This window comes from Psittacula echo (genome assembly GCF_963264785.1).
Source record: "Psittacula echo genome assembly, chromosome: 21".
Lineage (NCBI taxonomy): Eukaryota > Metazoa > Chordata > Aves > Psittaciformes > Psittacidae > Psittacula > Psittacula echo.
This window is the reverse complement of record NC_137757.1, coordinates 5,114,173-5,250,064: the sequence shown is the minus strand read 5'-3', so window position 1 is coordinate 5,250,064 and position 135,892 is coordinate 5,114,173. Positions and strand designations below refer to the sequence as shown.

Genomic DNA, 135,892 nt, shown 5'->3' with positions numbered 1-135,892 from the left:
TTGGGGAGGTGGGGAGCAGAGGGCTGCTCACGCTGCTTCGCAGGGAGCGCTCAGGCAGGCAGAAAGAGCCTCGCGATGGAAAGTTGCGGCGATGGGAAGGTGGTTGTTGCAGCACAGGATGGCGGGAGGATTTCCAGCTCTCAGGTGGAAATGCGCTTAAGAGCTGTCATCTGCTTCCCAAACCTTGCAGTTGGAAGCTCACCGGATGCCTCAGTAAAGTGCCAGGCCCTCATTGATGAGGCAGATTCCAAAATTTGCTTCAGCTTTCACAAACATTTGGTAAAGTGAGTGTCTTCTCATTGTGTGGGAGGCTGGGGAAGCCGGGCTGCTCTTCACAGCACACGCAGCACCAGGTTTCCGAGCCTGCCATCGCGCTCTTAGAGCAAGATTCCAAAGGGCTGGCACACACAGAGAGGTGGGGAGCGAGGTCTTTATCGGGATGCACCCAAGCCGCAACCTGTGGTCATTAAACTTTCGGCGGGGCTTGGTTAGACACTGGGGCTTTGCTTCCTGAAGTAGACTCCAGCTTTGGAGAAGCATCAGGGAGATGCTTCTGGGATTAAAGGGCAGAAATCTCTCCGGTTTGATCTTTGTTTCCCTTAAGTTTAGCATAAATGAAACATCTGAAAAAGAGTCTTTGGTCTCTTTAGGCACTATACCCCACCAGAGCATAAATCAATGTAAGTAAAGCCTTTGGGCCTCACTCGTGGGGGTCCAGCCTGGCATAGGGAAGGAGTTTTTCCCTCTGCTTTTTTTGCCTTTCTAGAACCTGGGGTTAGATCAAGTAACAGAAGCTCTCTGAATACAGCGTGCAGATCAACTTTGTGTTCTAGCATGTTCCATACTCTTCTGGAATATCTTGGTGGGTTTGTTGTCCTGTGGTCCACACACAGAGCCACCTGAGTGAGATCCCAGCACTGTACCGGGGCTCCAGCCTTCACAGAGGCTGTGGTTGAGTGTGATCCCGATAACAGTGTCATCATTCCTTACCCTTTTCTTTCTGTAGTTGGGAAAGACTGACTGGCCTGTTTGGTGGGATGGAACCTGCTCCACATTGCATAGTCCATTGGAGCAAAACAGGAGCTGCAAGGGCAGTTTATTGCTCTCAAATACATTTAAAATGTGGCTGTTTATTGCCTTCCTACTTCCCAGCTTTGGAATAACCCCCTTTGTTCCACCACCTGCATCCTAGGTGATAAGTATTTTATATTGTAAGTTTTGTGATGACTGTGAGGGTTCAGTTGACAGCAGCAGACACCTAAATCTTCAATTCAGCCGTAACAGGCATCCAGCCCTGGGCATCACCTCTTGCGCTGGACTCGCACTGTGGTCTGGGCTGTGGGACTGGGATTTCTCTCCCTGTGTCCCATTGTTAGGCTTGGGCCAAGCCCTTTGCTTCTCTCACCACAGAGGTGGTAATGGGGGTAACTTCTGCCCCGTGTTTTGTTTTGGTGTGATGTTCTAAAATGGCAGTCTTAGGCCTCAGAAGCATCTTTTGACTCTCTACCCATTGTTTTCTCTCTCCTTAAAGGTCACTTTTCCACATTCCAGAGGAGACACCTGCCCGTTCATGGGCCCCACCATTTTGACCAGGCCACTGTGTCCCCATTTCTGCAAGCTTGGTTGTTGTAACCCAACTAACTCATCTTTCTGTATCTTCCATGCTCTGTGCCAGACCCACACCATTTGAAGTAGAATACGCCACGACAGAACCTGCTGGCACATGACAGGCCATGTTTGGGGCAGCAATCCAGGTACGTTTCCTCCCTCTTCCCACTTTGGGAAAGGCTGTGGATATGGAGGAGGTGGGAACTGGGGTCTGAAGTGGGTGCAGCAGAGCATGGCCTAATTTTTGCTTCACCTCTTGACATTGCCCTTTGCGATTGCCAGCGCATCCTGTCCCATTGCTCAACCTGTTGTGTCTAGACACGTCCAGGTGGTTTTGGTTCTCCCCATGCAGCCGCCCTGAGGGAGTCCCTGGTTCCGTGCCCACTGCCCTCGCCTTGGCAGGAGCGGGACTGGACTTTCTTGGCTGTCCCTGCGTGCAGTTACAGTTCTGGAGCGCTTCCAAGGCCGCATCCAGAGGGACACAGCTGGCGAGGAGAGGAAATGACAACCGCTAACAGTTTGCAAAGGCTAATTCTAAATGGAATTTCTAGGGACAAAGACGAGGCGCTTCGTTAACCCACGGGCCATCTCCCTGCCGATACCCGCCAGCCTTCGGCGCGGCCCCGCCGCTCTCCTGGAGGTTTCCCGCTGGAGGACATCGCCTCGCTGCCCCGGGCAGTGCCCCGGACAGGTACGGGCGGCCCCCCCGAGGGGAGGGAAGGGAAAAGAAGAGAAGGGAAAAGAAGGGAAAGGAAGGGAAGTGCCCCCGCGCCGCCAGCTCTGCTCTGCCCCCCCCCTCGCGCTTGGCCCGGCTCGGCTCGGCCCGGCCCCGCGGCCGCGCTCGGCTCCGCGGATCCGCTGCGGGTTTTGCGTGCGGCAGCCTCCGCCGCGCCGAGCCGCCAGCGGCCGGGGCCGGCCCGCTCCTCCTTTGTGACGGGGGGGAGGCTCCCGTCCGGGCCGCGCCGCGCTCCGCTCCGGGTTTGGCAGGCGGCCGCGGCGCTGGGTAAAATGGCAGTGCTGAGCCTCGTGTCGGAGTGAGCCCCGCTCGGCGGACCAGAGTCGGGAGCTGCCGCGCGGCTCGCCTAGCCCGGCCCCGCCGCCGCCCGGCCCGGCTCCGGGGACGGCGCCCGCCCGCCCGCCGTGTCCCCCCTCCCTCCCTCCCGCCTCTCCCGCACCGGGAGCCCCGTCCCGGGTCCCCCCCACCCCCCCCATACCTCCTCCTCCTTCCCCCCCACTCCCTCCTCCTCCCCTTTCTCCGCCGGCTGCAACCGAGGAGGTACAGCGGGGCCAGGCCCCGGGAAGCCCAGCCCAGCGGAGCCCTCCCCGCCTCGCCAACCAGGCCGGGGGGGAATGAGCCCCCGCTGCCCTGAAGAGCCCGCCGCCGCCTGAGCGGGGAGCAGCAGAGCAGCGAGGCCTCACGCCGGCCGGCCAGGCAGGGAGCAGCTCGGGGGGGACCGGTCCGGGGGGGGGTGGCTGGGTGGGGAGGGGGGGGATCATGGCTGCTCAGGTCGCCCCCGCCGCCGCCAGCAGCCTGGGCGCCCCGGCTCCATCCGAGCTGAAGAAAGCGGAGGCGCAGCAGCGGGATTGTCCCCCGGAGGAGGCGGGGGGTGAGGCGGCGGCAGAGCGCGGCGGCGGCGGCGAGAAGCAGGCGGAGAGCGAGGGCCCCACGGGGAAGGAGCTGCAGGACGGGGCCGAGAGCAACGGAGGGGGCGCAGGGGCCGAGTCCGACCTGAAGAGCTCGAACGGGAACCCGGGCCCCAGGCCCGCCGCTGCCGCCGCCACCCTGAACAATAACCTCCCGGAGCCGCCCGGTGGCGGCGGCAGCAGCGACGGGGTGGGGGCGCCGCAGCAGCAGCCGCCGCCGCAGCAGCCTCCCCCTTCCCACCCGGCCGCCTTGCCCCCGCCAGCCTACGGCTTCGGGCAGCCCTACGGCCGCGGTGCCCAGGCTGCTGCCGCCGCCGCTGCGGCCGCCGCCGCTGCCTTCCACCAACATGGCGGACAACAAAGCCCTGGCATGGCAGCGCTGCAGAGCGGGGGCCTGGAGCAGTCCTACCCGGGGCCGGCGGGAGCCCCCGCGGGGCCGCCCCCTCCCCAGAACTCGCACGGCGGCGCCGAGCACGGCTTCCCCAACCACCAGTACAACTCCTACTATGCGGCCGGGGCCGGGCGCAGCGCCGGTTCCTACCCGCCTCCCCCCCAGGCCTACGCCCTGAGCTCCCCCCGGGGCAGCGCGCAGAGCTCCGCTCCGGCGGCCGCCGGCGCCAAGTCCCCCGCGGCCGCCGCCTTCCAGCAGCAGCGCTTCGGGGTCATGGGGCCCTCGGCCGCCGGCGGTGCAGGAGGAGGAGGGGGAGCCACCCCGCAGCCCACGGCCACCCCCACCCTCAACCAGCTCCTCACCTCCCCCAGCTCCGCCCGCGGCTACCAGGGGTACCCCGGGGGCGACTATAGCGGCGGGCCGCAGGACGGGGGAGCCGCCGCCAAGGGCCCGGCCGCCGCGGAGATGGTCTCGCAGTACGGCGCGGGCAGCAGCCAGGGCTGGGCCGCAGCGGCCGGCGGGGCCCCGCCGAGGAGCCACCACGCGCCCATGAGCCCCGGGAGCAGCGGCGGAGCCGGCGGTGGACAGTCCCTCGGCAGGAGCCAGCAGGTAACGGCGGGGCCGCGTGGGGCGGGAGGGGAGGGGGGGGACACACCGGGACTGGGCCGGGCCGGGGCCGGGAGGGACCGGGGGTAGCGGGGGACGAGGGGTCCGGGAGGTGGGGCTGTGGCGGTGCCTCTCCCGCAGGTTCCCCCCGCCGGGCCGGCGCTGCCGGGGAGCTGCCATTGTCTGTGCTTGCTCGCTCGCTCTAAAATGGCTGCCTCGCCGCCTTCCCTTCCTCCCTCCCCAGTCTTTGTGCGAGGCTCCCGGCGAACGGCCGCCGTCCTCCCCGCCGCCCCGGCCCGCTCCGGGGGGCTCCGGCGGGCGAACGGGACCGGCCGTCCCCGGCGGAGGGCGGTGAGGGGCCGGCGGGGCCGGGCGCGGGGGCCGGGGGTGCGGGCGGGCCCGTTCGGGCCATCGCGTGGCCCCGGCAGCGCCGCCGCCATCCGCCCCCTCGCCCCCGGCCCCGCCGCTCCGCTCCCTTCGGAGCCCCCCGGCCCAGGGGGGCTCGCACCCTTCGGCGGGGTCCAGTGGGGTGGCCGCGGTTCGGCCCGGCTGTGCGGGGCCATGCTCCCGGGCGGGCCGTTGGCCGGGGCCTGCGCCTGGGAGCGCCGGTACAGAGCTGGGCGATGGGAGCAGCGAGTGCAGATCGGTTTGGTTTGGGATTTGAATTATGGAGGTAAAATCCTTCTGTCAAAGCCAGGAGACAGTTGGTCTTAGGTTGACATCCTATCTGTGATCTGATTGGCTCCCCATCTCCTGCTCTTGGCCATTTATAATTGCCTCTGATGTAATGGTACAACCATCCTGATGAGCTCATAAACTTTTACACTCGGCTTTTCCGCCAGCCCCGGACCCACGGCAGCCCCGCAGCTCCGCTCGCCGCCTCCCGCGGCCCCCTCACCGAAACCGGCCGTGACCTTGAGGCGGTTGGGTGCAGCCCCGCACCGGGGAGCGGAGCCCCGGCCCGCCTGCCCCTGCTGCATTGTGCCTCGGAACAAAAGAGGAGGCGATGGCATTTTGTTTGTACCTTGGGTTTATTTTGCTTGCGATGTTTTAATGCGGCCTGGAATAGAGTCTGTGTTGTTGGAAGAGTGGCAGGGCCGCTCTGCACAATGGGCTGGCTGTTTATTTTGGTTTATGTGACTTTCCCTTTGGTATAAATGATTTCTTTGACGGATCTGAGGGTGCGTTTGTTTCTGGCTAATTTCAAAAGTGGGGCTGTTTGGATTCTTTATTAGATGGGAGAATGGGGGGTTCTTGGGTGTGTTACAGCCTTAAGAAGGAAAAAACCCCAAACAACGCAGCAGTCAAAACCAGACTTGTGGCTGAAGCATCGAAAATGGTGAATTATCAATTTCACATTCAATAGAGCTTTAATAGAGGACAGGGCTGAGCCTCTACCTGCGTGTCTCGGGACACTTCTTGACTTGCTTTGAGTAAGTGCTGCTGTGTCTCTTTCCCCCCAGAAATAAAGGGACTTGTTACAGACTTTGAGGTGCTGATTGTGGTCAGGCTCAACAGGGTCACAACTCTTTGCTCTTAGGAGGAGGAGGAGGCAAATTGAGCCTCAGAATTACGCTTATCCTTGTATGTGTAGGATTACCTTTTTACTGGAAACATAGATGGCCAGAAAACGTTCCGAGGAGGAAGCAGCGCAGCGTATGCATCAGACATTTTAGATACAGGGAAAAGAGGTGCTGGTATCTGATATCTGGAAACCTGGGTTTAAACCGGGTTACTTTCTGTGCTCACATGTGCATCTCCGAGGCTTGTCGTGGCCTTGTGCAGGACTGAGACTTCCCTTTTCAGGCTGTGTACTTTGCTTTAACTTCAGGCCCTGGGTCAGAGACATCCGAGACCATATAAGCTGACAGGCAGCCTCCAGAGTTTCCCTTCTTGCTCAGTGCTTCTCTTGTGTTGATCTGAAAACTGCTTCGTTTTTGTTCCTTGATTACCAAAGGCAACGTCCCCTTCAGTGTCCTGAATTACTTACTTGTCTCTTCTGTCAGATTGAAATAGTGCTTTCTAAGAGAGGATCTTATCTCTGCCCTGGTTATCGAACTGTCCAGTGTTAACGGGGAGTGAGTGTTCAGTTATCCTCAGTGAAGGGTTCGGCTCCTCAGGAATCTGTTTGTGCAGACCTGTGATCCATGCGGACGACTGTCACTGGTGGTTTTACTTGAAGGCACTTCCCCTACCCTGAAAAATGCACACTTAGATCAAATGTGGTGTCAGGTTGAACTTCTCAGGCAGGTACTTTACTTTAGCCTGTATCTGACTGAAGTCTGCTTGTGTCAGTATTCTGATGTGTATTTGTGAGAGGAGCTTATTTTGTCTCGGCAAATGAACGTGGTGCCACGAGCTGCTGAGGCACAGCCTGTCAGTAAGATCGGAGTAACCCCTCCTTTAACGTGGGGTTATTAATGGGGAGTTGTTCTCAGGATGAGTTGAACTTTAGGTAGTACAGATAGTGTATACGAAAAGCAAAGCAGCAACTCCCCCATCCTGAAAACCAGATCACCCTCCCAAATCCGCTCTGTGCCAAGGATTATTGGACTCAAACTGACAATTACCTTCATTTTTCTCCTGGAAAAAGAACAGACTTATCTAGCACGATAAAAAAAGCTTCCGCATGTCATCAGTGCTGCCCACAAGGAATGGTTGGTTAATAAATACTCCAGTCCTAAATTACAGCCTCTTTTCTGCTGTGTGCTCTCTGAAATTCCCTACATCAGGATTAAATAAAGCTTTGCGTCTTCTCTTTGTCTTGGACAGGGATAAGCAGAGTGGGTACTTGCCACCCTGAAGTTCTGGGAAACTCTGGGATGATGAGAGGAGAATGTAATTCATCTGAGCAAGCACTAGACAGCGAAGCATTCCTTGGTGCAGGCTTGGAGAAGAGGATGTGGGAAGAGCGTGGGGTTCCTCTGCTTGGGAATCCTTGGGATAGTAAGCCCGAGGGTTTGGGGATGGGAAGCAGGATGATGCAGAAAAGGGAAGTGCTTCTAATTCTTGATTCTTTTTAGGATTTATGAATGGTGCCACAAGGAGGGTTTTACCGTGTTGCTCATCAAGAAAGGCCAAGTAATTCCTGGCGTGAAAGTTGTTTGGGCGGAATGTTTCCTGTAATAAAAGGAGAGCAGTTTGTAACCCTCATGGACCCCTCTGCTCACCAGCAGGGTCCAGGAAGCTGGTGCTGAGCCCCGGTGAAAGCAGATGTGCTCCACGTTGGAAGGGGCTGCAGCGGAGGGCTTGGCATTGTTTCTGATGACCTTCATAGCTGGGAAATGTGGAGTAGGATCAAGAGATCAGAATGGCTCTTTTACAGCGTGTGGGATGAGGAGGAATCTGGGGTTTTCTGTGGGAATGACTTCGAAGAAACCAGGCCAGGGATCTTCGTTTTCAGTTTTTCCAGCTCTACCATGCATTTGTTTCCACCCCCCTTTCCCTTAGTGTATTAGTTGTTAATAATACAGCTGGCTTTCCCAGTGTCTTGGGACTTAAAGGAAACTGTTGAAGAGAAAGGACTTCCCTCTCGTTATTAGCTGGGCATCTCTCCTGGTGACAAACAGCGTCTCCTGTAACGGGAGCTTGTCTTTGGATCACATGAATCATTGACATCCTGGATAACATCCCCATCGGTGCACTGATGTCTCTGTTATAAAGTTCAGTGAAGGCAGTTTAAAAATCTTATGTTAATAAAGACAAACTGCTTTTGGGCCTGTTGCCATAGAAGAGCTATTTTTTGTTGACTTCGAGCTCAACTTTAGCAGCAAGTGAGGCATGAAAAATGTTGTTGCAAATATGTTTTTGAAACTAAATTGGCACCAAATGGCTCTGTGCTGCCAATGAGCCGCGATAGCTTGGAATCGGAAAGTGAGACCTGGCTCCTCTTGGCTTGTGTCGCGGGGTTTTTCCTTGCTTAGCATTGTAATGTTAGGAGCACTGGAATTGCTCGCGAGGTGTAGGATGCACTAAGTCTTTCCAGCAAAGAGGGCTTCATCTTTTTCAGGGGTAGGGTTTGGGTCTGAATGAGTGAATTTAGGCCTTGTCTGGTTTGTAGGAAGGTGGTGCTGGGTTAATTTTGTTGTTAAGATCTAGTTAATTCTGGTGGGGACACTGGAGGGTTTGCGTACCTGTTTGAATAGTCTGTGCCAGTCCGAAGGCAGTGAGGGGTCGCCTGATTCTCTTCACATCTCTTGTTTTCTGCCATACCATCTCCTTGGTACTCAGTTTGAGGTGACCAGTGTTTCCAGGCGGGGTCCGTGGAGGATACAGGACAGTATGGAATGCTCCATCAATCCTTATTGTCTGGGCTTGGGGGGGGGGTTTCTACCTGTGGTGCATCTTGTAATCGTGTTGTAGGTTGCAAGGTGATTTCTGGAGGGTTTTTACATTTGAATTTGGGCTTGGGTTTTTTAATTTAGAATGCTTATTGGGTTCTTAAACTGTCCAGTTTAATCCCTTTTATGTGCTACAGCAAATGTGTCCTGAAGTGACTGCTCAAGAGGCAGAACCTCTTCCCTGTTCCTAAATAACACTAGAAACCGGGATTTGGGGAAGCATGAGAATCAAATGTTCTGCTCTAGCTGGATTTTCCTGTTCTCATAAGCTTGGTATGTTCGTTGTAGTTTGGGGTTTTTCCTCTAGTATTATTTGAGAGGCCTGGTCAATGAATACCCTATCACAAGTCCTACACGAGACCCTATTAAGAGTCTTCCATGACAATCACATTAAAAAGCCCAGCAGCTTTCTTTCAGAGAGAAACTAATGGCTAAAATGAAGCTAAATAGTGCAGCCCTTCATTTCATCTGTTACCTCAAATGAGACTTTTCCTCCGTTTTTCTTCCTCCCCTTTTCAAAGGCATGCTGCCAACTCGGAAATGCAGGTTTTACCCTCTGAATGGGAATTGTGTGATCTCGGTAATGAAAATATGAGAGGAGAAGGATGCCCTTTGCAGTTTTCACTCCGTGTAGTTGAAATTCTTTGTCTAGTCAGTTTGATTTCTTCTTTTTTGAATTGCAACTCCTGTGTGATGGATTGCTCTGGGGAAAAGCTCATCAGCATGCCATTGCCCAATTCCTGCCAAGAATGTTGGAAACTCTCAAGTAGCAGCAGCAGCAAAGCGGATACCAAAGGCAGGGAAGTGTAATTGGAAAGGAGGGGGATGAGTTATGATAAGCGTGTCAGTATTTAGCATTGCTTTTGCTTCTGGAAGGGTCCTTAAGCCATCAGCAAGAGGCAGAATAATCTCTCCCCTTTTGTTCTGGTGGGGGAAAAGAAAGGAAACGTGCTTTTTCGGGGGGGGGGAAAAGTGGTTTTGAGGAGAAGTCCTGCTAAAGTTTTTCTGTCCTGTGCTGATCTCAAGAAGTCCAACCTTTTAAACTCTACGGAGGTTATGCATGTGCAGTGATAAAACTATCCTGGATGTCTCTTTGCCAGAGCCATAAATCTGCTGCTAGAAGTGACTGACAGGTGGGATTGGAGGAAAAAAGCAGTTTTCTTTGGCACGCTGGCCCGAAGCTGCCGTGCGCTGCGTCTGGGTCCCTGCCTGTTCCTGGATGCCGTCAGAGGAGTTGATGCCTTTCTGTTCCTCAGTTTAATGGCTGGAAAAGCAGCGAAGTTGGTCACCTGAAGAGAGAGCGTGTGCGCTTTCTGTGGGCTCGCGGAGGCCGCGCTGTGTTTATGAAGTGATTCCAGTAAAATTCCAATCGTAAATCTCATGTCATCTCTGCTGTGTGGAGTGTGCGCTTCTCGGTCTTCAGGCTCCGTAGGAAGGAAGCTTCAGGCACACTCTTGTTTCACCCTGGTGCAGAGGAGGAGTGCAAGGTTTTCTGTTCTTGCAGTGGTTGTTGTATGAAGATGCTGATGTGAGAACTTGCCAAGGTGAGGCACCAGGGCTGGGACAGGGCAGAGGGTGGGATATACATCTTCTGAGCTCAGCCTGTGCTGTAAGTGTGAGCCCGTCTCTCCTCCCTGCTATATGGGTTTAATTCAATATATTAAGACCCTTTTAAGTGGACTTCTGTGCTTAAGGAAGCAGCACCCAAGCCTGCCCTCAGAGGTGCATAGCATGAAAGAAGCAGGGCTGGAACGGGAGGAGCTGCTTGTCTCCGGACTGAGCTCATGTACATATTTTACCCATTCCTGTAGTGTCTTTATCAGATTAGAATATGTATTAACAGATGGATGAGGGAGGGGTTTCCATTTCTTACTCTTCGTGCACCTACGCTCCCAGTGTTACAACTCAGCAGTTCAGTCATGCAACTTGAGCGTTTCGGAGTTTTGTTGGACTGCATTAGGAAAAGCATTTCCAGGATTGCCAGTGTTCTTCTTTGTGCAGTGTTTCCAAGGTTCAGTGACAGCTCAGTGAGTATTTACACAACGTGGGCATGAACTTCGTGTAGCGAGATGTAAAGGAGGCCACATAATGATAGATAAACTGAATAAAAGCTACTTCAGACTCTCAGAACATATGTTTTTGGTATGTTCGGAGTACAATAACTGCAGTTGGGCATTTCTAATCGTGCTCTTTCTAGGTTTTGGGGGGAGCAAAAAGGGACAAGTGGGCAGGAACGAATAAGGGGATCGGGTCGTTCTGTAAAGACTTTTCTTTATGGGAGGGTGAGAGCAGAGACAGAGCGTGTATGTGTTAATTCCGATGAAATTCCCGTGGAAAATCAGTTTGTGTAAATACCTGCAATGAAGCAGCAGCTTTTGCAGTTACTGGCCTTTCATGTGATAACCAGCATGTCCTTACTTCCTGAAGTTAGCCATAGTCATTGAAACTCAAAGACAAATTCAATTGCTGCAAACTTTTCCTTTTTCTTCCCTCTTTATTTGCTTTTTAAACTTGAGCAGGAACATCTTCTTGCTCATGGATAGTTTACATTATGCCCAAACCATCCTAAGAAGCTGCAGGTTGTACCTGGGGAGGAGTTCTTAGAGAAGCTGTGGTTGCTGCTCTGCGTGCAGCACACCCCTGTTCGGTGAGGCCGGGACCAAAGAGCACTTTGATGGTTTTGGTGGGATGTGATGGTGGCATTTGGATGTGGCTGGGAGGAGTGGTTTGGTGGTCATCGATGTCAGCCTGTGGCCTGGGGTAGGCTTTCCATCCAGAGAGTCTGTGACTTCTCAAAGAGAAGTTCTTGATGTTTGGAGGCCTCTGGAATGTCCCTGTGGGCAGAGTGACTGCGTTAAACAAGGACTTTCCCCCCTTCCACTCACTTGTGAGATCTCATTCAGGTTTGACTAAGAGAAACCCTGAAGATTACCGTTTCCCTTCTGATGTCAGCACCGCTCTGGCACCCTGCCTGTGAGTAACTGAACAGGAATGTTTCAGAGCTGGCTGAGGCCACCGCTGCAGCTGCAGCTTCACTTCCAGACACCGTGGTGGGAGACCTGCTCGGCCCTGTGGAATACACTCAGACCAGTGCATAGGCACAGGCAGTCCCAGTTGGCGTCTGGATTTGTACTTTCTTGCCACCATCAGTGTCCAAAGCGGCTGTGTACGATCTGAGAAGCACGAGGCACAGAAGAGGGAAGGTACCTGCTCTGAAGGTGGCCATTCTGGTTTAGGTTTATGACACTGAATTCATTCATTTTGGTGAGGAGAACGTGCAGTGTGATCTCTGCTGCCTGCAGAATCTTGCTGTCGGTTTGTTGCCTGCACTGAATTTGGAGGTGACTGTATTTTTCTTGTTGAACAGAGGTCTGGATCAGGTCATTTAACTTGCTGTCCTGCTTCAGCCAGGCCTGAGAACAGAGCGGATGAACGCCATGGAGCTGCCTCAGTGTGTTTCACTGCTTTGCTGTCCTTAGCATTGGACATCAGGAAAAACATTGCAACTCCAGTCACCTTAATTGAGTATTTCTTCTTGTCCTGGTGTCTCTAGGTATGGAGAACAGAGGCAAAAGTGAATGGTAACCTGCCTTTGAACGTGCGGCTTTCTGCCTGTCCCTGATTTCTTTGAGATAAACATGATGGCAGAATGTCTCCCTTTACTTCAGATGACTGTGCTTGCTGCTGGGGACAGTGTTGAAGGCATTGGGTTGTCCTGCTTTGCCACCTGAGCTTCTTCCAGGGGCCCGGAGCTGACTGGGCTCCCTCTGTATGGAATCCTTCCTGTAGGCTTGCTTGGCACACTTCATAACAGTCTGATGATGGATTTAAAGTCCAAATGACTGTAGGACTATGCACCCTGGACAAGTTTAGGAGGAGAATCTGGTATTCATTAACTGTATGTAAATAATTAAACCAGTGCCAGACTGGAGGTGGTCTTTCCTTCAGACATACTTTGTGAAATGATCTGAAGAACAGGTCTTACCTCTGTGCGGAAGGTACAGGGAGACAGTGGACGTGCTGGAGTTAGTTCAGAGTTGATAGGGGGTTTTTAGTGAACTATCTCTGACTTCGGAGCTGGCACAGCTAATCAAGGAAAAGGCTTCCCATTCAAGGCCAGTTTACTGAGTGAGATCACGTGTTCCCTGAGACTGCCTTTCTGTTGTGCTGTGGCTGCACGTGTTGCGTCCGTGGTGTCGGCAGTCCCGGCATCCTGCGCTTTGCTGGGGCCGCTCTGTGCACGTGGGGGTTAACTTCCTGTTAAACCAGACCAAACGAACTCCTTTGCTTACTGTTGGCGTGGGGGGATTGTGCCAACTGTAGTGGTTTGGATCCCCTGGAAAATCAAAGTATCTCCTAGTTTATTGTGAGACACCAGCGGGGGTGGTATGAGGAGTTCTCCATGTCTCGGAAGCCTTTCCTTGCCTCAGTTGGGTGCATGGGAACTCCTCAGAGCAGGTGCTCAAGGTCCTGTCTCTCTGCATTGAGGTTAATGCTATAACTTCTAGATCATACTTTGTCTCTGGACATGGAGTTACACCTGGAACAGTTATCTTTGGTTTTACAAAAGATCATCTCAGTGAAGTGTTATTTCTGTGTGCCTGGGGCAGAGCGTGGCTCCCCTGGAACAGGGCATGTCAGTGGAGAAGGGCCTCTCGGGAGAGGAGTGTGCTAATCCTGGGTGAGGGGTCATAATAGAAGTGGCATCAAAAGCACTTCTACTCAGCTCATGCACTGGAGAAGCGAAGCACTTGGCTGTTTGCTCCCTCCTCTTGGAGGTACAGAAGGGACTAAGACCTTTCCCAAATTATCCTACCTGCCTGTACTTCAAAGACCTTTCTAAAGCACCTTCTCTGGCCTTCTGTTTGGTTCACAAGGCATGGCAGCGTTACAAAAGCTTGTTTCCACGTTAATTGTGATTGATTACCTTGCAATCTAGGACAGGATTCCCTTTGAAAAGCTATATGCTGATTTGGTGTCAGGAATTAAAATCAGATGAAGTGATTAGTGTTGGATGAAATATCCCAGAGCAGTTGAGTGCTCCTCGGCTTTCAACTGTGTTCTGGCCCTTAACCTTTGCCTCCCTTCTTCTCCTGAGCAAGGTGCTAAATCTGTTGTGCACATGCTCAGAGAATAACTCATTAGGCATATTATATCAGGAGATAATTTGCTGCTGTGCTTCAGAGTGTAGATTTACTGGCTTTAATGATGAATGCAGAGTGTGTTGAAAGAGTACTGTGTCAAGGCAACAGTGCTGCTCGTCCTGCATGGTGAACATGTGTTAAGGTGAGCTTTAAATCTGATCTCTGTAAATGACAATAAACTGTTCAGCGTTGTCACTGCTGTCAAGGTACAGTCATGTCTCATCTTCCTTTTCTCATATGAGTTGTCTTACAGTTTCTTGTTATACCTGTTCCTGAAACCAGTGAAGACTTTGCAGCGTTGGCTGTTCCTCCTCCCCCCATGGCATTGGCACAGTTAGGAGTTCTTGTATCTTCTCACCGGCTGCCAACACACACTCCTTTTAACTTGCTAAGCAACTCCCCACATTGTTCATTTTGCTTTGAAAGAGAGCTGGGCTTTTCTGGATGGAGATGAAATAAAAGCCCAAGGACAGAAGCGAGCATGGGGCAGTGGACCCAGGTTTCCAAACTCACTACGACCAAGGGCTGGTGGGCTTTATGTTTTCATTATTACTATTTTTAAATAGCAATGACCTTGCATTGCTGTGGGGCTGGGATTCATGTTGGGCTTGCCAAGTGTAACAAACCTGAATCACGACAGCCTTGGCTTGATGAAGGCTCTAGTAGTGTCTTCGGTTCTGTCTGGGAGCTGGCTTGGCTGCAGCTCCCAGTTTCTTGCCTACATATTCTCCTCATCTCCCACAACCTCCTCTTACCAACGCAGGCATGACAGCAGCTCTGCTTTCTGGATGCAAATAGATCATTTGGGTATAAATACTGGAGATTGGTTGTTGCCTGCTCTAAAGTTACCGAGTGTGTCCTTGGTAAATGCAGATGGTAACTTGTCATTACTGCAATTTTAAGTACTTTTGGTTCCGTGGAACCGAAGTGGAGTCTTGGAGGCTGAATTTTAAGGCTAAAATAAGAGAAGGCTCAGTAAAATCCACAAAAATAGCACCCAGATTTATCAGCTGCTGTAATGAGAAGGGAAATAACTTTCTATTAAGCAAACAAAGCTTTGTTACCTTGTTTTGTGCTGGATATAAAACACTGCAGCGGGGTCAGGAGAGATGGATGGGATTTAAGGTATACTAAGTTGCTTCCTAATGAGGTGACACTGGGGCTAATGCCAGTGCGATGCAGACTGTGCTGTGAAGGTCAGCTCCTGCCCTGTACCTGAGGTATGCTTGAGATACCCTGGAAGTAATGAGCAGATCATTACCCCAGCAGCTTCTGACTGGGATGAGGATGTGCCTTTGGGCAGCTACAGCCGGCTGGTGCCCATCACCCCATTGCAAAGCAGTGGTGATGTCCTCCACTGATGAGCCTGATTCAAAGTCTGGAGGTGAGGTGATGGAGCGCAGAGTTTTGTGCTCACTCAAACCAAGACTGCCTGCCTCTTCCACAGATTCAGTTCAAAACTTGGATTTCTTGGATTATTTTAGTCTTCCTTTACATGCTTTTAAATAACCTCAGTTATTCTGCAGAAGCAAGGGAGAGCCTGTGTAATGCTGAAACATGGCTTGGAGAAACTACAGGCCCCGACACGCGGCTCTTACTAAAGCAGGCAGCTGCTGTGGACAAGATGGAGCTCTGCACGCTGAGATGAGGTACCCTCAGGTACCCTGAGCTGTACCTCCCTTATGATGAACGTGGCTGTGTCCTACTCCATCTTGGTGCTGTGTGTGGTAGGAGAGGTAGGCCTATGGAGAAGCATCTGGAGATGCTTCTTGGGTCTCTCCGTACCAGCCTGGCGTGGTAAGAGGTCATGAGGGTTTGCCTGTCCAGTTGAGTCTGTTCAGCCACCGTTTATTCTGGTGTAAAATGAGACAGATTTGCAAAGTGATGAGATATTCAAATAGAGATGGAGCTTTCAGCCGCACAGGGTGGGCAGGAACCTGCAGTGCTGCATTTTACGGATGAAGAGCCAAGAAGAAATTGTTTTTAGGAGGCTATGCTTGAGGTGCCTTCTCAGCTCCTCAGTGTGCAGTAGGACCCACCAGCTTTCTGTGCAGGAAGGGCTTTCCATGGATTGCTAAAACTAACTTTGTTCTGGAAGGTGGACTCCAGTGAGCCTCTTCCATTGGGTCTTCCCCTAGGTTTGGAACACATCCACTGTGCTCAGTAGCAATAGCCATCTGCCCATGGGGTCAGCATTGCTTGTTTGAAAGGAAAAGGGGGTTACAGGGAGTTAGCTGCATGGCTGGAGTTTGCCACAGGTCTGGATGCATTCACAGGACTTCTGGAACACTTTCAGGTTCTCAGTGGTGCTTAGCACAGATACTTTGCATCTTGTGGGGATCTGAAGCAGCTGCTCTGGCTGATGGAAGTTAGATCACTTAAGTAGTGGTGACACTTGGTATAATTTTGCTCTTCCATCCTAGCCCTTCCTCCTCTTGCTTGTTTTTATGGCTTGCTCTTGGCCCAGGCCCATTTCTGTGGTACAACATGAGCTTGCTTGCTCCTTCTAGTGTGTAAGTAGGCCTGGAATGAAAATGCTGTAATGAGACACTTAACCATCTTTTTGTTGACTTGCCTCCAGTTCATTAGAGCCAGACGTAGGAGGTTGGCTAAACTTAAAGCCTGATTTAATATTCAGGAAGGAAGTTTCCTTCAATCTTAAAAGGAGCAGCACCTCACTACAACTATCATGTGTTCTGTGGGATCATCTCCCATGGAGCGGAGACAGAGTTTTCTTTTCCTCTTGTTTAGATGTTGGGAAGAGTCAAGAGTGGCATTTCAGAAACATGGGGGTGAGTTGGTTGGATGATGTGTTTCTAAAGTGAGTGAAGTCTGGGAGCGAGGGGAGAGCAGGTTACCTGCTATGTGGGTAGAAGGAAATGAGGGTTTTGTCCTTACAGGTAAGTTGAGATACTGGAGGTGTTAGAGCTCACCCTGTGAAGCAGCAAACTGCTAATCTGACTCTCTGAATGTCTGAAAGCTTCACTAGTGTCCAGCTCCTGTAAAAGAATCATAACCCTTAATTTTGACTGCATTGGATTCGGGCAGTGGTGTTGGTCAGGATCTCCTGCCACATTAAAACAACTGTGGAAGTAGTTGTCAAATCCTGCTTCCACATCAGTGTCCGTTTGATATGGAAGGAAACTGATTGCCCAGGCAAGTGATCCGGGCTGGCTGGGCTGTCAGACAGGGACACTTGTTCTCCAGCCTGCTACAGAGAGCAGGACCCAGCCTGGGCTTGGGCTCTTCCCTTCCCTCCCAAGGTGTTATTACATTATGGTGTTTAGAAACAGCGCGGATGTTCAGTTGTATCATCGGTGTCCTGCTGGCAGAAGAGAGGTGGAGGGAAATGGAAATGAATCCTGTGGTTGTTGCCTAATTCTCTGGTGTAGGGGATCCCCTGTGCTGTTTCCATGAGGATGTGCATCAAGCCTGCAGGCGGGAAAGGCATCCATGAGGCATCTCACATTGTGTTGCTTGGACAAGGGCACTGTGTGAGCCTGGCTGTGGGCAAGCTTCAGTTTGGGGCTAAGTTGGTGTATGAACAAAGCTGAGTTTCCCCCTCTCGCAGGTCCGTGTCGGTGTTCACGGTGTAAATCTTGCTTCAGGTCCTTTTGTACTACAGCTTTTCCCAAGCCCAGGAAAACGTCCTGTTAAGGTGAGCGTGCGTCTGCCTTTGAGTGTATCCTGAAGACTGCAGAAAACCAGCTGTATGTTGTCTCTAGATGTGACATGGGTCAAAATACCACATGGCGGGTCCTGAGCGGCACCTAAACAATGTGGTGTGATAAGCAGTGTGCCGTGTGTCAGAGGGAACAACTGACTGAAGAAAGGAGCTGCAATCCAGAGCCTCGATAAGCTGGATTCGTTGAATTTGTTAAGGGGGGCTGAAAGTCAGCCTGGGAAGGAAAGATGAGATCAAGAAACGCACTTGGTTTAAAAGCCAGGCTGGTTTGGCACCTTCCTGCCCTCCACCTTTTCAAAGTATAGAAACCCCTCAGAACCCTGCTTGTACTTGGGCCTGAAAGCTGTGCTGCTGTCGGGTCACCTCCAGGGAAGGTTTGAGGTGGGACTCTCACTTGCCTTCCTACCAGATCACCTTCTGATTGACTGCTTTCAGGGATAAACTGTTCTATGATGATACAACCTGTAAGCAAAACTCTGCTTGGTTTTAATCAAGCTGAAGAGTATTAGTGAGAGTGGTGCTTAGGAAAGTCCTTTGAGATGTGTGGACTGGCCTCTTGCTGAGCAATGTTAATAGGGTAATTACTGAACTGTGTTTAGCCGGGGAGATAGAGCTCACAGGAGAGCTGCTTGGAGAAAACTTCATCTTCTTTCCATGGTGAAACTTTGTGTTCTGGATTTACAGAAGAGCTCCCCAAAGGAACTGGAGTAATAAATGTAGGAATGGGGCTGATCTGAAGTTTACAGCAGCTCCATATAGTTGGAAGCAGGTGACTGAAGTCATTCAGAAGATGCCCTGTTTTCCTTTTGTGTGTGGTGTTGGTGTCATGAGCTTGTCCTGAGGGCTGAGTGTTAGCGGGAGATGAGAGGAATAGAAAGTGGCTTGGGTCAAGCTGACCTCCTGGAAAAAGTCGGAAATAAAACCAGGCTCCCTCTAGTTACAGAACTGAAACTATTGAGCAGAGCTCAGTTAGTTGAACACATTGGCAACCAATAACTTAATCTGTATTGGCCATTGACAATGGGATGATGATGATCCATCACCTCTTGGCTCTATGTTCAAATCTAAGTTCAATTCTAGGATGTGTGGGAGTGAGGGGAAAGTTTTATTTCTCTCTAGCTTGCATCCTGCAACTTTAATCCTGAACTGTATTCCATCAGTCAGGTTCTGGTACCCCGAGTGTGAGTGAGAGCAACCCAGCCTGTTTCATTACCGGGGTGCTTGTTCCCAAAGCGATGGGGGCAGGCAGGGAAGGTCACTGGCTCAGGCTCACAGTGTTGTCCTGTGCACGGTGAAGGCTGAAGGAAGTTGGTGGATTTCTCAAGCTTGAATAAGGGAGGGGAGAAGAAAAGAAAAGGAAGTGCCCATGTTTGCGATGATGTGCTGGGTAAAACACGCTTGTCATTTGAACTGTCCTGGGGAGACACTTGGTACACTTCGGTGTAGTGTTTAGCACGGGCTTTTCTATGTGTTCTGGTTTTGGGGGCATCTTCATCTGCTACAGGAGTCTTTCTTTTTATCCTGAATTTCTCCTTAGCCTCTTGCCTCTCTCTTTAAAAGCAGAGCACCACAGGAAGAGAGGCAAGGAAGTATGACCCAGTGCACTGGCCCTCCAGAAGCTATAAAAGGCAGCGAGTTCAGGCTGGGATATTGACCTTAGCACAGCCAGTTGCACCTTAAATAGATCAGATGAAAATGCCTCTCACTGAAAATGAACACTGTTTGCTCATGAATGAGGGTGGTTGTCAGTTTGTGCTCATGTCTCAGCTTGAACCCTCTAGGCTGGTTATGGAGGAATTGGAGTCGCGTGTGTGTGGAGTTTCAGAAACCCCAGATGGGCATCAAAGTGCCTGAAGTGCAAACCAGAGGCATGAAAAGACCAACTGAAAGTCGGGTTTGCTGTAGCATCTTGGCTGCCTCTTGGATGTCGTGGTGATGTCAGTGTTCCAACCCCTTCCTGTTAGTTCCATTCTCTCTTGATGCCATGGCGTTGCCCTGGGTGGGTGATGCTGAAGGGAACAACTGTGCTTGGGTTGGTCAGTCCATAGATGGAAGTGGTTGAGCCTGACTGGTTTTGGTGGGTCTGTGAGGCTTTTGTGCCAGCTTGGGACAACCCCTCCTGTACATTTCACACTCATTCACGAGTACTTGGGCCTTATGTGCAGGTGCCATCACACCCTGATGTTGCTTAACACTGGCAAGTATGTTGAGAATTGGATTTTTCTTGATCAAGGCATGGGTAGGCTTAGAGGTGAAGGCAGTGTGGATGCAGGGCGTTAATGGTGTTGGAGGGTGGGACCTCTAAGACCTGGCTCAGTGTTAGTGTCCTGTGGCAGCCTGAGCTCTTGGTAGCTCCACAGGACGTGGAATGTACTAGAACTGGCAAAGGCCAGTGCAGCCTCTCCACTGTGATTAGAGATGCTGTTTAGAAACATTCATGTTACGTTGATAAAGCCTCGTGGTAGCCTTGTGATTCAGACAAAGTATTTTCCCTGAGTGATGCTCCCTTTGCCATGACTCTAAGGTGGATGTTCCCCTGCCTGGTGTTTCTCTGGCACTGGAGAACGGGCAGGGAAAGCTGCTTCTTTTGAACCCACATCTTTTCCACGAGCCACTGTAGGTGTTACCAGCCTGTTAAGGTGAGGCTGTTGCTGATCTTCTTCATACAGCTTGTTGATGTTGATAGCAGTGGCACAGAAAGGTTGGGGGAACACGGGTGGTTTTAGTCTCTTGCCTGGTTTCAATGATTAAATCCAGTATGACCATGATCCTTGTTGACTAGTTCTTAGGGAAGACAACTCCCCTTTCCCAGCATTGTCCATCAGTAATTCAATTTCTATAGCCAACATGGCAGTGTGCTTTGTAACTTCACTGGTGCAGAGACTGTTTGCCCTTGCCTTTGGGGTTGGAGACCTGAGGAGAGAGCGTGTTCTTCTACTGAGACCTAGTTTCTTCACTTCAGTAAGATCCCACCTGGATTCAGCCTTGGGAAGGCAAGCAGGTTGTTCTGTGAGCCCGCAGGATGGCGTTCACCATCTCAGCATCTCCTCGGCTCCGTGACTTCCAGGTGGTGATCCCCGTGCTCCGGCCATGGCAGGGGAGCAGCCGGCTCCTCTCCCTGAACTCGCAGGGCGCGCTCGGGCCTGTCTTTGTACCGGCTCTCAGCAGCCAAACAATAGTCAGTGCTGGCGGGGCCATGTGGCTCATCACGTGCGTGCCGCTGCTTCTGCCGGGGTCTTTGCCCATCTGTTCTCAGCTCTTTCTGGGTTATCAGGCTCGGGTCCAAGTCCTCGCAGGCAGCCAGCTCCATGGCCAGAGATTATGAGCACTAACCTTCCTGGCAGGAGTGGTGTGGCTTTGCTTTTATGCAGATTAGCCATGTGCTCTTCGCTTCAAGGCGTTCCACAGGAAAAGCCGTTTCCTGTGTTTGCTTCTCGGTGGGCGGCTCCGACGCCTTGTACCGGCCCGGGGCCGAGCCTTGTACACAGCGAGCAGGCTTGGGAGAGAGGGATTACAGCGTGCTGCCCCCCCTTCCCCTTCCACCTCCAGCGCTACGTCACCACAACACAACCACACGCGCGCTCATACTGTTGGTGTCATTCATTCAGTGCCAAGATTGCTTTAAAAAATTCCCTTGGCCCCAGTTCAAACAGGAGTACAGCTGGGATGTGTTAGATTTTAGGCAGTCTGCCCTCAATTTGAGATGAGTTATAAATAGCAGTGCCGACTTCCTTAACTACCACTCTCCGAGGTAAAATGCAGGTTAATGACTGTGGGAATCAATTAGGGCTTCTCCGGGTTAAACAGCCGGGAATGCTGCTGCTGAGTTTTGATCACAAACCCCAAATCTAGGCAGGAAAAGACTGCGAATCCAAGGTGAGAGCTTAGGGCTTTCAGTACGGGGTTTGTGGCTTCTCCAGTTTTTGGGGGCGGTTGTGGCCGATCCCCACGTTCGCCAATAATGGAATGACGCTGATTTGAAACTGGAGAGTTCAGTAAATGACTCTGCTTCCTCTTCTTCCTCTGGCGTAATAAAACACAAATGGAAGAAGGTAATGGGGAAAGTCAGGATGACATTTTTCCATACAGCTGTGGAGGGTTTGGCTCTTGCTTCCCAAGTGGGATTTGCCTCTTTCCTTTACTTGTTTTCCTGCTGGGCCCATTAAGTGAGTCCCCTCCAATTGAACCAAACTGTTCTTTCAAGAGGCCAAACTTCTCTGCTGCTGGACAAAATCGGAAAGGAATTGTTTGTGGAATCCTCTTGTCTCCTTCAAAGCTCTTTTGATTCTTGTTTTTTTAAGGAAAACTCTAGCTTGTTGTTGAAGAAGAGCCGGCTTTCACAGTGCTGTTTCATTTTAGGGGTCTGACATCCCTTACGCTACGCATCCTGCTTCGGAAAGCTTTTGAACTTGGCAATTTAAGCTCGCTTTGCGCTTGCTGTTAGTAGCTCTGGGTCTGGAAATACCTTAGGTTTTCTGGAGAGCTCAGCATTTCTCTGGAGCACCAGCTGCTTTCACTACGCACCGCCCCGAGCAGCTCTGCTTTTGAAAGTTCCACCAGTGACGACGGGGCTGTGTTTTGCCAAGTTTGGGCACTTAAGAGTGTTATAAAACAGCAGAGATAACGAGATTGAAGGGAGAATAGAAGCAATTTCTATGAATGCAAGGAGGTGTAAGCAGGGGGTCTGGACTTCAGTGATCAAGGAGCAACACTTTCTCTCAATTATGTCTCTCTGTGGCAGGGCCTTTGCTTTTGAAGTGTAATCACAGTAATCTACTCCTGTGGTTTCCTATTGAAAGGATTTCCCATGTGTCAGTCCAGAGAAGAATCTCCAGCCTTTTGCAGTCGGGGTTTGGCATTTCCTTATTTATCCTGAAGTGTTCTTGCAGGCGAACAGGCTTCCTCTTGCCTTACCCACCTTGTGTAACATGGGTGGACAAAGGAGCTGGGCAGCACCTCCACTCCCCCCCGCAGCCTTCGCATGAGCTCTGGGATCGATCCGCACTTCACTGCGCTTCAGCTTGGACTGTGAATTACCTAAAAGGCTTGAGGTAGCAGATTCAAGTAGACTTCCTGATGGTAGGCTCTTTAAGCCAGAGCAACGCTGCTAAAATGAGCACAGTTAAAGCCCCCGTTAGCAAAAGGGGTGTCTTGAACAGGAGATTTTGAAGGAAGAAACAACGTGTCAAAGCATTTGAGGTGTACCCAGCGGCCCCAGAGGAGCACAAATCACCCTGTTGGTTTGCCACAAGTCGGGAATGTGTGTGTGGAATAGTTCCATCATTAGAGATTAATTGGCGTTTGCATATCTTCTGTTTATAGAATTTTATCTGTAAGGCTGTAATTTAGAGTGATGCTCTTCATGTTTGTTTTTAGCATCCTCTGTGTGCTCGGGCCTCGTGGAAGAGCAGCAGCTCAGAGCAGCGCAGTTTGGAAGCACGTTGTGCACTCCTGCGCTGAGCAATCGAGGTGACGACTTGCTCACATCCTGGAAACACGTTTGGGTTTTGTGTTTTGGGGTTTTTCTTTTCAATGGCTGCATAAACAGTTCCAAATGTTGCTTGAAGTTTTTTAACAGGCGTCGTGCTTCCTGTAGGAGTCATGGAAAAGTGGATCTTCACCTTGTTCCTATCCTTCCTGAAGATATGGTTGGCTTTGTGGGTGACCACAGACAAGAAAATCTGTGCAGAGGAGGCAGCATGTGGTGTGTGTGTGTTTAAGACATAAAGGAGGCAAACAGAACATCCCTGAACAGGAATGTATTTGAGAAGCTGCCCTTGGTAGCGGGGCTGTGAAGGTGAGGTAACAACTAGGAGGAAGCAAGTAACAACCAGAAAAGACGCTGATACATTTAGTGAGTATGTCCAAAGTTGCATTTGATCAGGTAGAAGGAAGGAGCTTTGTGTTTCAGGGGGTGATGAGAGAGAGCTTTGACTTGTCAAAAGCCAGGGGCTCGGAAGCAGCTCCTGGTGGCACTGTTTTTACATACCAAAGAAGATAATGTGGGGAGGGAGAAAGATGTCAGTAATCTAAGGTGATACCCACAAGGCAGGACTTGCATTAGGGACAATTGCTTGAAAGATATAAACACAATTTGCATCCCTTAGGGTGTATGGAAGCTCCACATGGGTGCTCCCATTTAGGAGGTATCCCTGTGGCTCTGAGGATTCAGACTACAGCCATCAAAGGCCTCTTTTTTTTCCTGACCCCTTGAATGAAAGCTCCTTTTTAGAGCAGGGCACAAAACCCTCTGTGAGGGCATGGCATGGTCTGTGGTTCGTGGCCATTTGGGAGTACAGAGATTCAGGGCTTCTCCAGGCTTCCTCCTCTGAGGTCCAGCAGCCTCTCAGTACTCGTGTTGCTCCTCAGCAGTAGCATTGGTGATAACTTGAACATCAACCACAAAATGTGACCTTTCCAGAACTGTTTTAGTATCAGTATGGACACAACTGGAAACGGCCAGCACAACTGAGCAGGGCACGGCATCTAAAACCTGCCTTGAGGGAGGGAATCCCACTGGTGCCGTGCACGTGGTCGTTGGTGAACAGCTTCTGTGGGATGGCAAAGCCTGGTTTTGCAGGCACCAGTCTGAGGTGTCTGATACTGAACTGGGATGGAGAAGGGGACTTGGACCTGGTTCTGAATTGATTTATGCCATATTGGTGCAAACTTGTCTCAGGGAGCCTGATTTCACTTGAGTGGGTTCCCCCCCTTTACCAAACCTGGGGTGCTTTTCCTGCCATCTCCACTAAACTTCCTCCTATGGCCCAGATCTGTTGCCCCACAAGAGTACCATTAACTCCTCACCGTGTCCCTGCTTCCTTGGGCTTGGCATGGGCTCAGTGCTGTTTGGCTTTGCTTTGGCAGGCAAGCCAGAGCAGACAGCTGGTCAAACAAATGTTTTCAGGGTCTGTGTGTTGGGACTTCAAGCTGTGCTGGCTGGTGGGGCAGGGTTTGCTCCAATGGAGCACACTGCACAAACTCCGTTTTCCCTTAGGAGGGTGGATTCTGCAGACATAACTGCAACCCTGTTCTGGTCTCCAGGATTCTCTCTGGTTTCCAGCAGGAGCTGGCTTTGTGCTATGCTTGCTTGTGCAGGCCTGTTGTGCCACTCCTCAAGCACCTGATCTCAGCAAGAGAGGGTGGATCTGTACAAATACCACCCTAGGGCTAGTTGCAGGAAGGGATGGTGTAATAGAGAGCCCATTGTCATGGTGATCTGGTGGAAAACATCTAATTGGTATTAGTTAGGTCATCGGGAGATCAGCGAACAATTCGTATTCAGTCTGAGTGATGGAGGTGAAAGGCTGCGCCTGGGATTCATTTGGGAGGTCACTACAGCAGAACAGTCCTTGCTTTAGAGTGGAGTAGCACTGCTTGGGTAGCAAGACTCAGTTTGAGAGCATTTTGAGGGCATTTGACTGACTGTTCTTATGGCTTGGCTCCAGGCAGGGGTAGTCTGAGGAAGTCCCAGGGAAGTTGCATTTACTCGCTTGTCTCATCACGTCTGGGCTCAAACTCAGGGCCCCGTCTTTCAAAGCTGACAAATTCTGTTTTCGTGCCTCCAAAGAAGTTTGATTTAGGACCCCTTCTTCTGCAAAGGCAGCACGCACAAAGCACGTGTACAGATGAAATAGGCAGAACAGGAACTGCAGTCTTGAATGCTGTGAATGTCAGTAGCACTGCCCAATATTAATGCATCAATATAGATTAATCAAAGTGTGTAAGTGTAAGTTAACAGCCTGTAGTGTTTTGGGAGACATTGTTACGTGTGAAGAAGCAGCATTTCTTGTGAAGATTTGCATTTTCAGCCTAAATGCACCTTGTTGTGGAATATCTGGATATTAAACTACTGCCTGCTATGGGAAAAGTCACTTCCACTGACAATTCGTCTTTCTTAATGATCCTTCCCCCTTTCCCTCCTGTCCTCTGGCCACGGGAGATACATCAGCATAAAATGACCTCTTCTCCTTGGGCTTGTTCTTTGTGTCTGTAGGTTTGAAAGGGCAGCGGGAATCCTGCTGTAGTTCAGAATGTAACTGGGGGGTTTAGCACCTGGGAGGAGGCAGATGAACTTCTGCTTCCCTGCGCCAACCTGCTGAAGCTTTCTTCTGGGGATTGGGGAAGTTGAGAACGATTCCTGGACGTAGCTGGATGTGCATCATGTGTTGTGACTTGGTTTGCAGCCTTCAAGCCCTATGGATCAGATGGGAAAGATGAGGCCTCAGCCGTATGGAGGAAACAACCCGTACACACAACAGCAGGGACCTCAGGCTGGGCCACAGCAAGGACATGGCTATCCAGGACAGCCCTATGGACCGCAGACTCCCCAGAGATATCCCATGGGAATGCAAAGCAGGACGCAAAGTACAATGGGCAGCATCTCATATGCACAGCAGGTAGAGCACCCAAGCTTCCATAGTCTCTGTTCCCAGCAGGGGCAGGCAGAAGAGCAGCAGAGTACTGTGCCTTCTGAAGGGATCACTTCAACCAGGTTGGAATCAGTTGCTTTGGGAAAATGGCATTTCTTCAGGCTATGTGTTGCACCACACCTGGATCCAGGTGTGATTGATGTAAAAGGATCTGTGGAATCCTTGCTTCCAGGAGAGGCAATGCCAGGGCACTGAAACAAGGACAAAATAAATAGCAAGGGGAGTAAGATACTCTTTCTGCTGTGTTCTGTTAAAGGCATGGCTGTTCTTTACAGAAGGAATGACTTCAGGTCAGTTTTGGCTCATTACATGATCCCAGTGGCTCTTGCTGGACTGTGTGCAGGACTGCTGAAAAGGCTGCCAGTTTCTGGAGCAAGCAGTCTTTCCTTTCAATGTTACTAACGTTGAAGGGTGGTCAAATAAGGATCCCTAAAAAAATTGGTTATGGTGCCTGTTAAAATGCTGTTACTGCCAAGAATGATGTTACACGTGATGAGTGACTTCTGCTGTTGTCTGGGAAGGATCTAGGTAGTGGCATTTCCAGTATATTCCCAGTTAGCTGCTCTGCACAGGTCTCTGGATTTTTAGTTCTTGAGCATAGTCTTACTTTGTGTATGTAAAATACCTTCATAACTGGTATAACTCTGTGCTTTTTTGTCTATAGATTCCTCCTTACGGACAGCAGGGCCCCAGTGCATATGGGCAGCAAAGCCAGACTCCGTATTACAACCAGCAAAGCCCTCATCCCCAACAGCAGCAGCCTCCATACTCTCAGCAGCCTCCATCCCAGACCCCTCACTCTCAGCCTTCTTATCAGCAGCAGCAACAGCCTCAGTCTCAGCCTCCACAGCTTCAGACATCGCAGCCTGCGTATTCCCAGCAGCAGTCCCAGCCGCCCCATCAGCAGTCCCCAACTCCATATCCTCAGCAGCAGTCAGCCCAGCAGCATCAACAGAGTCAGCCTCCCTACTCACAGCAGCAGTCCCAGTCGCCCTACCAGCAGCAGCAACAAACTCAGCAGACAGCTTCCTCGGCTCTTTCTCAGCAGTCATCTTCATACCCTCAGTCACAGCCGCAGCAGCAGCAGTCTGCGTACTCCCAGCAACGCTTCCCTCCTCCTCAGGTAGGACATCCTCTGCTTTGGTTCCTTCTCTAAGTGGTTTTTAACTTGGGTGAATCCTTTCCTTTGTGCATTAAAAGTCGGTTGAACTACACATCAGCAGGCTGGCTGGAATGATGACAGTAATAGGTGTGCTGCCTTTTCTGTCGTGTCTAGATCTGTATCTCACAGAGATGTTACGGTGGGGATACTGCAGTTTTAAAGACTAGTGTTGAGGAAATGCTGCTGATCGGCCACCTGAGTCCAAAGGATTTCATAATGTAATAGTTTTCACCTTGTGGCCTGTGGAAGTTCTCCAGAGTTCCTTGGTGCAGCACTAAAAACAGTGTGACACGTGGATCGTGAGGGAAGGGTTAGCTCTTCCATGTAAAACTTGGCTTTAGGGAGGAGACGTAAAGCATTGAGTGGATGGAGTTGCAGGTTAAATCATGAAGCTGTTTCTTCATGTAAACTGTGTTTCTTTTCTGCAAGGCTTACTCTGGTAATAGTTGTGTGAGAAGCTGGCAGGGGCCTTTCAGCAAACATTGCAGTGAATCAAAGGTAGCTTTAGAGAAGTTGAAGATTGTCACTGACTTGCCTTGTTTGGGTTATGAAGTACTTGGAGCTATGGTAAGATGTTGGAAGGCGAGGAAGCTAAGTGGGCAGTCACCCAGCACAGTCCCTGTTCTTCAGGATCTGTAATAAGGGAAAGCCAGAGAATTGGTGTTTTGTCATGTTTTAGGTGTCTGCTGCAGTGTTTGTCCTCCTGCAGAGCCCTGTGCGTGATCTGTGCTGTCTGATTTCCTGCTTTGGGCAAATGTCACCAAGGGTGCAGAATTCTTCCACAATGTGAGAATTTACCAGAGTGATTCTGGCAGAGGCTTTATTTTATTCCCCTTTGTGGGTTTTTGGTGTTTCTTGATGTTTCAGGAGTTATCTCAAGACTCATTTGGGTCCCAGGCATCGTCTGCTCCCTCAATGGCTTCCAGTAAAGGGCAAGAAGATATGAACTTGAATCTTCAGTCCAGACCTTCTAGCCTGCCGGTGAGTGGTGAGCTGATCTAGAAGCGACTGGGGCGAGGGCAATCAGAAGCACAGCAGGATAAATTAGCACTGGTAGTATTCCACATGGAAATGGGAATGATGGAGGCTGCCTGTGCTTTTTACTAAGTCATTAGCTTCTGGCTTCCCACTGGAGATTAAATGTAATTTACGAAAGTAATGGATTTGAGAGTGAAGTTTAACCCTAAGTCCTCTGGTCTGTGTGTTCCAGCTAAAAGATTGTATTTTGGAGCTTTCTGTTGGCAGTGTCTGAAGTACCTGTTAGAGCAAACCCCGACCTTCAGGGGAAAAGTGTCTCACTTGTATGTTATGTTCCTTTTCCTTGGTGGCTAGCAGCCTGGTTCCTTTCCTGTGTCATTGAATCCTCATACTGTTGATTTAAGCGTCTTTGCTCCAATCTGACTGAACACTTGGGGGAAAAAGCAAGTTTATTAGTACCTGGAGTGAGGAAGATCAGTCACAGATAGCTCCTTCCTTCACAGATGGAAAATTATATCTTCTTTTGCATTCTGGATCTGCTTGCTGTATGTACAGTGAGCTTGGGTATGAGATGAGTGCCTAGTGTTCCTGTAGCTTTTTGGACCAGAATTAACTTTGGGTTCAAACTTCATCAAGAAAATAGAGAAGAGTTAAAAGTTTAGATCAGTTTGCACGTGTTGATCTCTGCCTCTGGCTTGGAGGTGAAGTTTTGAGCTGCTGTGTTCTGATTTACCTGGTTGCTTTCCTTGGAAGCAGTAGGAAGTGAGTGAGCTTTATCTCTTGTTTAGCCACTGGCTAAGTCAGGTTTCTATGTTGCAGCTGGGTCGGTGTGAGGAGAGTGAGCTGTGTATATAGCAAAGTTATTTTTGCTCTCAGCAATGAGAACAGCTTTGTTGGGAGCCCCTTGAAATAATTCCTTTGGATTATGGGTACAAATTGTCACCCAAAATACAAAGTGATTCTAGTTCTGACCACCTAATGGGAGTAGTTGTGGGTTGTTTCTTTTGCCTTTCTTTTCCCTTTTATTTTTTCCCCTTTTCTTTTTATCCTTTTGGACCCTTATTACAAAGATTTAATTTGTTCTGAGGCCTGGGGGAAAAAAAATCCTTTTAAATAGCATGTTTCTTTCCACTCTGCCTCTCCACAAGTTCTTCCATGTGACCCATCTCCTGGTAAAGAATGTAGGAAAAGTGAAGCCACTGAAGTAATTGAAGAAATTGCTGTAGCTGGGAACGGTGGGAAGTCCTGTTCAGTGGCATTGTTGATGGGGCCTTCCTGAATCCTACCAATCAGCGCCCTCTGACTCAGATTATAGGAATTAGTTGCTCTGCTTAGCAGAAGTGGCTCCTTCTCAGCACCAAGTGGGAGTTTGTTTTATACCTTGTGGTTAAAATGTATGTGGCCCCTTTCAAATGCTCCTTTTTCCCAAGCAGTTGGAGAAAAGATAGCCATCTCTGCTGTAAGTATGAAGGAATTGCATCCAGGTTTAAAGCATTATATGTCCACCAATTCCTCATCAGGTCCTTCAGAGATTTGTTGAAGGGTACAAAGAATGGGGCTGGCTTTTAGAATTGGCCAGCTCTGAAGCTCGCTTCTGTTTGGAACAGACTTTAACAGTCAGCTTGTTTTCCTGGCTGTATCACCAAGTAATTTGTACTTAAGAAATGAAGCAGCCTTCAGCTTACCCAACCCCAGTGTGGGTTTGGGCCTTCTCTTTTTTGGTAGGCAAAAGTTAAACAAGGGAGACCCCCTTGCAGAAGCTCACCCTTATTCTTGTATGTGCTTCCTAATTCCTTGTCTTCTTGTTAGGGTCTTTAGGACAAGAGCAGCATCCCTGTCGACTGGGAAATGCATCAGACCGTGATGCTGTGGACTGTTTTAAAGGGAGGGCCTCCCAGGTGTATGGAAGCCAATTCTTTTGTTTCAGTGATCAATCTCTTGCATGAAGTTTGGCCTGGGGATGCTTAGAAAGAAAAGAGCTACCTGGAAGGGTGCAATCAATTTCTTTTTATCTTCCTTATATTGCTCAGTCTGTCTGGTTTAGAAAGTTTTATCCTGCTCAGGAGGATTCCTAGATCCCTGTTTTGCCATTATGGATGACTTAGAGAAGCATAGTTAGTTTGTGGGCTTTTAATTTTTTGTGGAGTTTGGAGCCCATTCCCAAGCCTCACTGGGGGCTGTGGAATAGCTCACTGGGCACCTTGGAATGAGGGTAAATCCTGCCATGCATCATCTCAAATTAAACAGGGATCAGCTCCAGCAGGAAAAGGAGGTTGCAGCTTTTTAGGCTCTTGTGAAGTGTTAAATTTATGTGCCCAGTGCCTTTACACATTAATATTGGACATCATCATTAATGTTGGAGTTGTAAGCAATAAAGGGGGGAATATTTCTTTGGCTGATCCTATCAGTGTTGCGGTATGTGGTCATCTCCTGGATGGTGACATTGTCACGTTGTTCAACTCCAGGGGCTTTGTTAAAGTCCACCACATTGATTGTTTTCCAGATACCTTCCTGACAATGGTTTTTGTGTCACTAACCAGACTTTTCCCTGGTGGTGTCCCTGTATTCAGACTTTCTGACAGCTGAAGAGTGGAGTTACTGATTTCTCTAATGCTTTGTGTGTAAGTAGCAGAGTGTCTGGTATTCCATTTCTGCTTGGGGCATCTGCTGTTCTGGTTTAAGTGTTCCCTGATTTGTTATTCTCTTTCTGAAGATGATACTTGCTGTATTTTGGGGGTGAATGCTCCTGCTAACTTGAACTCACGGATGCCTTTTGAAGAGGAATGCATCCACATGAGTGTCCTGTCTGTTACTCTTTTTCTGTAGCAGGCTAGGTGAAGAACTTCTCTGAAGAGTTTGCTGCTTCCCTAGGGAATCTGTGTCAGGATTGCAGCTAAAGTAAACTTAGCTTGCAACTGGATATGGGAGAAATGTCGTCTTTTGTGTCTAGGTGTAATAGAGGAATAGTAATCCTTAGTATAAATCTGTTTCTCCCAGGAGATTCCCTGGTCCCTTCTTCTTAACAAAGGATTCTCCCTGGCAAGTCATATCCAGCTTATTCAGTGTCTTTTACCTTTGGAGGCTTGGATTCTGAGTCTGTAGGAGTCACGGATTTCCAGCTACTAATTGCCTTCTGCTTAGACATGGAAGGTGCTGGTAGCAAGTACAGGGGAAGCAAATAGGATACTGGGACATCCATTTGGGTTTGGATTGCAAATGAGTTCTTTTGCGAAGCTCTCTGGAGTTTGAGGCTTATTGGGAGGAATTTTGTGTCTCATTACGGAATATGCAACAGATTGTTGTCTTGCCCCAAACTCTCTGATGGGCTGCCTTGGAAGAGTTGAATGCAAGTTTCTGATGGCTTTGAGATGGAGGAGGAGTAGAGCATCCAGACAGTGGTTTTCACACTGGGCTGTTTATACCTTCCCAACCACAGAAGTTGGTATCTGTGGTGTTGGGACTTCCAGCTTGGCCCTAAAAGCCATTTATAGAGCAAAAGTGATTTGGTACTATTATGCATTGGTTTGTATTTGCTTTTCACTGGACCTTCTGGGATTTCTTCAGTGAACCTTTCCTATCAGTGGAAACCAAGACGTCTGTGAGAGGCATTGTTTCCAGCAGTGTTTCCATAGGAGAGGTTCTGCATGGGGTGGGAAGTGTGGCCAAACCAGGAGGGATAGAAACTGGCAAGGTTTTGGAGCTCAAACAGCAAAGCTCTGTTTGAGCTCCAATTGAGTTGCAGTGAATATGTCACGAAGCAAACTGGGGCAGGTTTCAGAGCTCCCAGCCCACAATGTCCTTGCTCTGTTTTGGTCAGGGTGTACTGCACAGCCTGAGGGAGAAACCCCTGCCCCTTTTCGTCTTGGTGCGGAGTGGGAGCCGTTTTAATCTTTGGATTTTGCATTATTGGAGACCAGTTTTGTTTGTTCAGCTGCGTCTCACTTGGGTTCGTCTCTCACTTTAGATCTGAGCAGTGCTTTGTCAGTGGCGGAAAGGAGTATAACCAACTGGAAACCAATTCCTGATCCTGTTCAGCTCTGGAATGCGCATCCTGGTCTTGGGTCTTTGCAGCATGGATTTAGCAAAATCAGGTTTTGTGCGGAAGGGAGCGGGATGAGGCTGCAGAGTTGAGGCTGGTGCAGAAAGACCCTGCAGTGAATATCCTCAGCAGTAGTGGGGGATTGTTTCCCCTATTTTAAGAGGTTTCTGAATGTGGGTGCTGGATGTTGTCACAGAAGCACCATTTGGATGTGTCATTCTTACCGAGTGGTTCATTTCAGCTTGTACTCTGGAGATGCTTCAAGTGGAATAAAGTTGAGCTGTGTCAGCTGCGTCCCCTGACCTGGAAATGATCACTGCAACAGGCTGAAATGCAGCACAGAACTGTCTCAGAGCTGCTATGGATGGGAAGGAAGGTGCAGCCCAAGAAGTGAACTCCTTGGGCTTAAAATTAATCATTTTGTCAATTCTTTGAGGGGAAAAGAACCTTTTCTAGATGGATCTGCTGGTCACTTCAAGCTCTTTTCTTTTTCCATATGGGACTTCCTGCTTCTGTTTGGTTTGTATTTGGCCTTTTGAGCTTGTCTTACTGCTTGTCTTAAGAGAGGGATTAGTGATGTGTGCATTTCCAAGCAGGATAGTTGCATGCTGTGGTGCTTGGACATCACAGCTGGATGTGTAGATAACCACAGGAGGACCTGGAGGTTTGCCCCTAGGAGCACAATACCTGAAACACTGGTACAAGAGAGCTCCGTGCATTCCAGTTTATGCTGATATGAAGGTTTCTGTCCCAAGTTATGATGATGCAGGGAGTTGAAACATATCTTTTTCCTGACCAGGGCTTCTCGGTGTGCGACTGTGGCACCGTTTCTGTGGGGTGTTTTGAGGAGGTGATGCCTTTAGTAAGAAACCTTTTTATTTTGCTAACAGTGGAGAGTGTGGAGCGCTGCCTCCAGAGCCACCCTCATCTTCCAGCCACTCCGGGGGCATGCCTCACTCTTCTGACCTGCTTCTCAGTGTTACCAAGCTATTTGTCCATGTGGCAATTCTCTCTCCTCCCACCCCTCTTCCTCCAGCTTGGAACTGAGCTAATCTGACCCCAGTGCTCAGGAGGAACCTCCCCATCCCGTGCTGCATCACCCAGGCTCTGGGCTGCGTGGAGCCCTCCACCCTCATAGCCAACAAACATCCCTGTAGAGCTGCTGCTTCACAGAGCTGCTGATGCAGCTTCGCAGGAGCCTGCGCTGGCAGTGGGTTGTGCTATGCTCGATGCCGGGCTCGTTTCCTGTTTCTATTCTGGTCGAGAGCAGCTCAGCTCTGCTTCCTGCCTGCACGCCTTGCACAGATTCCCCCTAACCCCCAGCCTTTCGTTTTCTCAGGAGCGATTTCAGTTACGGACCCCACTGAAAGAGGAGACGGTGAGCTCCGTGCGGAGGCAGGCGGCAGGGACAGCTCGCAGCTCACTCGGGAGAGGACGGTGTCTTGTTCTTCTAAACCCGGCCAGAGTGACTAGGCGGGTCAGTGTTTAAATAGGAAATTGCAGTAGGATGACCAGTTCTGGTCCTGGGTCCTGAACAATAGCCTGTGCTCTGTCGCAGGCATCCCCTGTGCTGCTGCAGCCTCAGCCTACAGGGCTGCTCCTTGCACCGTGACTGCTGAGGTGTGCGCTGCGCAGGGTGACCCCTCCGCTTTGAAATGTGCTCTCAAGCTCCTCATTGTTGTAGGGCAGGGAAATGAGTTTTTCACTTCCTTTTTGCTGCTGACTTGGTGTTATTGCAGACCCTTTAAAATGTGCGGAAGCCTCTTGTGAGTCTGATGTTGGACATCCTCATCCTCATCCCTTTGCACCAGAATTTAACCCTCCCGGAGGTCTTGCACCATGCAGGGGAGGGAGGGTCCCTGTTGGTGTGACCTTCCTCTGCTGCATGGAGTAGTTGCAGGGATAAATGAAGGTGTTTCACTCTGGCTGACAGCTCTACATGCGTTTTAAACCCTGCCACACCTGAGCTTTCACTTTACAGGTATCATTTTCCTGTTAATGTCCTTCTGGCGTGCTGGATTGACTTGTCTTGGAGATGTGCACATCATAAATGCCGTGGAGAAAACTCTTTCCACATGGTGCTCGAATGTGGGGCATGGCAAGGGCCAAGGGCTTGGTCTGCCCTGCTCCCTTCCTGCAGCCATGCTGCTCACATGGGCTTGTGCCCACCCCTCTTGGGGACAGGGCTGGTGCTGCGCTGTGATTTAAAATGAGGTCCTGGGACGTGGAGGAGGAGTTGTGCGTTTGGGTTTTGGTTTTGAATTAGGTCTTACCCAGGGAAACAGAATCCTCTGTTTAAGGAAAAAAAGAAGAGAAAATGAATTTCCTGAAGTGCCAACAAGTGACATCTCTAGGAATGGAGTGCTCTGGCACCCTGACCCCAGGGTAGCACCGAGCGTACGTCAGCGTCTGGCCTGGGCCAGGTTTCCATGGTTATGTTACCTCTTCCATGCACGCTCGCTGCTCTGAGCCAGGCCAAGAGCCGAATTTCCTTGATTCTTTCCAAATGTGTCTCCAGTCTCCCTGTCCCATCCAGGCCAGCAGTACCTGGGCTCGGGTCTGGTATTGCGGACAGGCATTGGGCTGGAAGAGGCTGTGTCTGGGGGCTCATGTAGCCCCTTGTGCCGCTCCATCGCTGCCTCCCCAGAGTAACAATGAACTTTGGGACTTTGAGCTGTCTCTTGAGCAGCTTCCTCTGGCAAGAGGACAAGCTGGATGCATGAGGCTTGCAAATATCTGATACCTTAGAAATCTTCCCTCCTAAAATCTTCCTTCCTTCTGCTTTTTTAGCAATTGATTCTGACACGTGTAATTGTTCCGAATAATAAAACCTGAGTGGTCTTAAAATGCAAAATATCGCCCTGAAGAGGAGCCTTTTTAATATTTGAACTATTTCAGACTCCTGCCTTTGCTGCATTTCTTTGCCCACCCTAACTCGTGTGGTTGGCATGGTGGCATAATCACATGCTGAGATGACTAAATGCTTTGGAGTCTAAATTGAACACATTGGAGACTGGAAAGCGCCTTCCAGAGGAAGCACTGCTGGAGAATTGGAATATCCTTATGGCTGGCAATAGGAGGGTAGCTTCCTGCCTCTGACGTGATTTAGCGTTTTATATGATCTGGGGTTTGTCTTCACGCTGAAGGAGAATACTTAAAAACCTCTGCCAGACAAACTAAAGCTCTTTAAACAAAAGGGTTGCAGTTTCTCATCTGAGACCCACACTGGTTTCTCAGCCTTTTTCGTTGATAGGATCGCCTTATAGGTCTCACTCCCCCTGCATCCCCAGCACCCTCAGTGTTGCTGAGGGCATCTGCTGCTGCTCATTGTGCTTCTTTCCATGCGTATGAGGGTGCTGAGGCGCTGGCACGGGGTGCCCAGAGAAGCTGTGGCTGCCCCATCCCTGGCAGTGTTCAAGGCCAGGTTGGACACAGGGGCTTGGAGCAAGCTGCTCCAGTGGAAGGGGTCCCTGCCCGTGGCAGGGGTTGGAGCTGGAGGAGCTTTAAGGTCCCTTCAACCCAAACCAGGCTGGGATTGTTTCCTGCAGCTTGTTCTAGGGTCGTTGTTAAATGTTGAAGCTGGAGGTTTCATCTTTTTTGTGGCAAAGTTGCTGTGGCAACTTCTGTGTTAGCTGAAGTGACACTGCTCTGTCAATCAAAACTTGAGCATTTACCACTGCTGCTTTGAACAGTTCATGGTGCATCAATGTCTAGATAGACCTGGCAGTGCTTTCTAGAAGCTGAGCAGTTTTCAAAGGGTTAAATCGGAAACCCTTCTGGAGAGTTTTGCTGCTGCATTTCCCAGGGTAAGAGCTCAGCACTGGAATGGGAATGCTGGCCTTCCACAGGGTAAGTTTTCCCTTCAGCGACATCTTGTTTTGTGGATGAATCATGTTGCCTCTTCTGTACTTTGTGCTGCAACCTCAGCTTTTGAAGCTCTCCTCTCCAAAGACCGAGAATAAGGCGGTTGTTAGTGTGCTGGGGGTTTGGAGGGGGAGGGAAGCCCCTTTGACATGTGTGTGTCCCTCGTTCCATTTAATGCTGTTTGGAGGGGAAGCAAAGGAAGGGGGCACAGGGTAGGAGCAGTAGATGTGATTAAAGCTCCTGCCGAGTAGATCTGTGGGAGTGGAGTATCGACCTCTGCAAAATCAATGGCTGCTGCGGTAGCAGCGCTGGCTGTTCTGCAAGGGCTCCCATTGCAGGAATGTAGTAAAGCCAGCAGCGCTTCCTGTATCTGGTGTCCTCCTCTTCTGATTTTGTCCCTGCTTTCTGCCAGCCAGCCGGGCTTACCTGGATTTACTGAGCTGGGTTAGAATGGCAGCTGGTTTTGTGCAATGGGAGTACAATTTCTTGTGTGCCTCTGAGCCCCTCCTCCTGACAGCCTCCTTGCCGAATGCTCTTTTCCCTGCAGTGCAGCTACAGCCAGCAGCTTCTACCAGTTCATCTAAAGCCAGCCTGGAAGAATGAGCTTTTCAGCTTCTTTTTCAGCAAGGAAACGGGACGAATCTCTCCTGCGTGTTCTAGTCCCCATCTTGGGTTTGTAATTGTCAGCACTGATGGCCTGAGAAGAGCTTAAACCTCTCCTAAGGGAAGAGGATATGGGCTCTAGCTAGCAGAGCCTGAAGCCTTGATTGTGTTGCCTTCCTGGTGTTTTAGTGGGTAGGTGGTTTCTTCCTTGAAGTAGTAAAAGTCTAGCACTTATTTCCTTTACCTAAGGACTGCTTGGGTGAGAAGTGGCATTTAATAGGACTCAAAGGTCCCATTGCCTGCTTAGTTTTGTAACCAGGATCTTTGGTTCCAACCGAGTTTGCCACAGAACCTGCCAACTGACTACAGCTTGTGGATGCTTCCATGTGATCCTTGCTAAGAGCAGAGGTTGAGCTTCCAGGGCATATCTGAGGGGCAAACCCCAGTGATTTCATTGCATAATTAAATCCCTTTGTTCCCTCTGGTTGCTGATGAGGTCCCATTTTGAAGGGTGATAGAAGAGGCAAGGCCATGAGTTTAAAAGCTTTCCTAAAACATGGAAGTGTACTGTGCAGCCCACGCTAGCGTGGCAGTGGTCTTTCTTTTGGGTATTCCCTGTTTCTTATGCCTGGAGAAAGTCATCTTTCCCTGTTAAGCTAAACAAAACCCCACTTTTCAGTGCCTAAGACCTATATGGCATTGGAGGAGAGCTGTATGTGATCAAAGGGACACCAGCCTGTATTGCTAGGCTTTGGTTATGTTGGATTAGTCTTCAGTCATCTCAGGTAGCTGGAGCACGTGGATGAACGTGCTTCCCACACGTGTGAACACACAAAATCATTAACAGGTAAAATGGCAGCTTCAAAAGGTGTAATTTTGGTTTCTACCCCACTCTGCCCAAAGTCTAACAGGGAATGGGATGTTAACAAACAGCATCTTCCACTTCACTCTCAATTCCAGCAATGTTCTTCTACATGCGGGGAGAGGTTTTATTGGAGAGACATCTTGCACGATTCCTTCTTCATCCCCTTTGCCTCTTGTCCAGCCCATCTGTACACAAAGAATGATGATCATCTAGAAGGTGTTTTTGGTGCTGCAAAGATGGACTTCTTCTCTTCTGCACAATCACTGATGGTAGAACAGCAGAGCGAGGCGAGTGGTGGTCTTCCCTTTAACAGGTTGTGTATTTTTTGGATAGGACAGGACTTGGACATGTGCTTTGCCTTTGGAGCAGTTCACTTTCATGGTGATGGCAAATGGTTGCATTCCCACCCAGGGGGTTCAGTGAGCCGAGAGCTGGTGCTCCGTGGGTTTCCTGGTTGTGGCCGTGTGTGCTGATGGATTTTGTCAGGATTCTAGAGCATGGCAGCTGACACTGAGCTGGTGATGGTGGAGGGCTTGCAGGAGTGTGGGCCTCTTCCAGCGTGCCTCCGTTCTCTTTGATTTGTCAGCAAGAAAAGCTTTGGAGACAGCAGGTTATAACTCTCTCTAGATGAAGAGCATTAACTGGATTTCTACTGCAACTGAACTTGTGTTCCCCAGCTCCAGCTTCTGGTTTCTGCTGGGGCAGCAATGTGGCTGAGGCATGCAGTGCGTAGGAAGAACGGCTGCAGAGCCCCCCCCAGACCCTTCCATCGCATCTGTGGAAATCTCAAGTCAGCTTTGCAAGGTGTTTCCTGTGAGTCTGGTGTAACTGGAGCATGGTGGGGTCTCCAGGCCACTTGTGTTGTGAGATAGTGTGCTTTGTGAAGCACAGGATGCAAGATTGAGTTGTCTGCAGGGTAGAAGGAGGAGTCTATCCATCTTCCCGAAATAGCAGGGAGATCCTGGCTTGCCAGTCAGCTGTGTAATTCTTGTGATAGAGAGGGATGAAGTATTTTGGGTGTGGAAATAAAGGGGAAAGAAAGGACAAGCTTGTGATTTTTAAGTGTTGATGGTTCTTGAATGAGTGGAAAGGAAGTGCAGGGAAAAAGAATTTGTAAGAGAAAGTGAGGATTTCAATTAGTCAGAAGCAGTGAAGAGGCTTTTTCCCTTTCAGAAAGAATTGAGGAATAAATTTAGTCATTGTTCTCCTGTCTTGCTTGTAAGCATCTTTATGGAAGCAACTGGCCTTAGAGAATTTACAGGCTCCACCACATGCTCGTCTCCAGATCATAATTTCCTTGAGTGCTATCTAGTGATCTGATCGTGCCTACAACCATCACAGCCTGTCTGCACTCCTTCCCTCTTCCTCACACTTGCCATGTGCACTCAGGGTGGGGATGGGCAGGGGAGCAGTAGAGGAAGGCTGCAGTCCCCAGTGAGGAGATCAGTTTGCTTTCTGGTCAGTCTTCCTGCTCTTCCACGTCAGTGGGATGGGCCGGAGCGGAGCCTTCCATCTCTTCTCCTCTGAGGTTTTGTTACCTTGATCTGAGGTTTTTCTTGTTGTTTCATCTCTGTGTTTGTTTAACAAATGAGCTTGTATCAGATAGTGAAATGGTGGTTCCTCTTTTCATAGAAAAGAAGCCTTGCTGTTTCCAGCGCACACTAACCAGGTCCCTTGTGTTGGTCATGCCAGGACTTGCAACCCTTTCCCTGAGATAGATGAACTCCCCTGCCCTCTCCTTTGGGTACCAGATTGTGTGATTTCAGGCATGGTTTTGTTGTGGTGTGAAAAGAAGGTGTTAGCTGCTGAGGCCTTGTTTGTCAGCAGTACTGACAAACCCATGCTGGCATCAGTGAGGGTTGGGCAACCAATCGCAGCTGGAACAGTTATCGTTCCAGGGTCCCCGTGGGCTTCCGCTATCAGGTCACATCCCAAAATAACACTGGGCAGTATTTCAAGTGAAGAAACTCAGGCTTTGGGGCTGCAGCCAGCCTGGAGTGTGAGATTCTGTGTGAAATAGTTGGAATCCCTCCAGCGTTTTTGATCTGCATGGCAGATGAGCAATAAAACGCATAAAAACCACATTGGAAACACGTGAGGAAATTCTCCAGACCCTGACGTTTCCTTCGAGTTGGCAGAGTTACTGCTGTGGAGCTTCACCTCCTGGCTCGGCTCGATTGGCTGCACTCGTGGGAGGAGGGAAGAGGAGAAGCCCTTCTCCTGGTGCTGCTGCGTCTTCCCAGGTCTCCTGATGCGCTGTGGGAGGCAAATAAAACCTCGCTGGCCCTCTCCTCTTGGGCTTGATCCAGACCCCCCTGACAGCAGCAGGTCTCTATTATTTCAGTGAGCTTTCGAGAGGGTTTTAAAGGCTTCTCTGCTGCAGCTCTCCTTGAAACAGCCCGGGGAGTGATTTCTTTCCCCCCCTAGTTTGTGGTGCACTTGAGTAAATGGGATATCAGCTGCAGGGTGTCCTTTAGGTGCAGTTAAAAACCCCACCACTGCTCTCTGCCTTGATGGTTGGCATCCTGAGAAAATAACCTGAGAGGTGGGAAGCTGCTCCTTCCTGACGAGCCGCTCGCGCTTGGGCATTCCGGTCCCCGCTCCTCAGCTTCCCCTTGCACGAGTGTCTCTTCTGAGAAACCTGGTCCTGCTGAATCGCGCTCTCATCAGCTGCTGCTGTGCTGGCAGTGGGAAATCACTTTATTGCTGGAATTCCTGAAGCTCGCACATCTTTAGAGGTGGAAGTCGCTTTAGGAGTGAGTTGATTTTTATGGCCCTGTTTCAGTTCGTAGCCTAACATCCAAGAAAGGTTGACGTGTCATTCCCTGGGAACTTAAACCGATGATCTGAGAGTCTGACCCACAGCCTTGTAGCTAAAGGCCTGCGTTTCCTCTATGTGAGGTGCGTGGTGGTATGCTAGCAATGCAGGGGGGCCCTCGCTGCCATGTCTACAGCAACCCTCTGTTAACCTGCTTGATTAAAACTGAATGGTTTTAAATGACTTGCAGTACTTGGGTTAAGCTTTGATGCAAGGTTGAAGACATCAGCTTGGAAGGTTGTTATCTGGTTACTCAGGGGTTAAATTTCAAGCAGTTTTTAACATTGCTTCATTTTATGTCTTGCAGATCTTTTCCTGCCTGGCATTGCCAAGTTGTATCCTCTTGGTCTGCCTGGTTCCTGTGGGAATATTGCTCACACCATGTAGCAGGCAGTGACCTCCTCCGATCCTGGAGGCAAACCTTTTGCCTTTAGGAGATGCTTGTCTGTCACTTACATTCCTGATAGAGGGAAGCTTCCACATCGCACCGTGCCCACTTGCTCTGTGTCTGTCCTCTCACACCAGGAGTTTGTCTCACGTGTACATTTCTAATGTGGTTTTTCCTCCAAGCCTTAAAGTCTCTCATCTAAGTAGCTACAGCCTCTGCCCCTCTGGTGTGAAGGTTTAACTGCTCTGAAATGCTGCATCCCTGTAAGCTCATAGTGGTAGGGATTTTAAAGCTGCTGCAAAGAGGTTTGGCCTCCAACTTCATTTTGATGGTGATGAAAACAGTATCTGGATGCATTTGGTGATTCAGACTGAAAGTACCTTAATGTGTTGTCCTGGTTTGGCCTGTGATAGGGTTAATTTTCTTCATAGTAACTATTGAAGGGAAATCCATCCAAGGTTAGGTTGGACTCAGTTGGCTTCTGGACATTCTGGTCCCTTCATTGACTTAGAATGGGGATCTAGGTGTGTGTCTTACACCAGTGGCTGAAGTTAGATGCTGTGAGTCTCAGGGAGAGGAGTGGTTTTTCCTTGATTGTGTTGGTTGATGCTTTTTTAATGGAAGATGTTGGCAATGCTCTCTCTCCAACTCCCACTTCAGATGGTTTCTGCAGTTGGAATGTGGAGTTTGTCAGAGTTGTCCATGGGAAAAATCTAAGTAGCTGCATAAAGGAGCAATGCTGTTGATGTTACAGTAGGAAGGTAGTGAAAACTGCAAGAGATCTTCAACACTGTTTTGGGGCTTTTTCTGCAGTTTTTTGGCTTTCATTGGAAATAAAGCAAAACTTTTCTTTCCTCAGGAAGATAATACTTCAGCAGTAAGCAAATAGACCTCTGAGACTTGTGCTTGAAGTGATCTCTCAAAGAGGAGCAGTAATGGAAGGGGAGGAAGGACATGCTATGCACTAAGCATCCCACCAAGTAACTGGTGTTTTCAGCTCAAATGTACCATTTTTCAGCATTTGGCTGAAGCATTTTGATCGAATTCCACTGTTAAAATAGGCAAGATTGCCCTGTGCAGCAGGCAGCTGAACGTGGAGCAGCTGATGCCTGGCTCTCCCCTTTGTCCTGAATGTCACTGTCTGTCCAACAAGTGTGATGAGGTGGTTGGATATCTCCCCAATGGTTCTTTATTCTTCTGTAACTTCAGTTTTCCGCTTGCTAGGATGTGGTAACGTGCTGTTCTCCAGCTTAGGTGATGGGATGTGCTGTCAGAGCCTCTTCACACATCACCTGGCAGACTGGTGCTGTGGAGCGATAGGCCTCTTGCTTCTCAAGGCTGATAAGTTTGCAGTATCTTGTGTCTGAGGTCCTTCCCCACTGCACAGGGTTGGGAACATGTTACCCAGGCTGCTGCTAAACCAGACTTCATCCAGTCAGCGTAAATGGGACCAGGGTGTCCAGGTTATTTATCAGTTGGCTCAGCCTTTCTACATGGTGTTTTAAATGAGGTTGGCTGTGTTCAGGCTGGTCAGCTGAGTTCTGTGCTGAGGGAGTTGAGCTGAAATGCCCTGAGGGCTCAGTCCTGAACACTTCTGATACAGGGCTGATTGCTTGGAAAGACTTGCAAAGGGCAGGTGAAGTCTTGGTAAGCTTTGGTCTTCTCTTGCTGTGATCCTTTGAATCCCTGGCAGGGATTTTGTCTAATCACTGGAATAGTTGTAATTCCCAGCTTTTTGTTCAGATGTGCCACCACTTACTCTGTCTTGGACTGTTACTCCTTTACTCCAGGCCAAGCTGGATGCACCACATTATCAAACAGCTTGTACAACTGTGTGTGTTGGATCTGCACATCACCTTCTTGGATGTATCCCCATTTTCCACACTAGCCAGCCGACTTCTGGTGCCATCGCTTTGCAGTCGCTGCTGTGGCAACCGGAGTTTCAGCTTCCTTAGGCTTTCTGTGCTTTTCTTCTCCAGGGTGGATACGTGCAGTAGGAAGGGTGTTTTCTAGCCTTGCCTTCAAGAAAAGCTGAACTTTAACAGGCTGATACCATAACTGCTCATTTCTGCCATCTCCGAGGAAAGGGAAGTGGGAACCCTGAAGAGTATTTTATGGTTTTCTTTTAAATCTCTGTTTAGTTTGGTTTTATCCATCTCCAGTGAGTAGTTTCCCAGCTCGTATGAGGTTTATGAATTAATTATGGCAAGGCAGGAGTTTTCTGTCGTTCAGAGGCTGAGCCATGTTTCTCTTCCAAGCCGTGATCACGTGGACTCTTCCCTGTATTTGCAGTTTTACCTGGATTGCTGATGCCATTCTTTCATTTCTCACCTCTAAGCTGAATTAAAAGAAGCAAGAAGGAGAATTAACAAGTCATTTAGCCCATCAGCAAGCACACCAGCAAGGGAACTCTTGGATTCAGAGATAGGCAGCAGGATAAGGCACACTTGGCAGTTACTTCAGTCTGCAGCAGCCTTCGGTACTGACAATAACATGAACAGAGTTCATTGATTTCTATTTGTAGTATGCCTAAGGGAGAAATACACTCTTTCTTAGTGGTAGGTGAGAGAACAGTCCCATGTCTCTATTTTTGCCTGATGTGTTTCTCTGTGTATTGCAGGACCTGTCTGGTTCAATAGATGATCTACCCATGGGTACAGAAGGAGCCCTGAGTCCTGGAGTAAGCACATCAGGGATTTCCAGCAGTCAAGGAGAGCAGAGTAACCCAGCTCAGTCTCCTTTCTCTCCACATACCTCTCCTCACCTGCCAGGCATCAGAGGACCCTCCCCATCCCCAGTTGGCTCTCCAGCTAGCGTTGCTCAGTCCCGCTCTGGTCCACTTTCACCTGCTGCAGTACCAGGTAATGCTGCTTGGCACGTGTTGATCTTCTGGTGGGGCTGCCTCGTGCAGCTGGAGAGTGAATTAAAGTGGTCAGTGGGGAGGAATTGGCCAGTGTCAGTGCTGTGTGGTTATTGAGGTCCTGTGAGCTTGTTTGTTTACTTTAAATGTCTGTAACTTTGAAAGGATATAATAAAGCGGGTGGGATGGCTGGTAAACCAGCAGTGTTGTTTTGCTGGCTTAGTGTGCCTGGTCTTGCTCTGCTTTTCCTTCACTGTGGCCAACACAGCCTTCTCCTGAAGTTGTTTGTAGTTCTGGTGTTTGCTCTTGCATCCTGGGCTTTGTGGCGTGCAGGGTTTGTGATTAACCACTCTCCTTTTTGTGGTGTAGGCAATCAGATGCCACCCCGACCGCCCAGTGGCCAGTCGGACAGTATCATGCATCCTTCCATGAACCAGTCAAGCATAGCGCAAGACCGAGGTGTGTGGCAGGAGTTAAAAGATCTAATTGTAATCAAGCTAGATGTGTAACTAAAAATCACCTGGCCTGATGACATGGGTTCTGTGGCGAGACAGCATGTAAAAGATGCCCTGGGTTTATAAGCTGCAAGTGGTTAAGCATTTTGCTGTAAATTCAGCTGTTGCTGGTGGTTTGGCCTCTTAATGTCCCCTCCGAGCTCATACTTTGGCTTGTGAGATGTTTTTTCTGGCTCTTTACACTCTTTTCTGTGGATGTTGCTTGTTCAATGTCCGTGACCTTAAGCTTCAAAATGAGGGGTGCTCACAAAAACATTGTGTGCCTTTTGCCCTAAGAGAATAGGGTTAGTATAGGGGGAAGTGCATGTAAAATTCCACCTCGTGTGGCTGAAGGTATATAGCTGTCACCCTGAGAAAACAAGCAGACAAAACCCAACAGCAAGCCGTTAGGATTTGCAGTCCTGTCTACTCCTGTGACACTAAGGGTTTTCTTCTGGTTAAAACAGGAAATTGGATCTGTTATCTTCACAGATAACACTGGCTCCCTAATAGCAACCACTGTAAGATGTGTCCAGGCGGGTGGTGCTCATAGGATTTTGTTATTGGGTCTCTTACCTCAGAGCATGTGTGTCCAGTGGCACCCCTGGATACTTTACACTAATGAGTGTCTCCTCCCTCACTGCTGACCAGGTTACATGCAGAGGAATCCTCAGATGCCCCAGTACAGCTCACCCCAGCCCGGCTCAGCCTTATCTCCCCGTCAGTCCTCTGGAGGACAGATGCATGCTGGAATGGGGCCATACCAGCAGAACTCCATGGGAAGCTACGGACCCCAGGGTGGGCAGTACGGACCTCAAGGTGAGGCACTATCAGCTGCTCAAGGTGGGAACTGAGCTCAGCAATCTCTATTGTAACATCTTGTCTTTGAGAAACTGCTTTTCTTTGTCCCCCCTTCATGTGTGGGTCATACAAACCAGTGTGCTCCTTATGAAATGGAAGGAACTGTGCTTTGTTCGTACTGAGGCTGATGAAACAAACGTGTTGCTAGTTGTACTTCTAAATGTAGGCTCCTTCTTCCTTGTTTAAAAAGATGTAGGCCCTGCAGCCAGTGTAACGCAGAAGAAGAGCCAGTTTTCTTTGGAGAGGAAGAAGATTGAGTGTTGTATGTTTTGGAAAGGGTTAAGTGAGGTTTTTTGACATCCTGTCCTGGACTGTTTGGCTCACTTGGCTCGGTTGAGGTTTGGGAGAGTTTCAGGCAGCTTTTGAATCGATGTTGTTACTTGGCTATGTCAAAACACATTTTATGTGGCTTATATCCAAGTACTTTGACTTTTTGTTGAGGTGTTAACACTCCCCCTCATTTCTGTTAGTGATCTTTAAATATTTGCTGATAGAAGATTTTTATGGTGATTCATTAACTGGTTGAATGATGTTGTCTTCCCCTCTTCTTTTTTATCTCCTTAGGAGGTTATCCCAGGCAGCCAAACTACAATGCTATGTCCAATGCCAACTACCCCAGTCCAGGAATGGGAGCAAGCATGAACCCCATGGGAGCAGGGAGCCAGATGCATGGGCAGACTGGTGTGCCACCATACAGTGGGCTTCCTCCAGGGAGGATGAGCCATGCGACCATGGGGAACAGACCTTATGGACCCAACATGGCCAATATGCCACCTCAGGTGGGGACAGGGATGTGCCCCCCACCAGGAGGCATGAATCGCAAAGCACAAGAAGCGGCTGCTGCCGCCATGCACGCTGCTGCCAACTCCATCCAGAACAGGTAGGGAATGACATTCCGCCGGTCGCTGTTAAAAGTCCCTTTCCCTACAGCAGAGCTTGGTGTCAAAGCTGTAGATGGAATAACCCAAGCTTGGGGTAATGCTGAACATACACTTCCTCAAAGGTTTGCCCTTCTTGGAGACTTCTTCATTAATGTTCAGTGCAGAGAAAGGGAAGAGCTTAAAGCTTGGACAAGCAGTGTGTTGGAGTGCATCATTAATGACATTTTCAGGGAATTTTTACTATTCATAGGTGAAATCTAACTCAGAGATCCCTTCAGTTGTTTTTGCTTTCTGGTCATCTTTGTTAGATGAGTGACCTAAAAGACACTGCGTGTATGGTAGAGCCTGTAAATCTAGCAGCCAGCCATGCAGCTCCATTTGAACCAGGGCATTCCTTGGCCAGTGTAATGAGCTCCTTCCTCTTACAACTTTGATGAGCAGCTGGGGAAAGGGGGCTGGAATTCAGCACTGAACTTTGCAACTGTTTTCTGTGGCTTTTTTTGTTTCATTATGTTTTAATTGCACATTTCAGAGGTGGTGTGTGTGGCTTATCAGAATGCCACCAGAGCCATGACCTTGCTTATAAATTAGGTGCCCCCAGTAAAGCTGTTGGGTGTATTTGTTATCTGACTGGGCATTGTCCTCTTTATCCTGACTTTAAGGGCTGCTTCTGCAATCTGCTGTCTGATGTTATCCATGACTGCCAAGAGGTCAAGTTCCCAAATGCCAATAAAGGCATCAAAGTCTGTCCCTTCAAGTAGTGAGTTTGAGTGACAGTTGTGTATGCAGCTGATAAAGCTAAAATGATGTAGGTTGCATGGGTGGCACAAAGGAAAGAAACAAAAATCATTAAATGTGGCTGGAGCACTACACTGTTGATCTATACACATCATGTAATGCACAGGGCTGCAGGATTTGCAGCCTGTTCTTCCCTGTAAAGGCAACTTAACAACTGAAATGAAGTTCAGTTTGGGGGTGTAACAGAACAAGAGTCAGGGTGAGAATGGTCAGAACTGAAGTGCCTCTTTCAGAACGGTTTGCATCCTCTTTTGAGAATGAGACTTAGGCTCTAGGGTTGCTAAGCTCTAAAAGAGCACCTGATCTTTGGTCTCTTGCTGGAAGAGGGAGCAGGAGAAAGTCACTTCTCCACTTCCTTTGTAGCTTTCTTTTAGCAAAGCTGCTTCCTTAGAAGGCAAAATCTTAATGCTTAGTACTGGGAGTAAGCATCCGTTTCTTCCTTGCCTTCTCCAGGCCTCCTGGTTATCCCAACATGAATCAAGGGGGAATGATGGGCACTGGACCTCCTTATGGACAGGGAATTAACAGTATGGCTGGCATGATAAACCCCCAGGGCCCACCCTATCCGATGGCGGGGAACATGGCCAACAACTCTGCAGGTAAGCCAATGCTGACCATTAAGGCACTTCATCGATTTCATTGTGCTGAATTGAAAATGAGTGTTAAAGCTTCTTTTAACTCCCTAGGGATGGCAGCAAGCCCTGAAATGATGGGTCTTGGGGACGTCAAATTAACACCTGCAACTAAAATGAACAATAAGGCAGATGGGACGCCAAAAGCAGAATCCAAGTCAAAGGTAAAATGTTTTGGGTTTTGTTTTTAATGACTCGCATCCTCTTCAGCATCCAGGAAAACCAAACCATTGCACATTAACTTGGATCAAACAGTGCCTCTATCTAGGAGTGAGTGTGGTTCCCGAGGGAAACCTAATTTGATTCATTCTGCTTACCCTGAACCAGACTTCGTGTTAGCGTGGTTGTCCTTGTCATAGGTGATCTGGCTGCTTGTGACCATGGTTCTAATTGAGGAGAGTGGCTAGTCAGTGGGATGTTCTCTTTTGGAATTTGTTGTGATTTGGAGCATAATTCAAGTGTCTCAGCACTTTTAGAGTAGGCTTTTAGACTGTTTTAGGGTAGGCTCTGGCTATATTTGCAGTAAATACTAAATATGTGTGTTAATAACAGTATCCTTGAGGAGCCTGAACTTTGCCATCTCCCCCCCAGAGACCCACTAGCCCTCAGTAAGGCCAGGAAAGGGACTTCCTATGAGAATTCACATGTTCCCCCCTGTTTGACTCACAGTTTCAAGCCTCTGTCTAGGATTTCTAACAGATGCTTGGCACACCTTATTTATGTGTTCTCGTTTCAGTTGTGAGCTAATCTCGAAGGGGAGCATTGCCCAGTCCTTTGGGAGGAATCCATTTCACTTGCAAAACAATTTAGTATTAGGAATTACCACCTGATACAGTGAAACTGCCAGAAGAAGTGTAAATAAACCTGAGTTTGTTTCTGGTGTAGGCTTGGAGCTAGGCAGTTATCACCTCTCAGCTGGGAGGTGGTACACCAAAGTGTTACAGTTGTTTCACAAACAAACCTCTTACTAATCCTGTATTAAAGCCAGAAGAGGGAGGCAAACAAGTTCTTCAGGGAGTGTTTTTCTTTGCATGACTGCTACCAGTTTCAAAAGAACCACCAAAAAAAGCAGTTTGTGAGCCCATAGTATCTCAGTTTCAACCCATTCCCCCTTGTCCCATCACTACAGTCCCTGATGAAGAGCCCCTCTCCAGCATCCTTGTAGCCCCCTTCAGACACTGGAAGCTGCTCTGAGCTCTCCACGCAGCTTCTCTTCTCCAGGCTGAACAGCCCCAATGTTCCCAGCCTGGCTGCATACAGGAGCTGCTCCAGCCCCTGAGCATCCTCGTGGCCTCCTCTGGACTTGCTCCAACAGCTCCGTGTCCTTATGTTGGCGACATCAGAACTGCACCCAGTGCTGTGAGTGGGGTCTCAGGAGAGCAGAGCAGAGGGGCAGCATCACCTTCTTTGACCTGCTGCTCATGCTGCTTTTGATGCAGCCCAGGACAGGAGTGGTTTCCGGGCTGTGAGTGCACCCTGAAGCCAGCTCATGTTCAGTTCTCATTGACCAACACCCCCAAGTCATCCTCCTCAGACTGCTCTGATTCGCTTCTCAGCCCAGCCTGTAGCTGTGCCTGGGATTGCCCTGACCCAGGGGAGATCCTTGCACTTGGCTGTATCTATATATCCAGGTAGCAGGAGATTTCTGCACTCGTATCAGTGAATAGGCGAGGGAAGAGAGATGGTCTGTGTGAGGAGCCCCTCACCCACACTCATCAAACCTCCTCTTCTTTATTCTTCTTCTGAGGCATGTTTATTTTGATTCCTTTGTGGTGTTTAGCTTCAGTTTAACCTGGCATCTACCACTTGGGCAAGAGAAGAGGCTAACCAGAGGGCAGTTCACCCTGGCACAGTGCATTAGCCATGGGGAATTTGCAGTTGAATTAGGTGTTTTCTCATAGATTTAGCAAGCTCTCTGCAAAGTCTCCTTGAGGTTGGTTTGGTTTCTGTAGCGTTCCTGAAACCTTTCACTTTTCAGAAACACATACTCTGTGAATTCCCTGAGTAGCAGCTGGTTTTGTGATGCCTTTGTTGAGTAACGCTTGCCTGACGTTGATCTGAGACAAGCGTAGGGCTGCTCTAAAGCCGTTCTCTGTGTAACAGCAGAACTCAAACTCTTACCTGGCTGCTGTTTTGAAACCATCTCGGATGTGAACCAGCTGCTTTTGTGCTGCTCAGTCCTGATCTCTCTTTCCTTCTCCTAGAAGTCCAGTTCTTCTACTACAACCAATGAGAAGATCACCAAACTCTATGAGCTGGGTGGGGAGCCCGAGAGGAAGATCTGGGTAGATCGTTACCTGGCCTTTACTGAGGAGAAGGCCATGGGCATGACCAATCTGCCAGCAGTAGGCAGGAAACCCTTGGATCTTTACCGGCTCTACATCTCAGTGAAGGAGATTGGAGGATTGACTCAGGTGAGTGTCCAGCAGCCAGCGTGGTGACTGGGTGATGCCCACCATCTGCCAGTCACAGGCTTAATGGACAACAGAGTTTGAAGTTAGCTTTGGAGCTAAATGGAAGCCCTGACTTCCCATTCAGCAGTGTTTAAATAGCACTTATTAAACCCAGCATCCTTGAAGCGAGCCAGATGTCTGCTCTCCCAGTCCCTGGTTGAGAACAGTCTGTGGTGACATTCTGTTCAAGTGCTTTTTTCCCCTGCTTTGCCCAATGCAAAGGTTGGTGACACTGTCTTTGGTGCATCTGATTTCATTTGCACTCTGTCCCTATGTGGAAAGTTTGCTGTAGGTGAGGAAGAGAGCTGACTGGTTTTGGGGTTCTGAACACGACTGTGTCTGCTCTGCTTGGCACCTCCTGCATCCTTTGTGTTAGCTGGGAAGTGTTGATTTCTCCCCAGAAAACCTCTTGGAGGAGGAGCTGGATTTTGAGTTCAGAGCCTCCTCTTTGGTTGTGCAGGTCAACAAAAACAAGAAATGGCGCGAATTAGCCACAAATCTCAACGTGGGCACGTCCAGCAGTGCAGCGAGCTCTTTGAAGAAGCAGTACATCCAGTGTCTCTATGCCTTTGAGTGCAAGATTGAGCGAGGTGAAGACCCCCCTCCAGATATCTTTGCAGCTGCCGATTCAAAGAAGTCTCAGACTAAGATACAGCCTCCATCTCCAGGTGAGTTGAGGCACTGGTTTGAGGTGTGAAGTGGGTGTTTGCACCATAGGATCCCCTTGTGGAGACTCTCCATGCTGTGGGTCAGGCTGGTTCCAAACTTCCACAAAGCCCCTGTGTCTGTCTCTAGTTAGATGTTCTCTAGTTGGGTAGATTAAATACTTTCCTAATCTGGGAGTGAGTGAGCAGGAATAAGTCAGGCTTCTTGGGATAGTGCAGGTTTTGTGTGTCACACCTCTATACTAAGGAAACTTAAAAATCCATACGTAGCTACATACACACACCTCTACACTTCCTCATACATCGCTGCCTTGTGGGGAATCGGGTGGAAAGGGAAGTCTGGAGTTACCCCTACAAGCTGATCTCTGTGTATTCGGACAGCAGCCCTTTTGACTGCTCAGCTTTGGGAACTTGCTAGAAAAGCTGTGCTTGTTTTGATTATGCAAGTGCTACCTTCTGGGAGTAAATGCTTGATGTGGATGTGAACTCATCTTCCTCACCCATTACTTCTTTCCATCTTCAGCAGGAGATGGTGAGGACTTTCTGAGGCTCTGTGCACAGACACTTTGTAAGCCTGTTACAGGTCGAATGCTCTAGAAATGAAGCCCCTTCAAATGCACTTCTGTTGTTTCAAATGTGATGGAGTGCTCTGGTTTCTGAATATTTAAGCAGAATAATTCAGATGTGTTGAACAAAAAATGTCCCCCAAAACCCAACCAAAAAAGGAGGAAAGGTCCAGGCTGTTGTCATCTTTAGTCCTCATTGCTTGAATTGCCAACACTTCAAGCTTCAGTTTTCCAGTTTGTCTTATAAGTAAACCTTCAGATGCTTTTTCTGGTCAGGAGCCTGTTCATGTAGGTGAGATAAAACATTGTCTGCTTTGAAGCCCCTGTAATGTGTGCAGAAAATGCCCTTCTGGTTCTGAAACCTGGCATTGTGTCCCGAGGAGTGGAATAATGAACCCTTTTTGGATTGTATTGCAGTTGTGTGTCAGCCCTGCTAAGCCCTCAGTTGACGCTGAGCTTGTCCGAGTACTCCATTGGCAACTGCATTTGTCTGTCTTCTCTGTTACAGAGTGTTGGTTTCTTTAAGTCCTAATTCATATCTTTTCACTAGTCAGGAAACCTGTCCCAGTGTAGCTTCAGCCTTGGTGTATTCTGTAAGACAAAGCAACTTCTGTGTCATTAGACTAAACTTCTGTCTAAAGTGGTGTCTCGGTTCCGCATAACCGAGACCACAAATCCATCCCCGCTTTCTTTCCAAAACCACTTTCTTGCCCCCCAGAGATCCTAGGCAGGGGACCAAAGATGTTAAGAGCATGTGGAGTTTATTTGGAGAGGGCTGAGACTTTTCAGGAGCCACTTAAACCCTCCTGTAGCACTTGCTGCCTGTCAAAATGGGTTTGAAGGGGCATCAATTTTTATGTCGCTTCAGCTAACGCGGAGCTATATGGAGGTGGTGAGTCTGCCTTCAGGGCTGTGCTACCGGTGATCTGCTTCAGCACATCAGCAGGAGGAATTTGCAGGGCTGCTATCCCCACTTGACTTAGTCTGCAGGTTTGATTCCTGTGCTCTATGGTATTTTCTATGTAAACTGTTCTCTCCACTTGTCTTACTCCGGATTCCTGCCACTAGGAATACGCAGAGGCAGCCCTGAAGCGTGGTTGGTTGCTCTGATCCTTTAAGCCATATCACTCAGCATGTTCATGCTTCTGTTTCACTTTCCTTTTCTTCCTCTTTCTTGCTCCTCTGGATGGGCAGGAAGCAGGGGTGTAAGCACAACACAAAGTGCTCTCACAACCCAGAGCAGAGCATCTAAAGGCCTCTTGCAGGACAGTCAGCTAGGTTCAGCTCTTGGTGCTGGAGCTGTTTCCATGCATTGATAACCTTCAAAACCCAAAGGTGTTCCCAGAAGGGCTGGAGCGGGCTGGGTATTGCCCCGTGGGCACTCTTCACAGGTTTCGAACACGCTTCTTGGGTTCCTGCTCACAAACTGCAGCGTGTCCCCAGGGAGGCGTAATCAGTCTGCGTTGAGTTTTAATTCCCAGAGCATGGAACTGGCCCGGCTCCAACCGTGTGTAAATTTGTGAGTGGGAGGGACACCGGGGGGGGTGGGGACAAACACCAAATGGCAGCGACGCAGGGAATGTCTCCAGGCCTCTTCCTGCTGGTGCCAACATCGCACACACAGAGAGCAGCCAATTCCTGCGGGAAGCGCGTGGAGCCGAACCCGCTGCGGGGGGAAGGAGAAGGCCGGTGAATGAAGCTCCCCACTGAGCTCGCCTCTGCCCTTCCTTCTCCAGAGACCTCCGCGGGCTGGGAGGGAGTCGCAGGGAAGAGGACAGGGTGCCAGGAAGGTGGGGTGTAAACAAACATGCCCTGGATGTGACCTCGGAGGGTTTTAATGAATAGCTGAAATGAGTCATCAACCGGCGGGGCTGGGGTGAGGATATCGGGTGCTGGATGAGAACTCATGGAAACATGAATTAAGAGTTCAGCTCTTGCCAGCTGCGAGGAGCAGATGAACCTGGGCTGACGCTGTCACAGGCAGGGCAGAGGGGAGCTCCTGGAGCTCCCAGCACAGCTGGATTACACACAATGGCCTAGGAGTTTTGATGAAAGCCTCCTTGGGAACTTGCTGGACGGGTTCACTGAAAGATCCAGCATCACCAGCATTCCCTGTTCCAGGAATCCTTGGGAGTGGTGCTTGAATTAACCTGCATGAATTAACCCTTCTGGAAGGGCAGAGCAGACAGAAGCCTTGTTCAGAGTTACTTGGTGGCTTCAGCTATGTTCTGGGTGATGTTCAGCTGATGTTCTAGTTTCCAGCACCAGAAAGATCATGAGATATTTCATGAGAGAGCTGAAACCCACCTTGCTGGGTAGAAAGAGTGTGAAGGTGATGATGGGTCAGGAGCTGTCACTTGGCAAGAAGCACTGTATTCCCTGACACACGGTGCACTGTAGAGCATCAGCCTTTGGAGCCGGATAGGTTGGGCACCACGACATTGTGCCACAGTGGTGGCAACGGTGTGTAAATGGAAAGAACAAAGAGATGATGAAAATGAATGTGTCCTCTTGGTTCTAGAGCACTGTGTGTGGTTCTGGGAAGTCAGGCCCAGTGTGTCTTTGAAATGTTGAGCTCCTTGTACTCTTTTTGGCCATATTTCATGTGTGTCTTGAAGGACTCTTTGCTCTGTGCTCTTGAGGCTGATGTTCTGGGAGCTTCTGGGTTGCACCTGTAGGGTGCAGAGCTGCTCACACCACATCTCTGTTCTTGCAGCGGGTTCAGGCTCAATGCAGGGTCCTCAGACACCTCAGTCCACCAGCAGCTCCATGGCAGAGGGAGGAGACTTGAAGCCACCAACTCCAGCATCTACGCCACACAGTCAGATGCCTCCTTTGCCAGGCATCAGGTATGAAACCATTGCACCCTATTCCCCTATGCTGGATGCAGACTGTGAACATGAGGTTGCTCCTGGGTCATTCCCAAAGAAGGCTGGAGACTTGAGAACCTATTTTGGTGGGGCTCCATGGCTTTGCTCCTATGTTAACAGCTCACACCAACATTATTGACTCTGCATTTGTGTGTAAATAATCATTTTGGGTCTGGGGACAGTGTTGTAGGATAGTTCTTCATGCCTCTGTTGGAGGAGCATCACTGGCCCTTCTAGGGGATAGCAACACCTGAGGGGGAACATGTGGGGAAAAGTATCCTGAGGATCATTATGGGCCTCTCTAATCCTGTTTTTGCGGGTTGTTTTTGAATCAGGAGTAACTCAGTGGGCCTTCAGGATGCCTTTGCAGATGGTAGTGATCCTACGTTCCAGAAACGGAACTCCATGACTCCAAATCCAGGGTACCAGCCCAGCATGAATACCTCTGACATGATGGGTCGCATGTCTTACGAGCCAAATAAAGATCCTTACAGCAGTATGAGGAAAGGTGAGGAAGTCTTTGCATGCTTTTCTCCCTTAAGCACTAATCCCTGTAGCTGGCTCTATGCTGGAGTGTGCTGTAGGAGACCTTCTGCTTGCCCTTCTTCCCCAGAAGACGGGATGTATCTTTCTAAGGCAGAGGTAGACACATTTATTGGTTCTTCTTTTAATATTCCAGCTCCAGGAAGCGATCCCTTCATGTCCTCAGGGCAGGGCCCCAACAGTGGTATGGGTGACCCTTACAATCGTGCTGCAGGTCCAGGGATGGGTAACATGGCCATGGGACAGCGGCAACACTATTCCTACGGAGGTCCTTACGACAGGGTGAGGTGGGTACTTCAGCCTGGTGAGATCCTGATTTGCTTGACTCACATGAAATGATGACTTCCTCTTCACTGCTGTGACTTTGCTGATCATCCTTTACCATTAGAGGAGCAAGGGTGGATTTATATGGTTGTGGGGGGGTTTTCCCTTTGTTTCCATGTAGGACGGAACCCGGCATGGGACCTGAGGGCAACTTAGCCACAGGAACTCCGCAACCAAACATCATGCCTTCCACCCCGGACTCGGGGATGTACTCTCCCAGCCGCTACCCACAGCAGCAGCAGCAGCAGCAAAGGTCTGTGTGGGGTCTTGCCACAAACAGCTCTTCCCACGTAGAAAGCTCTTGAGACTGTGAAAGTGAAGCGTGCATCTGATCAGACAAGTAATGCATCTGTTTCTTCTCCAGACATGATTCCTATGGCAATCAATTCTCCACTCAAGGCACATCCTCGGGCAGCCCCTTCCCTAGCCAGCAAACTACCATGTACCAACAGCAGCAGCAGGTAAATCATCAGAAAGCCTCTGATGTGTTTGACTGAGACATGAAAGAGTTTTATCTGTGCAGTTACAAAAAGGGGGGATGAAAACTCTTTGGGGTGTGTGTTTGCTTTATGGAACGTGTAGAATTGAGTAACTTACATGGGAGGTGGGTTTTTTTCCAGTTTCCAAATTGTTGAAGTTTTCATTAGTGTTTCCAGTGTTGGGTCAGCAAAACGTTTGGAGAAGGGAGGTTGTGGCGCTTGCAGATGTGTGAGGACAGGAAACTTCACTCGGTTTGTCTGCCCCTCTGGAACTTTCTGAGTCCCATCGTGTTCCTGTAACATTTGAGTTCCAAGTGATCTGCTGGGTTCAGTGTTGAGTCTTTGATCTGGGGAGCTGTTCCAGGTGGATCCTTCTGCACAACCCAGGCCTCTTTTTGTTGTCTCTGCCTTACTGAGCCTGCAGACAAAGGCCTCAGACCTGCCTCCACTCCACTGCCCCACTGCCTCCTACTCACTGCTCACAAAACACCGGGTTTGTTTCAGGACAGTTTGAATGAACATATTTCTCTTTCCATAATCCTTACGTATGACTTGCTCTTTGTATCAGTGCCAGGACCCTGATAATTCCAAACCCTCTGGTTTAGGGGAGTAGAGAGGGCACTCGCTGAGCTGTGCTAAGAATAATTCCAACTGCTCTGCAGTTTGGCTCTGCAACCAGAGCCACGGGGCTCGGAGCCAAGAGTTTGACATACTCTGGTACTTGTCATCTTTGAAGCCCTAGAGCTCCGTCTGATGCCAGTCATGACCATGGAGCTTCTGAACAGGCTGCAGAGCATAGCCCCTTGGAGGCAAGAGATCCTGGAGTTCAGTTTTGTCTCAGCAATTCACTCTTTTCTCCATTTGCACTTAAAAGAAGGGGGGAATAGTTCTCGCTCCTTCCAGTGATGTGTTTTGAAATCTACAGGAAGGGAAGCAGCAGGAAGTACAGCAGGTTTTAATGCATCTTGTTTGCTTCAGCAGAAACCTGTTTTCTGGGAAATAAAAGGGAAATAGGGCCTGATAAAATTCCTGGATGTGAGAGGAAACAAGTGCGGGTGCACAGCTTGGTTTGTGGTGAACAGCAGCCCTGAGTCTTTCCTACAGGAAAGTCCTTTCTGTGGGCAGACTGCTGCCCCCAAGGCATTCTTGTAGAATCCACAAGGAAAGTACCCAACCAGCCACAAGGAACTGGTCCTGGCTTGTGGATTTGAAAGATTGATCCCACCTCATGCTGGGTACGGCTAACAACAAGACAACTCTTGCCCTCTTACAGGCCATGCCATGGAGCAGCAATACCCCCTGAGGGTTGGGTTGCTTGTTTCTAAGCACCTCCGGTATGGAGCCAGGCTGAGAACATGGGGGCTGTTCAGCCTGGAGAAGAGAAGCTGCGTGGAGACCTCAGAGCAGCTTCCAGTGTCTGAAGGGGGCTGCAAGGACGCTGGAGAGGGGCTCTTCATCAGGGACTGTAACGATGGGACAGGGGGTGATGGGTTCAGACTGAAACAAGGGAAGTTCAGGTTAGATTTAAGGAAGAAGTTCTTTACTGTGAGAGTGGTGAGACATTGGCACAGGCTGCCCCAAGAAGTGGTGAATGCTCCATCCCTGGCAGTGTTCAAGGCCAGGTTGAACAGAGCCTTGGGTGACATGGTCTCATGTGAAGTGTCCCTGCCCATGGCAGGGGATTGGAACTGGATGAGCTGAAGGTTCTTTCCAACCCAAACCGTTCTGTGATCCTATCCAGTCTCATGTTGATGCCTTTCTTTTCCCTGTAGAATTACAAGCGGCCGATGGACGGCAGCTACGGCCCCCCCGCGAAGCGACACGAAGGGGAGATGTACAACGTACCATACAGCGCCGGGCAGGGGCAGACCCAGCAGCAGCTGCCTCCAGCACAGAGCCAGCAACCCAGCCAGCAGCAAACTGCACAGCCGTCTCCACAGCAGGACCTGTATAACCAGTATGGGAGTACATACCCTGCTGCTGACCGCCGCGCTGCCGGAGGGCCACAGAACCAGTTCCCATTCCAATTTGGCAGAGACAGGGTCTCGGCTCCCCCGGGCTCCAATGCTCAGCAGAACATGCCTCCTCAGATGATGGGGGGTCCCATACAGTCTGCTCCAGAGGGTCCACAGCAAGGTGCCATGTGGCAAGGGCGCAATGAAATAGGGTACAGCTATCCGAACCGGCAGAGCACGGGCTCTGCACCCCAGGGGCCTGCTTACCATGGAGTGACTCGAACAGATGACATCCTGCATTCAGACCAGAGGGTCAACCATGAGGGACCGTGGCCTTCCCATGGGAACCGGCAACCTCCTTATGGTCCTTCTGCCCCCGTGCCCCCAATGACCAGGCCCCCTCAGTCTAACTACCAGACCGCCCCTAGCATGCAGAATCACATTCCTCAGGTATCCAGCCCAGCACCTCTGCCCAGACCTCTGGAGAATCGCACTTCTCCCAGTAAATCTCCGTTCCTGCACTCGGGGATGAAAATGCAGAAGGCAGGACCACCGGTCCCTGCCTCACATATAACACCAGCAGCTGTACAGCCTCCCATGATCCGACGAGACATCACCTTCCCTCCGGGATCAGTAGAAGCAACGCAACCTGTGTTGAAGCAGAGGAGACGGCTGACAGCAAAAGATATCGGTAAGAGGAAACTCCTGCTTTTCTGCTTGTGCCTGATCTGTACATCACCTTAAACAAGCTTTGCTCTTTGTGGATCCAAAAAGCAGTATCAAGTATCTCCTTTTTTGTTTTTAAACTCCAGGAGCTGGAAGTATCATATGTTTATGTTACAGGAACTCCTGAAGCCTGGAGAGTGATGATGTCTCTGAAGTCTGGGCTGCTAGCTGAAAGTACGTGGGCCTTAGATACCATAAACATCCTGCTCTATGATGACAACAGCATAATGACCTTCAACCTCAGCCAGGTGCGTGCAGATGCTCTCTCATGCAGGTCTTTGAAGTGCTAATTGTGTAGGGTTTTCTTGTCAGCGAGATAGCAACAAGCAGCTCCTGCCCTTGTAGGGCCAGACCCCGGGATGTCCCTAGACCCGTGGAGCGTGCCAGGTTGGAAGAGAGTATGAGGTCTGGGGAGCTGTGCACTGCTTACTCACTGGCCCATGTCATTTGTACCTTTGTTGGATATACAACCAAGAGCACTTGTGTTTGCACAAGTGTATGTATGTGTTTGGGGGGTGGCTTGGATACCGACAGTCAGTACCTCGGTTTTGTCTTTTTCCCTTTCTCAGAGGACAGAAAACTCTGCTTTGCAAACAGTTATTGCCAGCATGAAAAGAACCCAGTAATTACAAGCACAGCTTAAATTCTTAGCCCTTTATGCCCCACTTCCCCAGTTGCTCACGTTGGCCTAAGTTGTTTTCTGATCACTGTTCTCTTCCTTCCTTCCCCTCCTGTTTTTCCTCTCCCTCTTAGCTGCCAGGCTTGCTGGAACTCTTGGTGGAGTATTTCCGGCGCTGCCTGATCGAGATCTTTGGAATCCTGAAGGAATACGAGGTGGGAGACCCAGGGCAAAGAACACTATTAGATCCTGAAAGGTTCTGCAAGTCTTCAGCTTCCTCTCCTGAAGAAGGGGAGGAGGATGATGAACCACGGAGCCTGAACTGTGAGGAGGAAGACGAGGATGAGGAAGAGGAGGAGGCTGCGTTTTCGAGCAAGGACAAAGTACCTCTAGAGAGCAGCGAGGAAAAGCTAGTTAGTAAATTTGACAAGCTTCCAGTCAAGGTGGTGCAGAAAAACGACCCCTTTGTGGTAGATTATTCAGACAAGTTGGGGCGGGTGCAGGAGTTCGAGAGCGGGCTGCTGCACTGGCGGATCGGCGGCGGCGACACCACCGAGCACATCCAGACCCACTTTGAGAGCAAGACGGAGCTACCTTTGACTCACAAACGAGCTTCCTGCACCTCTGTCTTGAGGAAACGTTCAGCAGCTGAGAGCAATCCCAGCACTAGGGAAGGAGAGACTCCTCCATCCGACAGCTCCTCGGAGAAGAGGATAACTGCCACCATGGATGACATGCTGTCGGCACGTCCGGGCGCCTTGGCAGGGGAGGAGGAAGAGGTTAAAGCTCTGGAAACGGCGAAGGAAAGCAGCAAGTTTCCCTTTGGCATTAGTCCAGCTCAGAGCCACAGAAACATCAAAATCCTGGAGGATGAACCTCACAGTAAAGACGAGACACCCTTGTGCACCCTCCTGGACTGGCAGGACTCTCTGGCGAAGCGCTGCATTTGTGTCTCTAACATCATCAGGAGTTTATCGTTTGTGCCGGGCAATGACTTTGAAATGTCAAAACATCCCGGGCTGCTGCTGATTCTAGGGAAATTGATTCTCTTACACCACAAGCATCCAGAACGCAAACAGGCACCCCTGACCTATGAGAAAGAGGAGGAGCAGGACCAAGGGGTGAGCTGCAACAAGGTGGAGTGGTGGTGGGACTGCTTGGAGATGCTGCGTGAAAATACACTGGTCACGTTGGCCAACATTTCTGGCCAGCTGGACCTCTCCCCTTACCCAGAAAGCATCTGTTTGCCTATCCTGGATGGACTCCTCCACTGGGCAGTATGTCCATCAGCAGAGGCCCAGGATCCCTTCCCAACACTGGGACCCAATGCGGTCCTCTCCCCTCAGAGACTGGTTTTGGAAACACTCAGCAAACTCAGCATCCAGGACAACAATGTGGATTTGATTCTTGCAACTCCCCCCTTCAGTCGCTTGGAGAAGCTGTACAGCACCATGGTGCGGTTCCTTAGTGACAGAAAGAACCCGGTGTGTCGAGAGATGGCTGTGGTACTACTGGCCAACTTGGCACAGGGGGACAGCCTGGCAGCAAGAGCGATTGCTGTGCAGAAGGGCAGCATTGGCAACTTGCTGGGCTTTTTGGAGGACAGCCTGGCCGCCACGCAGTTCCAGCAGAGCCAGGCCAGCTTGATGCACATGCAGAACCCACCCTTTGAGTCGACGAGCGTGGACATGATGCGCCGGGCTGCTCGGGCGCTGCTCGCCCTGGCCAAGGTGGACGAGAACCACTCGGAGTTCACGTTATACGAGTCGCGGCTGTTGGACATCTCCGTGTCGCCTTTGATGAACTCTTTGGTTTCACAAGTTATTTGTGATGTACTGTTTTTAATTGGCCAGTCATGACAGCTGTGGGATCCGAGCCCCTGTGTGCGTGTGCGTGAGTGGAGAACTTAGAAACTGACTGTTGCCCTTTATTTATGCAAAACCACCTCAGAATCCACTGTCTACCCTGCGCTGTCCTGCTTCTCCCTTGGGGAATGATGTCCCCGTTCCCCCTCCCTTTCCCCTGCCCTTCAAATTTGTCCTGAATCCCTTATTAAAGGAGACAAAGTTCTGTCTACATAGAAGACTTTTTTTTTATTTTAACCAAAGTTACTGTCGTTTACAGTGAGTTTGGGGAAACGACTTTGCCGCGTTATCACATTGACAGGCACCACTTTCCTAACTGTTTTTAATGGTAAAACTCTTGAAGGACAAAAACAAACCCCAAGTGACTGCTGAACTCTGTGTGGTTTTATCGTTGTACATTCACAATCTTGCAGGAACCAAGAAGTTAACCAGTGGTGAACAGACCTTGTCCGAGGGAGGCCTGTGCAGTAGCGTGTAGAACTTCATGTACTGTACACCTTAAACTGTAAAACATACTGTAATAATGTCTCACATGGAAAAAAAAAGAGAAAAAGAGAAAAAAAAAAAAGAAAAAAGCTGGCTCAGCAGCAAGCTGTAGTTTTTAAAAATGTTTTTAGTTAATGTTGAGGAGAAAAAAAAAAAAAAGGCTTTTCCCCCAAAGTATCATGTGTGAACCTACAACACCCTGACCTCTTTCTCTCTTCCTCCTTGATTGTATGAATAACCCTGAGATCACCTCTTAGAACTGGTTTTAACCTTTAGCCGCAGCCCGAACGCTGCCACGTGTGTATATATATATGACGTTGTACATTGCACATACCCTAAGATCCCTCGCAGTTTTGTCCCCCTCTCCCTTCCCCTTTATAGTATGACGAGTTAAACGAGTTGATGACCTGCAAAAGCGAGACACAATTATTTAATCTCTTGCCAGACATCCCTCCCTGGAGGATGCTGTACAGGTCTCTGTGTATAAAGTCATTGCTGTCTCCAGCAGCCAATCAACTTATAGTTTATTTTTTCCTGGTTTTGTTTTCTTTCTAATCGAGGTGTGAAAAAGTTCTAGGTTCAGTTGAAGTTCCTGATGAAGAAACACAATTGAGATTTTTCAGTGATGAATTCTGCATATTTGTATTTCAGACGATGTAGCTAAAAACTTGATGTAAATTCCTCCCTTTTTTCCTTTTTTGGCTTAATGAATATCATTTATTCAGTATGAAATCTTTATACTATATGTTCCACGTGTTAAGAATAAATGTACATTAAATCTTGGTAAGATGTTTGTAAGGGTTTTCTTTATTAGCAGAACGAGGAGGTACCTTCAGTGCTGTCAGGTCTGGTAGAGGTGATGTTGTAGGTCAGCTCCTTACCACGCGGCACAGAGGCCTCAAAGGTCCAGCGTGGTGCAGTAGTGCCTGCAGACCCTGATGCTCTGGCTTGTTTCAGTGGTGGAGGTTTTGCTTAGTGCTGCCTAGGTTCAGGATTTGCAGCGTGAGGTGAAGCTATGGCAGGGAGGCTCTCAGTTCACAGGGTGGAAAGGCTGCTGCTCGGAAGGGAGGTGGTTCCCATCCAGCTCTGTAGAATGGAAAACTCCCATTCCCTCCCATTTCTTACATTTTCTTGGAAGTGTGGTGAGAGTCGGGGTTTTCCAGCGGCCAGAGCTCAGCTGCCCTTCAGCAAACAGCCAAAGTTCAGGCTCTTCAGGTGAAAATCTGCCCCTTCTCAGGGGTTAGGAAATGGGTATTTTTACTTAGCCTGAAGCTTTACGCTCAGAGGATCCTAGAAGCAGGCTGGCTCCAACTGCACGGAGCTCATTTAAGGAAAAGAGCCAGTTAAAGAGAAGTTGTTTTAAAGGCAAACATGGGTTTTGTTAGGAAGATCTCCTTGGTTTATCCTGCTGTAGTCTGTTCTTAGGAAGCTCTCTGATCCCGGAGCCCTCCCTTGGCTGTGTTCCTTAAACTTCAGATTCCTGGCAGTAATGGTGCCAGAATCTAACTGAAGTCTTCTCTGTAAGGTCTGTTTATCGGCAGGAATTGCAGGAGTTCTATGCTTGGTAGAGGAAGAGTCCTTAAAATGCATTTCTTAAGAGACAGGAACGGTGCTGGTACTTCTTGGCTTTCAAACAGGCCGGATGGAAACCAAGTTTGTGAGATAAGAATTGTGCTGGACTTTGCCGTTCTGTGACAATGTTGTTGCTTTAAACCCATCATCTCTGATAATTCGGTTCTGTATTCCAGGAGCTCTGCTGCATCTGAATTAACATCATCATTTCACTTCTTTTCCTGAACAGAAGGGACCACAGCAGCACGGGTGATGAAGGTAACGTGTGAGCAGCTTCTGTGCTCGTCCTACTGTGAATTCAGTCATAAGTGAATGCTGCATTGAGGAGGGAAAGAACAGTCACACATGGTGCCAACCACCCACTTCACCAGTGGATAACAGCACAACCGGTCGATCCAAAGGGAGTAATTCTGCTCCCCCAGTGCTTGCAGGCACCACGCTCACAGACCTCATGTGCTTCTCAAATGGTTAAAACAGCATCGGGGAAGACTTAGTGAAGTGAGAAGGAGCCGTGTTCACTGTAACTGGGGAGTACTTTGCGCCACACCTGATCTCAGACTCAACTTGGCAGCCCTGAATGCATCAAATCCTCCATGCTTTGACCTCATTTGTACCTAGAGCTTTCCCTTCCTGCAGGCATTCCTTAACAATAGGCCTCTCGTTGACCCCAACCCCGTTTTCCAAGGGGAAAACTTGCCCTGATCAATAGCACTCGAGGAGTCCCCCTTGAAGACTCAATGAGTCCTCTTTCATTCCTGCAGCAGGTATGGTCAGGCTGACACTAAGGTGTGTTTTAAGCACAAAGACCTGCTGCTCTTTGCCCAGCACTGTCGTGTGCTGCTGCCATGGCTGAGCACAATGCATGCAGTTGGGGCGAGAGCATCTGCCTCCATCACCACGTGGAGGAGATCCCGAGGGAAACCTGCCCACCCTCGTGTTAAGAGTAAGTAATTAATGTAATAACACGCACTTATTCCCAGCCTATTGTTATGTGATGTGTTGCTTAATGCGTCTTGGCAAAAGGCTCGTGCCCGTGTTGCAGCCGCTGCGGTTTGTGTTGGTGCCTCTCCAGCTCCATCACCTCTTCCTGCTGGCGGCCAGTGCCCGCTGCAGTGGGACTGTGCCGTCATGGAATGCTGTGTGGTGGAAGGGACCTTAAAGCTCACCCAGCTCCAACCCCTGCCATGGGCAGGGACACCTTCCACTGGAGCAGCTTGCTCCAAGCCCCTGTGTCCAACCTGGCCTTGAACACTGCCAGGGATGGGGCAGCCACAGCTCCTCTGGGCACCCTGGGCCAGCGCCTCAGCACCCTCACAGGCCCTTACCAAAGATGGCGCCGCCCACCCCGTCCCTTCCCCGTCCCGGCACGCACGCACACACACACGTGTTACCTGCCGCCACGTGACTCGGCGCGCGCAGCCCCGGAAGGGGCGGGGCCGGAAGCAGGCGGTGGGATGGAGCCGGCGCGGGAGCCGCGCGCCGGGCGCTCAGGTTGGGGGGGAGGGAAGGGGCGGGGCCGCGCGCGCGCCGAGGGTGAGGGGGAAAGGGGCGGGGCCTCATCCCCCTCCCCTCACAAAGGCACCGCCCCCGTGGAGCCCCCCCTGAGGGCCGGGCCGGGCCGAGCGCCTCCATCGGGGCCCCGCGGGCTGTGTTGGAGCAGCCTGCGCTGGTGGAAGGTGTCCCCGCCCGCCGCAGGGGTGGAGCTGGAGGAGCTTTAAGGTCCCCTCCAGTCCAAGCTGTGATTCTGTGAACCGGGGTCCGGGGGGGTCCCACCGCGAGGGGTTGGTTGGGGCCCACCCGTGCTGAGGGGAGGGGGCCGGTACCGTGAGCACACACACACACACACCCCCCTCATCTCCACTCGCTGAGCCCTTCGGCCGCCGTTAACCTCAGCGGGAGGCCGCATGGTGCAGGCCCGGCTCATCCCTCAGCAAGGGAAGGGACCCTGCGGTTCCATTCCGTCCGGTTAAATGCGGGTCACCGGCTGCAGCGGCCTCGTCCCGTTGGGAGGACGGAGCAGGAGTCCCGGAGCTGGCCTGAGTGGGGTTTGTGCCGTTGCCGTGTGCGATGGCCAAGGCAGGAGGTGCGAGCACACAGGGAAGTGGCTGTGAGGCGTTGTCCTGCGTAGGCCTGACCCAGCTCCCACAGCGGCTCCGCACCGAGCGGTGAGGTCCGGGCTTCGATCCGCTTCTGCTCACACACATGAGCTGTTGTCAAAGTGGGAAGGGGTGGAACTGCCCCCGTTTGCCTTTGGATGTGGGTGAAGCAGCGCTGCGGCTGCAGCCTCCGGGCCCAGACCCCCCAAAACAAGCACTGGGTGAACGCGATTCCTAAAACTCAGCCGTGTTTCTGTGCATCCAGGTCAGAACGGGTTTACAGCGATACCCGGAGCGTCTCTTGACCCTGCAGCGCGTTGGAGCACTACCGAGACGTGCCCAAACCCTCGCGCTCTCAGTGCTCCTGCACGTTTCCCGGCAGGAACCCCGTGCCCCAGCGTGTGCGGAGGGAGGAAGCGCCGCTGTGGCGAGTGCCTGCTGCCACCGGCTGGCCAGCGGCCTGCAGTGCGCTTCACGGACCCCGCCGAATTCCTCTTCCCGTTTACATCATTTACACAGCGCCTGTTCCTTTGGGATCCGCATCCTTTCTGTTAGCGCGGTTCCCAGCCGAGAGCGGAGGGGAACGCAGAGACACCTTTAATTAAGGTTTTGCACCTTTTTAACCCACTTTTGCCTTTCTCCGTTCGTGCAGGTTCTCCTTCAGGCAGTGCTTGCTGGGACCGAGCCATTCCAGCCCTGACACCGTTCTCCAGCAGAAGGCTGACCGTGGGCTGCAGCTCTGTAGCCTTCCCCAAGGTGCGCTGCGTCGTGGTAGGAACAGGCTTTCTAAGCTGGTTGCTTTGAGCCTCCTTGGCACACTCATGCGAGGAGGCTTCTCTGTCTGCTCCTTAACAAGTATTTCAAGTGCTGGGCCAATTTGTGCTGCTGTGCTTCAATAGGCTTTGCAGCTGTGAATGTGCTTTAATAGAATTTACAGCTGGGCCGAGGTATCCCCTCTCTTAAAATAACACTGCAGCTTCCTGATTCATGGGAACGTGCCTCCCACCAGCTGCTTTGTCTGTAGCTGTGGATGCTCTGGAGCAAGAGGAAGACATGAGCAAAGCCCAAAGTTTTGTGTGTGGCTAAATAGGAAGCATAATCCTGTGCTGAGGGGCTGCACCTACCAACAAGCGTGTTTAGATCTTGGTTTTAGCGCTGCTGATGATTTGCTTTCTGCTCTCCCATGCAGCTTTTAACCTGCTAGGGTTTTTTTTCCTTCACTGGTGAAATGGTCATAGGAAAACCTTGGAGTGGTTTTGGGTCATCAAGTGATTTCTTTGGGGGTCTTTATGTGTTGTAAAGCCCTGGATCAAAAGGATGGCAGGTGGGAAATAGTGCAGGATGTGGTGTCATTGGAACCCAGCGAGGTGTGGGTCTTCTGTTTCTCAAACTGAAAAGCAGTTGGTGGCTGGGGAACTAACGGAAGAAATGTGTTATCTTAAAGAGCTGCAAACTGATACTGCCTTCCATGGCGCTGGGCCAGGCGCTTTCAGAGCTGGTCCCATGACATCAATCCAGAATATACAGCAATGAAAGCAGGGAGACTCCACAAAGCACTTTAAATCCTGCAGGTGAGGTTTGTAGGGAAGAGGTGGACAAGAGCTGCCTGAGCACATGTGGTTTGCTTAATAGGCTGATGCCCTCACCCCAGAGTCCAGGACCCCTCCAAAGTACTGGAATACTGAGAGTGGAGCGAGTGTCACGTCCTGGAGATGCTGCTGCTGCTGGATGGAAGGGCTGGGGGGAAGCACCTCAGCCTTGCTCTGATGGAGCTTGTGGTGTTGGTGCCATGGAGGCAGCTGGATAAAGCTGTCCTTGGCTTCCCAGGGCAAACACAGGGCAGGGAGCGGGAGGAAGTGAGAGCGTGTCTGGCGTCACCCAGGCAGCAGCTGCTCACACAGATGTTGCACTCAGAGGCCACATTTGAATTCTGTCTCTATTCCAAAGAAAAGCCCTGACACAAGCCCAGGTTTAAATCCCATTCAGCACACTGGAGCCTGAATGTGTGTGTAGACACTTGGCAGGGGCCTGGTGTGAGGTGCTGGTGTTTCTGCTGAGGCAGCTGCTGAGGAGGCCTGTCTGTGTCTGGGATTTACATTGGCCTGTAAGAAATGGGCTGAGAGTCATGAGTCACCTCTCCCCTCTGCATCCTGGCCAAGGTTAAGAAGTCAAGGTTGGGTTTTTTTTGCAGGAACAATATCAAAGAGGTCTCCTGCATCACTTTCCAGATCTGATTTCCTTCGGAAGTGACTTGTTCATATAGGTCTGCAGCTCTTTGAGTCCCTAACAGTAACTAAAGGCACATCACTTACTAACATGGCTGAAATAGCTTTCTGTGTCTGTCCTGTGTTTATCAATTCAGGTTTCCAGGCCAGAGGAGGCATTCCCATGACACCCGTGACCTACTGAGGCAACTTCAGAGCACAGAATGGAGGTGGAGAGCAGGACAGACCCCCACCTCCGAGAGGTGGTGTGGTTTGCGGTGCGCTGCAGAGCCCTGACCCTTCTGCTGCAGGCAAGTCTCCTGTTCCCAAGCCAAAGCTGCTGTGACATCCGTTGTCTGCTGCTCCCAGGCTTCTCTTTTCAGTGTGCTTTGAGCTGGCTGGTTCTGCCCGGTTGGGAAACCATCTCCTCCTGTGGAGAACCCACAGACCAGCTGCATCCAGAGGGGCAAGTTGCTGTTCAGTAAAATTGCGTCCATGTAACTTGTTTTCATGCTGCTGTTGCAAGAGGCTGGTTTGGCATCACAAGAGGCTGAAGTCTCTGTTTATCCATAGAAAAGGAACAATAATGTCCTCCTGTGTGTTCCTTCTAAGTCTCCTTTCCAGAGACGTCCTTCTCTGAGCATGGGAGAGCTTGGTTGCTCACTTCATCCATCCTACCTGTGTGTACCAAGACAGGCAGCAGTCAGGCTGCAGCCATGGCCCTCCTGAAACAGCATCAGCCTGAGAAAGATGGCTTTAACCTGCCAGAGGGGAGGTTGAGATGAGCTCTTAGGCACAAGCTCTTCCCTGTGAGGGTGCTGAGGCGCTGGCACAGGGTGCCCAGAGAAGCTGTGGCTGCCCCATCCCTGGCAGTGTTCAAGGCCAGGTTGGACACAGGGGCTTGAAGCAAGCTGCTCTAGTGGAAGGTGTCCCTGCCCATGGCAGGGGTTGGAGCTGGATGAGCTTTAAGGTCTCTTCCAACCCAAACTGTTTGCTGATTCTACAAAAGCTGGTCAGCAGCAGCAGGGCTCCCAGCCAGCTGGCAGGTTGTGGCAGCCCCAGTCACCACAGGGTAGGACGGGATGGAACCATCAGCTGAGAGGAACGACTCCGTGTTACAATGCCAGAGCCCTGGTTAGACCAGATGTGTGCTTCATGGTAAACCAGTGCCTTTGTATGTCTTTTAGTCCCAATTTGTTCAGTGTGGCCTTTTTTCTCTGCCAAGGCTTAACTCATTGCAGGGGACTCATCCCAATCTACATGTAGTTAAGCTACAAAACTTACCATCTGAGGTTTTGGGGGATTTGGGGGTTTTGAAGCATGTTTTCCTTTAGCACTATGTTACAATGCATTAAGTTAGATGCTTCCTATCTCATGGACTTTCTGGGGTTTTCCGTCACCTTTTAAAACATGGCCAGAACCACAAGCTCCCGAAGGCAGAGGGTGTGCATTCTGCTTCCTCAGCTCCAGAAAGCAAACACCAAGCTGCAGAGGTGATGGGCATCTAGAGACTAGAGAAGGGGACTGGGAATCATCTGCTGTCTTCTGCATCAGTTTGCTCTGGGAAAATCTTTTGTCCCCTCTCCCTTGTGTGTTAGCTGGGACAATAATGCCACATGCAGTAGAACAGGAGGCTCCCCGGTGCTGCAGAGGTGCCTGGAGTGCAGGCATGCAGTTAGGTGTGCCTGAGCATGGGGTTGAGCAGTTTCCCTGTCCATTTCTGTAGGGATTCATGCTGGGTGTGTTCCAGAACTTTACTCAAGTCAGATGTAAATGCCCCAAAAGATTGTGTTTGCACCTTTTCACAGGTATCCTCACCACAGAGCCCCTCAGCCTGGCTTCTGTGCTGCTCCTGTCCCCTTGAAACCCAGGAGTCCTTCCTGCTCAGAGCTTTTGGTAGGGTCCATGCTGGACTCCAATCCTCTCTTCTTTTCTAGGCTCTCTTCAACCTCCTGATCCCCGATCACGCTGCAGACGCCTTCTCCCCGCCTCGCCTGTCCCAGCCTGGCCTGTGGGATGTGCTGGTGGAGCAGCTGCTGGGAGGGCTGTCGCGCTGGGACGCAGAGCACTTCCTCTTCATTGCTGAGCGCGGTTACCTGTACGAGCACAACTGTGCCTTCTTCCCACTGTACCCCCTGAGCCTGCGAGCCGTGGCCGAGGGGGCTCTGTGGCCCCTGCAGTGGCTGCTGTGTGTGCGGAGCCGCCTGCTGCTCTCAGCTGTGCTGCTCAACTCCCTCTTCTCTGTCCTGGCAGCCGCTGCCCTGTATCAGCTGGGCTGCCTCGTGCTACAGTGTCGCAGGGTGGCTTTCCTCGCTGCCATCCTCTTTTCAGTCAGCCCTGCCAATGTATTTATGGCAGCTGCTTACTCAGAGAGCATGTTTGCCTTCCTGGCATTCAGTGCCATGTGGCAACTGGAGAAGGGGCAGAGCTGGCTCAGTGGACTGCTCTTCTCCCTTGCGGCTGGGGTGCGTGCCAATGGGCTTGTTAACGCTGGCTTCTTTCTCTACTCCTGCAGTAAATGCTTTGCCCTCCAGCTCCAGCTGGGTTCAGGGTCAGTAAGAAAGCTGCCTCTGTTGTGGAAGCAACTCCTCAGCATGGTATCTTCCATGGTTCTGATGTGTGCTGGGGTTTTTTTACCTTTTGCTATATTTCAGTATTATGCCTATGTGAGGTTCTGTCTTCCTGGAACCAGCCTGGAGCAGACTGTTCCTAAACCACTGGTCCAGCTGGCTCTGGACAAGGGCTATTCTCTGGCAGCCCCAAATGGGGTTAAACCCCCTTGGTGCTCCCAGCAGGTCCCCGTGGCCTATTCCTATATTCAAGACACTTACTGGAATGTTGGCTTTCTAAGGTATTTCGAGCTCAGACAGACACCAAATTTCTTGCTTGCTTTGCCTGTCACGCTTCTGGGCTCATGGGCTGCCTGCACCTACATCAGTGCAAACCCGCGGCACTGCCTGACTCTTGGTTTAGAGAGAAGAAAGAGCGAAGAGGAGGGTAAACCAAGAGCTGGATTTTGCTGCCCCGCTGTCTTTGTCTATGTGGTCCATGCCACGGTCCTGCTGGCGTTCGGGTTCTTCTGCATGCACGTGCAGGTAGGACGTTGGTAGCAACACACAGAGGTGACTTCTCGAGGGGAATGTACCGTGGGGGCTGCAGCAGTGACAGTCACAGCCCGAGGTTGTCCCAGCTGCAGGACAGCACAGGGCAATGCAAACCAAAAGCTTTGCCTTTCCTCTTTAGGAGCTGCCTGCACAGGGAGTTTCCAGAGCAAGAGTTCCCAAGGGAAGCTTGCCAGGTCTTCAGTGTCGTGAGGACACTGGGATGGGGATCAAAGGGTCCAGCTGGTGTTGGGTGGTATTTGACATGTGTGTAAGGCCACTGCTGGAGGACAAGGCTTGTTGTATTGGGCTGAGCTTAATGGATGGCAATGAAAGGAGCCAGACCGTGTCACCAGTCCTTACGCAGTGTTTGGCAGTCTTTAGGACACTGTTAGTGGCACTAAAGGTTGGGGGTTCCAGTGAAAAAGCAGTTGAAGAGTGAGGTTCAGGTCTTCCCTGAAGCTGCAGCCCCTGCTCTGAGCTGCTCAGCAAGGAGTGACAGTCTAAACCCTGGGGACCACCTGATTGCTTACACAAACCTTGTCATAGTTAAAGCAGGTTGAGCTGAGAGGTGTTTGATTTCAGTGTACTAAACCTCCACACCATGAGTATTTCAGCTCCCCTTGTCAGCAGCCTGAGGCAGATTGGTGGTTCCTGCCATGCCTCAGTGCCAGGGCTGGTCACAGGCAGAGACCCGCAGCGATGTGATTTGTGCTCTGCCTTGTTCTCAGGTGCTGACCCGGTTGCTCCACTCCTCCTCTCCCATCCTGTACTGGTTCTCCGCTCACCTCCTTCAGGAATACGAACCTTTACTCTGGAGTGAAGGGACTGATGATCAAACCTCTGCACCTCGCTATGAGGAATGTCTTCGGGGGAAATCTCCTGGTTCCTGTGCGAACCCCGTGGTGGGGCTGCTGCTGAACTGCAGATCCATCACCCTGCTCAGCAGATGCATCCTCGGATTCTTCCTGTCCTACTGGCTGCTGGGGCTGGTTCTGCACTGCAACTTCTTGCCATGGACATAGCGGAGGGCACGTTGGTGCAGGCTGGTTGCAGGGCAGCAGCACTGGTCACAATTGAAACCCACTTGTTGAAGAAAGCCTGATGTACGTGTAGTGATGCTGTGGTCTTGGTTACAAAGGAGTTACTCCTCAGTAAGAGCATGCAGAGCCGTTGCCGTGTCCAAACCGGGCAGGTTCTCTTTGCTGTGATGCTGCAGCATCCCACCCCTCTCTCTGTCAGTACTGATAGCCAGCAGTCCTGGGACAGAGCATCTTGGTTCCTGTCTTCTAGGGGAAATACTGCCGCTGAGCAACTATTTATGGCGAGGATCTGTGTCCATCAGATTCCCATCCATCGGGAAACCTCTGGGACGCGCCCTTCATGGCAGGGAGGGTCCTGCTGCCCTGCAGGAGCTGCTCGGGCCTCTCCGGTTCCTTCTCTTCCAAGGCATTTTCCCCCGCTCCAACCGGGAACCGCGGTGCTGGGACACGGAGCAGGCAGCCACGGCCGTTCCCGCGGGCCGGCAGCCGGTGTCCGGGCACACGCCGGTCCCGCTGAGCGGTCGGACGGGTGGAGTCTCCCCGCTCCGCCCCCCCGGTGTTCCCGGTATTCCCGGGACGAGACCGCTCCGGTTGGGCGCCGCGGCCGGCAGGGGGCGCTGCGGAGCGGCGCAGGGCGGGCTCGTCCCGGGCGGGCGGCGGGGCCGGGCCGGCGCCATGAAGGACTGCGAGTACCGGCAGATCCCGCCCGGGGCCACGGCACCGGCACCGGCCACGGCCGCCTCCCCGCCTCCGCCACCCACCGGCACGGAGCGGCCCGGCGCGGCCCGGCGGCCACGGCGGAAGTGGGAGGTGTTCCCGGGCCGCAACCGCTTCTACTGCGGCGGCCGCCTCATGCTGGCGCGGCACAGCGGAGTCTTCGCCCTCACCCTCGGCCTCATCCTCGCTACCAGCGGTCTCTTCTTCGCCTTCGAGTGAGTCCGCGCTGCCGGGCCGGGGGCTCCGGGCACCGCCCTGGGGTTCTCCCCTCTCCCCACCCTCTGCGGGGGTCCCCGCTGGCCACAGCCGCAGGGCTCTGCCCCTCCGATCGGTCCCGGAGCAGCTCCTTTAAGCCCGCTCTTGCTGGGGGGAGCCGTGGGTTCGGGGCCATCACATCCATTCCCTGGGGCGGAGGGAGGTGGCTGGGGGGGCCTGCCCCCGGCGAGCCCCACTGCCCATCCCTTATGCATCCCTTACCCATCCCTTATGCATCCTTTATCCTCCTGAGCCGTTCCCCTCTGTGCAGCCCCAGACCCACTTTCAGGCAGTCACTGCTTCCCCTCTGCCTGTTCCCAGCTGTGTTTATGTGGGGCCTCTCAGCCTGTCCCTTGGAAGAGGTTTAACATCCTCCCAGGATCACCCCCCAGTATCTAAATGCACCTCCAATATCCCCCTCCTGCTACCGAAGAGAAGACTGCTCCAGAACTGCACCCCTGGACTTTGTCCATAGAGGCAGCAGGGATAGTGTTTGTGTTAAAGGCACTCGATGAATGGTGGAATCCTTTGGGACCCCACCGCGATGACCGCGGGAGCTCTGCCCCTGTTATGCGGGGGGAGCATCTCCCCCAGTCCCCTTTCCCTTTGGAAAGCTGGCCTGGGGAAGCTCCCCGCTCCTGCACCCTAAGGGAGGGGAGAGCCAGGAGCACCCGGTTAAGTCCTATGGTGCCTGGAGGAGAAAGGGAAGGAGCACATTTGGTTATTGACACCTCTGAGGGCTGCTATCCTGCCTCTGTCCTGTCTCGGGAGGGAAGGGAGCTTGGTTTTCCTGCCACCAAATGAAGCGGGGGGCTCATCCGTGCCTTCAGATCACAGTGTTATCCCTATGAGTCGCGGGGTAAAGCTGCCCAAGCCTGCTGGTGGGGAGATGAAGGTATTTGATCGGATTAGAGGCTCTGAGAAGTCAGATGAGCTGCAAGAGGCAGCAGCTGTGGGAGGCAGTAATGGCATCCCAATGCAAAAACTCATTCTCGGTGTCATCTGTGCCCCTTTGACAGGTCTCTCTGCTGCATCTGAAACTAATGGGCAGCGCTAGCACAGTGACTGCTTTGTGTGGGGCCAAGCAGAAGACATCTGCTCTGCCCTCCCTTCGTGCCTAGTCACTCTTTCTTGGTTGAAGATGCCCTGGGGCTTTCCAAGTTGTTATTTTAGCAGTTTGCTTCTGTGGCATGGGTTCCAGTTTGCTGGATGTACAGCAAATATATCTTGCCTGCATGTATAGTTCATGAGGTTTATGTGGGTTCTTGTTGCCTGACAGGGAAAGTGGGCTCTAGAGAGTCTCCCAGGAAAGAGGTGGCAAGGAGCTCCCGTCCCTCGTTCCAGAGACCGTTCTGTTCTTCCACCAGGGAGATGACCAAGGGCCTCGGCAGCAGCTCTGATCTGGGGCTGAAGGGGTTTTGTTGCTTGGTGGCTGCTTTGTTCTGGACAGCTGAGCCTGGGAGTTGAAACAAAAGTTGCTTAATCCTCTCAAACTGCCTCTCAGCCTTACTGAGCCTTAGCACTGCCCGCAGGCATCAGGGCTCCAGCAGCTTGCCTGCCTGGGCTCCACTCTGGGTACTTATCAGTGCTTATAATGGCAAATCCCTCTGCAGAGCAAGGACAGGTCTCCAGCACTTGCCATGCGAAGAATTGTGTTCCCCTGCTGCCTTCCCCTGTCCTGCTGTGAGTAACGGAGCTGCCTTGATGCAGAGTGTGATCCTGCTGGTACCTATCTGTAGGAAACCAGCCCCAGCCCATGGTGAAGCAAGCCCAGGAGCAGGCATTATCTGCTTCAGTGCCTGGTGGCTTGTTACAGCAGTGTCAGTGCTGGAAGGTGTCCTCATCCAAACATCTGGCACAGCACGAAGGGCACGCGAGTCATCCAGAGACAGCAGAGCTGTGCTGAATTGAAGCCAGGTTCCCTCTCGGCTTCACGTGTCGGACCAAATGGGATTGTGTTCATGCTGATTTTGATCCGTGTTTAGCTTGGGGGGGGGTTCTCCAGGTGTTCTTGGTGCTGCTGGTGTAGAAGGTGGCCAGGCTTTGGGTCAGGTTTTTGATCCTGGGACTTGTGAAGGGCAAAGAGGTTGTGTGCAGGGGCTTGTACTGTGAAGACCCTGTCTTCCCAGCGCCACTCGGGCTTTCTGGGATGGCTCTTGCTGTTCCAGAGGTCTCCCCAAAGCAGCAGTGCTTCAGCTCACTACCCCATGATAGCTGAGGGCCAGATCTGTACTGATGGTTCATAACAATGCAACTTCTGTTTTCTGTTTTCTCAACAGCTGCCCCTTCCTTGCCACTCACCTGACCCTGGCCATCCCCATCATTGCAGCCGTCCTGTTCTTCTTTGTCATCAGCTGCCTGCTGCAGACCAGCTTCAGAGACCCGGGTATCCTGCCCAGAGCCACCCCAAGTGAGGCTGCAGACCTGGAAAAGCGGATCGGTGAGACTCCTGTTCCCTCTCTTCTGTCTGCTCAGCGCATGCCTGTGTGTACATGTGTGTTTTGGGCTCCTTTCTTGAGCCTTGGCTCCTGACCAGTTGTCCAGGGGGAGAAGAGGTCGCAGTATCACATTGTAAGGCTTGACAGTGTCTTAAGAGTCCTGGTAAGAGAGGTGCACCAAGCTCTTGTAGCACAGCAGGCAGTGCTTCAGAGAGAGGATCCGCAGAGAAGTGGAAGTGGGGTTTGTTTCTGTTCAACTCCATCACTTTCCCTGGCAAATCCCTGGACAGCAGCTCATGGCTGTGCCTGTTCCTGCCCTCAGGACAGCACCAGAGTGGGCAGCAGTTCCTTTGAATGCTGTCCAACCTGAGAGGAATCTGCCCCTGTACCACCCCCTGCAAAACACCAGTGCTGAGGACGTGGGACAATTAATTTAGGCATGAATGCTTCTTAAGATTATGATTCGGCATTGAGCCTGCTGTGCTGCAAGGTCATCTTACTGTGGTGCTGTCTAACAGTATGCTAATGTTTGTCCCCATCTGGAAACTGCAGCGTCACGCTGCTTTGGTGGTGGCCAGGAAGGTGTTTGCCTCCAGCATCTGTGGATCTTGTTGGTGTGACTTGGAGTATCAAATGCTTTAGCAAAGCTAATGTGAGACAGCTTGAATGTGCCCCGTTGAAGACAGTTGCAAGGCAGTAATTCTACAGCTGACTAAAAGAATGGGTTTAAAATCTCAGAGTGGTGATCCAAGTTTCTATTTATAAGCGCCTCAAGCAGTAATCTGGCTGCAGATGCTGCCTGATGTGCCAGCTGTTACTGTTCGTATAATCCACTTCTTATCCTTTTAACACTCACTGTTACATCTCTGTTTGCAAAGGCTTCCCCCGAGTTGGAAAAGGGCTCTTCTAAGAGTGACTGAAATAAAAGAATAACCTCCAACATTGCAAGTGTGGTGCAGAGGTTTTCCACATCACTTCAGCTGAGCAGAGAAACAGTCTCCAACTGCCAGTCCCCAGTGAATAATGAAGTGCCAGCACACACACGTGCTGTGTCCCTGAAAACCCTCAAGTTGGAACTTTAGAGGCGGAATCCTCTTGTGCTGCTAACACACACATGTCAAATTGCAGTGCAGTCTGCCTGGAGCACTCGAGACCATGCTCACTGTCCTCCCCCGTGGCAATGGAAATGAGTCTCTTGAGCTCCTGGCTCCAGCTGTGGGTTGGCAGGTTGTGTGCTGGTGGTGGCAGGGGAGGCTTCTGCTGAGGTTACCCTGATTCCTGTAACCTGGGTGCTTGCAGCAGAGGAGGAGCCACGTGTGTGTTAACAGATTCTGTTGCCTCCTTGTGATCCGTTAGAGACGCAGAGATGAGTTGGTGTTACTGGGCACTGCTGCTTTGATGCTCACTGTTTATTATGTTCTCAAAGCATTGGGCAGATATTACTTCCTCTTGGCATCCCTGTTACTGAACAGACAAGGAAAGGACATAAATAATGCTGCGAGGAGCTGACTGGAGTTTCTGGCTGCCTACCCTGCAACAAACCCTGGAGGCTGAGCTGCCTCTTAGCTTCTGCTTAAAATCAAAAGAAGCCAGCCCCTTACCCTGCCTGGTGGGTGGTGGATGGGGGCTTGGGTGTCACCTGCACTGCTCTGACTGTCCCTCCCTGCCCCTGCAGACAGCATGGGCACCTCCACATACCGCCCGCCCGCCCGCACCATGGAAGTGGTCATAAACAAGTACGTGGTGAAGCTCAAGTACTGCTACACCTGCAAAATGTTCCGCCCTCCGCGCACATCTCACTGCAGTGTCTGTGACAACTGTGTTGGTAAGCCCAGAAAAGTGCTGGTATCTTTTGAGGGAGCCTGTTCTGTGTTCTTGGACGGCTTGCTTTTGCTTCTTGTAAAGGATTCGTTACTGAGTGCTTGTTCTTCTTCCTGTTTAAAATGAAAGCAGCACCAGTGCAGCTAAGGTTTCCACCAAACACGAGGTTTGCTGCGGGCTTCTTGTTGTCTGTGGCCTTGCTGCCACCAGGCTGGTAGAGGCACCACCATAGATGCTGGTTGAGCTCTTCTGGATCCTCTCCGAGTGTGGTGGGACAGGAGAGAATGAACAAAGACTTGAAGAAAAGCCTCTGATGGCTCCATGCAGGCATGCGGCAGCTGCAGGGGGGCTCCCAGCACTCTCTGACTGCACCGGAGCAACTTGAACTGGCAGCAGGGTGCTGTGTGATTTAGGGGCATGCCCAGAGAGTTTAGTCCTTGTGCCGTTGCTCCCGGTCGTGTATCATGTGGAGGCAGAGGATGGTTTATGCTGTCTTCCAGAGCAGCCTGAGGAACAGTTGCAGAACCCCAAGGTTCTGGTTTGGGCATAGTTTGGGAGTTTCTAAGTGTCCTGTGTTTGAGCATAGCCATGGGTGGCTGTGACTCTTCCTTGCACTGGAGAGCAGCCGTGGCTGAGGCACTCTTTGAAGAGGAGGGGAGCAGGCATGTGCCTGCTTTATGTGCCACAGGCTTTGCTTGCGCTGATGTCCCATGCAGAACAGTTAGTCTGAAATACAGCCCTTTCATTAGAAGGCAGTCTCATGGGGAGTGTTTCCAGCTACACTGCACCTGTCTTGCCTTCCCAGGCGGTTCCTGTGGGTTTAGAGGCATATCTTTATAACTTTGAAAATGGTTTTGTGCCCTGCAGAAGGCGGGGGAAGCTGATGGGCAGAGAGGGAGCAGCACCCGGTGCCGGAGGTACTGGAAAAACTGCTGCCCTTTTCCTGTTCCTTTTCAGTTTAGTAACGGTAGGTGCTGCCAGTCACAAGGCTTGTGTTTGTGCAGGGTTTGGTGAGAGGAAAGGTTTGGCCTTTGATGATGAAAAGGGTATGTGAGGAGGCAGCAGTGTTCTTTGAAACTTCCTGCTAAGCAGGGAGGTTCTGGTCTCAGGGTGGTGGGTGGAAGCCTCTGGTTTTTATAGAATCGTAGAATAGTTTGGGTTGGAAAGGACCTTACGATCATCCAGGGATACCTCACACTGGACCATGTCACCCAGTGCTCTGTCCGGTCCAGCCTTGAACACTGCCAGGGATGGGGCATTTCAGAGGTTCAGCAGTTTGCTGTGTTCCTGCAAGGTGGCAGGGCTTTCTCACCGTGTCCCTTTGTTTCAGAGAGGTTTGATCACCACTGCCCCTGGGTGGGCAACTGCGTGGGGAAGCGCAACTATCGCTACTTCTATGCCTTCATCCTCTCCCTCTCCTTCCTGACAGCCTTCATCTTCGCTTGTGTCGTCACCCACCTCACCCTGCGTAAGTACCACGCGTACCAGCAGCGCCACGTGCCACGCTCCTGGCCACGAGCGACTTGAGGCAGCGCTGGGTCCCTGTTCCTCTTGGGCAGCGCGTGGGAAGGGTCTGGTTGGTTTTGATGAGGCTTTTTGGAGCAGGTGGTCTGAATAACGGGGGTCTCAGACTGCAGAGAGCCTCAAACCCACCCTGTGCTTCACTGCAGAGGGACCTTGAGAGCTTGTGACTGGGTTATCCCCTCCAGAACAAAGGAATTGAAAGGTGCATCTGCTCTTAACCTGGGAGGTTGGGTGAACCAGGACGGTGACAGCCCCGAATCTCCTGGAGCTGTGTCTGTGCATTGCCATTTCTGCAGTTCCAGATTGCAGAGGTTTCTCAGGCAGATCCATACAGCCCCAGCGGGGTGGCTGCATGCTCAGGAGTGATGTGTTGGCTGGAGGTGCAAGGCTGCCTGATGGGATGTTGTTCCTTGTCCCGTTTTGCTTTGCAGGCTCTCAGAGAGATGGATTCCTCACCACTCTGAAGACAACACCTGCAAGATATCCTTCTGATGCCATCAGCTGCTCAGACTGTCGAGCACTGGTGCAGCAGCACTGATCATGTAACAGGGGATGCAGTGAGCTCTTTGTGGGGTCACTCTGGTGTACTTCCCACAACTTAATTTAGTCCCCTCGCTACATGGTTGGGGCAGGCAGACACCCCTTCATCTGCATGCTGACAGCATTACCAGATAGGGAAGACCTTTAATTCACCACCAGGGCCTTGGGATGGGTGGCAAAGTTGTTTCTCAGTTTGCAACTTTACATGGAAAGGGAAGCAGCTGGAGCAGGCTGTGCCTTCGTGGATGCCTGCAGAATGGCACAGGGAATGGGAACCTTGCTGGGATGTTCTCTTGTCTCAGTGTCTGTGATCGCAGCCCACACCTCCTGGAAGAGTCCTCTGCCTCTCCTTGCAGGATGGTTTTGTTCCCTGAGAATTCCTTGACTCTTGTTTCACTGTGCTGGAGCTGGTGATTTGCTTTTTCTCAGTCTGGTCTATTTTGGGCCTCTCAGGTTTTCACACTTATTTAGTTGCCTCCAACCTGACGACGAACGAAGATGTAAGTACCTGGATGCTTGTCCTTCTGCAGGGCCAGCCCTGGTCCTTCCTAAGGCAGAGGTGAGGTTTCCAGGGGATCCTTGGCTGCCTGCCTCAGTGCAGTATCTCAGTAGAGCGCACTGCCTGGGTTGCCTGTGATAATCCACTGCAGAGCAAACAGCCTGTGCCCAAAGCGTTAAGGGCAAAGCAGCACACAGCAGCAGGGGACTGTGCCATACGTGTTGCTTGGCAGTGTCAGGCTGGGGGGATCATGCTGTTTGAAAGGTCATATGTGTGCTTTTTCCAGTCTGTGTGGCCTGGCTTAAAATGAGGAGTTCTGAGATGAAACAAGGAAGGCTGGCCCCAGAGATTCATCTGGGTGTTAGCTTGGGACATGGGTGAGCTTAATTCAGCATCCTGCGTAACCACAGGTTTCCTCTGAGAGCCTGGGCAAGTCCCTTTGTCTCTATCAGTTGCTCATGTCTAGTAGGCAAATAATGTACAGGCATCTCCAGACATGAGATTTACCTTAAAGCCTGCAGACTCCAAGGACCAAATGAGCACCCTGAGCAGGGCAGATTGTACAGAAAAGCAGGATCTGTCTGGTCCTTGAATCAAAATTCACCCTTCTGGCCAGAAGTACCTGTACCAGCAGCATAAGCTGGAGGCTCCCAGCAATGCAGAAGGCATCTTTGCATCCCTTTTTTGCTGCTTTTCCCCCTTTCCACCCTTCTGCCACATTCAGAGGTGTTGGCAGGGCTGCACAAGTCCATCGAGGTAATGGAGGCTGCACCCTAGTGCAGAGAGCAGCAGGTCTGAAGCACATGGCCCGTTGCCTCTCTGGCTGCATTGCCCACGTTGCCAGCCTGATGCTGCAGCTGGGGAGAGGAAGTAAAAACAACAGGAGGAAACGTGGTGGTAAATGGTTCACTGCAGGCAGGGGCCTGGGGCCGGGTACAGCATCTGCCCACCCGTGGCTGCCTGTGCTTGATGTGACCAGGGTTTCGAAATCGAGAGTCCCAGTGGCAGATGCTCAGGGTGGGGACAGAGGAGATTGTTTCTTCCCATTGCAGCGTGGCCTGGGGATCCCCTTGCTGTTTGTTCAGCCTGAGGAGCCCAGCAGAGCCCTGCTCTGATGACCTTTCAGCCTAGGAGAGAATGGAGGGGGAAGGAAGAGGAGGAGGCTGGTGTTGCAGATGGTGACACTGACAAGGTGCCCTGCAGCACAAGGAGGGCACAGCTTTGGAGCTTTCTAGCTGCAAGGTTGAACCTTGGCAGAGGCAGGAGCAGCACATTGCTGTCTCCTCTGGCTGCCTTCCGGCAGCTGTCCTGCTTGCAGTAAGACCTCTTCTGGCTCTTGAGCAAGTCCATTATCCTCTAATCATCTGCTGTCACCTCTTTCCTACCTTAATCTGTGTGTATCCCCTCCCTTTCAGATCAAAGGGTCCTGGTCAAATAAGAGGGGCTCAGAGTTTGCCAATCCCTACAGCCATAAAAGTATCCTCACTAACTGCTGTGCGGTGCTGTGTGGACCATTCCATCCCAGGTAAGAGCCTTTGCCCTCCATGGCATTGGGAATTGCATCCTGCTCTGTGAGAGGGGTCTTGGAAAGGACAGATCCATCAGGATTCAGGGAGTCTGTGACAGCACAGACACATCTACTTTGAGGAGACAGTTCCCCAGGCTCTGCAGAGGAAGGCTGGAGATGTGCATAAGTAGGAGATCCTGTTGCTTCTCCTGTGTTTGAGCTTGGTGAGTTCAGGTCACTGTAATTGTTTTATGGAGCTCACAGATAAGACATCCTGTGATTCAATAAGGGGAGAGTAACGGCAGCAGATGGTAAATACCAGGAGTGGCAGCACTTCTTAGCACATGGTTTTCCTCCTGTCCTCTGAGGAGCATCACGCCAATCAGGCAGCAGAGATCCACAGCAGGCTGTGCAGAGACCCTGGCCTTTACCAGCACTTAGATTACCTGAAATGCTGAGCAGCATCCTACCAAATTCTTACCTGGACTTAACCAGAACCGAGGTTAAACCACAGGCAAAGGTAGGCAGATGTCAGGAAGGTTTGGGCCTGATGCACGGGTACCTGCAGCACAGGCTTATCGCTGCTTTGTCACAAGAGGGTGCAATTGGGCAGAGCCAAGCCCGGGTCCCTTGTGCTGTGCTACAGGAGTTGAGGGCCTGCACACTGACTTAGAGCCCTCAGCCCGTCCTGAGGCATGTAAGGATCCTTGGGACCAGTTTAGTGAGTGGATCCAATCTGGATTTACATGGAGCATCTCGGAGGTAGCACAACAGGAGGGGAGGGTGTCTGAGGCTGTGCAGCTACAGTCAAAGTGCTTTGTACTTACACCTGGCTATGCTCTCTGAAACGCCCCCAACCTTTTTGTTGGATTCAGAGGTGCCTAAATGCCAGTGCTGCCATGTGGAGATGGGAGATCTGTGGATTCAGGGAGCCAGGCTCTTCGCTGCGAGGTTGTGGGGAGAACAGGGTTTTACTCCAGTTCTTCTCTCATTCATGTTGTTTTCCTTTTGCCATTTTCCACTTGGGTTTGTGGTGACCCAAAACTGCCTCATGGCTGCTTGGTGGCTTGTGTGATAAATCTGTGGTCTGTGTAATGGGCAGGAAGCTGTGTTACCCAGTGACACTTTGGTGAGCAGTGCCCACGAGGACAGCCCTCCCTGTGGCTTCTTTGTGGAGTCTGAATTTCCTTAACTCCTCTCCCTTGCACCCTTCCTTTCCTGTTTTCCAGTTTGATAGACAGAAGAGGATTTATCCAGCCAGATATTGGGACCCCGTCCAGTCCTAAGAGTGAAATCCCATCCTTTGGAGCCAAAACTGACACCAGCATGGTAGGAGGCATCCCCTAACCGTGCTGTGGTGTAGCCCAGTGCCTGCTGCGCCTGCACCTTGCTCCAACCAGTACCTTCCCTCTTCCCACCCCCCCGGCCTCAGGCAGGAAGCCCTGTGCCACAGAGCTGCCAGAGACTCACTCGAGCCAAAAGTTGCCTTTTTTGAAGCGTTATTTATTATTTTTGGTGTATTTGTTTCACTGTGATGTGGCCTCTCTGGACCTCGGACTGACGCTGCCCAGCAGCATGCAGGACCCGTGCAGAAAGCAGCGGGTCCCTGCTGCCCCTGGGAAGCAGATGGGTCTGGAGAGCCCCCAGACCTCTGAGCCTGGAGTGTCTGCTCCAGGGCGTCGCTGTGTTTCCTGCCCCAGGGAATGAGGTGGGACAGGGAAATGGTTCCCACAGGGCTGTCACGCCTCATCTTTTGGAATGGTGCAGGTGTAAGTTCCCTTGTATCCCTCTTACATCCATGTCCTGCTCCCCCGTGCCGACGTGGAAGGGCTGTTGTGTCTCTCAGTGACCAGGTTCTCCCCTCGGCCACTGCTGGAGCAGCTTTTCATTCCCAGAAGCTGCTGTGCCTTGGTAAGTTGGGGCTGTGGAGCGGGGAGGACTCTGGCTCCCAGCACCCATGGAAGCTGGCTGGATGTCCCGCCTGCTCTTGATCATGTTTCCTGGCTGGTCACTGAGGCAGTGCTGAAGAACTCGTTGTGTTTTGACCCTGCCACTCAGTGAGACAACGTTTTGCAGCCAGGACCCAAGTTCAGATGAGTCCCCTGTCAATGGGGAGGAAGAAACATGCAGTGTTGTGTGGCTCTCCTCATGAGACGCTGCTTGCCAAGGCTACAGCTGGGAGATGTGGGACTCTCAGCTTACAGGGGGCAATCACAGACCTTGTGAGCAATACTTGAATCATGGGATTAAAAGCTGCTGGATATTTTTGCACAATTTGTAGGGTTTTTTTCTATGTAGAACATTTTGTCCTGGGGACAGGTAGCGTTGTGCATGTTAGTGCCAGGGCAGAGGCTGCAGCATCCAGCTGCCTGCTCAGCTTTCCATGAGTCACGTGTGGGTATTTCAACCTCAGGCAGAGGCAGCACGTTTCTGGCCCCCCCCCCCCCAGTTTCACCAGCGTCGTGTGTTGCAGCTTTGGGGCACGGCAGAGGCACAAGGTTCCCCTGGCCTCACAATTTCTGGCTGGCTCCAAGGAGATCTTGGTGCTGCTTTGTTGTGGCCACCAGCTCCCCCTTCCCCTCCACTGAGGTGGTGGCTGCTGAATTCCTGCTGCATCCCAGTGGATGGCCAGGGAGGCTCCCGGTGCTGCTCTGCCGTCTCACAGGCACCTTGCCCGTGGTGCATCCAGAGAGGCCCTTCCATCCCCAGGGATGTCCCCAGCGGGGCCTTGGAAGAGCCTGTTTGAGGGGCAGGGGTCCAGGCTGGTCTGGTGCTGGGGAGTGAGGACAGTGCGAGTGGTGCGACCCGGGGCCAGGCTCCTTCCTGGTTTTATTGAAACCAGGTCCTTTGTTACTCAATAAAAGTATATTTTTAAAGAGTTAATTGCTTGCATGGTTGTTTTCTTCCTTTAAGACAGAAGAGGGCAGATGCCTGAGCCTCCAACAGCCGTCAGGTGGCAGTTGGACTCTATTAGGCCCAGGCCCATCTGGCAGGATGGGGCTGTGAGGGATGCTCAGCGATGCTCAGCAGCAGTGGTGCTGCCGTGCCTCTTGCTGGACTGAGGGGGTTTTTCTGTCCCGTGTCTCCGGGCAGGGTCTCACCCACTCCTGCTCCCATTCCTGCAGGAGCCATCTCCTTCTCCCACCCCACCTCGCTCGGGATCTGTGGTCCAAGATCCCTGTGTCTCACCCAGCGGCTCTGGCCATACCGGGGGGGCTGAGGTTCATAATCTCTGGTGTCTTCCCCAGGAGGACGCCTGCCAGGACTTTGCCATTTCCTGCACAGCCTGACGGGACTTGCCCCCTCCTCGGACCTTAGCCCTGTGCTGAGGGTTGGCTGGTAAGAAAGCGCTTCCATCTCCCTGTCATCCACTCGAGCCACCCATCTCGTCGCTGCATGAGCAGCTCTGTCCAGGAGCCTATCACCCTCCGGTTGTGTCGGCATCCATGGGCAGTGTCCATCCCACCACCACCCCACGGGCATCGCACCTGCGGGAGGGACCCCGAGCCCCGGGCAGCGCTGTCTTGGTGCAGGCTGCGTGGCAGAGGGGCTGCCCTCAGCCTTGCCCAGAGGAGCGGGATGGTTCCAGCCAGCCTTGGGTTGGGTTTGGTGCGAGGTGTGTGCATGGTGGGGCTTGGGAAATGCTGTGGCTGAGGGTTGATGGGGCCCAGTGCTTGCTGAGGGGCACGTGGAGGTGGTGCGTGCTCGGTGGAGCTGTGATGGGTTGGAGGAATTGATGCAGATTTGGTGTTAGGAGCCTGGAGCACATTTCTAGTCCCAGCTCTGAGCCGTGCCGGGGTTCAGGCAATCCCTCCCTTCCCCTCTGTTTTCCTGTCTCTCGCAATGGGTTCCTTTACCACGCCATGGGAAGTTCCTTCAAAGCACATTGTAATGAAGCCCTGCTTCACCTGTGGGCTGCAGCGCTGCCCCTCTCCCTTCCTGTAGCACCCCACGAGCCCCTGCAGTCCATTCTCCCTGCCTGTGGCCATCCTTGTTCTCCATCCTGACTGCCCCCCCTTGGTGCCACTGAGCCTGCTCCGCTCTGCTCCCTGCTGCTCCTCACACGTGTATCTCTGGCACTAACCCTCTCTTTCTCTTCCTCCCTTCTCCTCTTCCTCACATTGACCCAGTATCAAGAGCCCTGGCAGCCCAGAACCCTCCACCTCCCGTGGGGCGCCCCGCGGGGAGCCAGGACGCTGCGGGCAGCACCCGACACCACAGCCATGACCACCATGAGTGCCTCTGCTCGCCGGGGCTGCGCCAAGCGAGGGGGGAACGGGGCCGTGCACAAGGGAATGAAGCTTTTCCAAGGCCATGCCGCGGGTCCGCAGCTCAAAGCCAGAACAGCCGAGTGCAATAAGGAGTTCCTGCTGTCTCCTGCTGCTGGATGGACTCGTGCCACCGAGCCGAGGCCAGCGGCTCCCTGTGACCACCAGCTTTACCCCCAGTGACGGTGTCTCCCCTCCTGTAGATGCTGGAAGGCAGCGGTTACCATCCCAGCGGGCTTCCAAACTGAGCAGGCTTCGTGCCAGAGCGTTTACAGCCGAGCCAGTGGCATCCCCCCCCCACCAGCCCCATTCCGAGCCGTGTCCATGGGCCAGAGGATTCTCCTCTCCAGAGTTTACCCAGGCAGCTCCCCCCTTCCCGTTTCATCTGACCACGGCTCTGGCTCTAGGAGAAGGGATCCAAGCTCCGCAGCACCTTGATGAGTGGCTGCAGCCCAGGCCAGGCTGGGAGCTGCCTGCCCCAGCCCAGCGTAGAGCCCGGTCGGATTCACCATCTATTTCTGCCTTCGACTTTTGTACCGAAATAAAGGTTTCTCCTATTTCCTGTACGCTGGTGTCGCTGCTGCTCCGCGGGCAGGGGGGAACGGAGGCTGCAGCTCCTGCCTGGACTTGCTGCATGGGGTGGGGAGCTGAGCAGAGCCGCGAAGCGCTGGCACCCCTGTGCCACAGCACCATGAGCTGGGAGCTCCCTGAACTCAGCTGTGGCACTAAGCATGGCCTTGGGGCAAGTCTCAGCCTCCCAGGGCTCTGCACCCTCCTGTACAGCGGGGAGGGCAGGAGCCCCACTGCTGGGCTGGGGAAGGAGCAGAGCCTGCGGGTGCAAGGAGCAAAATGCACCCCACGAGGAAGCGTTGGGAGCTGGCAGCGACCCCGCATCCAACTGGAGGGGTGGAGGTGTCCGGGTGGGCTCGAAGCATCCTCTGCCTCCTGCCTCCATCCTGGAGCCCCTCGGGCACCCAGCCCGTGCCTGCGGCAGCCTCACCAGCTCTGCTCAGAGCACCGGGGTCCTGCGCTGGCCGGGGCTCCCTTGGGTCCCCCTCAGTGTGTGGCGATGCACCTCCTGGTGCTGCTCCTCACCATGGCTGCTCCACGGGGTGATGCTGCAGCCTCTCACAACGATCCCAGGCTCTTCCCTTCACCCGCCCAGGGACTTGCACAAAACCGGTGGAGCAGATTTGCTCTTCCAGCCTCCTCTCAGCCCATTGCAGCCAAAACCTGGCAGCGGCTCAGCCCCTTCGGCAGGGGCTGCCTGAGCTGAGTCTGAGCCATTGCACGCCCCATCCAGGGGGGTCCTGCCAGGGGTTCCCCCCCTGGGGACCTCTCGAGCAGAGCCACGATGGGATTAAACAGCCCCAGGGCAGCCGGGCTGGTGCAGGGGCAGGTTCTGGAGCCGGGTCTGGGTGCTGCAGACCCCAACCACGTTTGGCTTTGCTGCTCAAGGGGCTGTGGGCTCACATGGAGGTTCCTGCCTTGTGTTACTGCAGGGGGTGGCTTTTAGAGGGCTGGGTCCATCCGGCTGCCCCCCAGCCCCTCTATGGGCACTGTTGTACTTGGTTGAAGCTCTCAGTGCCTCTGCCACCCGGGGCAAATGGGTTTGCTCAGGGAGGAGAGGGGCAGGGGTCTCCTGCGTGCCCATTCCTTTGGCAAACGCCTTTTCCCAGCTCTGGGGTGTAACCTGCTCCCAGGGTGGATCCTGCTCAGCTGGGGAAGGAGCTGTAATTGCCGGTGAGGCGCTGCACATGGTGCAGAGCCGGGGGGGGGGGCGCACAAAGGGTCCGGGGGGGTCTGGAGGAACTGAACATCCTCGTGATGCTCCACATGAGCCCCTCAACGGGCAGGGGCACCCCAGCCCCACCGCGTGTCCCGAGGCTTGGCTGGGAGGGGAGGAGCAGCCTCAGATCCCCCTTGGGGTGGGAGCTCTCGGAGGCCGGGGGCCGTGTGTGGTTAGAAACCATCTCTGGGTCTTCCCGCACCCTCCATCCGCAGCATCCTCCATCCGCAGCATCCTCCATCACCCACCCCTGCGGGAGCCGGCGGGGCGGGGGGGCGATGGTGTCACCGGGGGGTGTTCGCTGGGGTGAGTAAAGCCCCGAGTCACGGTGATGGCAAAACCCAACCAAGGCTCCAACCTTCGGCTGCCGCCGGCGCCCGCCCCACCCCGCGCTTCCCGCACGGCTCCCGCACGGCGATAAGGCCGGAGCCCCGCCAGCGCCCGGCGTGTGCCAACAAGCCGGGACAGGAGCGGGGTGAAACTGCAGCGCAACGCGGAGCGCAGATCCTAATCGGGGCGGCGCTTCCCGCGGCCCCACGGCCAGGCTGGGCCCAAAACCCGGCAAATTAACCCAAAACACCCGACCCAAACCCCTCGTTTACAGCAGGGGACACGGGAACAGGCCCCGGGGAGAGGCCGCGGTGGGGAATGCAGCCCTGGGGTGCAGATGGGCGGCCGGTGGGGCTGGGGGGCTCCATGGTGCAGGATGGAGCCGGGCTCAGCCCACCATGGGGTGTTTTGGGGGGGCCGGGCTCGTCCCCACTGCTTCGGGGCTGTCCCTTGGGTGCGTTGCTGAGGTTTTCTGCCCCGGTTTCCCCACCTGTGGGAACAGAGCCACCCGTCCACCCTCGCAATGACTGGCGAGTTAATCACCGGCAGCGATAGGAGCTTTTCAGTGGCGGGGAGAGGAGGAAACCGCCTTTACGACCTGGCACACCTCGTGGCCCACTTCTCCTCGGGTGTGGATGGAGGAGCCGAGTCCACCCCATCCCTGGGTACCCCCGCAGTGATAACGCACCCCGCGTCCCCCTCCCGAGCACCTACAGCACTGGGCTGGGCGCTCCCTCAGCCCCGGGGCGGGAGGTGTTGGGTGCAGTGGCGACCCCCGGGGCACCCACGGGCGCTGCACCCATTGCCGAGCCCTTGGCGGGCACCCATGGGGCGCGCAGGGCGTCGCCGGCCCCCTCGCCCCTTCCCCAGGGTGAGTCACCGCCATTCGCCTTTTAAGGCTGAGCTCGGCGCGGAGGAAACCGCGGAGGAGGCGGTCACGGCCACTCCTTCCCCCCCCCCGCTGGCTCCTCCCGCTCTCGCTCGAGGCTCCGGGGCTCAGCCAAAAGCGAATCCCGGCGCCGGGGCTCTGCAGAGGCTCCGTCGGCTCCCGGCCCCGCTCCTTGCCCAAGCGTCCGCGCTGCGCACCCGTCCCAGCCATGGCAAGAAACCACCAGGTGCAGAAGGCCAAGCTGGCCGAGCAGGCTGAGCGCTACGAGGACATGGCAGACTTCATGAAGGCGGTGGTGGAGCACGGGGACGAGCTGTCCAACGAGGAGCGCAACCTCCTGTCCGTGGCCTACAAGAACGTGGTGGGCTGCCAGCGCTCGGCGTGGAGGGTCATCTCCAGCATCGAGCACAAAACCGAAGAGGGCGACGACAAAGCGCAGCTGGTGAATGAGTACCGGGAGAAGGTGGAGCGGGAGCTGAACGGGGTCTGCAAGAACGTGCTGGCCCTGCTGGACAAGTATCTCATCAAGAAGGCGAGCGATCCCGAGAGCAAGGTCTTCTACCTGAAGATGAAGGGCGACTACTTCCGATACCTGGCCGAGGTGGCCACCGGGGACGACCGCAAGAAGACGATAGACAACGCCCAGGAAGCCTACCAAGAGGCCATGGACATCAGCAAAAAGGAGATGCAGCCCACGAACCCCATCCGCCTGGGGCTGGCTCTCAACTTCTCCGTCTTCCACTACGAGATCGCCAATGCCCCCGAGCAGGCCATCTCCCTGGCCAAGACCACCTTCGACGAGGCCATGGGGGACCTGCACACGCTCAGCGAAGACTCCTACAAGGACAGCACCCTCATCATGCAGCTGCTCAGGGACAACCTCACGCTATGGACAGCCGAGTGCGCGGGAGAAGACGGCGGCGAGGCTGGCGAAGAGCCCAAGAACTGAACCAGCCCCCCTGGAGCCGGGGACTGGCCTCCACCTGCCCCCCCCCCCCCCCCCCCCCAGTCCCTTGGGCATCGCCTCGTGGTTTTCTTTGTTTTTGGTTATTTTTGTGGTTATTCTGGGGGGGGAGGGAAGGAATCTCGGCTCCCCCCCAGCTTGGATGCCGGGAGGGGGGGGGTGGCTTTGGCATGGCCCCCCCCGCCTCTTCCCTCTCCCCCGTCCTCTGCTCTGGGGTGGGGGAAGGGAGGGAGCGGGGGTTCCTCCATCCCAGCCCCCTGCCAGCCCCCCACTATTTAACATTGCGGGGGGCAGCCTGGTCTATGCTGGCTCCAAACCCCCTCTTTTGGAGGGCTGGAGCTGTGATGGGAGGAGGTGAGGGGCCGAGGGGGGGTCCGGGCAGCCCCCCCCATCCCGGAGGGGGGGTGATGTGAGTTGCCAAAGCCTCCAATAAACCGTCTCCTGCACCCCTGCCTCTGGTCTGCCTCGTCTCTCCCCTGCGCACGCGTCCAGGCAGCTCCTGCTTCGCCTCCTGCCCCTCCAGGACCAGGGAGCAGTCGGGTCCCAAGGGATCTGCAGCACCCGTTTGGCTGCTCCTGATTCCCCCCCCCAGCCCCATGATGGGGTCTCAGGGTACCCAGTGAGCCCCATCCCTTGGGAGCTACAGCACCACAGCCCAAGGAAAGGCTCGATGGGGGGGCTGGGTGAGGGTTTCAGCAGCACCACTTTGCCCCATGGGGTGCACCGATGTCCCTGATCCCACAACGAGGTGTCCCACCCCTTGGAAACCCGCAGTGCCCCGAACCCCATCACCAGGTCTCCCCCCCCCCCTTGCTCTGTCCAAGGAGGGGCCCCCCAAAAGCAGCACCGTGGGGACAGCCCTGGGGTGTCACCGGGGTGGGGATGTCCCCGCCAAGGCCCAGACGCGCTGGGATGAGCGAAAGCTCAGCACTTGTGGCGCTGGCGCCCGGCCACGGCGCTGGGTGCAGCTCATGGGGCGCAATCCTGCCCCCTCCCCGCCGCCGGTGCGAGTCCCGGCATGAGCGGTAATTACAGTGCAACACAGGCACGGCACCCTGGGCTATGAGCTCATCAGATCAAGCGCAGCAGGGCTGGGCAGGAGCCGGCCTTTGATGGGAAACGCCGGGATGCCGGGAGGAAACGTGCCGTGACTCAGGATGAGCCGCCCCGGTTCAGCGGGGTCCCCGATGGGGGACATGGCAGGGACATGGCAGGGACATGGCAACACGGCCAAACACCAGCTCTTGGGGTGCTGGGAGCTCCTGAGCTTTGGGGAAGCTGAGGCACAAGCAGTGACCCCCCCCCACACTGATGGGTGCAGGGGGGGACCCAGCACAAAGCCCCATCGGGTGCAGGGCCCAGCCTGGCATGTGATGAGGTTCGCCAGGGCTCTGCCGTGGGAAAGCGCTGGCTGCTGTGGGAGGTTGAGCTGCACAAACCAGAACCTGTTTGCCCTGGATGGGAACTCGTCATCAGCTGGAGCAGAGCCCAGCCAAAGGGATTAACCCCCACCTCCATCCCCCCGCCCTGGTCCTGTCCCCATCCCCGTCCCCATCCCCATCCCCATCCCCATCCCTGCATCACTGGCAGGTCCCGCTGGGGTTGGGGGGCCCCCCGGCGGTGTCGGGGGGACGCTTGGCCTCCGCCCGGCCCCGAGCGCTCCCAGCCTGGGAACCAGCCCCAGCCTGTAATTACCCAAACCGACGTGAAGAGCGAGCCCAGGGCTCCGCTGCCCCTGACCCCCCGCGCCGGGGACACGGGCAGCCCGGGCCGGTTGAACCGGAGGGGGGGAGCTGTGGGGGACACACACGCACAGTGCCAGGGAGGGGGGGAACGGGGTGGCCGCTTGCTCCGGCTCCCCCCGGGGCTCCCGGGGGCAGGGGGACAGCGCGGCTCCCGCCAGCCTCCTGGGACAGAGCCGATTTCAACAGCGCCCTGGTTGCTGCCGTGTGGGACGATGCTCCCCGGCCGCAGCCGGTCCGGCGGCTTTGTGGGGCTGGGAGGGAGGCCCCGGGTCCCCGAGGCAGGTCCCGTGAGGGGGTTGTGCTGCTGCGGAGCACGAGGAGCTCCCCGGGGTCCTCCTGGGCCTGGTTTCATGTAGGATCATAGAACCACAGCGTGGTTTGGGTTGAAGGGACCTTAAAGCTCATTCGGTCCCAACCCCTGCCACGGGCAGGGACCCCTTCCACTGGAGCAGCTTGCTCCAAGCCCCTGGGTCCAGCCTGGCCTTGAACACTGCCAGATGTTAGGACCCTGATCCCCATCCTTGTCCCACGGCTGGGATCATTGGAGGATGCTTTCAGCATCTCTGGAAGGGGTGCAGAGCAAAGCTCTTATTTGTTTTATTGACTTTAACACAAAGGGAACAAAGGACACAGGACTGTCCCCTACCCTGAAGCCACCCACCCAGCCAGGCACTGGGAACAGGTCCAGGGCTGCAGGACCGTGACTGCGTTTGTCCCTTGTCCCCTGCTCTCACAACCTCCCCACAGGGCTTCGTGCCCCAGGGCCAGGGCTGGCCGGCTCCTGGCTGAGGCTGAGCTGCCATCAGCACCGCCCTGGTGTGGCAGCAGCCAAGGGAGCCGGTGCTGGGTGCTGACAGCGCTGGCCTCCTGAGTGCTGTAATGGAGCCAGCAGCGCCCCAACCTTCCCTGGGGCTGGGGTGTGGGGTCACACTGGGCTCATCCTCTGGATTTTAGCCCATCTCATGCATCCCACAGCCCCCAGCAAGGGGCTGAGCCCTGACCCACACTGCGAGGCTGCCGAAAGCACGCATCCTGGTACCCACAGTCACACCCGGCTGGTGGCTGACTTGTCCTGATCCACACGCTGCGCTTTGGGCTGCGGAGAGGGACCTTGTGGCTGCCATGGGAGGACCCAGCTCTGGGATGTACACCCAGGGCTCCAGCATGGCGGCCTGGCCACGAGGCAGGAATTGGGGCTGGAAGCTGATGGGGGCACAGAAAACCCCATCCTGGTGGCTGCAACCAAAGCCCAAACCCCTCCATCCTGACCAAACATGACCTCAGCCTTCAGACTCACCCAGGAGGTCCCACACGTGGTCAGGGTGGGCTCAGCCTCTCCTGGTGCTGGGCTTAGAAGGGCTGGCACAGGTAGGACCAGCTCTGCAGAAAGCCTGCCCCCCCCAGGGATGTGCCTCAATGGGGTGACTAATCCTGGCCCTTCGCCCCAGCTCGTTGCTCAACGGGAATGACAGGAGCCAAAGTGTCACCTCCCTTAGCCCTGGGAGCCTCGGTGAGGCCCTTCCCCTCCCAGCGTGGGGATGTGGGTGCAGGAGGTGCAGGATCCTGCCCCCGGGACCTGCATCCATCCCTGCCCACTGCAGAGCCCTTTTCTGCTTCGCCCCGACCAGGGCGCATCAACCCTGCTTCAGCCCCTGCTTTCCAACCCCAGGCTGCAAAGAGCCCCTTGGTGCTGAAACCCAGCACTTCTCAGGCTCTTTAAGACCTCAGCATTTCTTGGCTTGGACACAGCAAAGGTTCCCTGAGCTGAGAAGTTTCTGCCACCTCTGATTTCCATGTTTTCCAAGGCTGGGGCTGCAGATGCTGCCTGGGTATTAACACAAAGCAGCCAAACAGCCACGCAGGCTGCGATGGCTCTGGCGTAACTCCAGCTTGACCTGACAATCCCCTTTTAAGCCACCAAATCTCTCCAAGCCCTGAAAAAGCAGCCATAAAACCTCACATTTTTATGATTGCATCTCTCACCCCTTTACAGGGCTCAAAGCTGAGGCAAGGCCACGAGGCAAGGGTGGAAACTGAGCTCTGGTTATGGTTGGATTGGCTTCCAGGACTTTAGCCCCAGAGAGCACTGAAATGCAGCTGCTGGATTTCAACCAGGAATACCCAGGGAAGCCCCTGGGCTCTTGGGAAAGGAGCTCAGGTGCTGACAGCCAAGAGGAATTGGACTTCTATATTTGAAATGTCAGTGGAGTCTTTCATTATGAACTCTGTGTGCACATGCAAGCAAATGGCTTTGCCCTCCTTCTCCTCCCTCAGCTCCTCCTTGTCTCCAAATCCTGACCCCAAAGCTGTGAGCTGCAGCAAAACCTGGGTTTAATTCCCTGCCTGGCTGCAGTCCCTAAGCCAGACGCTGCTCACATTTAGATTGAGTCTGCAACCACCCTGCTAAGGACCAAATTGTCCTGTGAGGAAGAGCTGGCTTCTTTCATGCAACGTCTTGGGCAAGAGGTGATGCTGAGTCTGCACATGAGCTGGGAGCCGGGAGCCTCGCTCGCTCCCATCCGGGAGGCACTGGGAGCATTGCCCAGTGTGGACGCTTCACTTTTCATCACCCAATCTTAGCAATTCACTGCCCTGATGGACCCAGGCTGCTGTAGATGCAGAGTAGGCGGCACAGCAGGCTGAGAGCAGCAGCAGACCAGCAAGAAGGAATGACACAGGAAGGAGGCGAAGCACCAGGATTTGGGATGTGAAGGCTCCAGAGCAAGCAAGAGCAGGAGGTGGCTGAGGGCTGACAAGGCAGCTGCTGGAAAAGGCCCTACATGCAAAGCATGTGCTCCAACCTCCTGCTGAATCACACAGGGTCTGTCTTAATCGAAAGCCGCCAAGAGCCGAGCTTGCAGTTTGTGTGTCACCATCAGCGCCCTGGCTGAGCACACGAGTGACCTGCTTTCACATCCCACAGTCACCCTCACTCCCTCCAGCAAACACTTGATGATCTACCCGAGAACAGAGAGAGGAACAACACCACGGCAAAGAGAGAGCTGGGCTGCAAAGAATGCAACACCCCAGCTGCTGGGACGTTCCCACCAGAGGCTTTATAGCCTCAGGCTTTGGAGCACTCTTGGTTTTATTTATTCAGGTTCAGCAAAGTCAGGAGATGAAAGTGAGAAGAAGGAGTGTTTTATTAAGAAAGAGTCCATCATTACTTAAAAAAAAGAAAAACAACCATTTCTCTGTCCTACTTGGGACAGGTTGGAGGCTTCTCAGCCTGCTTACTCTGAGCACGAGGCCTGTACATGTTCCTCCTGTGCAGTAAACCCCAAACTGCCTCAAGTCTCACTGCAGAAGAGACATCTCAATCTGATTTTTCTTCCTCTGGATCTCTCTTGGTCAAGATGAGTAGGAGAGGACATAGCAGAGGTCAGTCTCCTTTTCTTGCTTCTCTTCTCCTACTATCCATGTCTTCACCTGGCTAAATCTCTCATGTTCCTAAGGAAAGACTTGGCTTTCCATCACCTTCCTGCAGAAACACTGGTCTGTGCAGTGGGGCTGAAGCACAAGAGGTCAAACCCTTACAGAAAGGGAGTCCAGCAGCCAGACCTCTGCCTGGAAAAGCTTTCACTTCATCTGAGTCACACAGCCCGGAGATCCCTTAAGCTCCTGGTAGGAAAAGGAGAGGTGTCAAAACCGGGAGCAGCCGTGGAAGGGGTGGGTGTGTTACAGATCCATCACTTCTTCTTCCACAACTTTGTCCTGAGATTGCACATACCTCTCCTGTACTGCAAGTGTGCTGATAAGGCAGTAATTAAGGAAAACAAGGGGCTGGGTTCAAACACTCCCTTCTGCAAGTAGCTCTTAATGTTCTCAGTGAGGAACCAGCCCCACATTAGCCTCAAGGCTGGCAGGAAGATGGCAGTACTGGCAGCAACACACAGCACCCGAGTTATTTCTGATTCTGGCTGATCCCAGACCTGACAAGTACAGGAGAATCAATTGTATGGTTTGGATGAGGTGGAATGAACCACTCCAAGATGGTGTGAGAGACAGGAAAGTTGTCAAAAGTCTTCCCACATACACAGTATCAATTAGCAACAACTGTGGTGGCTTTGGCATGGACAACTGTCTGTAAGGTCAGGGCTGAGCCCTACCAACTTGCTGCATATGTACCACCAAACAGCATCAGATGATGCTGGGAACAACCAGGGCCTGCAAATTGCCACCCCACCTCCAGTTTGTCCTTCCCCAAGGAAGGACAAACTAAAACTCAGCAGAGGGCCAGCGGTGAAGGATACGAAGTGAAGTGGAAATCAGCTCCCACTGCTGCCGACATCAGAGCTTCAAGGCTCCTGTGCTCCTGGTCTCCAAAGGAATAGCCATTGGCTTTGTCCACTGCCTGCATCACCTGCCGCATGCTCTGCTTATCCTGGAAGGGAGGGAGATGACACACAGGGAATCTGGTCCTTCCCCTGAGGCAAGAGCTCACACTGGGCTTTGCCCAGGGACACAAAGAAAGGGACACAGGACAAACAGGGGCACCCACTGTGGAGCCCGAATACATGATGGGCTGACACCCTCCACCTTCTCCCTCCCTTTCATCACCTCTTATCTCAGCCCATTTGCCCTTGTTGACACTGCTGCAAACTACCAGATGAACATTTTCCTCCCAGTCTTCTAATTATTTTAGGCTCCCTAATTTAATGTTTTAGGTAATACTTTGTCCAGATTTGAACCGCAGGCACAGAAGAGCTGAATGCAAGGGGACCCCAGGACACACACAAGGCCCAGATAGCTCCAAGCTCATCAGCCTTTTCCCTTGGCTGCCACAGATCACTCAGAAGTGTTTCACTCTCCTCCTCCATCCCCAAGTCTTTCCACAGCTCCTCCCTCCATCCCCAAGTCTCTTTCAGCTCTCATGGCTCTAAGCAGATACAACCTGACTGCTACCAAACTGCTGGCCAAATACCCAGTGCTCCCTGTTCTCTCTGCCCCTCTCCTGCCTCCTCACCTGGACGTTGAGTGGAACAAAGGACACCAGGCTGTAGTCCTCAATCACCTCCACCAGCTTCTCATTGAGGCGGCGGTAGTTTCTGAAGAAGGGGTCAGAAGCTAAATGGTCAACCAAGTAAGAGAGATCCAGGACCTCTGTGTAATAATCCAGGTTGAAAGCTGCAGGGAAACACCAAGAAGTTCTGAAGGCAACTTGTAAATTGAAGAACCCTGTGAGATTTACACCAGCTCCCCATCCACCTCCCAGCGATACACCCCTGAACACCTCATTTGTACCAGTCACAGCCCAATTCCATGTGTGTCTCTCTCCCAGGCTCTTACCCAGTTTGCCATATTGCTCAATCAGGTCCATCTTGGAGAGGACGTTGACATGGGGCAGTTCCACGTGCAGCATGGTGGACAGTGAGGTGCAGAGAACAGAGATGAACTTGCCAGGGTCTGTGCAGTAGTGAGAATCCACCAAGTGCACTGCAGCCAACTGGACAGCAAAGGCACAGAGGGACAGTACCAGGTCAGACCCGTGATGGAGTGGCTATAGAACAACCTGTTCAAGACCTGACTATAACCACATAGACACCCATACAGGGGAAGTTACCACCTTCCTCCTAGTTCCTGAATAGAAAACATCCTCACATACGAGTGCACTCATATAGAGAAGTCTATCTCACCACACTCCCATCCCACCCTGGGGATTCAGAACCTAGGGTGCTGCTGCACAGAAAGGGCTCTAGGGATGGTTAGAGGGATGCTGAGCCCCACCAGTACTACTGAAAAACACTTAAATCAGCAACTGCTGCCCTTTTCTTCCTTTGCAGCTGAAGTTTCCGTGCCTGTCTGAACTTGGCAGGGTTTTGGGTACTGGGAGCTGGGGTTAACTCTCCTGAACACCACGACGGCTTCCAGATTTCCACCTTCCCCCCAGGAATGCTCAGGAACAGTGACTGCAGTGCACCATGTCCTGCTGGGAGAACCAATTGCCCTGTGGTTTGCAATAATAATTAATAATTACACTAATGAGCAGGCTGATTCCTGGCGTTTTGTGTAGCTGTAACAATGTGGTCTGAGATCTCTGTTAAGTTACTGCCTGTTACACAATGTTACTCAAAGCCAGGGCTCTGTAGTTGAGTGTGGCTGAGTCACAGCTATGCTTCTGTAGCAGAAAAGAGCCAGTTTCAAGCTGACAGGCACCCGGGCCGGCATCACCACAGCAGTGTAACTCTCTTTTTTTGGCAACTCCAATTGCATGTACATTTATTTAAATAAAAATCATTTGTAATGTGCAGATTCCCAGTGACATTCTCAAGCAAATGAACTTGCCCTTCTTGCTCACACCACACATGGTTTGCACATTCATGCTTTGGCCCAAATGCAAAGCAAACGCAACGTAAGCAAGTTCGCTTGGTTGTGGGACTCTTCTCACCTGTGCTTCCTCATTTGCATCTTCCATTGTGCAAGAAAGCACAGAGCACGTACTACAACGTGCAGAGCACTGGGGCTTGGCTGCAGGAGAGCCAGGGTGGACTCCTGCACAGGACACGTGCACTGCTCACAGTGCAGGGTAAAGGATCCCTGCTGGCTCAGTGCACACATCGACCTCTGAAATACAGCACCTGCTCTGATAAAACACACAAGGTCTGTGGAGAGGACCCTGGAGCACAGTGTGAGTGTGTGAGGAAGGAACCCATGTCTCTGTTCATGATAATCCCCTTGCAGTCTTGCCTGGAGAGGAAAAGGCTCCAGGGAGCCCTTGTAACAGTCTTCCAATACCTAAACAGGGCCTACAAGAAATATAGAGAAGGACTTTTGACAACGGCCTGTAGGGACAGGCCAAGGGGAACGGCTTTAACCTGCCAGAGGGGAGACTGAGATGAGCTCTTAGGCAGAAGCTCTTCCCTGTGAGGGTGCTGAGCCGCTGGCACAGGGTGCCCAGAGAAGCTGTGGCTGCCCCATCCCTGACAGTGTTCAAGGCCAGGTTGGACACAGGGGCTTGGAGCAAGCTGCTCCAGTGGAAGGTGTCCCTGCCCGTGGCAGGGGGTTGGGACTGAATGAGCCTTAAGGTCTCTTCCAACACCAACCAGTCTGGGATTCTATGATTAGATGCCCTGAACAAGCCATTCTTTTGCAAATCCTCTGAGCATAAAATGGGGTGAAATCCCCCTCCTGCCCTGATAAAGCCATTTCACTTGAGATGCCAAACAGGTCAGTAAAGAAAACAGTTGTCCCCACAATCAAAAGCTCTACCTATTAAGTGTACAGCTTCTGAGCCCTTTGCACAAGCTCACGGGGCCCTGTGGAGCCCCAAACTTACCCTGAAATTCCATTTGACCAACTGTGCGAAGATGTTCTTCAGGGCATCATGGTGGGTGTAGAGCTCCACCTGCCCTGGGCAGTCAAACAAGTAGTAGTGACCCCTGAACGCAGCCAGCTTCTCCTGCAGCCAGTCAAAGTTGGCCTCCAGGTACTCCATGCAGTAGATCAACCCCCCGTTGGGCCCCAGCTTCAGGCTGTCCATCACGTCGGGCAGGGTGATGAGCTCGGCGATGTCCACGGAGCATTGGTAGGGCATGGTCTCGTTGGCAGGGTCCAGGTTCACCACCGTCACCTTGCGCCCAAGCCTGCCCATGAACTCCTGCATGCCATGGCAGTAGGTTGTCTTGCCAGAGCCCGGAGGCCCGATTACCACCTGGCCAAAGGCCAGCGAGCTCCCCTTGCTGCCCTCAGACATGTTGGCTCATCTTCTGTCGACTGGAGAAGGAAAATCCACCGTTTACCACTTTATTTGCATTTATACGAAAGGGATCTGCTGAATTCACACCCAGGGAGCATGTGGAAAGGAAGGGGAAGTGCCATTGTGTCCCTGCTTGCACCGCTGAGCCCCACGCCAGGGTGGACGTTACCCTGTCACCCCCCAACTGGTGATGCTGTGGCTGGAAACAAGCACAACTCCCTCAACCAGACTCACAGGGCTGTGCCTGCGGGGTCAGATCCCTCCCTGCTGCCCGCCTGTGCGGTGAGGTTTACCCTAATGGGGTCCTTCCTGATGTGGCAGTGGCACAGGTTCCCTCCCTCACCCCACCACGTTCCCATGTCCTCCCCTCCATTGCTCCACACCCTCCCTTCTCCCCATAGCAGACCGCATCCCCTCTCCTGCATGCTCCTTCCCGCACCCTCACAGGGAAGAGCTTCCGCCTCAGAGCTCATCCCAATCTCCCCTCTGCCAGGTTAAAGCCATTCCCTCTCGTCCCGTGCTCCGCATCCTCTTCTCCCCATGTCCCTTTATCCCCCTTCACGTTCCCCCTTCTCCCCAACAACCCCCGTTCTCCTCTACATCCCCCGTCCTTGCCCAGGTCCCTTCACGGCCCATGGCTCCGCCGCCACCCCGGTATCATCCCCCGTTGACCGTAGGCCGCTCACCGCCGCCGGTGCTCCGGGCACTGGGTCCGGGTGTCCGCGGGGCCCGAGCGCCGCGTTCCGGGGTAGGAACGGCCGCTGCCAGCACAGCACCCCCTGGCGGCCGGAGGGACGCGTAGCTCCTCCAACGCCGGGGCTCGAACCCGGACCTGAATCCCAGCATCAGGGAGTGGGGTCGCGGGTTCGAGTCCCGGCGCCGGCCCTTGTCCCGCCAGCACAACCCAAACCCCACGTCTGGCCCCAAGAGAAGGGGAAATCACCCCCTGCATCCCACCCGACACAGCGACAGCCTTAAGGAAGGTCAAGGGGAGCCTGCCAGCTGAGTGTCCACCAATCCCCATTTAACCCTCCAGTACTGGGTCACTAGGACGAAAGCTTCCCATCCCCCCCTCTGCCTCCAAGAAGAGTGCCTGCGTCAGGAAAACGGGGCAGAGCATGTTCAGAGAGTTGTGGAAGGAAGCACCCGCTACGCCCGACCGCAGGGAAACGCCTCCCGCAGAATTCCTCTGGAGGCTGCCAGGACAAGTCTTTCATCCTGATGAGTTTCTCCCAGGAGTGTGGGATCACCACGCCCAAGAAACGCGAAGCTGCGGGCCAGCAGCAAGCTTTCAGCAGGACAGTTACCATGCCACGGCTGGCCCTGTCTGTACTTGTCCTTCCCTGGGTCTCAGGCAGCCACAAACTATGAGTTCTGCGTTGTTAGCCTCACCTAGCACACAGGCTTGGTTGATCCAGGCATTAGTAGCAACTTTAAACCACCAGTCAGAAGTGCAACAAACACCCTTTCCAGCTCCCACTGGACAGGACTAGTGCTATTTTCCCTCATTGGAGGATTCAATTAGGGGAAAAAACCCCACCAACACAATTTGCTACAAGTGTATATTTCTTCCAAAAATAAATATAAAACCACCCTGCTCCAAACCTGAGACCAGGAGCCAGCCTGTGCTCAGAAGGAGTGGAACCAACCCAAAAGCTCTGTGGCAGTCTCTGCTCAGGGTGCCTGGGCACTGAAGCTCTGCAGAGCGCCATGGGACGCCCGGACAAATGCCATGTTCTGCCTGTACTTCATGGCAGTGGGTAGCTGGCGCCTGAGCAGTTGGTCACCACTGTCCTTTGGGTCAGGGTCATCGTAGATGGTTGAGATGAGGATGGGAGCGTCCTGCCGGGGCTTTTTCACCCTGATGAAAGTTGGCAGTTTCTCCCCGTGGTACCTAGAAGGAAGCAGGAAACGTTTGGTCCGACATTGCTGAGGCAGACAGGCACCCCTGTGCATCCCAGCTCCTTTCCTTCACCTGCTGCACAGGAGAAGTGTCCTTGTAATAAGGATTCTTGTCCTATTCCTGGCTGTGAGATTACTGCAGAACAAGAGCCAGCCCTCACAGTGAAGCACAGCACCATACAAAGCCTCCAGCCCCTTCCCCTGAGAAGGCAGGGCTGAGGTGCATGGCTACAGCTCAGGTAGCTGGGTCTTTCCCTACTAGAACACTATAGCAGAGGTGACCCTCAGCCCTCAAACACAGCTCTCCCTTTGTGTTTGTGTGCTATACGAACCTGCAAGTGATTCCAGTTCTACTCTAACACCACATGCTCCTGTACGGAGCACTGGATCCATCAGGAACAGCAGCATATTTGGCTCTGGGGTGCTGTGGCAAGCTGTGCCACCAGCTGCACAAAGGCAGATCCCTGCTCCTTCTGCAGCCAGTTAGCTGCTGTGTCAGCCCAGAGAGCCCAGGCAGAAGCTCTGAACACCACCCACCAGGGCATGGGTGGGTACTTACCCCAGCCCCCTCTTACATCTGGGGTTCTGACCCTCATTGTCCAGAGCTTCAGCCATTCCGGAGTTGTTGCTCCCCAGGCCCAGCCCCTCTGTCCAGCCCTGCTGCTCCAGCACCTTCCTGCCAAAGCCCTGGGAGAAAGGAAAAAAACCATCACAGAGTTGCTGGACAAAGCCCATCCTCATCTTCTGCAGAATGCTCTGCCCCTTCCTCACATCTAAGACCTCTCCTCCCCCTAACCTACAAGCACTGCCACTTCCCGCCCTGCCCCATCAGCTCCTGAGCATGTATCCAGGGCTCACCTTGGTGTATCTCTCAAAGGCGCCAATCTGCTGCCTTGAAACAGACCCATCCTCCAAACCATCCCGGAGTCGCTGTTCCAGACGCATCTGGACCGAGTCCCGAGCATCCTTGTCACCTCCATCTAGGGAGAAACAAGCAAGAGTCAGAGCAGCACAGCTTAGGAAAGCTGTTCACTACCATCATTTCCCCCAGAGCACCACTCAACAAGGAGGCAGAACCTGTTCTTTTTGGCAGCTCTCACTGCCAGACAAGAAGAAACACTGTTTGATGTACACTGACGTCTTGGACGCTTTCAAAGGATGACAAAGCCAAAGAATTCCTCACTGCAGAAATTCTGCAGGGTCAGAGTTTCCCAACCTCCCTGGTTTCCTGAGCAGGGGGGTTCAGCTCAAGATACCTTTGTCATAGTAGATGCTCATGTCCACATCCCAGTCATCTGCAGTCTGCTCATCAAAGTCTGCCAAGAGAAAGGAAACACCAGTTTTGGGGACAGTTGTGGAAGCCTGACACAGAAGAGCTGTTTGATGGTGGCCCGGATCCCTATTCTCTCTAACAAAATGGGAAGGAAACGGTATTAGAAACTCTGCACACCACAGTGCTTACACAGGGGGCTGCCAGCACGACCACTGGGGTCTCTGATGACTGGATTGAACCTCTGCAGGTTTTGTGATTGAGGGAAGGTTTAAAAAGCAATGGCAAGATGCCCACATCTGCAGCTGATGTGGAGTGTTCCTCTGGGGTCACACCTGATTTACCTGCAGGCCTGGGTCCCCCCCAGCTCATGTTGGTTAGTTTGTGGCTCAGTGACACCAACATTACCTCCGTTCTGCTCCTGCCAGTACTGAGCATCTGTGTAAAAGACAAGGCCAGAGCCGCCTTTCTCCCACTTCAGCTCAATCTCCTCTTCAAAGAGCCTCTCCTCCACACGGTCCTGCTTGGTCACGTCCTCGTACAGAGCCTCGTGGCGCTCCCATTCCTCACAGGTATCATTGTCCTGCAAAGGAGGTGGAGAAAGGTGGGTGCCAGACAGCACTCGGCCTCCCCCATTTCCCTCACTCTCACTGCACCTTCCCTATGAAACAGCTTTGTCGACAGAGCTCGTCTCAGCCTGCTGCTTTCAGGCACTAACACGACCAGCACTGATGACTTCATTCCCCTGACTAATGCCATCTTCAGAGTCAGCAGACAGAAGTGGTGAAAAATACCACATCACACCCACTTCAGAGCATGCTTTCAGCAGCGTACTCACTCTGGAACACAAAGATGCCCATGTAAGGAGCAGGTGTGTTGGACATAAAGTCAGCACTAGCAACAAATTAATTCCACTCATGTTGATCCCTAAAGAGATTGTGTTGGTTCCAGGGAAGCAGCTCACTGGCACGGCCACAGAGCAGACTGACAGCTTTACTGCTGCCTGCCCACTTCTGGGTAGAGTCCTCTAATGAAGATATTAACCAGCTGAGGAACAGCCAAAAGAATGGCTGGAGATCCAGGAAACAGCCTGTGAGAAACAGCTACAGGAGTCTGTTTAGTCTGGAGAAGAAAACACTGAATACAAAGTTTGTAAAGGAAGGAACAAAGTGTTCCCTGTGTCCGCTGCTGATAGGAGAACCTAATGACATAAAACTACAGCAAAGACTCGGCATCTAAGTTAATTCTGGTGTAGCAAAGAACGGGAATGGTTTGCCTCAGGATTATGCTGGCTCTGTAATGACAGAGGGCTGTGAGAAAAGGGTAGACAGGCGTCTGTCAGGTGGAGAGAAGGGAGAAAGTCTCTGAAGAGCCTGTCCAGCCCAGTTTTCTAGGAGTCTTTGTCATGAAAGCCATTTTACTCAGAATGACTAACTTCAATGCAGGAGCAATCAAGGTCAGCATTTGTACAGCTCCATGCGTCATTTCCAGCACATAAATGTGCTCTCAAAACCTCATTTACAAGCAACGGCAGAGCTGGGCCAATCTGCCACGCAGCAGGGCAGGGATCTGCTCCTGTAGCACCAGCCTCCTCCTGTGCCTGCCCCTCTGGAGCGAACCCTTTGGGCTCAGCCCCTACAACCACCTTGATTTGGACAAGCAGTTTTGGAGGTGTTAATGCCCACATTGTCCATGCTCCGAGGGGCTCGGTGCACCAAGATGTGAACAACCTTATGTTAACTCTGTTTTTAGACAAGCAATTTATACAATACAATTGAAAGATTAAAAGCAAGCTCTGAGAGCTGCATAGGCCCTCCCAGCTGTGCAGCTGCAGAGGACAGCTCTGTATGGTGCTAGAAACATTCACTTACATCATCCGAGCGCGATTCCTCTTCCACCTTCTCCTGCCCCTCCTCATCTTCCTCAGCACAGGCTGGGTGAATCACCTCAGGTGTTGCCACAGGCCCCTCATCCTCTGTGATCTCATCCCCCGTAGCAGTGTAAACTCTTTCTTCTTCTATAACTGTCTCAGTGTTCCGGTATTCAAAAGGCACATTCCCATACCGATGGGATGAGCCAGTCTTTGGGAAATTCAGCTGCAACTTCTTGATAATCCAGGGAGGCAGCCTGCAGGCCCGGATCAGCTCCAGGAAAACCTTCAGGGGGGTGCCCACGTTCCCATAAGGCATGAAGGAAGGAGGGTTGAACTCGGGCAGCCGCTTCAGGTCTTCTTCTGCAATAGAGTCACCTGCAGCCGGTCTGTCCCCGCAGCAGGGAGACATCTCTGTGCCCGCAGGAGAGAAGGAATGGCTTTGTGAGGGAACATACTTCACCACAGAGGGGTAAATCACGTCCCTTCCAGGCAGGAGAGGGATAAGCAGGCTCCAGACCGCCTCTTTTTGCCTCAGAAAGGATTTAATGCCTTAAGGAAGCCCCGTGAGGGGTTTGAACACTCAGGCTGGAGCCTGCAGGGAGCCCAACGGGCCCTCCAGACCCATCAGGGGAGACCCGACCCGACCCCCTCCCGGTGCTCGTACCTGTGCCGGGGCTGAAGCGGACCCTGCGGATGAGGCAGCGGCCGGGCAGCGAGGCACCGCCGGGCCCGACCCACCGCTTGCCCGAGTACATGCGGACGAAGCGGCGGGCGCGGCCGGGCTGCACGGCCACCAGGCAGCAGCAAGTGCGCGGCGCCGCGGCCTCCTCACCGTTCCCCGCCGGCGGACGCTCGGGGCGGTGCCGGTAGTGGAAGCAGAGGAAGCCGCCGGCCTCTATGAACTGACTGAAGTAGGCGCGGAGCTGTGCGGAGCGCAACGCGGCCGGGATGCCGCTCACCAGGCAGTACCGAACGCCGCCGCCATTACCGCCGAGCGCCGCCATCTTGCCCAGCCGGCACGGCGCGCTCTGATGACGTCGGTTGCTGAAGCGCGGAGTGGGCGCCGCCTGGTGGCCAGGCGGGGTTAGGAGGGGTCCGGGGGATCACAAGCCATGGGGGTGGCCAAGCCGCAGTGGGGGTCACAAGCCATGGGGGTATCAGGGTGCTGGGGGTCTCCAAGCCCCCCATGCCACGCAGTGTAGCCCCATGCAAGGGGTTTACTCTCTTGGTGAAGCCCCAGTGCCATGTGTCCCACCATGGAGGGGTGTTCCATAGCATCAGACCTGCTCCATGGGCAGTGACGCGGGTGGGTGTCACAGCAGACAGGGCAGTGCACAGTGATCCCTGCCCCGGGGGCAGGATGGAGGCACCGGGGGCTCTGCCCTGTGCCTGGGTTCAGGGTAGCTCTGGCACCCACGTGCCGTGACTCACACACGTGTCACCACGCGCGGGGCTGCCCATGGCTGGCGTGGACCTCATCCGGTGACTCACGCCCTCCCTACCCCATGGAAAACGGCCGTCATGGGGCTGAGATCACCTTGGAAGCCTCTGGCACTGCTGAGCAGCACCGGTGAGAAGGCTCAAGGTGTTCCCATGGGCAGGAGGGGGACGGGGCATGGGGAGGCTTCGTGTGGCTTCACCCAACCCTCATCTGGGCCAGGCACGGCTACAGGGCTGGCATTTGAGCCCGTTGGCAGCTGCGTGTGCATCCAGGTGAGTCAGAGCATCCACTTCTGACACCACCAGTGGGCCGGGAGCCTTGGGTGAGGCTCAGCACCTGGAGAATGGTGAATTCCTTGTGTCCCATCACAGTGCTCCCTCCCCATGGCAAGGCAGATGGATTTCTATGGAAAGCCCCTTTCCACTGGAGCATCCTTTCCATGCCAGCCGTTTTTTTCTAGACCCCCCTCAGAAATGGCACCCCAGCTCTAACAAGTCACCACCACGTTCCAAAACATAAACCATTTTATTAAAAAAATAATTTATTACAACTTATATACAAACTCCAGAGCGTTTCCTTATAAAATACTGACATCAAACTTGTGGTAGAAGCTGCAGGCAGGAGGAATGAGGTTTCCAGGCTCTATCTCCAATGAGGGATCTTCGGTTCAACTGCTAAACCAGCTCAGTTCAGCTCCACAGTGTTTGCAGCTCGGGGTTTGCTCACTGGCCCACAGAGGTGAGCCCACAGCCCAAACTGCTCTAAGTAACCCGCTGCTCTGCAAGCAGTCTTGTGGCATTTCATAGTGTTAAAGAGAAAATATAGAGTCTAAGACAAAGAAAGAGAGGGAAATCTGCACACCCTGCAAGATCTAATACTGGTTTTTCCCCTTTTGGTGCCTTAGGAAGATCTTTCATGAATAGTTCTAAGATTTCAAGCACAATAAACAGACCAAGACTTCATCCAGACCTAATCCCACCATGTTTGCAATCAGGAAGCGATGCTGAGGACATACCTCAACACCACAGGATCAAGCTGTTAGCTGAGGACAAACCTCATCACTTGGAGTTAACAGCAAAATGCACATTGATTTCAACTGGATCAAGGATTCATTGAGTAAAAATCAGGCTGGGCTCTAAATCACCCTGCTCCACGCTCTGTTCACAGGTGCCTGAGCCTGAAACAGAGACCAGGAGCTGCTGTAAACACCAGCTGAACTGGAGCAGTTTCTCTGCCTGCTCTGCTGCAGCCTGGCAGAATCCTCCTGCCTCATCCTTAATGCAATCCCTGCAGAGTCCAAGGCTAAATCCCTGCTCCCAGATTCACTTTCCTTGTCTGGCGAGGCGTGGGAAGCACCCATGGGGCTGGGGGCTGAGCGTGGCTCCTCAGCACACCGCAGGAGCCAGCTGCCTGCCCGTTATCTCATAGAGCATTTCAGCAAGGAGCTCCATGATGTCCGCGTTGCCAATGATGGGTCGGAAGAAGAGATCTGTGATGAGGGCAGGAGGGATGGATTTCAAGGTGGAGGCGATCAGCAAAATGCGGGTGAAGCGGCTCTGGTCCTCAGGGTGCAGGGGCTGCAGCACCTCCTGAAGCGCTCGCTGGGCTTCCTGCTGGAGGCTCTCGATGTACAGGGAGGCCCTCAGCCCAGGGATGTCTGCCGAGGGACAGGGGAAAAGATGGTGATGAAGGAGGCTGGAAAAACACCCCAGCTTCTGCCCATCCCACCCTTCCCCTTCCCTGTTTCTCAGAAGGGATCTCCAAGGCCATACTAATGAGGTGTATGCAGCACTATGGAGTTGTAGCTATTCTAGGGCTGCCGTCTGAAGTAGGAAAAGTAATTAACTGGGTAAACTACTGCTCTACATCAATCCTGAGGTGCTTTAGTGCATGCAGGGCTGGCAAAGCTCTCTGACATCCCTCCTCCCTGCTTCCTGGCACTTTTGGTAGCAATCAGTGTTAAGAATGAGGTAACAAGATGCTCTGAGGGTCTCCAAGACAAGGGGCACATGTGGAGATGCCGACGGGAACAGAGTGAGCTCTCCCACAAGTGGGCAGAGCCATGAGCACCGAGCACTCACCAGGGTTGAAGAGAATGGCTCCCTTCAGGTAAGCATACTCCTTGGGGCTCAGGTCCAGGCTCCAGAAAGTGTTGAGGCAGCACTGCAGCCGCTGCACAGCCGCCAGCGTGGGCTGTGTCCACTCAAGCTCCTGCCGTTTGCTTTGCCCATTGAGGAGGATCTTCTTGAGCATGCTGGGGGCTGGGGTCTCCATCACCTCAAAGGTCACCATCTCCTGGACCAGCCCCAGGAGGAAAAGGGGGACCCAGCAGCTGTCCAGCAGCAGGAGCTGGTCCTCTCGGGGCAGCAGGTTGAAGGAAGGGAGGTTTTTCATGAAGCTGATGGTCTTTACCAGCACATTGGAGGCTGCCTGGCAGGTGACGTGGGGTGTGCGGAGGCAGACGGTGCGGCGCTGGTGGCAGAGGCAGCGATGCTGCACTGGGCTGTGGCTGAGGTTCTGGCTGAGGAGGGTGTAGAGGATGGCAGTGTGCTTGTCCTCACTGTGGCACTGGCACCTCTCACAGTCCATGTCCATGCTGCTGCTGGTCATAGCTGAGCCGACGGGCTGGATCCTCAGCAAAACTCAGGTCCTGCTACAGCAGACGGGAGAGAGACATAAAATCCCTCCTGAACCCTCCGCCGCAGGCTGGATTCTGCCCGTCCTCCCAGCTCTGCCAGCCCATAGCTGCTCAAACCAGCTCTTATAAGGCCGGGCCAGGAGTGAAACACCCCTCCACAGCCTTGACCGCGCTGTGATTAAGCAGTCATTATAAAAGCCCAACCACCCGCCGTCCCCAGGCTGATTGGCCAGGGCAAAGGAGTTCTCTGCACCGTGTCAACGGGCGTTTTCTCAATGAAGCAGCAAGGGAAGGGGCCAGTGGGTTGGGCGACCTTATCACCATTCCCCAAACAGTATAAACAAAGTCATTAACCCAGCCTGTACCATGGCACCAAGGCCCCTGCGCTGCTGGCGGTGTCGCTGCCAGCAGGGTCACACACATTCGTCTGGGGCCTCCTTTCCGTGACCCGCGTGCTCTGGCCTTGGAATGAGCAACCTGGAAGTGGTTTTATCAGCGCCTGTTTGCCTGACCTTGCTGAGAAGACTCTGGTTGTTAGAGAGGAGGAAGAGAGAGCCAGCGCCCCACGGGCTGTAGCGGTCAGCCCCAGGCGAGGCACAGGGATCCATTTGGGTCTCTCAGGGGAAGCACAGGGCAGGAAAAGGGCAAACTCTTGGATTTTCACCTGGAATTACTGAGTGGTTTTATCCATTGTGCAGCAGGAATTGAGGCAGGGAAGTGGCAGCTTCTAATCATGGGTTTCTGGGAGGGGGGTGAAGAGGAGGGATACCTGTGGCACAGAGGGAGACAACCCCCCCCCAGTCCTAACACACACACAGAGGGATGGCAAAAAATACCCCGTTTGAAGGAGCAATCAGATAGGAGCAACTCATTTTAACTTGCTTCAGCACGTGTTTCATCAGCACCATGGGCTGCCGGTCCCCAAGCACATCAGAATGCTTTGAGTTGTTTGGGCAGGGAAGGCTCAGTACGCCACAGACATAGAATCAAACAGGTTGATAAAAGACCTTTAAGACCATTGAGTCCAGCCATTACGCCAGGACCTCCACTAACCCATGGCAATGGGGGCACACCAGCACACGGGTGACAAGTAAGTTAGGAGACATAAAAGTGTGAGGATTTGGGGGTTTTAGCTTCTCTGCTACTCCATCTTCTCCCCTGGGGAGAAGGGGAGGAGAGAAAACAGCGCAATGGGACCAGATCACTCTAAGCCACCTCCTGTCTCTTGAGCAACCTCTGCTCTTCACCCTATCCATGTGCCAGGATCGTTCTCCAGCACCCCACGCTGGTATGGAGGCCGGACCCAGGCTCAGCTGTGATGCCGGACACGGTGCACAGCCGGTGTCCCCGGGAGGACAGCGCAAGGCCCAACCGGTTCACGGGACCCCACGCAGGCTCAGAGGCCTCCACCGAGCTTTCTGGAAAGGCCTGGACAGGCGGTTGCTGTAGCAACCGAACTCCGCGCCTCGCGTCCCACCCTTCCTCCCGCTGATTGGCTGATGCTGTTGTCAATCAGCAGAGAGGCGTTCTGGGATTGGTGGACGTGAGAAGCGCGCGGTTGCGTTTGCTCTTCCGTTGGCGCCGGTTCCGGTTCCGGTCGCCGGTGTGAGGGGCTGAGGCGGGCGGCGCGGCGGGCACCATGGGGCTGAGCGCGGAGGATGCGGCGGAGCAGGAGGACCGCTTTGACGGCATGCTGCTCGCCATGGCACAGCAGCACCACGGCGGCGTGCGCGAGGTAGCGCCGCCATCACCGGGAGGCAGCGGCGGGAGCTTCTCCGTGTTCCCTAAGGGGAACGGGGAGGGGGGCGGAAGGACCGGGAGGAGAGAGTGGGAAGGGGTGGGAGGGTGGGGGGCCCGGTTTTCCCGGGTCTAAACGGTGCACAGGAGGCACGTGTGCTTCTCTCTCTTCCTCCTACGAGAGCGGCCCGGGCCTGCGCCAGCCCCGGGGAGCGCGGAGGAGCCGGCCATTAATTAACGGGATTAATAAGTGCAGGTGAGGAGCTTCGGCCTGCGCCGTCGCACCCCGACGGAGGTACAGCGTAAGCAGGGTGACAACAAAGCAGAACACCCGAGAGGAGCCTCGGTTCCTGCTGCCCAACTTGTCCAGCCCCCAGCGCCTCACTGAGAACTGATGGGGGGTTGGACTCGACCATGAAGTGCACTTGAACGTGATGTGGTGCCCTCCTCGGGGACATGGCTCTGGTGAAACACCTCACACTTCCCAGTGTGCTCCCGGAGTGTTCAGAGCCTGCTTTGCTGGAGTTCTGGGAAGCCTGGGAATCGTTTAGGGACACAGCTCCTTAGAAGAGCTCCTTGTGCTGCAGGGAAACCTCTGGTTGAACTACGGAGAGGACAGAATGCTTGGGAAATAAAGATAAGTCCATCAAGAGTATGGATGTCCATAGGGGTGTTCGGGGGTGCCAGTTCAAAACTGCCAATTCCATGAGGTATCTGGCAGCCAGAGAGTTGTAAAAATAAAGAGGACTTGGGGAAGGGTGAGTTTGCACAATTTAAGGTTTTAGGTGTGCAAAGAAGCAAAGTACAGTACATGTGTGTATCTACGTACGTGTATAGATGCACGTACATGCACATACATACACATACCCACCCAAATTCCTGCCTCAGATAACAGCTTGGGGTATTGGAGTAGCTGTGTCTCCAAGGTGACCTGACAATAAACTGCTTGCCCTTTCTTCATGTCAACCACACAAATACTTCTTCTGGCCACTGGGAATCCCGGAGCTGGATTTCCATAAATGCTGTTGGAGTGGGAAACAGCCATGGGGCTGATTTCAATATGATTCTGGTACATGGATAGGGAGGATAAAGAGCAGAGGCTGCTCAAGGGACAGGAGGTGGCTTGGTGTGATCTGGTCTCATTGCTTTCTTTCTCTCTTCTCTTTCTCCCAACCCCCCTCCCTGTTTCCTCTCCCAGCTTGTGAACACATTCTTTAGTTTCCTGAGGCGTAAAACTGATTTCTTCACCGGGGGAGAAGACGGAGTAGCAGAGAAGGTAAAAAAACCCCATATCCTTTATACCACCTCTGTGCCATACTGAGCCTTCCCTGCCTGAACAGCCCAAAGCATTCCGGTGTGCCTGGGGACACTGTGATGCTGATGAAACACATTGCTGAAGCAAGGTAAAACCCGTTGCCCCTATTTGATTGCTCCTTCAAATGGTACCAATGGTGTGGCAGGTTCTTTTGCCACACTCTGGCCAAAGGCTTGTTTGGAAAGCAAATCTGCCAGACACACTGACTTAACGGTGACACACACCGTGGTGTTGATAACCCCACGTTACCTTGTTTGTTCATCTCAGAAAAAGCACAAAGTCCACATCTCTGCACAGGCACCTGCACCTTTGTCTGTATGGAGTTGGGGAGCAAGCCTGGGGGTCTGCACTGGCAGCCTGAACTCCTCAGCCAGCTCCACAGTTGAAAAACTCAATTGCTTCCCTGCAGGGAAATAAGATTCAGAGCATTCAGACATGAACTGGCCAAACTTTCTTGCTTATACTTAACAATATAGCAGTTGTTCCTCTTCCTGGACTGCTGGAACTCCAGCAAATGGAGTGCTGCTGCTGTGTTGAAGGTGTTAGGGTAGATGTTAGTTGCTAAGACAGTGTGTAACTTATTGTGTCTAGCCTTTAAAGGGACAAAATGAAAGCAGGAAAAGAGGATGGTTTCAAAGTAAGAAAGATGAAGCCTGCTGTCATTTTTCTTTGCCTAAAGAACAGATTTCCCTGAATTCCTGGGCATGCTCCCAGGGAGTGGAACCAGAGTAGCATTTCAGAGGTGACACTGGCTGGTGATTTTGGAGGTCCTGGCTACTGTTGTTGGCAACTCCATAGAAATCTGTATCTGTGCCTGTAAGAGGACAGTGTGTCCTTGGGCAGTATCTGTTAAAATGCTGTATGGTTTTTTGCAAAGGTGCTCAATGCAGTATCTCTGACACCACAGTAACTGCACCAAGAATGGAACAAACTGCTCCTCCGAAGCAGAAATACTTTGTATTGGTTACAAAACTCCAAGGTGTGGATGCTTTGAGTTGATTTGGGAAAGCAATGAACCCTCCTGAGAGTTTCTAGGGTATATATAAACAGCGCGTGACCCCCCTGGCTGAGAAATCTCTCCAGTTCCTTTTCTTGGGTTCTATCTACATTGTTTTCCGGAGCAAACTTTAGTTCTCATACGTGCTGCTTTGCACAGTGCCCCTGGTGTTATCAGCCATGGGGCAGTTGCTCTGGCTTCCTGCCTGTGTACTCAGCTTCCCTGCTGAGCAGTAGAACCCTTTGCATCAGAGACCTTGACATTTTGCTTTTCATAGTCACAACAACATGAGAATTGGGACTGGATTTATGTAGGAACTTGCCCCTGAGTGTAAAACATTGAGCTTTTCAAATGTTTCTCCTGTAAAACATAGCACCGAATCTCCATCTGGAAAAGCCCAGTCACTGGAAAGGTGAGAAGTAGGTAAAAAACCTTGGATCTGGTGTCTCTGTTCTTCCAGCTGTGCTGTCCTAGATGGAGTAGCTGTCAAATGGCTGGGTTAGGCATCTGCTCATTCTGGAACTGCACAAAGGGCAGGACAAATGGAGAACTGTTATTTCCCTGTTATCTCCATGAGAATCCCTGTGTAAGGAGGAACTAGGAAGGGCTACACTGAAATACTCTGAGTTTTCTGCTACTTTAGATTTTCAGTTAAAAGACCGGAGTGAAAAGGAAGGGAAAAGCCACAATATCTACAGATGTTCTCAGTAAACAGCGAGTTGGCTTCATTTGGGTTTGAAAAAGTAGTGGTTGTTTAACCCCCTTTGGTGCTGTTCTCGTCTTTCAGCTGATCACAGACACCTTCAACCATCACAACAAACTGGCTCAGAAGGAACGGAAGGAGAAGAAGGCTCGTCAGGAGGCAGAGCGGCGCGAAAAGGCCGAGCGAGCTGCAAAGCTTGCTAAGGAAAAGCAAGAAGCAAATGAGCCAAGGATTAAGGAACTTACAGATGAGGAAGCCGAAAGGCTGCAGCTGGAAATCAACCAGGTAAAAGTGAGGTCTGGTGCCTGCAGGTACCATTTGGGTCATTTTCACTGGCCTGCGTGTAGTTCTGGTAGCAGTGAGGGGTTAAGATGGCTCAGACTTGTTCCTTTGCAATGTCAGCTGTCAGCCTGGGCTCAGCGGTTGCATTGTAGCAACAACCTCTGCTACAGTCATCCAAAGCTGTGAGGACCAAGGCAATCTTCCCCTTGGCAGTACTGCTTTCCTGGAACACTGTTCTAAGGGCTAAAATTTCTTCAGTGCAGGTCTTGAGTCCTGCTCTGTGGTTTCAGATGAAGAGGTTGAGGCCACCTAGTGTCAGATCGGCAAGTAACACAAAGTGCTAACATTTGGCTGAGGGTGTTTGTTCTCTTTTTAAGCAGAAGAAAGAGGCACAAGGACAGGTTAACAGTGTCCCAGTGAAACCCTCGGAGGAAGAAGGTGAATCTTCAGATTCTAACAAACAGGTAAAGCTCATTTAGGGGCTTTATTTTAGGCTGAGAGAAATAAGTTTCTGGACAATCCTGAAAACTACTTTGAATGGGAGGGGGTGCCCAGTCTGTCATTCTTTAAGAATCACACACGTAATTCTGCACTTTACACCTTAAATTGTTGCTTAGGAAACAGATGATGAAGAGGAAGATGAGAAGGACAAAGGAAAACTTAAACCCAATTCTGGCAATGGAGCTGACCTTCCAAATTACAGATGGACACAAACTCTTTCAGAACTCGATGTAAGTGTTGCCTTAGTACCAGGATCTGAGGAATCTGAGATAGGGACTAAGAGCAGGTGCTATAAGAACAGTGGAGTCAATGCCCTGGATCTCAGCTGTCTGTGGGACACTCTTAGTTGTACTTAGCAGCATTTCAATAGCTGGGAGAGAGCTTGGTAACTAAATCAAATTCCCCAGAAGCTGTAGTTAACTTTACCAAACCATGGTCTTGTTTTAGCAAGACATTAAAATCTGCTTCCCTTTTATGGTCCCTTTGAATTATTTGCCATCTTGCTGTCAAACTTACTCTTGCATCCTTTTACCTCCCACTCAGTACCCCAAGGAAAATATTCCGTGTTCTGTCTTAGTCTGGTGAAACCAAGGCAGAAAGTCTTAGAACAGTAGCATGAGAGGGTGAGGAGAGACTTCACTGCTCAGCTCCTGAAATTTGCTCTTTGTCTATTCCAGCTGGCCATCCCTTTCAAGGTGAACTTCAGGTTGAAGGGGAAGGACATGGTGGTGGATATCCAGAGACGGCGCCTCAAAGTTGGCCTGAAGGGCCATTCGCCTGTCATTGATGGAGAGCTTTTCAATGAAGTGAAGGTGGAGGAGAGCTCCTGGCTGATTGAAGATGGCAAAACAGTCACTGTGCACCTGGAGAAGGTAAAGCAGAATGAACTGGGGAGGATTCAGACTTGTCTGCCTCTTCCGTGGTGAAATTAGAGTCTGACAAAACCTGTGAAAGCCTTGGTCTTTGTCAGCTGAAACAAGAACCATGCTTATCCTTGGTACATGGTCAGGGCTACTGCTGGAAGTGGGGTTTTGCAGGTTCCCCCTGTCTTCAGCCTAACTTCATGCTAGTCCAGGATATCACATTGCTCAGCTGGAAGGAGATCAGTCATTTTAAAGTTGTGCCTTAATGGAATAATGCCATGTTTTGACATCTGTTAGTGACATGAAAACCCAAGGACAGACCTTATTATTACTGTGTCCCTTCTGGGTCTCTCCAGGCAATTTGATTGTAATCCCATTTATGTCATGCCAAAGGTGACATCTGACATGCTCTCAAGTTCCCCAGTTGTGGAAATTCAGGCTGCCTAACGTGATTCAGAATGAAAGCTGTACCCTTTATTCGTGTTCAGATTTTTCCTGTGACTGAGGCATAAAATTCCTAGAGCAAGCCGAGGAGAAATAAAATACTTTTGCTACTTCATCCTTCAGATCAACAAGATGGAATGGTGGAACAAACTTGTCTCCACAGACCCAGAAATCAACACCAAGAAAATTAACCCAGAGAACTCAAAGGTAAGAACTCGCTTTGTTTTACTGAATGGAGCCTTCTCTTACATGAACTTAAGTGCTCCCAAAACTCCAAGTGGATGAAGCTGAGTTTATAAATTAGTGTCTGTATTTCTGCAGCCTGTGCACACAGCAAAGCGTAACATCGGTGTGTAGAATCATTAGGATTTTAAAGGACCTGAAGATCATCAAGTTCCAAACCCCTGCCACGGGCAGGGACACCTTCCACTAGAGCAGCTTGCTCCAAGCCCCTGTGTCCAACCTGGCCTTGAGCACTGCCAGGGATGGGGCAGCCACAGCTTCTCTGGGCAACCTGTATTTGTAACCTCAGTGTATTCATGTTCTCTGCAAGCAGGGTGTATGTTTAGGTTGAGACAAGTTATTCCAGTTTTAATCAAAGCCCTTGCTTATAGTTGTCAGACCTGGACAGTGAAACTCGCAGTATGGTGGAGAAAATGATGTATGATCAGCGACAGAAATCCATGGGCCTCCCCACATCTGATGAACAGAAGAAGCAAGACATCTTGAAAAAGTGAGCAGACCTCATTAATTTGTGGGGTTTCCTTCCCCAAGCTCCTCTCCTCTTCCTCTTTGACACAAATACGTGAGCAGAAAGGTTGGCCTTCAGTCCTACCTATGTTCACATCTGCAGTTATGCAGGCATTGAACTGTTGGCCAACCACCAGTGTCTATAAAAGCCCGTGGGGGTAGAAAGCATAACGGGAAATTCTGGGAATAGCCGAGCTCTGGAATTATCTTAATCTGATTTCAAGTCCAGAAAGCATGTGTGGGACTGGAGGTCCCATCTCTACTGAACTTTAACATGATCTTGATTGTTTTCTAATCTCCTTCTTCTCCATAGCCCAGATAATCTCCCCTCCCTGCAGACTTGCCACTGGAATGCTGTCTCCAAGGCAATAGCACTTTTATGTCTTTATTGCCCTGTTTGGCATAAATGCACCTTGGCAGGAAGGTTACTCGGAGCTCCCAAGGCCATATGGGGAGGTGTGGAGGCAATTCTGGGTCAGGCAACTTCTTCAGCAAGTGCAAACCCACAGCTTATCTTAGGTTGGAAGGAGGATCAGTGTCGCAGACCTGACTCCTCTTCTTCCTTAGCTTACCTGTAGTGGGAGAAGCTTCACTCTGATCAGTGCACTGAGTACAGCATAGGGTGAAGCTGCTTTGGAGCAGAGGCCACACTTCCTTAGTGCCTATGTGTTGAGTTAGTGGAGTGGGAGGTAGCCCTGACCTGCTGGGAAGTCTGCATGCAGGGTGCCTCACTGGCAAGGTCACTCGTTCAGTGCCCTGGACCTGGGCAGGTTGGCTGGCAAAGAACAGAGAGGACGTTTAGACTTTTTCAGGCCAAAGTAGACTCAGTGACACCCCGGTGGGTCCTGATCTCTGCCTGTGAAGCCCGTCTGGCTGCTAAAAACAGACACTGTTCTCACAGCACCTATTTCCGTGGAAGTGGAAAGTGGAAATGCTGTGGTGGTGTTTCAGGGGAAACCATGAGATGAGAGCACAGAGGAAGACAGAGGCCTGCCCTTACTTTGTGCATGGATCCTCCATCTGGTCTTGTGTTGTGTCCCTTGGTGAACTGCAGGGCAGAGGAGGAAGCCAGGAGCTTCTCTGTGCACTGATTACTCCTGATCACTCAGAGGCACAGTGTATTGTTCTCAGAACCTTCTGATGTGGCAGCCTGAGTCCAAATACTCCTATCTGCTGGCATTGCGGTACATGTGAAATCAGGTTGCACCTAGCCAGAAACCAGGTTTCTCTGGTCACGTCCTTCAGGAGTTTTCACTGTCACAGCACTGGAGATACTCCCTGTGTCCCCAGGAATGCTTAAGTTAACAAGTTTGATCTTAAGTGCTCTTAAAATCTCCCCTCTGCCCTGCAATCTCTCATTCCTGCTACGTGTCTGTCTGAGAGGTAACAGCTAAAGGGTGTGTGTTTGATAATTAATAGCTTCCATGTGTCTGGACTTGCTGACCTCCATGGCTGGTAGGATTTCTGATACCATTGACCTGAGGAAAAAGCTTGTAGTGTGGGACTGTCCCCCAAGGAGCTCAGCAGAACAGTCCCTGCCCTGCAGGGTGTGGGGACAAAGCAAACTTGACAGTGCAGGAAGTAAGGATGCCTTTTCCCCCCCAGGCAGCCAAGCTGTTCTGTGGCTCCTGCTGACTCATACTCATGCTCTTGTCTTTGTTTTCCTTGCAGGTTCATGGAGCAGCATCCAGAAATGGACTTTTCAAAAGCTAAATTCAACTGAGCCCTCCCCTTCTCCCCCCTCTTTCAGTCAGCCCATTGAATGGGGCAGGATACGTATTGCTGGACATCCCTTACCTTGGGCGAGTAGACACTTGAGCATCCCCACCCGAGCTTGCAGCGGAGGCAGCTTCACAAAGTCATCCTCAGTTGTCCTGTGTTGAGCAGAGCACAAGACTGCAGCAGCTCCAGTCAGAACCATCTGAGACACTTCCCAAAGGGCAGTTAAGAGAGAAGGAGGGGATAGAGCAAAACGGGAGTTAGAGCAGCAGGAGCCAGACTTGAGAGGTTCTGGGGCATACCCTTGATGTATCACAGCTTTGTCTCCTGGCTCTTCCGAGCTGCTCATGCAGTCTTTGCCATTGCAGTTTGGCAGTAGGTACTCCTGAGTTTTTACTCCCTTCTCATCAGCTTCCTGCTCTTCTGTGAAAACAAGGGTCAGTTTAGTTTGTAAAATAATTCTCCTTCTGCCTCCTTGGGAAGGGAAAACACCAGTCTAAACCCACCAGCTATTGCAGTGGTGGAGACACACTCTGCTCCTCTGTTGCTGCTGCTTCTAGTCTGGAGGGGTTGATCTGCTGCCTTACGGTAAGGGAAGGCTGGGGAGCCTGTGGTTGTGGGCAGGGGAGAGGATGGGGGGCTGTTCTTGCTGGGACTGTGTCTCCTGCCTCTTCCCAAGAGCCTCTTCTGCTGACTGCTGACAGGCACTGCTGTGTTTCCTGAGCTCCTGCTGCCAAGTGGCATTTCTCTGCATGTTCATATCATGTTCAACTGCAGTGCACCATAAAGGAAAAAAGTGGCTTATTTCCAAGTAGAGCGTGTGGTTTCTGCTGCAGGGGTGTGAGCAGGGAGCTGGCAATGTCTCCAGGCTCCCTGCTTTGGACTGTGGTGCCTGCCTGGCCAAGGAGAGACAGTTGGAGCCTCGTGTCTCGCTCCTGTGTGCTGATGAACTCCAGGTTCCACTTAAACACTAGGCTGACCAAAGCCCATTGCTCCAAGCCCTACTCCACGTAGCAGCACATGACTGTGCTGAGGAAGCCACCCTTGCCCCAGGTCTCCTTTGTGATGAGCTAACAGGAAAAGTCCTTTGCAGGCTACCCCGGATCCCTGCTGCTGTATTTGTCTCTGCCTCCCTGAAACGTTTCCACCTCCAGCCAGAGGGAGTGGGCACAAACGGCTGGAAAACCGGCTTGGGCGAAGTCCAGCCTGGCATTGCACCTGCCTGCTCGGGTTTAGGGCTTTTTTCTACACAATAGGACATTGTCTGCACTTAATCTCCCAGTTTTATAGCCTCTTGGGATCAAAACCCAGCACCCACCCAGGGGAGCAGTGACCTTGTGGGTGAGGAAGGACCCAGGTTGGGGTGGCTGCGTTGGGATCCTTGTGCCTGTTCATCTTACAACCGTCTGTGCTTTGGCCATGATAAAACAACAGTGCCTTGGAGGTGCTTTGCCCTGGGGTGAGGGTGCCTGGCAGTGTCTGGGCTGTGGGTGGGATGGCAGGGATGTGATGAGTTTCACCCTGTTCTCAGCTATGTCAAAGCACTCCTGCTGCTCCCTGGTGTAGATGAAGATCAAGGGGAGCCGGCTGGGCTCTGTTCCTGCAGCAGGATCCAGGACTGCAAACAGGGTCAGTTCTACACTGTTAGAGTTCATGGCAGCACCCTGAGCCCAGCCTGAGCTTTGCTGCTTCCTCTTCACCACCTCAGCCCTGTAACCAGCACCAGAAACTGTGAGCCTGACCCTATCTGCTTGCTGGCATGAATCAGCGGGTGGCAGGTACCTTGTGGTGCTTGTGCTGCTTGTGGAGCTCCTTCCATGTCACCAAACCCAAAATCTCGGGGCTGTTCCTGTCCTCAGCCCCTGCAGGGTCGTGGCTCATGGTGTACTCAGCAGTGCTCAGGGTAATGGCATTTGTGACGATCCACATCTGCCTGTTCAGGCTGGTGGCACTTGCGGGAGCAGGCTGGGAAGCACCTGAGAGCAGAGTTATGACAGGGAAAAAGCAGTGGCAGGAGCCCCAGAGGAAGCAGAGAGGGAGGTTTTGGAGGTAAAGGAACGTCATTTGGCCTTCCAGGCAGGCCAAGGGAAAGGCAAACAGCCCTGGGAGGATGGGGCCGTCACTGAGGCTCCAGACCCGCTGCAGGTGAATGCCCGGGGCTGTGTTTGTGATCCCAGGTTGATCCCAGCACTACCCCTGGACTTCAACCCTTACAGCCAGCGGAACAGAAGGTGTTTCTCCTGATGGCCTTGTGGTCTGCAAACATCCAGCTGCCACTGACCTTCACCCAGGCCAAGGGGAAGCAAAAGCACCCTTTTGCTTCCAAAGGACAGTTTTCCCTGGAATAAATCATGCCAGGCAGGACAGCTCTGGTCGAAGAAGCTACAGAAGTGGCTTAAAGCACGGCAAGCCCCATCTCAGACTAAGTTACTGGAGACCACAGCAGGGAAACACTGAGCACCACTGGAAACCCAGCCCTGCAAATCCATCCTCATCCCTGCTTGCATCTTCCCTGGCCAAGCCCTAGCAGAGCAGGGAAGGTCCCTTTGCCTTCCTACACCCCAGTTAAGTCACCTGGAGAAGCCGTTTGGGTGCTGCCACCCGCTGGAGCCGCGGCAGAGCACAGCCCAGAGCTCCTCCACTCACCTGGCCCCTTCGCACCTCCTGTAAGAGCAATCCCTTGAAGGGCTGCAGGCTCTGCAGAGGATGTTCCATAAGGTAAAGGGTTCCCCCAGCCTCTCCAGCAGCTCTTGGCTTAGCTTCTCTTAATGCCCATTGCAGATCAGACCGTTTGGGGAACAGCCCAAACTGCTTTGGAAAGAGCAACGGAACAGCAAAACCCCAACCAGGGAAACAGAGGCACTGGGTATTGAACATCACCACTTACTTTGAGGAGAAGCCACAGCTCCTCTGTTACTGCCAAGGCTGTAAAGAATCAGCGTCAATCCATCCACTTTCTAACTCCTAAACACACTAGAATCAGGGTGTAAAGAGGAGATGGACTGATTTCTTTAGCACTCAAAGAACCATTCCCAGCCGTTACTTGATGCTGGCAGGGGGACGCCTTGGGCTGCGCAGTACATTGGATCCTACTGAAGCCAGTAAAGAGCAGCACATCCATGGCATGGCAAGGAGACTGAGTCTCTGGAGAGTCTGCTGGCAGAACCAAGCCCAATAAAACTCAAGCAACATCTTCAGGAAAAGAAAGGTGCTGAGTCAGGTTCCCAGAAGGAAGCACCGGAGTGGAAAGTGCACATTTACATGCACACAGCCGGGTAAAGCCCTCTTGTGTTTGTAAGATCCCCACTTGGGCAACCAACCTCTGCCAGGTCACTGCAGAACACTCAACAGAGCAAAACCCACCACAGCAGCAGCCCGGGCAGCTTGGTCACCACAAACACAACCTTCAGCAGACAAAACCCTGCTGTGGGTTCATTCCATGTGTGGCTGTGAGCAGGAAACCGCATGATGCACGCAGTGAGCTCAGAAGCAGGAGAGTTGGCCACAGCATTATGGTTTTAAATGCAAAGCTTTCAGATCTTACCAGCAATTGCAGTGATCTCACAGCAGCAGTTTGGCAGCAGTGTTTTGAGGTAGGGGATGAGCTGAGAGCAGAGCTGCACTGAGCAGGGGTTGGACTCAAATGCCTCAGAAACAGCCCTTTCCCAAGGATTTGATGGGCCCGAGAGAAGCAGAAGCCATGCTGTGTGCTACAGCTCCTCAGTCACTTTGGTCACTGCAATGAGTGCTGAGGGCAGACATCCTGCTTCCAGGAAAAGCACTGGAAAGTGTGGCCCAGGTTTGTCCAGGGAACTAGCAGGGAAGTTTAGGAGCAGATGGGGACAGCAGAGGCAGCCGTGGCACAGCTGCATCCCCACACAGGCTGCTGGAGGTGGGCCAACAAGCTGCTGCTGGCAGCCTTTGCTCCATGTCCCTGGGGCCCCAAGCAGCTGGTTCAAGGGCTCCAGGCACAACATCTCCTCTGGAGACCCTTCCCAGACAGAAAGCAGCATTTACCTGGTTATGGCTTTAAAATCCTTCCAGGAAACACATCCCACACAACTGCAGTGGGCTGTGCCTGGTGCCGAAGGGCGGGTTGAACTTGGTGTAAGAGAAGCAGGATAGAACAGGCAGAGGACCATGTGCAGAAGGACTTAAGTTTGGGGTCTTCTGCCTGTTTGCATGGCCCAAAGAAGTCCTTAACAGACTACACTTAAGGAAAACAAAAAGAAGGGGTTAATGCCAATCCTTCACCCCATCCACCCTCTTCTGCCTGGAGATGTCCTATGCACCTAGGGGAAAAAACCCACCACAACCACCTCTCTGTGTCCTCTGCCCAGGGAGGGGAGGGAAGGTCAGTGGCAGGGAATGGGGCTCTGCAGGTCATCAGCTGAGATCCTGCAGTGAAATTAGTGCAAACCTGGTCCTTCAGGTCACAGGGGCAGAGAGTGAGCCAGCATCCCCCTGCAAGCAGATCCATCCGGGCCAGCAGCCACTCCAGAGCCTCTATTAATGACTGAGCTCAGTTCCAGCATCACCACGCAGGGAAGGTCCAGGTTTCCCTGTGTGCAAACAGGCACTTCCCAGCGGCTCCTTTATTTGCCCCCAGCTTCCCTGCGTGCACCAGCCCACAATGTTCAGCCTCTGAACAACCCCCTGGGCACACGCTGCCCAGTGGACAAAGATACCTTTGTCCATGTGCTGCTGGGAAAGCAGGGATCAGCAATGCCCTGTGCAATGCTCCTGGCCGGGCCCAGGCTCCCCCCAGCCTGCTGCCAGCAGGAATGCAAGAGACACAGCACAGGTAAAGAGCACATTGTTCTGCTTTATAAAAATGATCAAATCAGACATTTAAGGCCAAGGAGTGCAAAAGAATCCCATAAGACACCACAGGGGCACCAGCTTCAGGGACCATCCAGTTGAGAGTCTTCCTCTTAGTGAGGTTTTGGGGAGGTTTGGGGTTTTTTTTGCAAGCTTAATCCATCCACATTCACTCTTCATACAAAGACTAAACATGAAAAACGTGCTATTGCATCTGTAATGGTGATTGGCAGCTCTTTGCAAGTCCATCCTCAGCCCTCGTCTCCACAGCTCAGCGCAGACCACAGAGCTGCATGTCAGCGTGACCCATGCTGATGCCTCAGTGCACAGGTCCAAACCCTAAACTGGTCCAAACACACACGTACAAATCCATTCAGAAGCAGGAAGCCAAAGGGGTCCATCAGTAGCATTTGGAAGGAGGTGATCAAACACGGCTCCTCTGGGAGTCCTGGCCTGGCTTCAAGCCTCTTTCTTGCATCAATGGGGTTCTTCACAACGCACAAAGCAGGGAGGGGAAGGCAAATCCAAGTCTCAGCCTCTCCCCTTCATTTTCAAAAGCTTTCTCCGTCAGCGTCCCCAGGTGTGGGCTTGGTCCTGTCCATGATTTATGAAGGCATGCTCAGGAACACGAGCAGGTCACAAAACCAGGCTCCAACAGGCACTTGAACCATTTCAAAGGGCTTTGGCTGGTTAAATAAGCCTGGCTGCTCATGTGAGGAATTAAATCCTTTCCCTCCCTAGCAAACCATTTGAAAAGTAATCACAAGCTAGGAAATAAAGGCACAGTTCAGGTCAATTCAGGCACAAAACCACGGTCCACACCAAAGCACGGGGGCTATTTCAGATTCCCTCTCCCCCAGAAACCAGTGGGTGCGTTTATGCCATGGCTGGTAAATACAACTGAAGTGTTTTCTGCTCACGTCCAAGGGCACCTGAATGGATAAACAAGTCCCATGGCTTCACCTTGTTTGCTTTCTGATAAACATCCAAGTGGTAACAGCAGTAAGATAGAGCTTCCTCCTGCTGCAATGCTGCAGCCCTCAAGGCCAGCTGGCACTGTGCCCTCCGGGTGGCAATGGCACTGTGCCCTCCGGGTGGCAATGCCCCATCTCCTGCTTCTGACCAGCTGGAGTGGAGCAAAGGGAAGGAGAAGGTACCAAAGGGCAGTTCTTCACAGACCCCTGGGGACCTCCTGAGGGGATGCTTTCCTCTCAAAGCAAGAATAGGCAAACAGCCCCGTTCTTAATTACAAAACCCATTCAAAATGAACCAACTTTCCCTCTGCTGCCATATGCCAAGTGCAAGGCTGGCCCAGCAGCCAGTGTGATGCCAGGCAGAGGGCTGGGCAGATGAGTGAGGAAGAGCTGATAGGTCAACCCACATCTGGCAGTGACTGCACAGCTCATCCCTGTGGTCTCCTTGGGAAGGGGGATGCCTGTGCAGGCATCCCACCCCTCTGTGACTGGCACTATCTCAGGAGACACGCCAAGAGGCCAGAGATTAAATGAACCACGTTACCTGAACCTTCTCATACAGTGCAGCATAAGATGACACCACTAAGGGTGGTCAGTGGGGAAAAAGGCAGATCTGGCTTTTGCAAGCACCATGGAAAAAGGACCCACCCAGCTACTTTAAATAGAGATTTGGGTCCCTGGAGAGCAGGTGCTCAGTCCTCAACTCAGGATCAGCACAAACACAGAGACACCATCCAGTTCTTCCCTACCCAAACTGAGTTCTGCAATGCCAGAAAGCAAGAACTGTGCAACAGATCCTCAAAGCAGAGGAAAAGGGCTGGGCCACAGAGGTTGTTGAAGCTAAACATGAAGTATGGAAATCACAAAGGCACAAGTTATTTGATACTTCCTTGTCCATCATCTCTTCCCTGGGCACACATTTCACCTCCCAGGTTCATTAGCTCCACAGTTCACTTCCTTAATGTTCTATATGGTCCAAGAAAACATAAAAATCCAGTGAAATCTAAAGAGCAGAAAAGATTTGGCTTCAACAAAGGATCAGGGTGGATTGGGAGAAAAAAGTAAGTGGCATAGCACACTCCATATTGAAAGAGGAGGAAACTGCTATCGCAGCAGAGCCTCAGAATGCCTGCCTGCTGCTTAGGTCCTTTTCCTTAACAATACACCTGAAGCAGAGGTGCTCCGGATGAGTCAGTCTCTGTGTCTTGGAAAGAGGAATCTCTGCTTGTTGGAGAGCCTTGGAGAGGAAAGAGAAGAGATGGTGACATTAGAGAGTGTGAACTGTAGCAGCCTGGCAGTTAGGCAAGCATCTGCCACAAAGGCTTTGTGTATCATGAGGGAGGAGAAAGCCACACAAAGCCCACAGGCAGGGAACAACCCTGCCTGTATTGTAGCCATCTCCTAGAACAGATCTGCTATTATGCAGGAGAAAGCTTGTCTTTTAGCCCTGGGCTGCTCTTTGGAGTGGAGCATGTATGCTGCGAGGATCAGAGCTCAGGGGCCAGCCCATCACCCTGCCCTGCTTCCCTTTTGCACAGTTCCTTTTGTTCCCAGTGTAACCCAGCTGTGACTTTAGCCAGTCACACCCCAAATACAACCCCACAGACACCCCAGGACAGAAAGCTCTCAGGCCAACCATCGTGCATGGACAGAGATCATTCCATACTTGGGTTCCATCCTTTTCCAGCACCCCTCAACTCAGGCAGTCTTCTGAGCTCCCTTCACGCCCAAAGCTCAAGAGAACTACTCCCCTTACGGTAACCTAAAGAGGCAGGTGTCAGCCCAGCCTCTGAGGGTGAAAACTGAAGGATGGTTTAACACGGGAAGTTCAGGGCATTCCCCTCACTCCTGTGATGCCTCTGCAGTGAAGACCCTGGCCAAGTACGTTACCTGCACTGCTGTGTCGCCTCATGTTCCTGGCTATCACATCTGCTGATGTTTCTTCTGATATCTGCACGTCCAGATCTGGAATGAAAACCAAGAGGGGCTGAGACCAGAAAGGATGGGCAGCCGTGACCCAAGACTGATCCCAGTCAGGGAATACACAGGGCTCAGCTTGGAAGGCACCACCCTCAGGTAATAGGGGAGGTAGAGTCCCATTCTTCAGATTGCTTCCACCATTGTCTTGGTAATCTGAGCTTTGTAGTTCTTAAATACCAGGAAGCAACAGCAGCCTTAGTGCTAAACCGCCTGGTTTCCTCCTCCGTTACTTCTGGACCTCTCCTTACCCCCCACACTGAGCTTTTCAAGGTCTTTCTACAACAAACTCTCTTACAAGGCATTCTGGTGCTCCAGACCAGGAGGAAAGCATCCCTCAAACAGCCAGGAAGCACTTAGGCTGTGGCAGCAGCCCTTCCCTCCTCTCTGCAGCGATATTTACTGTCAGCTCCTCACCCACTGTGTGGAGGAAGTCCCAGCTCCAAGGAGGCTCCCTGTCACGGTATGGTCTAAGGGTGGCATTAGCAAAGAGCACTGGTAGCTCATGGGAGAGAGGCAGCTGAGTAACTGGACATCCTCAGGCAAAAGCCAGCTCGTCTGGTCGTACCAGTTAAGTTTGACTCAGTCTTCCTGCCCAGCTTAGAGGTGAGGAGGAAAGCAGAATCATTGCACTAGCAGCAGAACTTCTATTGCTCAGCACAAACTTCCTTGACAGTGAAAGATACTATCTAGAAAGCCTCAACACAACGACTGGTGAGAAACAGAGGTCTCCAGTAATACATACGGACCTTCATTCACACATCCCAGGAAAAAAAGCCCAGCCTGAAGACAGACACCAGCTTTCATTTCTGCTCCATTGTCACATCTCCATGGCTTTGATAAAATGAAAAGCCCTCCAGTATCTAAAGGGGCCAACAAGAAAGCTGGAGAGGAACTTCTTACAAGGGAATGTGAGGATCGGAGAAGGGGGAATGGCTTTAACCTGCCAGAGGGGAGACTGAGATGAGCTCTGAGGCAGAAGCTCTTCCCTGTGAGGGTGCTGAGGCGCTGGCACAGGGTGCCCAGAGAAGCTGTGGCTGCCCCATCCCTGGCAGTGCTCAAGGCCAGGTTGGACACAGGGGCTTGGAGCAAGCTGCTCTAGTGGAAGGTGTCCCTGCCCATGGCAGGGGTTGGAGCTGGATGAGCTTTAAGGTCCCTTCATGCCCAAACTACTTTGTGATTCTATGAAAATAACCCTCTTGTTTTGAGGTGGTACCACCAGGGAAGCCACACGTACCATCCTGGCTGATGACCATGGACTCCAGCATGGTTTCGTTCCCGCTGTCTGGTGCGTTGCCTCTGCTGGACTTCTCCTCGTGGCTCTGGCTGGCTGGGATAGAAATATGGGGCCGGACTCTGCTTTTCCGGGTGCTGATGCGAATGATGCCTCGGACCAGCCTGCATTCAGCATCCTGCTCATCCAGGTTGTAGTCCTGAGTTATGCTATTGATGAGGTCTGAGATCTTGTTGGTCTTCTCCAGGAAGACAGTGTCTGATGTGCACTTGGCCAGCTCATCAATCTGGTGGACGCTGAAGAGCTCTGTCAGCTTCTTGAAGATCAGGACATCAATCTCCCTGCTGGACATGGAGCCATTCAGCTCGCTGATGTCCAGGTCAGACTCATGGAAGGAATAATACTCCTCCGAACTCCGGTGGCTGCTGGGGAGTGGTGGCTTTTCTATGCTGTTCCTGAAGGGCTTCTCTGGCAGCAGCTCTTTGCAGCATGAATCTGATTCCAGGTGGTGGCTGGGGCTCCTGTTTTGATAGACAGGAATGCCCTTCAGTTTCACATCTGGGTAACTGAAACTGCTACCCATGCTGGACTTTTTGATCTGGTTCCCATTTTTCTCCGTGGGAGAGACGTTGGCAGGGCTGTTTGGCAGTCGCCCATTATAATCTCCGTTCTTTCCATCATCAGTGGAGGTCTCAGTGGGCCCTGGATAGGGGATACAGACACTGCAGTCCTGAAAGCAGCCCCCACAGGTCACTATACAACAGAAAATAGCCTTGTATGTGTTCCAAGCCTGAGACAGAGAGGAACAGCAAAAGCTCTGGTTTGGGGGAGCCTCTGCTGTACCAGAAATAAAGGTAATTGTTTCTGCCTCTCTTCCGTTGGAGTCTTTGAGATCAGCTTTGCGACCTTTCCTATCCCGCATCTGCTGGGCTCTGCTGCGGCCCTGTTTGATTTCAGGTGTAGAGCCACTGAACACCTCCAAACTGACATCTGCCTCCTTGGATGCCCTGGTCCGCAGGGGCACAGCCTCCTGGTAGGACTGGTTCAGCTGGCGGTGGCTGTTCAGCTCGTGGGGGAGTCCTGTTTTCCGGCCCAGCATGGCTCACTGCTCAGGCACCTGCAGAACAAGAAGGTCTCAAGTCAAACAAAGGATTCATCACCAGTTTCACCTTAGCAAGCTGCTGATCAACAGAGAAGAACCCAACATTCAAATTCAGTGATTCCCCAATTTGATAGTCCCATTATTCACAGAAGTATTTTGCACTAGGATTCACACTGCTCTCACTTGTTGCATAGGGCAGGGGATCCAGCCTGTGTTTCAGGGTTCCCCAACTACTCAACTTTGCTGCTTCCTTTCAGCAGATGCTTCAACCAAAAGAGCTGTTTTAAAAGGACTACTTATAGGACATCAAAATCCCTGTATCCTTCAGAAGACGTTTCCTCCACGCAGCTGGAAGACTCAGGCTTCAGAGCAATAAATGAGCATCACAGCCATAGGTGGAGCCAGTTGACAGGCTCCAAAGGGAAAGTATCTTCTTTTGAACAACTTCCCCTTTGTCTCGTATTCCTTAGGATTAAGCTGGGCCCTGACAGTGCCTATCCATTTCAAAACACACCATGCCCAGGAGGAGATGACAAGCAATCAATCATTGTGCAAGCTGCCAATTCAGACTCCAGATTATTCAATGCTATTTAGAGGGTTTAGCAATGGCAGCATTACTAACACTAATGATTTTTGCTAGTCATGCTAAGGCCAAATTATGCCAAAGGCTTTCCTATGAAAACTGATGTCTTCATCTGGATTAAAGAGAAGATCTTGTCATCAAGCCACCCCCAAATCAAGCCTCACGGGAGCAAAACCTTTACAAAGCCCTGCTACAGAAGCCCTACCAGCAGCCTATGTGCTCAACTGACTAACACAACAGCCCCAGCTCTGCACACAGGAGTGAACTGTGTTTACACACTGTCACACTTGAGCTCCACACATCCATCAAGCAGAGCTTGGCACATTTTATCTCCCTGTTATGAAGGCAGCTTGGCACTGGGTGATGGAGAGGAAAGTCGCATCGGGGCTGTCACCACTACTCCTATTGCTGCTGCTTTTAGCCCAGACTGTGGTGGGGCCTTAAACTGCCCACGGTTTCTAAGCTTCTTGGCTAACACTGCTTTCACCCCCAAGAGATCCTTTTAAATCCTAATTAGGCTAATTAATAAGCAGTGAAAGCCCAGCCACAGCGTAAGCAGCTCTGGACTGTCCCTGCTGCTCTACTATATACTTTCTATAGGGCACCCTAAGCATGAATATGTACCTCTATCCGATCCTGTTAGAGCACTGCCTCCTTTTCCCTTTTTGAAACCAAATAGTCTCGTTTTCCACACAAAGAAGCAGGCACAGAGTGAAACCCAGGCAGTTACAGCACACCACTGCTTTCCAGGAATGCTTTGGCTCCATTAGCTTACAAAAATCCGTAAGCAATGCATGTCCCAGGAGCTCCTTCTGCACATTCCTGGATAATATGTTAAATATAAAAGCCCCAGACACTCCAATTTCAGTGCTGAGCAGGCAGAGCTCCCTCGACTCAGCATCAGTGGAGAGTTTTGATTGCTTTCACTTAAGAACAGGGCTTTTACCTCAGCTTCATCAGTGTTGTAATACAGTTTAAAATGCTCTTAATACCATGGCCTCGTCAGATTTAATGCATGCACTGCACAGTAATAACCATTTATATAACAATATACAACAGTCTGACATTTCAGAGCATCTCCAACACAGGGAGGAGCATTATCTCAGCTCTGCAGAAAGACACCTGCAGGCACAGAGATTAAACCTCTTGCCTGACATTGCACAAACCCCCGGTGGCATCAGGCATCAGAGATGCCTCCAGCCCTGAGCTCGCCCCATTCCCTTCCCAGCTCGGCTCAGGTTGCTGTGGCCACCAGCCCACACCTTGGAGGAGTTCCCCAGGAGCACAGACAAGACAAAACACCTTGATCCAGCGGCAAGGGACTGGTCTGAAACCTGGAGCCAGCTGCTTAACACAGCCCTAAAGAAAAGCTCTGACTGAAATCCACGGCTGAGTTGATACTCACAGGATGGGTGGGAGCTTTCTCTGGTCTCACACAGACACCGGCTGTGAAGAGTGAAGATCCTCCTAAAGAACTTGAGCATCTGCTTCAGAAGAATGAGGAGGGAATCATGAAGAGTTTGCGCATCTAAGAGTTAGCCGGGGTCTAAGATCTTCATTGTTCAGAGGACAGGGTTTCCTTCGAGAGTTTGGAAAAAGCTAAATTAAGTAGTGAATCCACTTAACAAAGTCACATCGGTTTGCCAATAACCACACTGCCGTCGTTGTTAGGGACTAGGGAAGTAAGAACAGTAACTGAGGTACCTAAATTCAGGATACAAGACACAGCTTATCGTAAACAGACGGAAGCAACAAGAGGTGGTTTCTAAACAGCCTTGCCAGATGCTAAAAGCCACCCTATAAAGCTCTCAGACCCCTGGCTGCACTGCTGGCACCGGGCAGCAATAGAGACCCTGGCCTAGAGGAACACAGATCTGGCTTCTTCCCGGTGCTGCTGCACCCTCTCAGCTGAGCCTACCTGGGATACAAACAGCCCAGACAAGGAACTGCCTCTTGCCAAATGCCCCCCTGCACCCCCAGCCCAAAGCACCCCTGTTCCAGCTGACAACAGGACTCCACTTCGATGCTGCCCCTTCCTCCTCACTAACGGAGCGCTGCGGGGGGGGGGGGGGGGGGGGTAGCCCCGCCTGGGCCCCGTGCAGAGGCTGCTCTGCCCTCTCTGGGACCCCAACATCCTCCAGACGATGGATTTGGGGGAGAGGAGAAGCTGGCAGCAGAGAACAGCGGGTGTCGGGGGGAGCCTCCCCTCCCCGCCGCGTTCCCCCGTAGGGTATCAGCTCTCCACAGCCAAGCCGACCCCAGGAGGGACCAGAGAGACCCAACACCCCCCGGCTGAGCTCCTACCGACACCAGCCTCGCAGGGCGAGGGCCGGGAAGGCCCCAAAGCAGGGAGGGAATCAGAGCCGGGGGGAACAACGACAGCACCGAAGCGCTGGGGGGGCTGTCCCTCAGCCGCCAGCCTCCCCGGCCCGGGGCGCATGGAGACGGAGAAGCCGGTCTTGACGGGGGGGGGAGGCCACGGGGGTGCCCGCCCCTCCCGGCCGCGGCCTCCTGCAGCCCCTGGGCCCGGGGCGGGCGGCCCCGCAGGGGGAAGCGCCGAGCGGCGGCGGGGCCGGGGTCAGGGCCGGGGTTGAGGTTGGGGTCGCGGCCGGGGCCCGGCTCCCCCCGCCCCGGCGTTACCTGCGAGCGAGCGAACGGCGCCCGGCCCCGCCTCACCTGGGCCAGGTGAGCCACGTGACCCGGCCCGACGGGCCGCCGCGAGGGACAGCAGAGCGCGGACGGCGAAGCTGCCCCGGTCCGCGCCGCACGGGGCTCCACCGATGGGACCTGGGTCCCCACGGAGCCCTGTCCCCAAGGAGCCCTGTCACCGTGGACTCTGTCTCAAAGCATTCTGCTGCTCGACGATACTCATCCCCAGTTCCAAACGGTCCCCGTGTCCGAGGGTCCTCATCTCCCAGGATCCCTTGGATCGCCTTCCCCAAGGATTCCGGTCCCCAAGGTCCCCATCCTTAAAGTCTTCATCCCCAAGGGTCTCACTCCCCAAGGATCCCTGTGAAGGATTCCTGTCCCAATGGATCATCATCGCCGAGGATCCTGTCCCAAAGAACACTTGTCCCCAAGGATCTTGTCCCAAAGGATCCCTGTCCCCAAGGGTCCCAATCCCCAGGATCCCCCCAGTCTGCCCTGCATTGTTCCTCGTCATTTTAACTCCCTCCCCATGTCGCTTGCACCAGGCAGCACATCCCTGCCAAGGGACATGCAGTGATAGGCATGAGGTGGCTGCATCCCTCCCCTAGTGTCCCATGAGACCTCTGCCCCATGGAGAGCATCTCACCTGTGCCTCCCTGGGTGCTGCCTGCAGGTTTGGGTGCCTCTCTGGAGCATGTCCATCCCAGATGAACCTCCATCCAGGCCATGTTCAAGATCATTGACACCCCTAAAGCCTCTGGCCACCCCTCCTGCCCTCCCTAGCCCTGCTCTCCAGCCTGGCCACAGCCATGGAGGGGCCTGAAACCCTCATCTGGGGTGATTTCATCCACCATGCTCAGCACCCCACAAAGCAACAACGTCACCTCCATCGCTTCTCCTGCAGGGAGCAGTTCCCCTGGGGACAGCAGTGGCGTAAGGGAAGTACAAGCTGCAGTGATGCCCAGGCTCCCCAGGAGCTCAGCCCGTCCTGTTTGCTGCCGCTTGGTGACTCAGTGGTTCTCACCACAGAGCTGATGATTCACTCCTGGGGGGTCGGATCCTTCCCTGAAGGGTTGGAGGAAAGGAAGAAAACCAGGAGGGGAAGGAGCCTGGAAGAACGCAGCTCAGCACGGAGGCTGCAGCCGGAGCAGAGGCGCTGGGCTCAGAAGCATCAGCCAGTTTCCAAGGGGAAAGAGGAGAGAGAGAAATCTGAGGGATGGTGCCAATGCCAAGCTCATTCCTTCTCTGAAGGGCAGGAAGACCACATTTATGTACTTAAGCCTCTGGCACAGGAACACTGTACTTACATGCAGCTGGTGTCATTTTCCCCACCAGGCTTTCATCTGTGTACAACTCAAAGCACTGCTTGGAAATCCATCATCTCTGCCAGGTGCCTTGAGCACAGATCCTGGCCATGAAACCTCTCCCGGTGCTGCCCCATGGAACTTGGTACATCCAGGGTGAGGTGGGCAGCACAATGCGTCCCCCTGAGCCCAGCACCACGCTGCTTAATGCCCCTCAGCTCCTGTGTCACCTCCCGGCTGAGCTGCCACCGTGTTCCCGAGCTCGTTGCTGGGACCAGGATGGAGCTGGGTCAACCCAGAAGTCCTGGGACTTAAACCTGCAAACCTGATGCAGGATTCCTGCCCTTAAACTGGGCCAGGATAAGAGAGCAGTGCCTGGATCCCCCCTGCCCGGGAACTGGGACACCTGAGGGAAAGCTTGCAGAGACACTGGGAGAGATGGCACTAACATTAATTATTTACTTCCTATAATAAGTCTTTGCTTTTCTGGAGCAGATCCCAATGCAGGGTTTTAAAGAGGCTCAAAATCGGAGGCTATTACACAGCCCTCAACTACATCCTCCTGCAGGGCTGCCCTAACCTGGGGCAGAGCACAGCCAACAAAGGGCTGGCCCCACATCCCTGGGGGAATCGTAGAATGGCTTGGGTTGGAAGAGACCTTGAAGCTCCTCCAGCTCCAACCCCTGCCACAGGCAGGGACCCCTTCCACTGAAGCAGCTTGCTCCAAGCCCCTGTGTCCAACCTGGCCTTGAACACTGCCAGGGATGGGGCAGCCACAGCTTCTCTGGGCACCCTGTGCCAGCGCCTCAGCACCCTCACAGGGAAGAGCTTCTGCCTAAGAGCTCATCTCAGTCTCCCCTCGGGCAGGTTCAAGCCATTCCCCTTGGCCTGTCCCTACAGGCCCTTGTCCCAAGCCCCTCTCCAGGTTTCCTGCAGCCCCTTTAGGCACTGGAGCTGCTCTAAGGTCTCCCCTTCAGGAGCCTTCTCTTCTCCAGGCTGCCCCAGCCCAGCTCTCTCAGCCTGGCTCCAGAGCAGAGCTGCTCCAGCCCTTGCAGCATCCCCATGGCCTCCTCTGGACTCATTTACTTCTCCTCAGGGCTTCAAGTCCTTCTCACCAGGGACCCCAGAGGACCAGTCACTGGTACTGGGCTGGCTGTGGGGTGCAGCTTGCTGCCCCATCCCTGTTGTCGGTGCCTCCACATGCAGCTGCAGGGTGTGCAGGGTCGCTGCCAGGGAAGAGAGAACAATGCTCTCAACTGAGCTTTTGCATCAAAGAGGTTTATTCTGAGCATTGCTAATTTCAGACGCCGTTGCTAAATCATTAATAGCTCGTCAGCTCAGGCAGGGCCTGCAGCAGCACAGGAGGGTGTCAGGGACTTGAGTTGTGACTTATGCTGGAGGGCATGGGCATTTCTTGCATTTTGCTATGATTTGCCTTTACTGGCCTCTGTCTGTTCATCGAGCAGGATGTGCTATAGATAGCCTGGAGACACAGTCATTGTGGGGAACTCAGCAACACCCCAGCCTTCCTGCCCAACATCCCCAGCCCATCTGGCCTCGTCTGCTCTCTGAAATTCATTCCCAGGCATAACTGCTCCCTATCACCATTTCCTTTTCTCACTCTGGACCAGGGACGGGAGCTGGAAAGGTGATGAGGTCCCTCCAAGCTCAGCGATTCTGAGATTTCGCTTTGGGGGAGCGGGAGAAGTTCACTGCAAGACAGACCCCAGCCCTTTCCCCCCTTGGGGGTACTCTTGGGGGTCCAGGTTCCACTGAAACAGAGGAAAAAAATCAGAGAGGAGAATGTTCTGTTTAATACCTGCCTGCCCCTACGGTTTCTTTGGGTTGGAGGCAGGGGGAGCAAGAGCAGAGCTTTGACCCTGAACCTATGATGATGCAGCATCAAACCTCACTTTGTAGCAGCATTTGCATTGGATACATGAAGATGGTTCAGCCTGGACTTCAGCTTTCTTACAGCCTGAGAGTCAGCCTGGAGAGCAAATGTCGTGGCCGTGGAGCAGGGGAGATGCGGTGGGAGGTGGTGGACAGGCAGGGAAGGGACAAGCTGGCAGCGGGGGCCGGGAGCGCTGACGCAGCAGCCTCTGACGCTGCTCCGGTGTCTGGCAGACGCGTGGCAGCGCTGGCAAGAGCACGAATACACCACAAAGCACAAGGGATGGGGTTTTTTTTCCCTCATAAGGTATGGAAAACAAAGCTGCCATCAGCCCCCGTGGGACGGGGGTGTTCATCCATCGCAGGCCTGGACACAGCTCTGCCGGGAACAGCTTTAGGCTGGGGTGGTTTTTTTTCCTTTTCCTTCTGTCTGGGGGTGGGATGAGACTTCGGCACCTGGTTCCCATCATCTCTTTTATCCTCTCTGCCGCTCTGATGCGGGTACAAGCAGACGTTACCCCACGCACCTATGTGAATATGCAGCCACTGAGCGTGACATCCCCACAGGAGGAACCCTGAAAACCAGGCTCCTCGGGGGAGCAAGGTGGCAGCAGCACCCTCCTGCTCCACCTCCCTCCTACTCCCAGCTCTGTTAACACTGTCTTAAATGATAATGACATCGGCAACGACGTTGCTGTGACAGTCGTGCAACCAAGGACATGCTGTCCCGGTGCCACGACCCCTGAGCCCCAAGCACTGGGACATCCCAGCCACAGCTTGGGAGGGGACAGTGGCTGCCCCTGCTCTTTTCCCTACCCCATGCTGGCTGCTGGGCCACCAGCATCCCCCAGCCAGCACAAGGAGCTTCTTCAGCTGCTTCTCCCAGGGGCTGCACGCTTGAAACCAGTAACCCATCCCAGTTCAGCCTCTCTCCCAACCTTTCCCAGTAAATCTCTCCAGTATCCCTTGCCAGTCCAGCCTTTCCCACTAAGCCTCCCCAGCTTAAGCCTTCCCAGCCCTGCCTTTCCCAGTAATCCCCCAATAACCCTCTCAACCTTTCCCAGTGATGCCCCTAAGGGAGGGCAGTTTCCCGGTACCGAGCCTGGGGCTGTGATGGTGTCAATACACGAGCTGTGCTATACTGAGCCCAGGGCCGGTGCTGTACCAAGTCATACCGAGCTCGAATCCATGACGGTGCTAGTTCTGGTGTTGTACTGGGTCCTACGAAGCCCGGAGCTGTGCCAGTGCCAGTGCCAGTGCCGTACAGAGGGCGGCCCAGTCCTGTACTAAGCCGTACAGAGCCCGGGGCCGTGATGGTGCCAGTACCTTGTCGTTGTATCGAGCTGTACCGAGCCCGGGCCAGTGACAGTGCCAGTACCAGTACCGTACCGAGCCATACCCAGCCCGGTGCCGTGCCGGGCCGTACCGATCCCGAGCATCCCCCGCCACGGCTGTCCCGTAGCGACCCGTACCGGATCAGGGTCGCGTCCCCATCGTCCCCCCCTTCCAGTGCCGGTGCCGGAGCCGCCCCGTTGGGGCTGAGCCGCCCGTACCCGGCGCCGCCCCCGGGTATATATCCTCACCGCGGCGCTGCCCCGCTCCCGATCCCGTTCCCATGGCGGCGGCGGCAGCGGCGGATCCGAGCCCAGGTCCGGGTGCGAGTCCGACTGCGGGCAGCGAGCATCGCCCCGACCGCGGCGGTACCGGCGGCAGCAGCCCCACCAACAGCACCACCCCCGGCACTACCACCGGCGGCAGCAGCAGCAGCGGCGGCGGCGGCGGCGGCGGCAGCAGCCCCGGGTCGGTGGAGCTGGCGGCGGCGCGGCGGCGGCTGGTAGCGGCGGAGGGGCGGCGGCGGGCGGCGGCGGAGCTGGAGGGCCGGGTGCTGCAGGTGCACTGCGCCCTGCGGCACGCGGAGCTGCGCCTGGCCGCCCGCGCGGAGGCGCTGGGCCGGCTCGGGGCCGGCGTGGCCCAGGCTCAGCTGGCGCTGGCAGCGCACACGCAGCGCCTGCAGAAGGGGCTCCGCCGCCGGCCCCGGCCCCGGCCCGCCGCGCTCCTGGCGGCCGCCCGCGCCCTCCGCAGCTGCGTGCCCTGGGCCCCCGCCCGCTCCCGCGGGGCTGCTCCGCCCGCTGCCGCCCGCCGCCTGCCCGCCGCGCCCCGCAGCCCCGCCTAGGGGACAGGGGTGCCGGGGGGGGGGGGGCAGCCAGCGGGGTCTGGGCTCCTTTAGAGGGGCGTAGGGAGTGCGATGAGTTGGGGACCTCTGGGTTTGGGGGGTCCCAGGGGGTGCCCAGCGGGGTCTGGGCTCCTTCAGAGGGCCCTGGGGAGTCTGATGACACAGGGACCTCTGGGTTTGGGGGATCTCAGGGGGACCTTACAGGATCTGGGGGATCCCGTGGAGTGGAGAGACCCAGCGGGGTCTGGGGAATCTGATGGGCTGGGACCCAATGGGTTTGGGGCTCCCAGAGGGATCCTGCAGGATGGAGGGATATGGGGGACCCAGCAGGGTCTGGGGTCCTTCAGAGGGTCTTGGGGAATCTGATGAGTTGGGGAGCTCTGGGTTTTGGGGGTCCTGGGGGACCCTGTGGGGTGGGGGGACCCTGCAGGGTCTGGGAAATCTGATGGGCTGGGACCCACTGGGTTTGGGGGTCTCAGCAGGGTCTGGGGACTTCAGTGATGTCCTGAGGTGTCTGATCGGGGGAGACCCTGTGGGGTCTGGGGTTCCTTAAGGGACCCCATGTGGTTGGGGCACTCCAAGGGACCCAGCAGGGTCTGGGGACCTTGGGGTGCCCTGAGGACTCTGGGGGGTGTTGCTGCTGGGGGTTTGGTGTGCTTGAAGGATCCTGCAGGGTCAGGGGTCCAGGGGTGTGCAATGAGCTGGGAGGTCGTGGGGGACACTGAGGTTGGGGGACCCAGCAGGGTCTTGGGTCCCTGGAGGATCTTGCCGGGTCTGGAGGTGTTTGTAGGGGAATCTGCTATCAGCACCCCCAGCCCAGCCTGGGGTCACCTCCCTCCTGAAGGCAGCAGGTTCAGGACAGCCTCCATGGGGCAGGGCCCCATCCCTGTCCAAGCCCCACTGCCAGGAAGGGTCCTCAGGATGCTGTGGCAGCAGGACACTGGTGGGACTGTGCCTCACGCTGGGACTTCAGTGCAGCTTTCATGTGCCCCTGTGCAGACTTCCATGGGGGAATCGAGCAGGCTTGGAGTCACCCCACTTTCACTGTCCCTGGACAGTGATTCTGGCTCCAGACTGTGCACCCTTCTTGGGGCAGACAACAGAA

At 52.8% G+C, this 135,892-nt stretch overlaps 10 protein-coding genes across 18 annotated transcripts; 6 read left to right on the top strand and 4 right to left on the bottom strand.

Moving 5' to 3' along the window:
* The first annotated feature begins 3,003 nt into the window (after positions 1–3,003).
* On the top strand, positions 3,004–60,369 carry ARID1A (AT-rich interaction domain 1A). Of its 3 annotated transcripts, XM_080632169.1 has the most exons (20): positions 3,004–4,252; positions 25,605–25,817; positions 26,515–26,973; positions 27,880–27,993; positions 43,188–43,428; positions 43,797–43,886; positions 44,573–44,740; positions 45,347–45,662; positions 46,915–47,060; positions 47,148–47,257; positions 49,298–49,507; positions 50,007–50,214; positions 53,494–53,626; positions 53,983–54,155; positions 54,327–54,477; positions 54,636–54,767; positions 54,879–54,975; positions 56,766–57,639; positions 57,792–57,922; positions 58,428–60,369. In XM_080632169.1, exons 1-20 carry the CDS (start codon positions 3,104–3,106, stop codon positions 60,150–60,152), a joined length of 6,840 nt encoding a protein of 2,279 aa, XP_080488295.1. In that variant the 5' UTR covers positions 3,004–3,103; the 3' UTR covers positions 60,153–60,369. The 3 variants fall into 3 exon arrangements, with proteins under 3 accessions (XP_080488295.1, XP_080488297.1, XP_080488296.1); XM_080632171.1 differs by lacking the exon at positions 25,605–25,817; XM_080632170.1 differs by lacking the exon at positions 27,880–27,993.
* A 3,268-nt stretch (positions 60,370–63,637) lies between these two features.
* Positions 63,638–70,658, top strand: PIGV (phosphatidylinositol glycan anchor biosynthesis class V). Its single transcript, XM_080632218.1, has 5 exons — positions 63,638–63,707; positions 64,965–65,068; positions 66,675–66,827; positions 68,454–69,611; positions 70,349–70,658. Exons 3-5 carry the CDS (start codon positions 66,741–66,743, stop codon positions 70,640–70,642), a joined length of 1,539 nt encoding a protein of 512 aa, XP_080488344.1. The 5' UTR covers positions 63,638–63,707; positions 64,965–65,068; positions 66,675–66,740; the 3' UTR covers positions 70,643–70,658.
* A 657-nt stretch (positions 70,659–71,315) lies between these two features.
* On the top strand, positions 71,316–84,785 carry ZDHHC18 (zDHHC palmitoyltransferase 18). 3 transcript variants are annotated; one of them, XM_080632219.1, is made up of 10 exons: positions 71,316–71,592; positions 73,912–74,072; positions 75,746–75,895; positions 77,222–77,359; positions 77,847–77,895; positions 78,353–78,455; positions 79,870–79,979; positions 81,191–81,290; positions 83,210–83,300; positions 84,092–84,785. In XM_080632219.1, exons 1-9 carry the CDS (start codon positions 71,336–71,338, stop codon positions 83,249–83,251), a joined length of 1,110 nt encoding a protein of 369 aa, XP_080488345.1. In that variant the 5' UTR covers positions 71,316–71,335; the 3' UTR covers positions 83,252–83,300; positions 84,092–84,785. The 3 variants fall into 3 exon arrangements, with proteins under 3 accessions (XP_080488345.1, XP_080488347.1, XP_080488346.1); XM_080632221.1 differs by lacking the exon at positions 81,191–81,290; XM_080632220.1 differs by lacking the exons at positions 83,210–83,300; positions 84,092–84,785 and having other exon boundaries at positions 81,191–82,838.
* A 2,660-nt stretch (positions 84,786–87,445) lies between these two features.
* SFN (stratifin) lies at positions 87,446–88,186 on the top strand (the record flags this gene model as incomplete). Its single annotated transcript, XM_080632421.1, has 1 exon — positions 87,446–88,186. The coding sequence occupies one exon, from the start codon at positions 87,446–87,448 to the stop codon at positions 88,184–88,186; it is 741 nt and encodes a 246-aa protein (XP_080488547.1).
* A 4,891-nt stretch (positions 88,187–93,077) lies between these two features.
* Positions 93,078–98,459, bottom strand: GPN2 (GPN-loop GTPase 2). Of its 4 annotated transcripts, XM_080632578.1 has the most exons (7): positions 98,258–98,359; positions 97,223–97,659; positions 95,236–95,392; positions 94,913–95,073; positions 94,200–94,330; positions 93,677–93,697; positions 93,078–93,567 (listed from the first exon to the last, which is right to left on the bottom strand). In XM_080632578.1, the coding sequence occupies exons 2-7, from the start codon at positions 97,637–97,639 to the stop codon at positions 93,540–93,542; spliced, it is 915 nt and encodes a 304-aa protein (XP_080488704.1). In that variant the 5' UTR covers positions 97,640–97,659; positions 98,258–98,359; the 3' UTR covers positions 93,078–93,539. The 4 variants fall into 4 exon arrangements, with proteins under 4 accessions (XP_080488704.1, XP_080488702.1, XP_080488701.1 ...); XM_080632576.1 differs by having other exon boundaries at positions 93,078–93,697; positions 98,329–98,459; XM_080632575.1 differs by having other exon boundaries at positions 93,078–93,697.
* Positions 98,460–99,314: 855 nt separating this feature from the next.
* GPATCH3 (G-patch domain containing 3) lies at positions 99,315–103,691 on the bottom strand (the record flags this gene model as incomplete). Its single annotated transcript, XM_080632574.1, has 7 exons — positions 99,315–99,536; positions 100,104–100,231; positions 100,403–100,524; positions 100,801–100,860; positions 101,223–101,397; positions 102,686–103,098; positions 103,352–103,691. The coding sequence occupies 7 exons, from the start codon at positions 103,689–103,691 to the stop codon at positions 99,317–99,319; spliced, it is 1,458 nt and encodes a 485-aa protein (XP_080488700.1). The 3' UTR covers positions 99,315–99,316.
* A 1,822-nt stretch (positions 103,692–105,513) lies between these two features.
* Positions 105,514–106,960, bottom strand: NR0B2 (nuclear receptor subfamily 0 group B member 2; the record flags this gene model as incomplete). Its single annotated transcript, XM_080632357.1, has 2 exons — positions 106,210–106,960; positions 105,514–105,785 (listed from the first exon to the last, which is right to left on the bottom strand). The coding sequence occupies exons 1-2, from the start codon at positions 106,736–106,738 to the stop codon at positions 105,514–105,516; spliced, it is 801 nt and encodes a 266-aa protein (XP_080488483.1). The 5' UTR covers positions 106,739–106,960.
* Positions 106,961–108,361: 1,401 nt separating this feature from the next.
* On the top strand, positions 108,362–116,872 carry NUDC (nuclear distribution C, dynein complex regulator). 2 transcript variants are annotated; one of them, XM_080632636.1, is made up of 9 exons: positions 108,362–108,501; positions 109,702–109,779; positions 111,603–111,803; positions 112,181–112,264; positions 112,418–112,531; positions 112,979–113,173; positions 113,732–113,815; positions 114,223–114,341; positions 116,030–116,872. In XM_080632636.1, exons 1-9 carry the CDS (start codon positions 108,406–108,408, stop codon positions 116,079–116,081), a joined length of 1,023 nt encoding a protein of 340 aa, XP_080488762.1. In that variant the 5' UTR covers positions 108,362–108,405; the 3' UTR covers positions 116,082–116,872. The 2 variants fall into 2 exon arrangements, with proteins under 2 accessions (XP_080488762.1, XP_080488761.1); XM_080632635.1 differs by having other exon boundaries at positions 112,178–112,264.
* Positions 116,873–123,026: 6,154 nt separating this feature from the next.
* Positions 123,027–126,182, bottom strand: KDF1 (keratinocyte differentiation factor 1; the record flags this gene model as incomplete). The annotated part of the gene is made up of 3 exons (XM_080632282.1): positions 123,027–123,109; positions 123,763–123,837; positions 125,087–126,182. The coding sequence occupies 3 exons, from the start codon at positions 126,180–126,182 to the stop codon at positions 123,027–123,029; spliced, it is 1,254 nt and encodes a 417-aa protein (XP_080488408.1).
* A 7,745-nt stretch (positions 126,183–133,927) lies between these two features.
* TRNP1 (TMF1 regulated nuclear protein 1) lies at positions 133,928–134,787 on the top strand (the record flags this gene model as incomplete). The annotated part of the gene is made up of 2 exons (XM_080632355.1): positions 133,928–133,999; positions 134,095–134,787. The coding sequence occupies 2 exons, from the start codon at positions 133,928–133,930 to the stop codon at positions 134,785–134,787; spliced, it is 765 nt and encodes a 254-aa protein (XP_080488481.1).
* Positions 134,788–135,892: the final 1,105 nt, after the last annotated feature.

Excerpts from the sequence above, each read along its gene's own strand:
- ZDHHC18 (XM_080632219.1), top strand. The coding sequence starts at position 71,336 with ATGAAGGACTGCGAGTACCGGCAGATCCCGCCCGGGGCCACGGCACCG. Across the intron at positions 75,896-77,221 it reads TGTCTGTGACAACTGTGTTG|AGAGGTTTGATCACCACTGC; the intron begins GTAAGCCCAGAA and ends CCTTTGTTTCAG. Across the intron at positions 79,980-81,190 it reads TGTGGACCATTCCATCCCAG|TTTGATAGACAGAAGAGGAT; the intron begins GTAAGAGCCTTT and ends CCTGTTTTCCAG.
- PIGV (XM_080632218.1), top strand. The coding sequence starts at position 66,741 with ATGGAGGTGGAGAGCAGGACAGACCCCCACCTCCGAGAGGTGGTGTGG. Across the intron at positions 66,828-68,453 it reads CCCTGACCCTTCTGCTGCAG|GCTCTCTTCAACCTCCTGAT; the intron begins GCAAGTCTCCTG and ends CTTCTTTTCTAG. Across the intron at positions 69,612-70,348 it reads TCTTCTGCATGCACGTGCAG|GTGCTGACCCGGTTGCTCCA; the intron begins GTAGGACGTTGG and ends CCTTGTTCTCAG.
- ARID1A (XM_080632169.1), top strand. The coding sequence starts at position 3,104 with ATGGCTGCTCAGGTCGCCCCCGCCGCCGCCAGCAGCCTGGGCGCCCCG. Across the intron at positions 43,429-43,796 it reads TTCACCTGCTGCAGTACCAG|GCAATCAGATGCCACCCCGA; the intron begins GTAATGCTGCTT and ends TTTGTGGTGTAG. Across the intron at positions 45,663-46,914 it reads GCCAACTCCATCCAGAACAG|GCCTCCTGGTTATCCCAACA; the intron begins GTAGGGAATGAC and ends TGCCTTCTCCAG.
- NUDC (XM_080632635.1), top strand. The coding sequence starts at position 108,406 with ATGGGGCTGAGCGCGGAGGATGCGGCGGAGCAGGAGGACCGCTTTGAC. Across the intron at positions 108,502-109,701 it reads ACCACGGCGGCGTGCGCGAG|CTTGTGAACACATTCTTTAG; the intron begins GTAGCGCCGCCA and ends TTCCTCTCCCAG. Across the intron at positions 112,265-112,417 it reads CTTCAGATTCTAACAAACAG|GAAACAGATGATGAAGAGGA; the intron begins GTAAAGCTCATT and ends ATTGTTGCTTAG.
- GPN2 (XM_080632576.1), bottom strand. The coding sequence starts at position 97,639 with ATGTCTGAGGGCAGCAAGGGGAGCTCGCTGGCCTTTGGCCAGGTGGTA. Across the intron at positions 95,393-97,222 it reads TGGTCAAATGGAATTTCAGG|TTGGCTGCAGTGCACTTGGT; the intron begins GTAAGTTTGGGG and ends TTTGCTGTCCAG. Across the intron at positions 93,698-94,199 it reads GCTGATTTCCACTTCACTTC|CACACTTGCAGTACAGGAGA; the intron begins GTATCCTTCACC and ends CTGCCTTATCAG.